Source organism: Cervus canadensis, chromosome 4, assembly GCF_019320065.1.
Source record: "Cervus canadensis isolate Bull #8, Minnesota chromosome 4, ASM1932006v1, whole genome shotgun sequence".
In the NCBI taxonomy this organism is placed as follows: Eukaryota; Metazoa; Chordata; class Mammalia; order Artiodactyla; family Cervidae; genus Cervus; species Cervus canadensis.
In genome coordinates this window covers 62,817,504-62,940,321 of record NC_057389.1, presented here as the reverse complement: position 1 = coordinate 62,940,321, position 122,818 = coordinate 62,817,504, and the positions used below count along the sequence as shown (strand labels likewise).

The 122,818-nt window shown below is 48.8% G+C and overlaps 2 protein-coding genes and 2 long non-coding RNA genes across 9 annotated transcripts; 2 read left to right on the top strand and 2 right to left on the bottom strand.

The window, feature by feature from the left end:
- Window positions 1–3,301: 3,301 nt before the first annotated feature.
- On the top strand, window positions 3,302–7,975 carry LOC122439216. The gene is made up of 3 exons (XR_006268828.1): window positions 3,302–3,669; window positions 3,769–4,003; window positions 6,262–7,975. It is a non-coding gene; the product is annotated as an uncharacterized LOC122439216 (long non-coding RNA).
- A 9,711-nt stretch (window positions 7,976–17,686) lies between these two features.
- On the bottom strand, window positions 17,687–65,871 carry LOC122439922. Its single transcript, XR_006269020.1, has 6 exons — window positions 65,599–65,871; window positions 61,801–61,901; window positions 34,745–34,844; window positions 28,174–28,268; window positions 26,809–27,097; window positions 17,687–17,966 (listed from the first exon to the last, which is right to left on the bottom strand). It is a non-coding gene; the product is annotated as an uncharacterized LOC122439922 (long non-coding RNA).
- TCF7 (transcription factor 7) lies at window positions 64,019–95,862 on the top strand. 6 transcript variants are annotated; one of them, XM_043465502.1, is made up of 12 exons: window positions 64,019–64,473; window positions 64,666–64,732; window positions 65,263–65,387; window positions 86,254–86,365; window positions 87,144–87,234; window positions 88,663–88,755; window positions 89,858–89,977; window positions 90,400–90,562; window positions 90,677–90,784; window positions 91,323–91,371; window positions 92,861–92,933; window positions 94,223–95,862. In XM_043465502.1, the coding sequence occupies exons 1-12, from the start codon at window positions 64,222–64,224 to the stop codon at window positions 94,653–94,655; spliced, it is 1,686 nt and encodes a 561-aa protein (XP_043321437.1). In that variant the 5' UTR covers window positions 64,019–64,221; the 3' UTR covers window positions 94,656–95,862. The 6 variants fall into 6 exon arrangements, with proteins under 6 accessions (XP_043321437.1, XP_043321438.1, XP_043321441.1 ...); XM_043465503.1 differs by lacking the exon at window positions 88,663–88,755; XM_043465506.1 differs by lacking the exon at window positions 92,861–92,933.
- A 4,274-nt stretch (window positions 95,863–100,136) lies between these two features.
- On the bottom strand, window positions 100,137–112,421 carry SKP1 (S-phase kinase associated protein 1). The gene is made up of 6 exons (XM_043465501.1): window positions 112,169–112,421; window positions 109,324–109,420; window positions 105,419–105,492; window positions 102,318–102,461; window positions 101,256–101,396; window positions 100,137–100,557 (listed from the first exon to the last, which is right to left on the bottom strand). Exons 2-6 carry the CDS (start codon window positions 109,418–109,420, stop codon window positions 100,522–100,524), a joined length of 492 nt encoding a protein of 163 aa, XP_043321436.1. The 5' UTR covers window positions 112,169–112,421; the 3' UTR covers window positions 100,137–100,521.
- Window positions 112,422–122,818: the final 10,397 nt, after the last annotated feature.

Here is a 122,818-nt window from a genome sequence, read left to right as displayed (position 1 = left end):
CCTCAAAAACCTTCTGGTCTTATACTTGCCTTTTATAGATGGGAAAATGAAGACTTGGAATAAATGTGTAAGGATCAAATCCACTTAGTTCAAGGAAGCATGTATTACCTGTAGTAGACTGAATAGCGCTACATGCTAGCTTTGAAGATTGGAGAAAGAGGCCGTGAACCAAAGGATGCAGGTCTAGAGGCTGGAAAAAGCAAGGAGACAGACTCTCTCCTAGAAACTTGGAGGGAACATGACCTTGACAATACATTGATTTGGGCTCAGCGAAATCATTTCCAATATTTGGCCTCTAGAACTTTACTGCAGTCCATGGGATAGCAGAGTTAGACACGACTGAGCAACTGAACTGAACTGGACACTGTAAGACAGTAAATTCATGCTGCTTTAAGCCACGACATGGGCTTCTCAGATAGCTAAGCTGGTAAAGAATCTGCCTGTAACTCAGGAGACCCCAATTCAATTACTGGGTCAGAAAGATCCCCTGGAGAATGGATAGGCTACCCATTCCAGTATTCTTGGGCTTGCCTGGTGGTTCAGATGGTATAGAATCCTCCCGCAATGTGGCAGACCTGGGTTCTATCCCTGGGTTGGGAAGATCACCTGGAGAAGGGAAAGGCTACCCAATCCAGTATTCTGGCCTGGAGAATTCCAGGGACTGTATAATCCATGGGGTTGCAAAGAGTTGGACACAACTGAGAGAATTTCACAAGCCACAAAATGATGGCAACTTGTTACAGCAACATTAGGAAACTAATATATTGCCTAACAAAACTACATGTGTACCTTCCTTCTGACCCAGCAACCCATTTCTAGGAATTTACTCTGAAGCTACACCTCCAATGTGAAATATGCACGTACACGATTATATGATGCAGAATTGTTTGTAACTGCAAAATACTGGAAACCACTAAGTGTTCATGCATAGGAACATGGTTGAATAAACTCTGATGTGACCACTTGATAGAATAGTATGCAGCTATAAACAAAAATGAGGAAATTAGTACAAATTGATTCCCAAAAGATACTAAGCAACAAAAAAAAAGGCAAAAGTGTTATCTATGGTATGATACTTTTTCATGGAAGACAAAAAGGAGTATAAAAAAATATATGTATATCTGCTCATTCTGGAAAAAAAAAATGAGGAAGCAGAAACTAATTATCAATCAAGTTGCTTACCTACAAGGGAAGATGGGAAAGGATAGTAAGGAGGAGGGAACGGGAATGGATAGAAGTCATGATGAGGGACTGCTCTCTCTCTGAGTTTATCTTTTTGTACAGTTCTGCATCTTAAAACCATGACAATATTTCTTATACCAAAAAAATTAACAAAAATCAACAGTTAACAGCCCTCCAGGTAATGCAAGACATGTCTATGTTGACTTGTGAATATTATCACTGAGACAAAGCATAAAATGAACAAATGCCCATAGAAAATCTGTGGCCCTCAGCAAAATGTCAACAGACACTGATGTAAAGGCTCAGTCACAGACACATTCTTTATTTGCCACATTTTCCATGGTTCTGGTCATGACTCGCTGATCTGCCTGCCTCTGAATTTTCAGAGCACTGGAGCGAGTCCACACAAGGGAAGTGAAGCATGTTCTTCAGAAAGTGTCTGGAATTTCTCCCCACACCCTTCCCAGCTGATGGGCTGAGGACCAGGGAAACAAGCTATTGGTGCTACAGTGATATCCAACCGCAGCTTCACATTGGTATCACCTAGAGAGCCCTACAAAACCCCAATGCCAGCCCCAACCCCTAGAGATGACGATTTAATTGGTCTGGGTGACCAGTACTTTGAAAAGCTCTCTCTCTCTGGTGATCTACCACGCAGCCAGGGCTGAGAACCTTATACAGCCTGGTGGAGAGCCGGTTGCTATTAGAGAATTGGCCACCAGATGGCGATAGAATCAGGCCAAAAGGGGCTGCTGAGTCGCCGGGAGGAGACTCAGGGATTAAGTCCTAGGGATTAAGGTACTAGCCTCCAGTCACTGCTGCTGCTGCTAAATCGCTTCAGTCGTGCCGGACTCTGTGCGACCCCACAGACGGCAGCCCACCAGGCTCCCCCGTCCCTGGGATTCTCTAGGCAAGAACACTGGAATGGGTCGCCATTTCCTTCTCCAATGCATTAAAGTGAAAAGTGAAAGTGAAGTCGTTCAGTTGTGTCCAACTCCTAGCAACCCCATGGACTGCAGCCCACCAGGCTCCTCCATCCATGGGATTTTCCAGGCAAGAGTACTGGAGTGGGCCGCCATTGCCTTCTCCAAGCCTCCAGCCACTAGAGATGTTTTTGTTTTTTTTTTTTTTCTTCACCCTAAGAGTGTGGGGTGTCTGCCCAGAGACATCTCCCCAAATTTTTCAGATTGCTTCTGGTTGGACCCCACGTGGACCTTAGTGGGCTGCAGGGGATCCCAAAAAGAGCGCCCCTGTCACACACATACAAAGCCAATTCCCCCAGACCTGTGATCTGGTCAACTAAGAAAACAAGGCGTGCCAGCGCACCTCCTGCAGGTGGGGAGCTCCAGGAACACTGAAATAGGTCCCTCCTGGGACCAGGTGTGGGGCCTTAGTTCCTGGGGTCCACGAGAAAGTTACCTCCCCTTTGATGACCAAGAGAGAACCCTCTGAGCAGACAGTGCTCATGCCTTAAGAGAAGTCACTACCTCTCTACCTCCAAATGCCCTTTAGAGAAAAACCCAGTTACCCAATAGTGCCTACTCCAAAAATAATAAAGAGGGGACTCCAGGGAGGCATTTCTCTCTGAATTACCTTTATTTCCTCCGAGTGCAACGTGGAGCCCAATTCCAGTTTCACCAGGGAGGACATGAAAGCTCACAGAGGGGCAGGCCTTGCCTGACACCACACAGCAAGGGGCCTCAGAGGCACACCTCAGACCCAGGCCTCCTGCCGTCAACGCGGGACCCTTCCTGGCCCCACGAGGAGTCCCCAGCTCCAAGCATCCCCGTTGGTGATTGGAAACCCCATGGAAGCAGGGCCCACACGGGGTGGGCTGGCCAGCCCGCCCTGGGAGGGAGTGAGGCGCCACCCGGGGCCCCCACCCTGCCCTCCCCAGACACTCTCACGCTTCCCTGACCAGCCTGGCCACCCTCGACGCTCCTGAGGTGACCCATTTCCCTCAGCTTCAAAACAAACCAAAATGCAGACCAACATCCTTTGTTTGTTTTGGGGGATCAGAGAAAGGGGAAAGCAGTTCTGTGGGTTTGCACTTAAAAACAAAACTGCTCTGAGCTGCCCGAGCAGAAACCAAACCAAAGGTGAATTCAGAGGCCAAAAACCCTCGTGGAAGTGCTGCCTCCGAATGAGTCAAGGGAGGGCGTGGCGGGCTCAGAGACAAGGCTACCCACCGACCCGGCACCAGTGACCCAGGTCGGACAGCCATCACCACGGCGTAAGGCGGCAGCCACCCCTCCCGATCACCCTGGGCAGTGTGGACTTGGCAGGGGACCAGGCCCTGGGGGGTTGGGTCTCCTCGCTTAGCAAGGACTGATGAGAAGACGGGGCGCAGCAATGGACGCCGAGTCAGTGACTCTGAATCTAACAACCCACTCCCGTCTCAGCAGCCCACGGTCCCACAGGCCACGCTGAGGAACCAGGAAGGTGAACATGCCCGGGGTCCAGCCATGGGAGCACCGGGGTCAGCAGGTGAGACCTCCTCAGCACTGGTGCCAGCAGGGAGGGTCTGGCCAGGCCCTGATTCATCTGCCTGTACGACTTGTATTTCCCCCATATTTCGACCTCCAGGAGGGAGCTCACAGAGGGCAGAATCCAGGATGTTCCGAGAGACTGGGGACTCGCCATCTTGACACCCAGGACATGTGGGCTCCAGGAGCCATGCTGGCTAGGGACCCTGTCTGGGCCGTGTTCTGAGTTTAGATGAGGAAACAGGAGCAACTGAAGCCAGGCCTGCAGAGGCCCAGCTGGTGCTACTGGATCTCGTCAACAGCCTCAGTGAACACCCATGAGCCTGCTGTGAGAGGTAGGAGGAGGACTGTGGTCAGCAACTAAGGGTCAGTTTGCCTGGCAGACTGGTATCATCAATAATGCAAGTCCGGGACTTCCCGGGCAATCCAGTGGTTAAAGATTTTGCCTTCCAAGATAGGGGGTTTGTGTTCGATCCCTGGTCAGTCGGGGAGCTAAGATTCCACATGTTTCATGACCAAAAAATCAAAACATAAAACAGAAACAATATTGTAACAAATTCAATAGACTTTTTTAGTATATATGCTGCCGAAGCGAGCACACAATAGACTTTTTTAAAATAACTTTTAAAAAAATAATGACTATCCTAGGATGGCCAGAGATGCTCCCAATTAAGTGAGAATTCCTCACTTATCCTAAAATTTCAAATACATGGTCTCATTTGAGCCTCGTGAGCTCAAATGGGACAGCTGGGATTCAGAGAGGCAAAGCAATTTACTAAAGGTCACACAGCAAGTCAGCACTGGTCAGCGTGGGTTATCCCCCTCCCAGGATTTAACCTGCCTGGAGCAGGATTCTAGGCTGTGGGGGTTCCTCTTCTTCTCCCCAGTTATTTGGGTCTAGGATGGCTTGAGTAGACTTTGTATTGACTGCCTCGATTTTCTTAAGCTATGACCATTTTTTGGTTCTTTGGCAACAACTTAAGCACCTGACTCTTAATCCTCCCTCCACCCTTGACAAGTCGGTGCCTTCATCAGCCTATTTCACAGAGGAGGAAGCTAACACTCATCAACTGGCCCAAGGTCACCCAGCTGGTCAATGACAGCCTGGACTCAAAGCCAGCCTTTTCCCCATCCCAAGCAGGCTCTTTTCTGTTCAGTACCCTGCCTTCCTGCCCTGTCTCTTAAAATATCAGATCAACATTGAGAAGGCCCTAATGTTGGGCTTTCTCCAGGATCCCAGGTGGGTTATGACTCAAGGCCTAACCTGTCGGGGCTCATCCCCCCTTGGAGGGAGGTGGACTCAGACATCTGTGGGGGTCCCAGTCCCTCCCCATGCCCAGCTCTAGCTCCCGTGGTGTGCAGGTGTGTGTACCCACCAACGGCAGCCAGCATCTGGCTACCCACCAACTATCAATGGGAAATCTTCCCCCTCCTTCCTGCCTAGTCTTCCTCAGCTGCTGGGCCCAACAAGTTGATTCATGAAAACTTCCAAGGCCCCACTAAGCTAGCTGGCATCTCAACTGTCTCCACAAAACAGAGGTTCCTCTTCCTTAAGTAGAGGAGTTCAACAACACGTGTGAATTTCAACAACATGTGTGTGTGCACATGGGTAGTAAGGACAGACCACCCAATGGCCTCACTATCCAAAGAAATTACAGATAACACCTTGGTTTATTTTTCTCTCATCTTTTTTTTTTCTCCTGGGCACCTTTTATTTTTTAACATGTCTGTGTTCATGTTGCATGCCTACCTTCTTATTTCTCTTTATTTAGCATTAATTTATTTACTGCTATAGCTCCAGTATGTAGTGCAGTATTTGGCCCAAATAGGACCTTAATAAATATTTGCTGAATTAAGGTGCATGTGTACACATTCCTATATATGTATGTGTGTGTGCACATTCCTCCCTGGGTGTGTGTTGGTGTGCTCACTTGCACGTAGGTACCTAAGTGTGTGTCCTGGTACAGAGATGACGGTGTGGTTTGCTGAACTGTGTGTCTGTGTCACTGTATCACTCATTCAACAAACAACTCTTGACCACCTGCTCCGTGAGAGTCACTGTGCCCGTGCTGGGAACACAGCAGAGAACCAGGCCAAATAGAGAGCAGAGCGCTCTTTACAGGTGCGCTCAACCCAGGCCCTTCTGGGGAGCGAGGCCAGAGCAAGGGATCTAATTATACATGGGAGCCAGAGGGCAGTATTGACCTTTGAGGGGCTGGTCTCAAGGCAAGGGCCCAGCAACCCCCAACAAGGCCCGCCCTGCAAAGCCTCCCTCACTCTTTTCCTCCCTGCCCTCATCACAGGGCACCCCCTAGTGGGAACAAGAGGCAAAGCAACAGATCCTTCCATGAGGAAATGCAGCCAGGGATCAAGAAGCCCAAAGAAAACCCACAAAATCAGTCCAAATAACTCCAGGCCCCACTGGCTGAGACTCGGCCGCCTGTGGAGAAAGAGCAGTGTGTTGGCCCCCCGGCCACTCTGAGGCTTGTTTACAGAGGCATGGCTGAGACCCTGTGTATGTTTCCTGTTGCCACTGTAACAAATTACCACAACCTTAATAACTCAAAACAGCACAAATATTATTATCTTACAGCTCTGGAGGTCAGAAGTCCTCACATCAGAGTGTCCTTATGCCTGCATTCCTTCAGGAGGATCTAGGAAAGAATCATTTTCTTGCCTTCTTCAGCTTCTAGAAGCAGCCAGCTTTCCTTGGCTCTTGAACTCATCCAACACCTGGGGCGTAGCAGCTCTTAACCTCCCTCATCTCTGCTCTGGTGTGTCCCCTCTTCCCACGGACTCTCCTGTCTTCTGCTTGAAGAAGCCTTCTGACTACTTTGGTCCCACTGGGATATCCAGGCCCATCTCAAGATCTTTAACTCAGCACATCTGCCAAGTCCCGTTTGCCATGTGAGGAAATGTAGTCACAGGTTCTGGGCACTAGGACCCATACATTTTAGGCAGGCGGTAAACACTGTTTTGCCTACCATGCTCAGAAATGAAAGAACTTACCCAAGGTCTGAAGAGTTTGGTGAAGGTCAGAACTCAGGCTGCGGGGCCCCAGTTCTATGTCCAAACCTAAGCCAGTCTCCTTAAAGATTCTGTGCTGACTGGTCCATTACACCTGGTTTGCTTTTCATGCCAGTTCCACCACCTAGTAAAGGGGTGACCTTGGACATGTAGCTTAATGTCTCAGCACCTCAGTCTTCCTATCTGTGAAATGGGATGATGAGGAGAGCCACCACGAAGGCTCACTGATTTTGCAATAAGCCTGTGTCCTGACTGCACTGTCCCAGTCCTGGCAGTGATCCCAGCTGCCCCACCCTCTACTCATCCTATTTAGAAATGCATGGAGTGAGGGCCAGAAGAGGGAAGGAGGAATGCATGCACCCAGCAGGACTGGTAACCAAAGAAGTGCCCTTGACCCCTGGAGCCCTTCTCCTGCCCCTCCCCAGAGCAGTGGGGTGGCCACTTTCTTGGCATCTCCCCAGGGAAGGAAGCCTTTGATACCTAACTGGGTCTCAGAAAGGGAACAAAGGGATGCTTTTTGCATGAAAAGCCACCTGCTGGCGCAGGGAAGAAACCCTGATTCATAGAGCTGGATGTTTCATGACTGCAGACTCAGGAAAGAAGCCCACCGGTCCGCCAGGAAAGAAGCCCACCGGTCCGCCAGCCTGGGTGGGTTGCCCACACAGAGGCACCAGAGATTCGCTAAGTGTCCCACAGCTGGGAGGGAGGGTGACTTCAGAGGAGCTGCCAAGTTCTCTCCAAACAGAAGTTTAGGATGGGGTAAGGAGAGGTTCCCAGGAGACTGAGAAGGCTTCCAGTGCAGGCGGTGGAGCCAGGCCTCCAAGGACCATTCCTGTTGGAGAAAGAAAAGACGCTGTCCTGCCCATCTCCAGGCCACAGCCCCACAGCAGGGAACTCCATGACTGAAAAGATATCAGGGCCTCCCAGGCCACTGTCCTGAGGCTGCCTCCTCACTGTCTTGTGACCAAAAGTACTGAGTATTTCCTTAGTTCATGGTGCGATGCTGGCCCTTAAAAGGCTAATCAGGACCTTTAATTATGCAAGCATGGTCAGAAAAAGTCATGTGACTGCTTTCATTTTCATTGAGGGGCAGGGAAGAATATATCTGAATAATTTTTACTTATTGTTTGAAAAATGTATTCATTTTGTATAGGTAATACATCACATGATTTAAAATAAAAATGATATGAATAGTGTACGGCCACTATGAAGAACAACATGGATTTCCTTAAAAAACTAAAAATAGAGTTACCATATGATCTGGCAATCCCAGTCCTGAGCATATATCCAGAAAAGACCAAAACGCTAATTCAGAAAGATACTTGCACACCAGTGTTCATAGCAGCACTATGGAAAATAGCCAAGACGTGGAAGCAAGCTAAATGTTCATCGACAGATGAATGGATAAAGAAGATGTGGTACGTATATACAGTGGAATATTACCCAGCTGTAAAAAGAATGAAATAATGCCATTTGCAGCCATATGGTTGGACCTAAAGATTATCCTAGTAAGTGAGGTAAAGCCAGGCAGAGAAAGACCAATATCAAATGATATCTCTTATATGTGAAGTCTAAAAAGAATGATACAAATGAACTTATTGCCAAAACAGGAACAGACTCACAGACATAGAAAACAAACTTTAGGTTACCAAAGGGGAAAAGGGGTGAGAGAGATAAACTAGGAGCTTGGGATCGACAGATATGCAGCACCATATGTAAAGTAGATTAACAGTGAGGTCCTACTAGGTATAGGACTGGGAACTATATTCAGTATCTTGTAATAACCTATAATGGAAAAGCACCTGAAAAAAATATATGTATAAATGTATAACTGAATCACTTTGCTGAATACCAGAGACTAACACAACATTGTAAATCAACTATATGTCAATAAATAAAATGATATGAATAGTGTAAAAAAAAAAAAAAAAGGCTAATCAGTGCGCTCCATCATTTTTCTCTGACTTTTTAAAAACATAGGAACTTTGTCACTACTCATAAGAGAAATTCATACTCATTAAAGAAAAATGGGTAGCAAGGACAGACCACCAAATGGCCTCACTATCCAAAGAAATTACAGCTAACACCTTGATTTATTTTTCTTTCATCTGTTTTTTCCTCCCGGGCATCTTTTATTTTTTAACATGTCTGTGTTCATGCTGCATGCCTTCCTTCTGACTTCTCTTCATTTAGCATTAATTTATTTAATAGCTGGAGCTATGGCTCCAGTATGTAGCACAGTATTTGGCACAAATGGGACCTCAATAAATATTTTCTGAATTAAGGTGAATGAACAGAGATAATTTTTCTATGTTATACAAAAGTAATAATAATCATAATATGTGACAGCTGAGGGCTTACTTTGAGCTGAGTACTTTATCAAAATTATTTCATGTGACACAATAACCCCTTAAGGTAGGTGCTATTATTATCTCCCATTTTACAGATGTATAAACTAAGGCTTAGGGAGAGAGATTAAGTCCCAAGGTTACACAGGTAGCACCTGACTTCTCACCCAGGTCCAGTCGACCCCAAGCCTGTGTTGCTAATGCATTGTATCACTGCCTCTCAGGGAACATTTTTACAAAGAGCATTTAAAATGACTTCACAATATTCTTTTCAATGGGCTGCGCTATTCCTCAATCACAGCATGTTCAGGTTATTTTCTGTTTTTTTCCCCCTGCTTTCATAAATAATTCTACAATAAACAACTTTATACATAACCAAATTCCATGTGTAATGTCTATTCATTAGCAAAGACTCCCCAGAAATTGAATTACTGGTTCAAATGGTGCATTTTTAAAGCTTTCAGGCATGTTTTCCCTTCAATTATGTTTTGTTTTGGTTTTGGTTTACATATGGAAATTCAGACCTCGTCAATCCACCACCTACTGGTCTACATTTTCATCCACTGTTTCCATCTTTGAAACATCTTCCCTTTCCAGAAAGTTAATAATTCTATTTTCTACTGGCTGTACAGTCTGCTTTTAAATTATTCAGCCCTTTAGTTCTTCAGTGACTCCTTCGGGGAATGTGCTAGAGAAAAGGGCCCCATTTACACTTCCAAGTCCCTCCAGGAATCCCCCCTCCTCTGGGCAGGGGGGAGAGATGAAAGGGAATGGAAAATAAGGAGAGTGAGAAATTCTTGGTGTTCTAATTACCAGGGAAGGAGTGCCCCTTCTTCTACACATGAATGACTTCCTCCCAAGGTCTTCCATTTCCTTCTTTTTTTTCTCCTTATCTTTTAATTATTCTTTATTTAGTGGTCCTACCAACATGACCCTTCACCCAGGCCCACTGTTTCTTTGTGCACTGACTTTACAGACATTTCTGCCATATGTCTGTGACCCAAGTTGAGACTGATATTTCCTTCCTGTTCCTTTTCCAGGCTGTGCCTCATTTTCTCAGAATATGAAGGAATTTTTGTTTGTTTGCATCTGTGTAAAGGTTCCTTGGCAGGAGAGCATGCATATTATCTTAAAATAAGGACAATATTGACACGTAAAGCACAGGAAAAAAATAACGTACTCAAACACCATTGCAAATAAATATCTCACTCAGATGAAATTTTTGTAAAGGTTACACTATTTCTGATGAATCAGCACCGTATGAGAAGGTGAAAATGGGGGTCCCTACAACTAGGAACAAGAAACACTTATTCCAAGAAACAGAATTATTTTATTCTTGCTACTTTTGTTATTGTAATTTATTCTGTGTTTTGAAGGAGGGGGGACATTTTTTCTTCTTCCTCCCTGAGTACCAATGTGACCATTCACACAACCTCCCTCAGCAAATCAAGACAGGACAGAGAAGGTCTCATTCATTTCTTCCTAGAAGCTTCTCAAGTTCACCGGTTGACCTGAGTTAAGGCAGAACTGTCGTAAATAAGAAATGGCTTAAGAAACTCCTTGAAAAACTACAGAATGCAAAAAATTGTTCAGATGGAATATTAAAAATATGTCAAATTGGGGATGAGGGTGTTGCCGGACTCATAGTGAATGGGCTTTGGGTGAATGGGCGGTAGGGGTCAGAGTAGGACAAGGGGCAATGACCCAGGTGGATAAAGACCTCGCTGCCTCCCCCGCAAAAGAACCACTGAGAAAGCAACTATACTCCAATAAAAATAACCAAACTTCAAGGATATATTGTACAATATGGAGAAATATAGCCAATACTTTATAAAAGGAGTACTGTTAGGGGAAGCACACTGATTGAAACCGTCCACCCTGGCCAGGCACCATAGTAACCATTTGCATAAGATGTTTTATGACAGTAGGTCCCGGTAAGGAACACGGAACTAATAAGCCTCCACCAACGGGAAGAGTTCGGGAAAGGTCAAAAGGAGACCACCTCCTAGAATCCTTCTCTCTGGCATCCATCTCTGTCGAACAAGGCCTGCACCACCGGGAAGGTGGTTGAGTCAGAATGACTGGCTAAAGACAACCCAGAAACTAATCCCATCACCATAAAACCTGAGACTGTGAGCCACGTGGCAGAACTATCCTCCTGGGTTCCCTTACCCTCCTGCTCTCCACCCGGGAGCCCTTTCCCAATAAAATTTCTTGCTTTGTCAGCACATGTGTCTCTTCGGACAATTCATTTCCGAGTGTTAGACAAGAGCCCAGTTTCGAGCCCTGGAAGGGGTCCCCCTTCCTGCAACAATACTACCTTTAAAAATTTGGACTCTGTGGGAGAAGGTGAGGGTGGGATGTTTTGAGAGAACATTATCGAAACATGTATATTATCAAGGGTGAAACAGATCACCAGCCCAGGTTGGATGCATGAGACAAGTGCTCGGGGCTGGTGCACTGGGAAGACCCAGAGGGATGGGGTGAGGAGGGAGGCGGGAGGTGGGGTCGGGATGGGGAACACATGTAAATCAATGGCTGATTCATGTCAATGTATGGCAAAAACCACTACAATATTGTAATTAGCCTCCAACTAATAAAAATAAATGGAAAAAAATAATAATAATAAAATTATTTTTTCTGTGAAAAAAAAAATTGTGAACCACTGTGGGGATTTCTCTGGTGGTTCAGTGGTTAGGAATATGCCTGCCAACACAGGGGACACAGGTTCAATCCCTGGTCGGGGAACTAAGATACCCCATGCCGTGAAGCAACTAGGCCTGAGCGCCACAAGAAGAGAATCCGTGGGCCGCAACAAAAGATCCTGCAAGATGCAACAAAGATCCTGGGTGCTGCAACTAAGACCCGACACAACCAAATAAATAAATAAATCTTTTTTTAAATTGTGAATCATTGTATATACCTGTAACTTACATAATATTATACAGCAATGATACTTCAATAAAAAATAAAAATTAAGAAAAATAAAATAAAGCTATTTAAAAAATAAAATTTTAAAGAATAAAGAACCATTAAGGACAGGGTGGGGGTGTCCAGAGGACCAGGGACCTCAGCCGTGGCTCTCCGAATGGGAACCTGAAATGCCTTCCCTGCGCCTAGTACCCCCATCCGTCTGATGAGGTTGTTGGCCAGCTGATTCCAATGGTTCCCATGGAGCACTGCACTCAGCCTATTCTCAGAGTCTGCAGGCAGCCCTTGCACTACCCACTGTGAGCTCCATCTGCTGGTGTGAGAGAAAAGACACCCTGGGGTGCTTGAACAGGTCTGGGTGACCAATAACAAACCCTCCTCAGCTGCATCTTGAGGGCCTGATTGTTGTCAGAGCCTTGGTGAGTAAGTCAGCTGGGAACCCCTGCTCGCCATCTGGATGTGACACCAGCACACCATCTCCCTTTCCTCTTCCTGCAAACCCAGCTAAAGGGGTGTGTGTGTGTGTGTGTGTTAGCCCCTCAGTCATGTCTGACTCTTTGTGACCCCATGGACTGTAGCCCACCAGCCTCCCCCATCCACGGGATTCTCCAGGCAAGAAGACTGGAGTGGGTTGCCATTTCCTTCTCTGGGGGATCTTCCCGACCCAGGGATCAAACCCGAGTCTTGCACGTTGTGGGCGGATTCTTTACCTTCTGAACCACCAAGGAAGCCAGAAGGGGTAGGAACAATCAAAACCAATCAATGTATTGAGCCCTGCCTGGTACCCTCAAATATGCTCATGCTGACTCACCTGCATGACCTGGGGAAACATACCCCATTTTGCAAGGTTAAATAACAGAGGCTCCAAATACCGAAAAACACAACTAAGCAAGATTTAAATTCAGATCACACAGTCTCCAAACCAGGCTCTCGTGGTGCTTCCACCTCTTTTGTAGGTGAAGAAACAGAAGTGAGGAATGGTCATACCATTTACCAGCCCCGCAGCAAGCCAGCAAAAAGGTGTCTGTTTATCCTGAGAGGGCCCCCACCCTGTTCACAAGCTTCCTCAGTCCCCTTGCCTCCCAAAGCCTGGGAGAGTCTGCATTTTGTCAACTTCCCCTGGGTCAATGGACCCACTGCCCAACCTTCCACCATTTGCCAGGTTCTTCCCCTGAGCCACACCAGGGCCAGGTGCCTGAGGGAAGGCCTGGTCCCCATCCTTCTCCCCCAGGGAGAAGTGCTGGTCCCAGGAGAACTAGACTGGAAGGAAGCCCTCAAGTGAGGGTGGGGGGCGCAGAGGACGTTGCTCACTTCATCCTGCCTGCCTCAGGCCGCATCTGGGGCAGGAGCCAAGCCTGGCCATCACACACTGATGGGCAAGGCCTCCTTTCCAACCTCCAGCTTACTGGGCAACTTGGACAACTCACTCAGCATCTCTGTGCTCCCTCCAGACCGCAGCCCACACACATGGCAGATATTCAACCAACCCCTGCCATGCTTTTTTTCCCTAAACCAGAAGTCAACCAGTCAGAAACAGTCTTCTTCCCATTAATAATCTTTATGGTGGATTCCTCCCGGAGCTGGCATGTACTCACAGGCAATTAAGAATGTGCAGATCGGAGTCCACCAGAGAAGTAACGACTTCCTGAGGTTCACAGAGCCAAGAGGAGGGAACAATTGACTCCTTTGTTGCCAGGGTTGCTGTTCGTCACTGGCAACGGCATTCTTAAGGAATTAGGATATTAAAGTTTTAATAACCATTTGATATACGCAGTAAAAACTTTTCGATTATGGCATTTCTGGAAAGTGGTGTCTTCATCTGTTACAGGAATTTACCAAGTGTCTTTTAATTAAGTCGGTTCTAAATGAGACACCTCCTTGGTGCGGTAATTTTCTGAATGAAGCTACCCTGAAGTACTAATTAGTTCGTTTTTAATGCTTAATCTACTCTCCCAACGTGGTGGTTAGGGTGGGGTTGACCTGCTGAAACTGGATGAGGCGTCACCTGCAGCAGCTATGGTCTCTCCTGGCTGGAGACCCGGAGGGATTTCATCTCACGCCGGATCAACTTCTAAACTGCTGGCTGAACTGACCATGGGCTTTAAATCTACCTGGAAATGCTCAGCCACAGCCCCTGCTCCTGATTAACCCAAAGAAACCACTCACTCAATACAGGAAGAAGGGGTGAGCTGCCTTGGGTGGGTGTGGCCACCCCATCACCAGAGGTGTCAAGCCAAGGGCATCTGGGTGTTTGGGTAGAAAAGTGGGCTGGCTGATCTCAGAGGTCTCTTTCCATCCCTCTTCCCACTCACGGTTCTTTATTATTCATTCTTAGGTCACTGACCGAACTTTTATTAAGCCCCTCTTTGCATGCATATAAATGAAGAGCAGAGAGGGGCAGGACCCTGTGGTGGAGGGACCCGCAGAGCGACTACAGGTGGTGGTGGAGGAGGGGGTTGGAAAACCAGTGTGAAGAGGCCACAAAGGAGATGGGCAGGGGGCTCTGGGGTGGGGAGTCACATGGAGGCTGGGAGGGTAGACATGGGAAGTCGTTTAGGAATGGGAGTTACACCCAGCTGTGGCACCGACTGGGCAATTTGACCGGAGGGAAGACGGAGCCTGCCTGGGAAGAGCTGTCAGTCCTGGGAGAGACAGGAGAAATCTCTCCCCCATCTCACATGCATGCACATGTATATACACACATGCTCATTCAAGTCCTCATGACACATAAGGACAATTGCTTTTTTTTTTAATTGTTTTTTTCTTTTTACTTGAAAGTAAAGACACACGTGTAAAAAAAAAAAATCACACAATATAGCAATATATAGATTAAAAAGTGAAAGTCTCCTATTACCTCAATTATCAGTCCCCTCCCAGAGAAAACCACCACTGATCTTCCAGACCTTTCCCTCTGTACCTATGTATGTGCATGTGTGTGCGTGTGCGCGTGTGCACACACACACACACACAGCTGTTTGTTGAATGAGATCATATTAAAAGCATGGTTCTGTAACTTGTTTTCACTTTGTAACATATCACAAACATCCTTTCATAGCAGTTGGTACATACAGATCTACCTCATTTTTTTAACAGCTATGAAGATTCAATAGTACAGAGTCTAGTTTATTTCACCCTATTGATAGACATTAAGGCTTTTGCTATTTTTTTTTTTAACAATTGCAAACTAAGCTGCAGGGACGTGAACATAACTTTCTGTGTTATCTACCCTTGTAGATATACTTGGAACTGCAAGATGATTTGGTATCATTGTGTAAGTTTTTTTTATGAAATGTCCTTAGAAGTGTGCTGCTGGTTAAAGACTAACAGTTCCTGCCAGCTGGCTCATCAGGAGCAGGCTGGGCCCCTTGCTCCCTGCCATATTCATAGTATAGTACCTGTTTCCCTGTTTTCCCTTCAACACTGGGCATTATTAGTCCTTCAATTTTTTGCCTATCTAATGAGCAGGAAAAAAAAGACAAAAGGTGCTTCTCACTGTTATCACTTCAGTCCTTGTTTTCTAAGTAAGTAGTGCAGGAAGGCTGAGTGAGCTACTGGAGGACCCAGGACAGCAGCCTGGCCCTCCCTGGCTGACCAGAAAGTATTAGTCACTCAGTCGTGTCTGTGCCTGACTCTTTGTGACCCCATGGACTGTAGCCCACCAGACTCCTCTGTCCACAGAATTCTCCAGGCAAGGATACTGGAGTGGGTAGCCATTCCCTTCTCCAGGGGATCAAACCCAGGTTTCCTGCACTGCAGACAGATTCTTTACCATCTGAGCCACCAGGGAAGCCCAAAACTCTGACTCTTAAGACTTCCCGAGAGACCTTGGGCAGACTGCCCACTGCACCAGCCTCAATTATACGAGGTGTGTCCCAGTCAGAGCTGATGGGGAGCAGAGTCCCAGGGACTGCGGGGACCTGATCATGTAGGGCTTCCTGAGGCAGAGGCCCCGACAAAGCAACACCAACCTGGGCTCCAAAGGCCTCTCCAAAAGCCTCTCTCCAGGGAGCAGTGACCCCAGTGGATCAGCTCTAATACCCCTGAGCTGAAGCCAGTCCACCCAGCAGTCAAGGGTAGGCTCCACCACTCCCCCCAGTGCCTGCAAGGCTGGCCCTCCCAGCATTTCTCAGAACAGACAAGCCCAAGTGACTCAGCACGGCCCGTGGTCCCTGGTCTGAGACAGGCCATGACTCACAAATTGTGAGTCTTCGTCCAAGCAGGCTTTGCCAGCCTGTGAGGCTGCAGCGCTGGCAGGGAGCTACAGAGTTCTGGGCTTGGGGCGATGGGGAAAGAAAGAAAGGTCCTGACAGGAGCAGCAGGCCGGGCACTCCTACAGCTTCCCTCCCCACCAGCCAACCAGAGGGAGGCTCGCAGGCTCCCAGGCCACAGAGCCAAGGCCCAGTTTCAGGGCTGTAAGTCCAGGTAGAAGGCTTGGACTTTGGACGTGCTTGGACCCAGGTCTTCCCCGGCTCCAGACAAGAAGGAAACTGGCTGGCGTCAGACTCTAGTGGAGTTTCAAAGCCTCCATCTTCCAACCAAAACTCCAGCAGAGTCCAGTGCCAGGCTGTCTGCCATGTGCAGTGGGTGTTGGGCCCTGGGAGGGGTTCCCCAATCCTCCAAGACATGCCCCACACCCGGCGTCTAAGCCACCATGCTCACAGTCGCCAGACAGGACTCCTGAGCATCTGCACATTCCCCAAGCATTTTAGCACGCAAGGGCTTCCAGAGTTTTCGGAGACCTGGGTGATTCTTCTGTTCTAGAATAGTGAAGGCAGACACTCTGCACCCCCACCCGCAACCCTGCCCCACACACTGTGCCTTTTAGTTCAAAGACAGATTCTCAGCAACAGCAAACAGTAAATGCTACCCAGGCTACCCAAGTTGGATGTCTTGTTTATTTTCTTTTGTTATACATGTTTGATTGTGTGGCTGAAGGTGACGCAGAAAGGCACGGGCAGCAAGGAAGAAGGGCCAAAGCCAGGCCTGGGCAGAGGCCCAGGGAGACTGCGCGTCTCCTGTAGGAGCAATCACACCCCCACCAGGGCTCCGTCCTTCACTCTCTGGCTCAGGAAATCTACAGGCCTCCCTGCAACCTCCATGCCCTCCAGCGCCCAAGTTATACCACCAAGAGCCCTACTGGCGATGACTTGTTTACACGCCGGGCTGCTGGCCTCCAGAACTGCGTCAGACAGGCTGAACATTGACTGTAACGAGCAGGCACTGGGCCCAATGAAGCCAAGGCTAGGATTAATGAGGGACAGATGCTTTTTTTTTTTTTGCCTTGGCAGCTAAAAACTTGGCAGCTGTGCCATTTCTTAAGACCCGATAATAGTAATGGTCCCCATACATTGAGTGGCAACCGTGCTCCAGTCCCCATGCTAGTGCAACTCACACACGTGATCCCAGCCTCAGCCACCCACCCAACAACTCGAAGAGCCCAAGTCCCCAATTCCTGGCACTAGGGACACACTTGCTCAGGAAATATCGTTGCATGAATAGCGAAGTGGACACACATAAAGAAACCAGAGTTCTCCACCAAGGTACTCTTTCCAAATTTTCTTTCTTAGAATCATTTTTCTTTTCAAGATTGTAAACAGACACATTTAGCTTTATTCACTTTAATTTTGAAGCATTTCGAACACATGGAAAAGTATAGAAAAAATATGATACATCAAACTCTTTTTTTTTTTTTTGGCTGTGGTGAGTCTTTGCTGCTGCACTCGGGCTTTCTCTAACTGTGGTCAGTACGGGCTACTCTTCGTTGTGATGCTAGGGCTTCTCATTGCAGTGGCTTCTCTTGTTGCAGAGCTCTAGGCACTTGAGCTCAATAGCTGCAGCTTGTGGGGTCTAGAGCGCAGGCTCAGTAGTCATGGCACAGGGGCTTAGCTGTTCCTAGGCATGTGGAATCTTCCTGGACCAGGGATAGAACGCATGTCCGCAGCATTGGCAGGTGGATTCCTATCCACTTTGCCACGAGGGAAGTTCTCAAACTCTATTTTTAAAACAGCAAAGAATTTATAGATACAACATTCAGGATAGGGCTTAAGACAAGGAATGGGCAAGGGGAACACAGGTAGCAAAATGGTGTTGGAATCGTCAGCAGGCTCATTTTTCATTTTTAAATTATAATTCCTAAGACACATATCTGTTGCATAAATCACTCTATGTGATTTATGTATTTTACACAGAAACTTTTAAAAAAGAAAACCAAAAAAATAAAATAAGGCAAAAAAATAATTAAAAATAAAAAAGAAAACCATATATTATAAATAAGATTAAAAAATAATAAAAAAAATAAATAAGATTTAACATCCAGATTTAACAAGTAAGATTTTATTTGCTTCAGACCTTCTTTCTCTTTCTGCCCTTTAAGAAATAAACTTTACACATGTGAGTAAAGCCTATCCTCCATCCTGTCTCTCATCTTTCCTCCTGGAGACAACTAGAGACAACAGTTTGTACACTGTACCTGTCATGTACATTTGTACATGAATTTTTGTACATTGACCTTACATCCAGCCATCTTACTGAACTCTTTCTTCAGTTTACCCGTAGATTTCCTTGAATTTTTTTTGTAGACAATCATGTCATCTGCACATAAAATTGCAATTTTTTTCTTCCATTGTAAATTTTATTATTATTATTATTATTTTTTTGTCTCACTCTGCTGGCTAAAACATGTAGCACAAAGTTGAATGATGTTGGCAATAGCAGGTAGATTTCTCCCATGCATGATTTTAAAGGAAATGCCTCAAATATTTTGCCACCAAGGATATTGTTTGCTGTTGGTATTTGCTAGACAGCCTTTATCAGGTTCAGGAAGTTTCCATCAATTCTGAATTGGTCAAGAGTTTTTATAATAAGTGAAGTTAAATTTTTATCAAGTGCTTTTTCTGTTCACATCCATTGAGATTATTATGTGTTTTCTTCTTTGTCGTTGTTGCTGTGCAGGGTCCCAGTCACGTCTGACTCTCTGTGACCCCATGGACTGCAGCAGGCCAGGTTTCCCTGCCCTTCACCATCTCCCGGATCCTGCTCAAACTCATGTCCATTGAGTTGGTGATGTCATCCAACCGTATTGTCCTCTGTCATCCCCTTCTCCTGCCTTCAATCTTTCCCAGCATCAGGGTCTTTTCCAATGAGTCGGCTCTTCACATCAGGTGGCCGAAGTATTGGACTTTCAGCTTTAGCATCAGTCTTTCCAGGGAATATTCAGGGTTGACTTCCTTTAGGAATGACTGGTTTGATCTCCTTGCAGCACTTAATTTGGTAAGTCACTTTGGGTTTTCTCATTTTAAACTGTTCTTTTATAACTGCTAAGTCAATTATATATATATTCAGCTTGCTAATATTTGATTTATGATTTTTGCCTTTCTCTTCATAACTGAGGTTGGCCTATAATTTTATTTTCTCATATTGTCATTAACCAGCTTGCATATTAAGATTATACTAACCTCATAAAGTTGATTACAAGATGTCTCTTCTTTTTCCATTTTTTGAAACAGTCTAAATAAAAAAGGAATATCTGTTTCTTGAATAATTTGGCAAAAATCACCCATAAAACTATCTGGGTTGTGCTTCAATGTGTTGGAGGGTTGTTTCGTTTTTTAAAAAATAAATTTTAATTTTGCAACAATAAGTCTTCTTTTATTTGTTTTTGGTCACACTATGCATGGCATGTAGAATCTTAGTTCCCCAACCAGGGATCAAACCTGTGCCCCTTGCATTGGAAGCATGGAGTCTGAACTACTGGACTGCCAGGGAATAAGTTTTGATTTACAGAAAAGTTTTGCAAAGGTAGCAAAGAGGTTTCTCCTATATATCTCGCCTAGATTTCCCTAATGTTAATGTAAGGGTTCAGAACCATAGTACATTTGTCAAAATAAGAAACTAACATTGATACATCATTATTAACTAAACTCCAGACTTTACTAAGATTTCACCAGTTTTTCCACCATGTCCTTCTTCTGTTCCAGCATCCAATGTGGACTACCACATAATATTTATGGATGGTTGATTTTTATGTTTCCTTTGCAGTTATGGTTGATTGCTATAGAAACAAGCCCTCAATGAATGCCTATCCCTGTATTCTTACCAATATACAATCCCTCCCACAGAGACTTGCTTTGGCCATGATTTGTTATCTGGCCAATGAGACATGGAAAAGTGTGACACAGGCAGAGGCTTGAAGATACTTGTGCTCTGGGTCTTGCCTATTCTACTGCCTGCTAAGACTCCTTCAGCTAACAGGAGAAACCCAGAACAACCTGATGGAGGCAAGTGACGGCCAATACCAACTGCACTCTAGTTGTGGCATGCAGGCTCCAGAGCGCTTGGGCCTAGTTGCCACTCAGCATGTGGGATCTAAGTTCCCTGACCAGGGATCCACTCCACATTCCCTGCATTGCAAGGGAGATTCTTAACTGCTGGACCACCATGGAACTCTCGATCAAATTTTCTTATCTTTAATTTCCTTATCACATTAGAAACTACACAGTTTCTTATACTTTCAGTAGCTATATTTACAACTTTTTACATACATACTGCTTTAATACAACCTAAATATAAAACATTAACCTGACCCCAGAGGTAGATCCTCTCACCCAGGTGGTGTAGTGGTAAAGAATCTGCCTGCCAATGCAGGAGATGCAAGAGACTCAGGTTCGATCCCCAGATCAGGAAGATCCCCTGGAAGAGGAAATTGCAACCCCCTCGAGTATTCTTGCCTGGAAAAGCTCTTGGACAGTGGAGCCTGGCAGGCTACATACCACGTGGTCGCAAAAGAGTCGGACAGGACTAAGTGAGCACACACACATGCACACAGAAGCAGATCAAGGTTTTATGGGATCTGAAGTTTATTCAATTTAGGAGTCTTATTTAAGAAAAAAAAAAGTGAGATAATTAGTCCAGCAGTTTATGCTTCCTTAGCTTTATGATAAATTCCCTTTCTACTCTTCTCTTTTCCAAAATAACAGAAGAATCCTAGAATGCTTTACTCCGATCATCCCCTTCCATCTTACTAATTATTGTTGTATAGCACCTTTTTCCTTATTTTTAACCCCTCTGCAATCAGTTGCCAGTGTTACTGTTGTTGCTTTTTACATACAAGGCTTATTCAGGTTTACCCAAACATATACTTTTTTTCCCTCGGTGTTGCTTATTTCATTCAGCCCTTACGTCGGGTATTAATTTCCTTCTTTCTGAGAGCACCCTTTAGGACTGCTTTCAATGGAGACATCTAAGTGAAAAACCTTCTTCAGTCCTTTTTTGTTTGAAAAGTCCTTACTTTGCCCTCATTGTGAAGGACAGATAGTTCAGCAGAGAATCTGAAGATGACTGTTTTCTTCTTTCAGCACTCTGAAGAAAATATTCTCACCTCCTTTATTGCTGTTTAATTATCATTTCTTTGTAGGGAATTTTTCTTTTTACTGTGGTTTCTCTTAAGATTTTCTCATTATCTCTGGTGTCATGAATTTTCACTACAATGTAGCAAAGTATAAGCAATTTATATTTTCTCTACCCAGGAATTACTGTGCCTCTCAATTGGAGGATTTTTGTATCCATCAGTTCTGGAAAATTAGTAGTTGTCAGCTCTTTGCATATTGCTTCTTTCCCATTCCCTCAACTATCATCTTCTGAAATTCATGTTAGAGGTATCTGACCTGCTTTTCTATCCTTTTCAATTTCTTGGTTTCTTTTTCTCATTTATTTTCAATCTTTTAAAAATCTCTATGCTGAATTGGTACCTATGTCTAAAGTGAATTTAGAACAGAAAAAAGTTCTCTGGGAGGTAATTTTTGTGTGTTTTAGTGAAACCAAATTTTACTTAACAGCAGTACCCCCGGGGCCCCAGCAAAACTCAGCCCACACAGCCACCCCTCAGGTTTTACTGTGCTTTCAGAAGAAAACAAGGATGAATGTTAAAGAAGTCAGAAGCGTAGAATGACTTAGAGTAATAAACTGCCAAGTTAGAAACAAGAACATCAAAGATCACTGAAGCTAACCAGAGAAAAGGGAAATTTTTTTTTTTTTTAGTGTTCTCTAAACCTTATGGGGAAGACTGAGGGGCCCATTTCAATCACAGTAGCCATTTCAATTGGGCTCCAGCCCTCTGAATACGCCCCAAGCCAACAGACCTCTCCTTGACACTTCTCCCCCATCAACCATGCTTGTTCTTTACCATGTGAGGAGCCCGCCAGGAAGGGACTTATGGAGGTGGAGGGAAGACCGCACAGAGGTGGAGGACCTTTCCTACAGCTAGCTAATGACCACATTTTAGGAGGAAAGCTGAACCCTGGACACTTCCAAGTCCTGCAGAAGCCCCTTCCCATTACCGCAGGGTTCCTGAGTGGCATCAGAGAAAAGGATAAAAAAAACCAGAGCCAGGACCTCTGGGAAACTATGGACTAGGGGTCATGCTCCTGCTCTCTGACACTTTCCACACTTCTCATTTCTCCACCATTAAGGGTTTAGGTTGCCATTGAGGGTAGGGTTGCTGCATGTTGGTGGTAGCAAGGAAACCCAGAATGCCTGGGTCCTGGCCACACCCGCAAGGGATATCTGGCCTGCAGCAGGGGGAGCCCAGGGGAGCCTGCTCAGGAGGCTCCACTCTGCACACCACCCTCTCCCCATTTTCCACCCCATGACTCCATGCATGGTCTGCAAACAGATAGTCACTATGGAAGGCCCAGTGTCTGGCTCTGCTCTGCCTTCTGCCTACAAACCATCCCTCCCTGAGGCACCAGCCCTCTCCTCTGTGAAATGAGGATAACGGTAATTGCCCACTCACCCCTCAGAGCTGGAGGCCTGTTTTGAAAATCAAAGAGAAACACATATTAAAGTGCTGTGAGGCATGCTGTTCACATTCAGAAATTATGGAGAAGCGTGACAAAATTGTGGGGGTTTTTTTTAATTTTTTTTTTTTTTTTTTGGCTCTGCCAGGTTGGGGCATGTGGGATCTAGTTCCCTGACCAGGGATCAAACCCACATCCCCTGCATTGGGAACATGGTATCTTACCCACTGGACCACGTGGAAGTCCCCCAAGATTGTGTTTTAAATTTTTAGAACTGAAGTTTTAAAGTTTATCTTAAATACATGATTATATGATCAATTTGTTATACAAATTTGTTATACAAATTTCAGAAAAGCCTAAGACAATAATAGTCATCCTTTACTCAGCATCCAAAGAAAACCACTACTAATAATTTATTATCTTCCACCTTCCAGTTTTTGCCATACACATATATACTGTTGCCTTAATTCAATATCAAGAGGATTTGGGGGGTAGTAAATATTCTGTATCATCACTGATAATGATTTGAAGTTAGAAATTTCCTCCAATGATATCTGATCCAGGGATTCATTACTGTAAGTACAGTAATTCATTACTGAATATAAGCAAGCTCCAGAGCTGGACAGGACTTCTCTGGTGGCTCAGATAGTAAAGAATTTGCTTGCAACACAGGAGACGCAGATTCAATCCCTAGGTCAGGAAGGTCCCCTGGAGAAGGGAACAGCTACCCATTCCAGTATTCTTGCCTGGAGAATTCCATGGACAGAGGAGCCTAGCAGGCTACAGTCCATGGGGGTCACAAACAGCTGGAAATGACTGTGTGACTAACACTTTCACACTGTCACAGCTGGGTGTGTTCAGTCTCCCAGTGCTAAACAACACTCCAGTGTGTTGTATGTACAGTCATCTTTGCAGAGATCTGTGATTATTTCAGAAAACTAAGACATGGCATCTGGTCCCATCACTTCATGGCAAATAGATGGGGAAACAGTGGAAACAGTGACAGACTTTATTTTGGGGGGCTCCAAAATGACTGCAGATGGTGACTGCAGCCATGAAATTAAAAGACGCTTGCTCCTTGGAAGAAAAGTTATGACCAACCTAGACAGCATATTAAAAAGCAGAGGCATTACTTTGCCAACAATGCTCCGTCTAGTCAAAGCTATGGTTTTTCTAGTAGTCATGTATGGATGTGAGAGTTGGACTATAAGGAAAGCTGAGCACTGAAGAATTGATGCTTTTGAAATGTGGTGTTAGAAAAGACTCTTGAGAGTCCCTTGGACTGCCAGGAGATCCAACCAGTCCATCCTAAAGGAAATTAGTCCTGAATATTCATTGGAAGGACTGATGCTGAAGCTGAAACACCAATACTTTGGCCACCTGATGCGAAGAACTGACTCACTGGAAAAGACCCTGATGCTGGGAAGGATTGAAGGCAGGAGGAGAAGGGGAGGACAGAGGATGAGATGATTGGATGGCATCACCGATTCAATGTACATGAGTTTGAGTAAACTCCGGGAGTTGGTGACCAACAGGGAGGCCTGGTGTGTTGCAGTCCATGGGGTCACAAAGAGTCGGACATGACTGAGTGACTGAACTGAACAGAAGTGAATGATTATTTTCTTAGCAGCAATGGAGTTGCTGGATCAAAGGGTCTGCACAGTTCTTAAGCACTGATACAAACATGTTGCAAATAGCCAGTTGGATTTTCGCTGAAAACTCGGTGGATGCCCTGCCCCAGCGGACTCCTCAGTCCTGCCCAGCTGATTCCACTTTCCTCAGAGGAACCTGTGGGGGCTCAGACTGTGCAACCCTAAGTCGGAAGGAGGTACCTAACGCTGGAAGAGCTTTGGGGGTGGGGAGGGAAGCTAAGCCTACAGGCTCCAGCCCTGGGACCCGGAGTCGAGTCCCCCAGAGGCCCCTGGTAGGACCTCTCTGGGGACGAATTTACAAAGGGCGCCCAGCGGGTACTCAGGGGCGCATTCCCATGTAAAACACTAGCCCACGGGCAAGGTGGGGCACAGCGGGGAGTGGCGCCGCGCTGGGGAGCTGGGTTGAGAACTCGGCCACTTCAAAGCGCTCTGTTAGGGGGGCAGAGGAAGGGGCCTGGCTTGGAGACCCACAAAGGGAAGCCTCCAGAGGATGCGCTCCTTCCCACGGAGCCGGAGCCGGGGAACTCACTTGTAGCCCAGTCCCGCCACTGCTATGCCGGGGGCCGGACAGCCTCCTCGCCCAGCCCCTGGGGCGGGCGGGGTGGGGGTCCTCCGTGCCCCTACCCCACAGCCCAGCTCAGGGACCCGACCCACAGACCCTCGGTGCCCTCAGTCGGGGGCACTTTTGCTGCAAGGAGCAACTTGTGAACGCGGAAGACTGGCCCCACCCAGACCAAAAGTAACACCCTGTCCTTTTCCACCAAGCAGAATTCCCCCAGCCTCGCTTTCGCTTTTTGGGTTAGGAGCGGGTATCTTGAGAGAAATGAGAAGTTAAGTTTTGAGTCTGAAAGGATGAAAAAACTCTCCCTCCCTACCCCGCCAGTTCCAGTATTACTGCAGAGTTTGCAAGAGAAGGCGGGTGGAGGGGGGATGGGACCCTGGACAGAGCCTGCCTCTGCCCTGAGTGCACGCCACCAGACCTCCGCTGCGCCCTGAGAGCACCCATCCCGGGAAGCCGGAAGCCAGTCCACCTCTCCACACTCTTCTGTGCTGTCAGCCCCTTCCAGAGCACGCCCGGCTTAGAAGGCAGAGCTGCCCCAGGGCCCCTTTCATATCTAAGACTGTGTAGAGGTCGTTTCTGTGATGGGACCCGGCACCTCACAGCTACTGCGCTGAATAGCTGAATAGCTGCCCTTAGGATCTAACCTCACATCCAAGGGATGTGAAGCCTGAGCCCATCCTGCAAATACCGTCTAAAATATTTGTTCATTTATTCAAGAAGGATATGTTAGACTCTTACCATATGCTAGATGCCAGGGTTCCAAATCAGATAGAATATTCAAAACCTTAAATATAACCCAAGATAGTGCGGCATACAGGCTCAACTGACATTCCTGCCTGGGATGAGAACTGGGTCTAAACTTTGCCCCCATAAAAAAGGGGGGCCTGGAGCAGCTCTCCCATTCCTCCCAGTGGATTTGGGGCATAGTGGCTGAGGCATCTTCCCTTCTCCCTTCTATTACCTTCGAACACTGAACTCAGAGGAAGCTTCCTTCTGGTGAGCCAGACTGCTGATGCTAATGGACAAAAAACTTGGGGTCAAAGAGCAAGGAACTTGGTGAGCTGCAGGGTATCAAAATCTAGCTCTGGGAGGAGGTATGGGCCAAATGCCCATGGGGGTCTGACTCTCAACTTGCAACTTGACCACCTTTAAGCACAGAAGTGTCCTCTTCAAAAAGTTACCGGGAAGGTCGGACAAGGGTGATGCTTTTTAGTTCCTAGGGTCCAGGTGCCGGGTCTCCCCTCTCCCACCCCAGAGAGGCTCTCCCCCAACCACAGTGTGACCTCCTGCAGTCCAGCTGGGAACAAAGAGCGCCTTGGGGTCCTGAAACCTCAAGACCTTTAGAAGACCCTCTCTGGGGATGTGGTCTCCACTTGTTTCTTTTATGCAAACCCCAGAGCACTTCCCAATCAGGCTGTGTAAACAGCTCACCGCCAGTCTCAGCTCTTCATTAGACTCCGCAGGGAAGAATGGGGTGAGGTCTAGAGTGTGTGTGTGGGGGGGGGTTGGTACCCAGAAAAGTCTGGTGCTACAGGCTGTGTCTCGTCAAGAGGCCCTGGGGCTCACAGCCCCAGCTGGAACATCTGCCCAACAGCCTTGCTTGCCAGACCTCTGGACCCGTTACCAGAGCCCTGAAGGGCCCTGCCTCCCAGAGGGATGCTAGGTAGAAAACCTGCTTCCTAGTAGAGGGAGGGGCCCAGAGTGAATTCTTCCTGAACATTGTTTCCAAGGGAGAGATGACTCTTCAAGTAAGTGAGTGGAGTCTGAGAAACCAGCCATCCTGAGGCAATGATTCTCAAATTAAGGTTCCTAAACCAGCAGCCTCACCTGGGAACTTGTTAGAAATGCAGATTCTCAGGTCCATCCAAGACCGCCTGAATCAGAAACTCTGGGGGTCTGGCCCAGCAATCTCAGCAATCTGTATCTTGAAAGCTCTTCAGATGATTCTCATGCACAGGAAAGTTTAAGCATCACTGTTCTTGGCTGAAGAAGACACTATTTCACCTTTTACTTGAATGTCTTCTCTGACGGAAATCTCACCACCAATTAAGACAGATAGCCTTGCTTTGAGCTAGACTGAGAGTCCCCTACAAGGATTTGCTTGTGATAGTGAAATCTGTAAACAATGTAAATGAATGTTCATCAGTGAAATAATGAGTAAAAAACCCATAGGAATATATACTTTGGAATATTAGGCAGTCATTAAAAAGGAACATTGTAAGATTGCATATATTGATGTGCCAAGATTTCCAAGATGTACCACTAAGTAAAAAAGGAAGTTGGTAAATAAAACAAAGAACTCAGACTTATGTTTTTAAAAAAAGGACATGCGGTCACTAGAGAAAACAGTGTGGAGGTTCCTCAAAAACTAAAAATAGACCTGCTGGAGGATCCAGCAATCCTACTCCTAGGTCTATCCAGAGAAACTATGATAAGAGATGAATGGACAAAGAAGATGAGAATACATATACAACAGAATATCACTCAGACATAAAAAAGAATGAAATAATGCCATTTGTGCAACATGGATGGACATAGAAATTATCTTACTAGTTAAGTCAGACAGAAAGACAAAGACATAAGTATGATATCACTTATATGGGGAGTCTAAAATAGGATACAAATCAGCTTATTTACAAAACAGAAAGAGATTCACAGATGTAGAAAATAAACTTATGGTTATCAATCGGAAAGAGGGTGTGGGAAGGATAAACTAGAAGCTTGAGAGTAACAGATAAACATTACTATACAGAAAATAAACAATAAGGACCTACTGTATAGCACAGGGAACTATATGCAATATCCTGTAATAAATAATAATGGAAAAGAATATGAAAAATAATATACATGTATAACTAAATCACTTGCTATACACCAAAAACTGACACAACATAGTGAATCAACTATACTTCAATTAAAAAAACAAAACTTAAAAACAATCCAACATACACCAAACAAAATTATCTGTCTGTGTATTTATATACATATAAATGAAGATGCATTGAAAAAGACTGATACCCTCCAGGGAGGGGCCTGGAATGGGAGAACTCTAGTTCTAACCATACTGTTTACTTTCTTTCCCAATATCTGTTAATTAGGAAGAATGAAGCATTAAGTCAATTAAAAGAATGAATAAAAACTTTGAAGTTAATCTGATTTGATAAAGGAAATTAACTCCAGAGGCAAGCATACTGAGGTGGGGGTGTCCTGTAAGCTGGTGTCAGCACAGAGCCTGGGTAGACATCAGATGCCAGAGGTCCCACGCTGGCTCACAGTCACCAGGGCACCTGGAGGAGAAGGAGGAAGTGCTGGATCATGCAAGTGGAAGGCACGGGGTTTGCTGCCCAAGGGACTGCTGGTTAGGCCTGGTCAACCTAACCTGTAAGGTGTCTGTAGCAACCTTAACCCCAACCACTCAGCAGTGGGAGAACTATCGGCTCCTCTTTCTCAAGAAACCTGGAAAAGAACAATGTTTTCCCCGCCCTGCAAAGAATTGTGGGCCATGGAGGGAATGCCAAGCAAATGAATGAAGATTTGGTATGAGATAGTCTTCACACATGCTGTCCACCGCCCAAGGCTCATTTCCCATGGAAACCTAGACAGAGCTAAGGGCGCCCTCATGGGCGGGTCCCTGCCTCTCCTCTAGATCCCCTGTAACCTTGCTCAATCAAGCAGCCCCTTTTCCCTCCGTCTTTCAACAGGCCCCAGGACCTTCTCACACACTGTTTGCTAGGCCTGCTGCGCTCTCTCCCCAAACCCCCACTCACCCAGATAACTCCAACACTCACTTAAGATCTCTGCTGAACACCCACTTCTCAGGGAGGCCTTCCTGAGTCCCTCAGACCAGGTCATTTCCTACTGAGGTCAGCCTCATTTTCATCTCGGACATTTCCTTTGCACTCAGTACATGTTACCGTGATGTTTATGTATGTCTCATGCTTGTGCAATGCCTGTCTCCCCATCTCCACTCCTGGCCCCTGAGCCCTGGTGTGAACAGGATGGAGTCGGTTTGGCTCACTGCTCTCTCCCCAGCACCCAGCACAACCTGGCACACAGTGGTATTCAGGTCCAAAGAGGAGCTGTGTTGTGGGGGAGAGATTCCTGACCCAGGCCGAGAGTTCTTGCAGCATGGCAGTCTTCAAAGGGTTTAAGACACAGCCTTTCCTCCAGGGTGGCCATGTACGTTCATTCCTGAGGCAGAGGGCTGGACCAGATGGCCTCTACAGGAAACCATCCCATCCAAAGCCCCAGGCCATTAGGTGCAGGAGGTGGAAAGGGCAAGAGAGTTCTTGTTTAAAAAAAAGAAAAATGCAGTTTCCTTGCTCTTAGCCCAATTTGGGTCTGTGTGGGTACCTAACAATTCTAGGGGGAGGTTAGACTTAATGACCAGAAAATAATTACTACTAATTAGCACTACCCTCATGAATAAACACATAAAGTATTTCTCCTTTTAAGAGATTAAACATTCATCCTTAAACCTCCTTACTCCCAATTGTCCCACAAAGTCTTCCTTCCCTGACACAGGAAGAAAAAACTTTACCACCACCTGGTCTAAAAAAAACACACACAAAACCTGTAACTCCTCTCAACGAACTGAGCATCTAGCACGTGTCAGATGCAACCTCAACCTTCTCAGAGCCTAGCCCTCATGAGAGAGGGGTGTGTGGCCAGCCCCAGTGCTTGGGGCCTGTCCCCTGTATACTTGGGTCAGTCCGCTTCCCACCACAGTGGGATGCCCACAGACCCCCATCATCATCACGACCTATGGCACTAACCGTGTGTCCATGTCTGTTTAAGAACTTCATGGATATTCACTCATTTGATTTCCACAATGACCAGGGAGAAGAGCTAGGCCTCCCTTTTGTCTTCCTAGCTCTCATCCAACCCAGGAAGGCCCTTTTCTCTGGGAATCCAGGAATATTATCTTCAGAACTTGGCAAAAAATACAATACGGTCATCTGAGTGTTCCAGCCTTGACCACAGGTCAGATCTCCAGCTAAAGCCAGAGAAGGACACAAAAGATATTCAATGTCCATAGAAATTCCCTCCAGAGAGAGACCCTTTCCCCCTGGCCCTAATTATCAGGGCCGTGGGACGTGTTCCTTATAAAGCAAGCTGTATCAGGGAGCCTGGGGCAGGGGGCAAGGGAGAAGTGGGGAGTCACTACGACGTGCCAGCTGTTTCTAGAATCAGATCTCCTGAGATTACGAAGCACACAGAGGGATGGCTATTCAGCACATACCTGCCGAGAGCCTGCTCCATGTTGGACTTGCCTTGATCCAACAAGGCTGGGTTGGCTTGCACACACAGAGCCAAATGGGACCCCTGGCCTCAGAGGCTGAAAATACACATGGGTGATGCATGCAAAACCAAAGCTGCACACACACACATGTGCACAGGAGGGCAATCAGCTCGCTGTTCCACAGGAAAGACGAAGGGGAATGGGTCGTAGGGAGGTGGATGGAAACTCAGCTAGAGGGTGGAAGTAGTTGCACTGGAAGGGAGAGAGCAGGGGCAGGCAGGGGCCTGCTCAGAACATTGTGCAAATCTCAGGAGGCCAGGAGGACTACAGCTTGCTTAGGGAACCCCAAGTGGCTGAGTATTCTCAGCACAGAGAACGTCCTGGGAGCAGGATGCTTTCTGACAGATGGGCCTTGTAGACCACAGGAGGGGCTTAGATGTGCCACACAGCGTGTGCAAGGATAGTGAGCAGAGAGGGTCCATTTGTGGTGTGGTCCCTCAAGTATCTAGAAAGGATGGCTTTGGCCACTGTGTGGTCTGTGGGTAGAATGGGGCCAGAGGAGACAGAGGAGAAAGTGATAGCATCATGCGACAGGGGCCGGAAAGGAACCACCACAGACAGTGTGGGGAGGAGGGGGTGGATTTGGGAACATTGAGGAAGAAGGACCAATGCCCTCGGTGTCCACTCAGGGTGAGGACTGAGGGAGTAGAGAAGCCAGAGTGGTGTCTCCAGCATGTCTGGGCCAAGGGAGCAGGTGGAGGCTATTTGTTGAGCCAGGAACCTAGGAGGAACTGCATTTGTTCGGTGACACGCAGTACTACATTTCAATCTAGATCAGTTGAACAAAAATAAATGGAAGGCTTACTATGTGCCTGGCTAGGTGCTCCCTGGGTTTACAAAGCCGTAGATGAGCTGGGTCATTTTCACAGCCTACTGGCACAAAACCCTCTTCCAGGCCTTCCCAGGTAAGGAGGTGCTGGCTGAGGCATCTGCTGGTAGGGCCCACTGCTGCCTCAGACCTTCACCCCCAAAAAACCCTCTCCGCAAGACAACGCAGAGGCCAGAATAGAAGAGAGAAAGAAAGGCTGTTGTTGACACGAGAGGAAAAACCAGGCTTCCTGTTTGAACTCAGGCAGGTACTGGAAGCTGTGAGTAATGTTGAATCTTGGCCTGCCCCGAAGGCGAAGGCGGCCTGCGGTGGGGGCTTCTCACACTTTCTGTGAAGAGTGGCTTTGAATCACTCGCTGGCAGGGGACCTGGGGCCCGGCCTGCGCAGGCTGCGTAGAAGGACCACTGCGTTGACAGGGGCAGGCGGCAGGGTGGGTGACACCCACCCTGCACGGTGCAGTCAGTCACCCTCGAGAAGGACTCAGCATCAGATTGCCAAGGGCTTCTCAAGTCACAGTCACCAGTGGCCCTGGCTCCTGCCAGCCAGACCATTCTCAGGCCCTTGGAGACTGGGACTGTTTCCTTTCTCTCTGTTTGAGGTTGGACCAGTGCATGACACATGAGGCCGGGGACACACTCTGACCGGGAATGCTGGCCTGCACTGTACCAACTCCCCATCAGACCTTGGGCAGGGTCCTCAGCCTGTCCCAGCCCCAGGCCTCTATCTCTAAAGGGACCTCATGGTGAAATAAAAGCCGTAAGACACCTGCAGAGGTAAAGCCCCACAACCTGGGCTAATGTCTTATCTCACTGAAGCCTCATAACAAGCTTCCCGGGTCATAGACAAGGAAAGCATGCTTTCCTAAATGCACATATTGTTCAGCTTTATTAAGGTATAAAGTGTACACGTTTAAAGTGTACGATGGGGCTTCCCTGGTGGCTCAGGGGTAAAGAATCCGCCTGTGAATGCAGGAGACACAGGTTCGATCCCTGATGTGAGAAGACACCACATGCCAAGGAGCAGCTAAGCCCATGCACCACAACTGCTGAGCCTGTGCTCTAGATCCCGGGGTCCACAACTCCTGAAGCCTGAGTGCCCTAAAGCCTGTGCTCCACAGCAAGAGAAGCCACTGCAGTGAGAAGGCCTCACACCACGACCAGAGAGTAGCCCCTGCTCACCACAACTAGACAAAAGCCCACATAGCAATGAAGACCCAGCACAGCCAAAAATAAATCAATAAATAGTCATAAAAATAAAGTGTACGATGAGTTAGTTCTGACCTGTTTATACCCACACAAGCAACTTAACAAGTATTCCCATCCCCCCTCAAAGAGTCCTCATACCTCTTCATAATCCATCCCTCCCTCCTTCCACTGCAGCCCTAGGCACCCGCAGACATAGTTGCTGTTAATATAGATTCCTTTACATTTTCTGGAGTTTTATAGAAGTCAAAACATACAACATGTTTTCTCTTTTATCAGAATTTCCTCATTCAGCATAATCATTGTGGGATTTATCCATGTTGCTACAGATAGCAATAGTTAACTACTTTTAATTGCTGAGTACTAGTCCATTGAATGGATGTACCACAATTTGTTGATCCATTCACTTTCTGGTAGATATTTGGGATGTTTCCAGTTTGGGGCTACTATAAAATAAGTTTGTTATAAACATTCATGCAAAAGTCACTGTATGCATAAGTTCTCATTTCTCTGGGTAAATATCTAGATGTCAAGTGTCTGGATCATATAACAGGTATATGTTTAACTTCTCAAGAAACTGACAAGCTATTCTCCAAAGTGGTTCTACAGTCCCCAGAAGCAATACACTTGTTTCATTTTTTGCCAACACCTAATATAGTCAGTTTGGGATTTTTTTAAAACCATTTTGATGGATATGGTAGTGGTATCTCACTGTGGTTTTAAGTTGCACTTCCCTGACAACTAACAATGTTGAACATCTTTTCACATGCTTATCGGCCATTTGAATTTTTTTGTGTGAAGTGTCTAGACAAGTCTTAATATCTCTGAAATTGAGATATATCTTAAAGTTGATGGCTTAACATAGCTTAACTGGCAGGGAGGGGTTTTTTCCTTTCTTATTGGGGCATAAAATAGGGTGCACCTTATGACGGATAGAATCAGATTCACAAAATATATGAAGTCACTTGCCTCAAGTCACACAGTGGATAGGGGACAGAGTGTCCAAACTTGACCCTGTCTCTTAAATAGCACATTATTCTATATGGTTAAAAGAATCAGGAGCAAGTTTGTGGGCAATGTGAAAAAAACAAACTGGGCTAACCTACTGCAATGCCATCCTGTAAGTGCTAGGCCAGAGAGCACTGGAGCTTTCAGTAGCCTGGCCCTGTGGGACCAGATGGACAGAAAGGCAGTCTCCAGGCTTACAGGCCCCCTCCACACACCAGGTGCCTTCACTCTGAGCCTTCAACTAGCAAGGGCTTCCCAAGGCCAACTATGTGCCCGGCAGGTGTGTGGAGTGGATGGTGCTGAAAAAAAGGATACAACCTCTGACTTGCCAGGCTCAGAGTCCAGAGGAGGAGACAAGTGAGATCCATGGAACACACACTCAGCGAGGATGGAATGCTCAGAGGACAGAGGGGTGCTCCCCAAATGCTTTGTGAAAGGTATAAAGAAGTCAGTGCCGCGTGATGCCTACAACTGTGAGCATTTTACGTCATAAGGTTCAAATCCAGGCTCCAGCCCCCTTTCAGCTGGGTGACCCCAGGCATGCGGTTTAACCCTCTGAGCCCCAGTTTCCCCATCTGCAAACTGGGGGATAAATGATGTTGGTTGTGGGTATTTCTATTCCCATTTTATAGGTGAGACAACAGAGAGGATTAAATAAGAAAGTGTATGCAGAGCACTTGGCTCAAAGGAGGGCTTTTTGGTCTGGGCTTTGAGGATAGCTAATGATTTGACTTGCATGAGGAATGAGGTGATTCCAGTAGGGGAAACCTGTGTGATCCGAGGCACATAGGAAAGGGGCTGTGGTAGGAAGAGTCTGCCAGAGCGGTGATTCCCCTGCCTCTGCCCCGGAAAGGCCTTCGTAGCTGCCTCCCAGAGCATCTCCTAAAATGCTGCCAGCTGTTCTGTGTGGGTCTCAGTTTGTCTGATCCAGCCACTGGAGCTGCACATGATAAGGAGGCCCAGAGGGCCCGGCACTCTGAGCCAGACCTTGAAGCTCTGGCACTTCTTCGTCCCACCAGGATATCGCGGGATCCCTGACTGAAGGGGCTGTCCATGAGACCTTCCAGAAATCTCCACATGTCTGCTCAGGTCCTGGCCAGCACCACCTTGCCAGAGTACGTACGGCTAGCCACTTAACCTTTACGCACCTCGATTTCTCCATCTCTCAAATGGGGATGTGAAAATATGGCACGCCTGCCTGCCTACCCCACAGAGCTGTGGCCGAGATCAAATGAACTGCTAAAAGGTATGTGAAAGTGCTTCGAAACCTATAAGATGTTATGCTTATGCAAATTCAGGGTAATTCATAGAATCACAAAATCACAGACTGTCATGCCTACTAAGGACCCTGAAGCGCTTTCACCATGACACCTATATTTTCGAGATGGAGCAACAGAGGTCCAGAGAGGTAAAGTAACTCACCAAAAGTCACACAGCTGGTTAACCAGATTCAAGCCTCAGTTTGTCTGATCCAAGCCATTTCTAATCCCTCTGCTTCGCAGGCTGGGGATCTCTGGGGTTCCTGGGAACAAGGCAAAGTGAAAAATGAAGTCAAGAGCCAGAAACGAAGTCAAGATGGTCTCTCCCAAGAGACTTGGGAAGCCACTGATTTTAGCCCAAAGCTTAGAAGCCTTTGAAAATGCCTGGATTTTGCAAACACGATTATAAGACCTCCACTGAGAAGCCCTTCTCAACCTTGTCACTTTAGTCACTCTGACCTTATCTGGGGTTTGTGCTGGCCACCATATTGATGTCAGTCTTCTCCATGGGTTGGGAGATGAGATATGGACATGAAAAATGCTTTGAAAAAACCAAGCATTGTGACTTTCCCTGGTGATCCAGTGGCTGAAAATCTACACTTCCAATGCAGGGACTTGGGTTCGATCACTGGTCAGGGAACTAGATCCCACATGCCACAACTAAAGGTCCCACATGCCACAACGAAGACCCAGTGCTGCTAAATAAATCAATATTTTAAAAAAATACAACAACCATTGTTTACACAACGCAAGGGCCTGTTCCAATTTTGAGGTAATGACTCCAGTGTGGGCAACCCTTAGTGAAAGTGCTGAAAGTGTTAGTTGCTCAGTCATGTCCGACTCTTTGCGGCCCCACGGAATTCTCCAGGCATGAATACTGGGTTGCCATTCCCTTCTCCAGGGGATCTTCCCAACCCAGGGCTTGAACCCAGGTCTCCTGCATTGCAGGCAGATTCTTTCCCATCTGAGCTACCAGGGAAAACCATGCATGGGAAGCCCTTGGCAGATTTCAAATACCAATGAGCAAACAAAAGAGCTTACACTCAACCATGGGAGACGCAGTGCCTCATGCGACTAGAACCTCAAGACTCCCCCAGGAAACCTCCGATATTCCCAAGCTCTCCAGGCCAATTAACATCAGCCTCATAGAGTCTTTTCCTTTAAGGAAAACTGATGGACCTGGGTGCAGAGTCTTGGCAACTGTTGCCAAGGAGAACCAGCTCTTTCTAGGACATGGCCCAGCATTTTCTCCTCTTCTGATCGGTGCCTGCTTCTTTTCCTTCTTTGCAAAATCTTCAATACAGGCAGCAGAGAGGAGAATTTCACAGACTCAGCACATTCCTATCCCACTTCTCATAAGTTCGGGCGCCTGATTTTCTCTTGTGACGCGCATCCTATTGGTGAGCACGAGGTACAGTGAGTGGTTTTGAAGGCAGTTCCTTATCATGGAGCGTTATCTGGGCCATCAAAGTACACATTAAGAAAAAAGCAGTTTCAACATCAGACTTGAAGGGGTGACTGTTAAAAGGAAGAGCCGGGACAAAGAGACCACAGCTTTTATCGCACATTATGAGGGCGGCATGCGGTGGGAATACTATATTTTGGGCCTGCTGCTGAGAATGCCTTCATGGCCTTTGAACAGAAAACAATTCGTGCTGTGGAAATTGCCGGTAATTGTCTTTACCTACAGTTTCAGAGGGCGCACACCGGGCCTTGCGGTTGTGGGTGCCGTTTCATGCCGGGGTTCGCGTCCCCGGCTCTGCTTGGCACAAAGCGAGTGGAACAGATCAGGGCCTCAGATCTGCGCACACCTGTGGTTGCAGCGAGGCAAGGATTGCCACGAGATAAGGCAACAATGGAAAGTTTTCTCACCTGAAAGGTCTGCGGAAGAGCCCCCTGCCCTCCCCCCCAGGCCTGGGTGCCCTGGGGGGAGACTCATCTGCTCCCAGAAATTACAAGTGAGGAGGAAGTCAGTCCCCAGAGACCGCCTCTCCCACCTAGGAACCCCAACCCCACATTTTTCGTTTTCTCCTATGCCTCCCTTTAAAAGAGCAAACAGAACTTTGAAGATCAGAGATTTTTTTTTTCTTCAAAAATGATGCATGTTCTAAAGAATGCTCTTGGTTCACAGTGAACCCAGGATCCCCCCAAGGCATCCCTCAGAGAAAACTGAAGTTGCCAGGGCAGACCTGCTACTGGAGAAAACTGAAGTTGCCCGGTCAGACCCGCTACCAGAGGTCATCCTCAGAGGTCCTCTGACCCATCCACTCAAGAACTGAGGCAGGAAATCCAGGCAGCTCTGGACACCCTTAACCTGGTGAGGGGCCAGGTAGGACCACTCAGAGCCAGGAAAGTTGTGCCTGTCCATCCAGGGCCCAGGGCTGGGCTAGGCCCAGAGTAGACAGGGGCTACTAAGAAGGGGCCCTGCAGCCCCCTGGGCTTCAGAGCCCTCTGGGAATCAGGAATTCCCCCTCACCTATGATGCCATCAGCATGAGGGAAGGCCTGGGCCTGAGCCAGGCTAGGGTGGGACAAGTGGGAAGGGGTTGACCGCTCGCTCATGGGGTGGGGTTAGGTGGGAAGAGAAGAGGGAGAGGTGTTTCAGGGCCCTGAGGACACAGTGAGATGGAGAGGAGAAGGCAGTGAGTGCTGGTTCAGTCGTCAAACGCCCTGGGTTTGTTTTCTTAGCTGTTTTGTTTTTCATTTGGCGACATCACATGGCACACAAGATCTCAGTTCCCCAACTGGGAATTGAACCCATGCCCCTGCAGTGGAGTCACAGAGTTCAACCCACGCCCCTGCAGTGGAATCACAGAGTTCTACCCACTTTGTGGGTAGACTGCCAGGGAATTCCCTCTTAGGCTTTTTTAAAATTTATTTATTTGACTGCACTGGGTCTTAGTTGTGGCATATGGGATCTAGTTCCCTGACCAGGGATCAAACCCAGGCCCCCTGCATTGGGAGCACAGAGTCTTAGCCACTGGACTACCAGGGAAGTCCCCATCTTAGACTTTTTTATTGTGAAAAATAGCCCACTCAGAAAGTCCATAAAGCATAATCCTGTACAGCTTAATGAATGATTGGAGAGAATACTCCTGTACCCAGCAAGAATATGGACTGCTGCCTGGAATCCCCTTGCCTCACCCAACCACCAAACTCCTCACTAAAGGTTACCATTAGCCCAACCTCCAGGGTGACCCCTTCCAACTTTAGTTTTATCTCCAACACCACAGAGTAGTTTTACCTGGTTTGGAACCATGTATGAATGGAGTCCATCGTTTGTATTCTTTCGCCCAATACCACGTGTTTAAGATCTATCCGTGTTGTTGTGAGGAGCTTCAGTTCATTCATCTTCACTGCAGCCAGCTTCCTGGCCTGTTTGCTGCCCTACCTCTCGGTTTGCAAGAAGCAGGGGCTGGGGGAGGCCCAGAGACCCTGCTCCCCTGAACCAGCCTGGGGCGCCAGGCCTCCCACAGGCCGTGGGGCTTTGCCCAGACTCGGTTGTCTCCAGCTGGCTTTGCTCCGTGGGGACATGCGAGTACAAAGAGAGCATGCTCCCACACAGCTTCCCCTGCAGAGCTCCACGTGGGGGCATGCCAGAGGCTCCGAGAGCTCAGAGTGGAGGCTCACCCCAGCCTCAGCACGGACGCCTGGCAAGGGCAGTGATCCATGGCTGCCCTGCAGTCTCTCAAATCCAGCTGGGCTTTGGAAGCAAACAATAAACCCAGGCACATCCCAAATGAGAAGCAGGTGGCTTCCTGGGACCAGATTTCTTAACATTGGTTTACCCCTTCTTCAATGTGGTTCCCATTTGAAGGAGTCTGAGCCTTTGGAGCCTATAACCCATATGAAAAATGATATAAATTATAGTTCACCATCCCATCCTGGCTGTTTGGGATGTTGGCATAAACATTAAGGAAGGGCCACCCTGATTATAAGGTAGGGGCCCTGGAGAGAGGTGGGGTAGGCTGGGCAGCCCCCCAACAGTCTCTCTGCTCTCCTCTGGGTGTAGGGAGTAGCCAGTTCACCTCTCCCCATCACCATTGAAAATGAGGCTCAACAGAACCTCGTGAGGTAGGCTCCAAGCAACGGGAGTGCAAAGAGGCCCCCTCCTGTCTTGTCAAGCCCCTGCCCCCACCGCGTGTCTCCCATCATTCCCCATGTTCAGGCCCAGGGAGTTTCCACCTCCCAGCTTTTGCCCACGGCTGTGAGGTTATCCTCTCACCTACCCACAGTTTACCTTCCCAGACCCCGGGAGCTATTCCAATTCTCCATGGGCTGTTCGTGGGCAGTTGGTTCAACAGCCCACTGATGTCCTGCCCCCAAATGCCTGCCATTGCTCCCCGCTCCTCTGAACCACACCAATTAGCACTGATTACACAATGCATGCATTGTTCTTTAACGGTTTCATGTGTGCACGTCCCAGATCCCCAGACAGTGAAGCGTGGAGGGAGTGGGGAGGTGGAAATTAGCCAATTCTCTACTCCTTTTCTCGGCTTTAGTGCTCCCATCTTTGAAAGGAGATGGAGCCAGAGGCCTCACAGGCACCCCCCTTGCCTGCCTACTCCCCAAGTATCAGGTCTGGGGGCTCTTCAGGAAAGAGAAGTGATGATGGAGTGTCCCCTCAGCCTCCACCCTCAGGCCCTCTGCTGCCAGGAAACCCACTCCCACCAACCCTCATTCTGAGGTCCCATCCCTCGGCCTCCACCCCCAGCCCCACCTCCTGCCACTGAAAGGCAGCATTGGGGCAAACATCCTAAACCACCAAGCGCTTCTAAAAATATGGTGTTTTTGTCAGAGAGCAACCTTCTACTTCCTTCAGACTTTGATCTCCATGCAACCCACGGAGAGAAGACACACAATAACAATTTAAAGCTTTCGTCTTTCCTTGGGGGCTACCTCTCAAGGGCTTTGAATCCCCAACTGGGTGATGGTACCCCCCTTGATCCTACTGAGCATGCTCAGATCCATCTGCCATTGGCTGGGGGTAGGGGACAGACACATCTGCCCCTTGGGTAAGTCTATGGGCAAGGAGAAAAGTCAGAAAAGACCCAGAGGCTGCCAGGGTACCAACTCAAACCCTACGCAGTTTTATAAGACCCTTGGCTTTCTAAAATCTAGAGAGAAAAATCATGCTACAGGATAAGGTGGAATATTTAAGAGTTCAAGTACAGAAATGGACTGGGGGAAAAGAATGGAGAAGTTAGTGTCAGCTTTGTGTTGGATACTCATTAAATATGTGTTGAACTTTCAGTGAAGGCTGCAGACTGGAGAGATCAGGAAAGTTCTTCCCATTCTTCGTGCAGCCTTGTGGGCTAGGCCCTTGGAAGGATGCTAAGAGACAGGGATGGAGAAGTAAGGGACTTCTTAGCAATGGAACAGCATTGGCAAAGGCTTAGCCACAAACCTAACAAGAGAAGCTTCTAATTCACACCATATTTGGCAGAAACAGAGCTATGGAAACTCTCCCACTACCTCTGCATGAGCTGTTGCTGCCCTGCCGGAAACACAGGTAGCAAGAATAGGGACAGTGATGAAATGATCATCCATGGGCCCCACTGTATGCCAGGCAGCAATTCTAAGCGCTGAACATGCAGGTCCTTGCAACAGACCTGCGCTGTCATGATCTGCACTCACTCTTCCTTCAGGGAAACAGCCTCGGAGAGGGCAAGTCCTTCGGCCCCAGTTCAGTTGGAGTTGCATTTAGGATTGAGGCAGCCCTGCTCGTGATCCATAAGGTCTCAGCACAGGCCTATTCTGTGCTTGCTGAGCAAGACCCCAGCCTTCCAGCTCAGACAGGGAATGACTCCACTACCCATTTCTTCAGGGGCCACGCCTTCTCTGCTCACAACCTCATTTAGTCCCACAGCAACTCCAGCAAAATCATGGTGTTCGTTACCAAAACCAGTGAGGAAACTGAGGCTCAGAGCAGTTAGCTCACAATTACTAAGCAGCAGAGTGCGATTTTGAATTCAGATCCATCCAACCCCAGATCCTGAGCCCCTAACTTCTGTGCAGCCTCTCTGGGTCTCACCCTCTGCCTGGGAATTCCAGACTGTGAGTAATTCAAACATGTCTGAAAAAGTCAAGATCACTATAATTTCCTAAAGACTTTAATAGAGGCAGAACCTCTCGCTTCAAAACAAAAAATTTATCAGCAAAACTGCCAAGTGGGTTGTGAGTCACCGTCTTGGCTCTCTGTTCTGGAGAGAGAGCTGTGTGTGGGAGGGCTCCAGGCCGGGGGCCAGGCATGGAAGGCCAAGGCTGGGGTCCTGGATTTGCCCTCACGTGCTGTTAAAACCTAGGGTAACATCTTGATCATTCTGGATCTGTTGCCTCATCTAGAAGATGTGCAGGTTTCTCTGGTTCTAGATATTCCCACTCCTGCCAGTGCCCCCCCACCAACCTCCACTGGCCCCCCAAGAGGACAGAAGAAAGATACTATATTTGCAGCATTGCTACCTAGTTCAGTAAATTTACTTCTAGGGCGTAGGTTACCACAGATCTGCATCCAAGTCTTTCTTGCTTTTGGCCCTTAGCACTTCTCAGTAAAGAAAGCAGAATGCAAAAGAATTGATGCCTTTGAACTGTGGTGCCAGAGAAGACTCTGAAAGTCCCTTGGACAGCAAGGAGATCAAACCAGTCAATCTTAAGGGAGATCAACTCTGAATATTCACTGGAAGGACTGATGCTGAAGCTGAAGCTCCAGTATTTTGGTCATCTGATGCAAACAGGCAACTCATTGGAAAAGACCCTGACGCTGGGAAAGATCAAGGGCAGGAGAAGAGGGCGTCAAAGGATGAGATGGCTGGACGGCATCACTGATGCAATGAATATGAACTTGGGGAAACTCTGGGAGATGGTGAGGGACAGGAAGGCCTGATGTGCTGCAGTTCATGGGGTCTCAAAGAGTCGGACGCGACTGGGTGACTGAACAATAACAACAACTTCTCAGGAACCAGCAGAATGGCTGGAGTTTCCTTATGTGGCTAAAAGTTTTGACCAGGGTTTGCCAAAGACACCTGCAGCAAAGGTCTCTTTCAATCTAATGCTCAGTCATCCTTCTAGGGAATAAAGGTGACTTATGGATTCGTAAATCTACCAGCGATCTGCTGTAGTTGGGAACAGCAGCTGCCCTGGCCTTTGGCAACCTGAATGCTCGTGAGTCATCGGAGCACAGGTGCTCCTCACCTGATAGAACTGGATGTGGCCCTGCAAATTTAGATGTCAATGGAACCCACTCCAAATGCCCCAAAGGACGCCATTTGTTTCCAAGGGTGGGCAAGATTGCTGCCTGTTACTTTTAATTAAGTTGGATTGTCACGTAATGGGGGTACTGAACAGTGATGAGCAAGATGCACATGGGGACAAGAGACACACATGCATGTGTGTATGTCCCCAGCACAGACACGGGGGTCCCATGTGAGTGGTGCTCCCAGAGTGTTTCCATGGTAATCTGCTTGTGCGTCCAGTGCCCTCACAGGGAGACAGGTCCAGCCACAGAACACCAGGTTGAGGCAGAGCTGAGCATCCCACCTCAGCCCAAGTCCGACAGACCTATAATTGCCCAGGTAGCTGGTGATGTCTTTTCACAAGGCCCGACCAGATCTTCCAGACAGAAGTGTCTTCAGACCTCCCAGAGCAGACAGCAGGGAGCATTCCAGATCTCCCATCAGGGTTCCTCATATCAAGCTCAAAGCTTGGATCTGGACAGGAGAAAACAGGCCTACATGCAGGGCAGGGGCCAGTACCCACATAGTTCTGGGGGGAGTAGGGATGAGGGCCCTCTTCCCTGCTGCCCAGAGATGACTGAGCCTTTCCTCAAGGGGAGGGGACCCTGGGCACTCCCCTCCAGGGCAGCTTGCTACGTTGGGGAGCTAATAGACTCTGAAGGAAGCCAAGCCTGTGATAACACAGACACCACACGTGGCTGTCCTGTCCTACCTGCATGCAGGTCTACGCACACCTGGCTAAGGACTGGCCCTGCCCAGTCCTGTGTGCTTAGGAAGTCACACGGCCTTCCCAACAACCGGAAAGTAGGGGACCAGTTTAGCCGCCCACCCTTGGTTCTACTTGGACCAATAGGGCCACCACGTCTCAGAATGGGTCACCATTCATGTGACAGTCCACATAAACAATGCCTTCTAGCGTTGGGCGGGCTAAGCTTGGTGGCCACATGCAACAACCCTAGATGGAGCCAGGCTGATGGGAGGGCACGTCCTGAGGGGAGCCCTCACTGTCCGCAATGCAGGGCAGGGAGTTCATTTCCTCCTTTCCTGGAGACTGCTTCAGCCCAGAGTCTGGCCCCAGCCAGTTCCTCCAGGAGCCCAACCCAAGCCATTAGCATGAGACGTGGGGCAGGGAGGGGCCAAGAACCCACAGGCTCTTTCTCTAAAAAGCCGCCGTGTGAATCACAGGCACACTCCTGTAGTTCAAGAAGCACTCTAGGGACTTCCGTGATGATCCAGTGGTTAAAACTCTGCACTTCCACTGCGCCGGTTTGATCATCCCTGGTTGGGATGCCATGTGGCCAAAAAATAATAATAATAACAAGATCTTCTAACAACGCTAGTTAAATCATGTCACTCCCTGGATTAAAATCTTGGTGGACTGTCATTAGAATAAAACCTTAATTCTTAAATGTGAAAAAAAGCACTCCAATAAACTCGTTGTAAGAAGGCTAACAACCCAAAGGAAAAACAGGCAAAGGACACAGAGAAGTAACAAAAACTTAAAAAACAGCTCTTAAACATATGAGAAGATAATAAGAGAAACACAGCTACAACAGGATGCCATCTTTCTCCCATCAGAACAAAAAAGACTGACACATTTTATAACGCTGAGTGTTGGTGAGGCAGTGGAGGGCCTGCACTCTTCTGAGTGGGAACTACCCCAAGGGAACAGCACTTGGTTATTGCCATCACAGCCACTAATGCACATCCTCTTTCACCCAGCACTTCCACAGCTGCGAAGCAGCCCACAAATAACTTGCCCATGTGTGAAATGGTGAATGTGCCAGATCATTCACGGCAGCATTGTTTATGACCGCAAATATCCAAAATAACCCAAGTGATGGTCACAAGGAGACCGATCCATTTGAATATGATTCATTTACATAGTGGAATACTATTCTGCTATTAAAGTAGACAGAGAGCCATCTCTATACTAACACAAAGCAATCTCCAAGATCTATTGTTAGGTGAAAAAAAACCAGAATGCAGGACCATATATTTAATATGCTTTTATGGCAGAAAAAAAAATTGCCTACAAATACACTTGTAGGAGCGTTGATTATTTCTGAAAAGATATAAAGGAAAGTGGTGGCAATAGCTATCTCTGGGAAGGGATGGGGGAGGGGAGGAGGTAGAAAGGAGACAACTTTCACTGTGTATCTGCACTTTGTGAAGTTTGTCCTACTAACTATGTAATCTTTTCAAAAGATAAATAAAATAAAATAAAGCTCCCTTGGGGTGCACATTTTCCATTTCTCAGCCCCCAGGCTGGTCCAAGTGCCACCCTCTCACAGATTTCCCCCAAATTGCTAGCTTCTCTCTGGTCCCATTAGACTCCTGCAGATAACATGGTGAGACCACCCCTAGGAGCTCAGATGGAGAAACGGGTGGGGAGCTGCCCACCTTCAGGGGAAAGAGGCAAGGCCAGAGCTGGAAGCATTATTCTCCTTTTCTTTTCTTCCAGCATTCAGATTTCCACAACTGACTTCTTTCCCCTGCATTTTCTTATTGTGGTAAAAATCGCATAACATAAATTTTACCATATTAAGCATTTCCAAGTGTACAGTTCAGTAGTGTTAAGTGTATTCACATTGTTCTGCAATGGAGTTCTAGACTTTTTCATCTTTCCACACTCAAACTCCATGCCCACGAAAGGCTGATTCCCCTCCCTTCATTCCAGCCCTCTCACCCACTCTTCTGCCTCCTGCTTCTAAGCATAAAACGTGATCCTTACTGGGAAGATATGCATGCATGCTCAGTTGACCCCATGGACCTTAGCCCACCAGGCTCCTCTGTCCATGGAATTCTCCAGGCAAGAATACTGGAGTGGGTTGCCATTTCCTTCTCCAGATCCAGAGGATCTTCCTGACCCAGGGATCAAACCCAGGTCTCCTGCACTGCAGGCAGATTCTTTTTCTTTTTTTTTTTCTCAGTCGTGTCCGACTGTGCAACCCCATGGACTGTAGCCCGCCAGGCTCCTCTGTCCATGGGATTCTCCAGGCAAGAATACTGGAGTGGGTTGCCATTCCCTTCTCCTAGGCAGATTCTTTACCACTGACCCACCTAGGGAAGCCCCAAGCTGGGAAGATAGCCCAGGGCCAAAACTCCCAGTGGGTCAGGGTACACTCACCTTTCACAGCTCCAGCAACACCATCTTGCCCTCCATACATGCAACACATCATCAAGGTTGACAGCATGGACATTCCGGCTTTCCACTCCCAAGGTTTCATGTCCTTGGACAATTCTCAGCCTGTTTCCAGCTCAGGAAAATGTCAACTTACTTATAATCACGGTACCTTCCTTTCCATGGGACTGGAAGTCAAGCACACCAGGTGAGTAGCCTGGCTGATGATATAGGCTCAGCAAATGCTAGCTTTAATCAGCGTCTTAGTCCCAGTTCTCCAGATCCATGAATGCCTGCATCTATCCATCCACCCATGCATCCATCCATCTGTTACCTGGAACGACACTGCTGTTCTATGTAGGAGACCCTGCCCTGTGTAATGGGGAGGGCTGAGGTCACAGCCTGCCCTGGGCCTGGACATATATTCCTAGAAGAGAGGAATATATGTCCATCTAGGTGATCACAAGTCCTCAGGAAAACCACTGCCCTCAGAAGTTCCTAGTCTGTGGGCTCTGGACTTAGATGCAGAACCAGGCAGATGTGGGTATTTTTCCTGAGAAAGGCTTCTACTTTCATCAGATGCTCAAAGGGGCCACAATCCATCACAAATTCAGAACCCTCCTCCACCTGCTGCCTGGTACCTGACAGCTTTTGATTGCCTTGGTCCACCCTACATCCCGCTCCTTGTAAGGCGGGCTTTCCACCAGGCCTACCCATCAAAACAGAAGCCCAACAGAGCACAACCAGGCTCTGGGCCAGGTAGGAACAGGTCTGGGGTGACTTGTTGGTAGATGGTGCCTAGGTGTGCATGGGGTCAGTCCCCACATCACCTCTTGGTGAATGAGCATATCAATCCCCCAGACCCTGAAAGCTTAAAGTGTGATCCTGATGGGCTTCATACCACTCTTCCAGGCCCTCCAGTTCACCTTTGCTGAAGACGGATGCTGCCAACGGAGCTTGGAAAGAGGTGCAGTAGAGTAGATCTGGAGATGAAGGGGAATATCCACTGTGCAGCTCATGGCTTGGCAAGTGACAAAACAGTGAACCATATGGCCTTGGGTTCAAAAAAAAAACCAAAATTCATACATCCATGAAAAAGAAAGTCTGAAGGAAGAATGTCACAACCTTAAAACGGGGACTTCCCTGGTGGTGCATTGGTTAAGACACCGAGCTTTCACTGCAAGGGACAGGGCCCCATTCCTAGTCAGGGAACCAAGATCCTTCATGCCACATGGCTCGGCCAAAAGCAAATGAACAAACAAACAAAAAAACCTTAAAAGGGGTTAACTCTGGGTACTGGAATTATAGATCATTTTTCTCTCATTTTCTACCATGAACGTGTGTTATATTTTAATTCCATAGTTCTCAACTGGGGATAATTCTGTCCCCAAGGGGACACTCGGCAACATCTGCAGACACTTTCGGTGTCTGGACAGTGGGGGAGGGGTGGGTGGGTATGTGCTCCTGGCATCTAGAGGGTAGAGGTCAGTGATGTTGCTGAACATCCCACAACACACAGGACAATCCCCAACAAAAAAGAACTATCTGGCTGACATGTCAATAGTGCCAAGCCTGAGAAACTCTGAGGAAAACATCAGAAATCTCTCTAACAGAGAGACTGGGGTAGGGCACCATGAGACACTGCAAGATGATTTCACCTGTCGTATGGCTTGAGTGGCAAGCCCTTCTTATCCACTTCTCCGAGTTTGTGTAGACACCTATGGGCTCCCCAGCAGGCAAGCTGAGGCCTGGCCAAGGAGCCGACACTCCCCTTCAAGGGAGCTGTAAATTTCCTGGGCCCAAAACATAGCTGGAGGTTCATGGCTCCCAGCTCGTATTCCTATCAGCATCTCCAGTTTCACCTCTTCACAAAGCCCTTCCCTGTCTAACGAAAAGACATGGACACATATCAGCACTGTTAGGACCCTTAACATCACTGCAATCAGCAAAACCCCCAAATTCTCAATTATTCCATTCCCAACATTTAAACAATGACATCCGGTTTTCTTCTAGAAGGAAACCCAGTTTGTATTGATTAACAAATACAATCATTATTTAACCTCAGAACTTGGTTTTGAAATTAATTTATGATAAAAGAAAAAGTCCATGCTAAGTAATCTTTAATTATATGTTAAGGGCTCAGAATGGAAAACATTCCGGATCACAAAGGCACAGCCAAGCTCATTAGCTCTGGTTTTGCCTCTAAAGTATCTCTAGGGCAACTTGCTGAGGGTCCAGGCAGAGAAAAAGGCTTTTAAGATCAGAGCTTCACCCAGAACAGCCACAACACAAAACCTTCAATAAATCTCCAGATGATGACATGGTGAGGGAGTGTTTCCAGTGGCAGCTGGGCACGGGCATAGGGAAGCCGCCTCTTTCAGGAACCCACAGCCCCCTTGTGTCACCGGGGAGAGGTCATGCCAATGACTCAAGGGCCCTTGTTTTCTGCCACTCTACACACCCCCATCTATGCTGCTGGTGAGTGGGTGCCCCTCTGGGTGGTAGGGGGACAGGAGCAGCCGTGTGTGTTTGAAGGTCACAACCATCAAGGAGGTAATTGTCTAATTTCTGTGCAACTGGGGCTCAGGTTCCTGGGGAATTTCCCACTGGTACCCTCTTACTGGTACCCTCATGGGACAAGTTGGACAGGTCTTGCCAACACAAGGATTTCTTTTATTGGACAATCCTCTGTCAGCTTCTGACACTGCTCCCCTCTGACCCTCCAATCCTCTGTGCCTGGACAGGTGATGATCCCCTGTGTGGCCCTGACCACCAGCCCCATCTCCATCACATGAAATTCCTTGGCCCCAGGCATCGAGGCTTCTCGCATTTGCTCAGCCCAACCTCATCCTTGAAACTATCTGCAGCTGCATAAGTAGAGGGTTCAAGCCTTGGTGACCATGCCTGGAGGCTCACCCAGACAGACTGAGGCACTGGCAAGGGAGCCAAGTCCAAACGGGCCAAGTCTGGGTCCATAATGATAACAATCCAGGCAGGTTGCACGGGATTCCAAGTTGTGTTTGAGGGCCTGTGAGTCTGGGGTCTATGTATATTCAGGAGCAGGAAGTAAGCCAGGCTGGATTCCAGACTCAGATCCTACACTATGATGAGCAGGAAGGTGAGACCCTCCAGGGCTGCCCCAGTGGAGATAAAATTCTGAGGCCGAGGAATAATGGAACCTCATGGAGAAAAGGCATGAGAGGGAAAGGAAAGGAGGAGGAGGAGAGAAAGTAAACAGACAGGCAGAAAAGAGACAATTCATTGAAATTTATCAGACCAGAGCCTGGAGTGCTTCAGGCTGAGGCCAGACTCTTAGAAGTAGGGCTTTTGGGGAGACTGTAATTTGGACAAGTCAGCATCTGGCTGGGTTTGGTTTAGGGGACTGTTCTGGCTTGCCCTCTGATCACCATAGAACTGCCCCTCGATGGGGTCGGCCCTTTAAGTTCCCAGAAGTTAAAGCCCTCCTATCTCTCAGGGCCCTGAAGGCCCACAGGGGTCCCTCTCTCTCCCTTCCTCTCCACTTACCCCACTGGCTTGTCTTCTCATCTGAACTACCTGTCGCAGCCTGCAGAGAGCAGGGTATCATGTCTAGGAAGTTTCCAGGCTTCTGCCCCGCTGTTAAACAGCCCTCATACCCCCTCCCTGGAGTCAGCCTTTCCCAACCGCCTCCCTCGCCTCACGAGAAGCCACTGTCCAGGCCCAGGGGGAAGGGGGTTGCCCTATGTCTCCCAGGCCTTGCTGGTACAGCCCAGCTCCTGTGGCCCTGGGCCAATCCAGCAGGCCTTGTGTCCAGCCCTGTGCGTGGACCACAGGTGGAGCAAATGGCAGCAGCAGGATGCCTGTTGTTTATTCATGTAGATTTTATGCCCTACCTACTTCTCACAAGGATTTGAGGCCCCTTAGGAAGTACTAAGTGCCCAGGGGTACAGACTCTAGCAGTGCCCCTGGCACATTTCTAGGAGAAGGTGGTGTCAGCAAATTTGCCCAAAGCCAAAGCTCTCCCTGGGGGCAAGCTGGGGCAAGCGAGCATCTTCTGGAGGGCACAAGCCAACCAGAGCCAAGTCCCCTCCCTTCACATCTTACCCAGCTGCGTGGTGAGGGCATCCACTCATTTGCATAACATTAGCATCCATTTTGCCTGTGATGCAAAGGATGGAAAATCCCTCCCCAAGAGCGGGCCCCACGATGACAGTCCCTAATGCTGTGCTCCCATATCTGGAGCACCCGGTGGCAGACGGGGGATCCTGCCCAAGAACTGGGCCTCCTACCTAGAGGTGGCAGCTGCTCTGAAGGAGGTAGCAGCAGCAGACACAGGCCTCAAAAAACAAGAGACTTTCACATGTGACTCACACACCAAGCACTAAAAGCAAAATTACAGTGTGAAAACCAGAGCCGGCAGAGTCTTCTCTGGGGAATCCCCTCCAGCTCCCTCGTTTCACTCCTTTAAAAGCCCTGGCACCGCCCAGCGCTCTGGAACCCTCCAGGAAAGTGCCGTGCTTTCCCAGCCATGATGGGCAGCGGCTGTGCCTCCAGGCTGGGATCCTTGACTGCTCTCTCCTGGGTCTCTGGGTGGAAGCACAGAAATAGGCAGAAGTGGATTTATCCCAGGGTGTGTATTGGCAGCTGGCAGTGGTGGCGGCTGGGGGGATAGCAGTTGAGACCTCTGAGTAGTTGCTGCCTTCCAGGCCCTAGGGTGACTGACTTCACATTCATCTTTTTCCAGCCTGGCTGCCTGGCTGTCTCCTTCCAGTCCATTCTGTGAGCCTCCCATACCCTTACAATCCTTACAACTTCTATTGTGCCCCAAATTCCCAAAGCTGATTTCTGTTGCTTGCAAGTAGTAATCCCAGGTGACACATTCCCTGTGATAGCAGAATGACCTGGAGCCCTCAGTAAAGGTCATCTTCACTGACACACCCCAGGGATGTCTGCCATCCCCGAGAGACCAGCCTGGCTCCAAATCCTGCTCCTGTCAGCTACCAGCATCCTGACCTTGGAAAGGCCCTTCCTGCCTCTGCGCCTCTAGTTCCCTCACTTGTAGAATGAAGCTGCTAATCAGGAAACATAGGATTGGGTTAAAGATTACATGAGATAAGCATAAGCTGAGAGATGAGTGAAGAAGAAGCAAACCTTAATTTCCTTTAACTGTCATATTTTTTGGCTGTCATATCAACATCATATTAATTCTTCTGATTGTTTTATTTCATTAATATTTTCATTGTTATTGTTAGAAGTAAGAATAACATGGTACACACATACATTATCCTGTGAAGTAGTCCTCACTTTACAGAGAGGGAAATTGGGGAATCAGAAAGAATGGTTTAGTGGGTGGGCTCCCAAGTCAGACTCTGTGGGTTCAGATCCCATCCCCACCACTAACAAGCTGTGTAACATGTGGTCAAGTTACTGGTCCTCTCAGAATCTCTGCTTCCTCATCTTTAAAATGGGGACAATGAGAGTACCTGCTTCACAGCTAGGTATTAGATAACATCAAGGAATTATTACTCACTTTTTTAAATGTGATAATGGCTTTGCAGTTATTAAGAAAATGTCCAGGGACTTCCCTGGTGATCCAGTGGCTGAGACTCCATGCTCCCAATGCAGGGGGCCCAGGTTCGATCCCTGGCCAGGGAACTAGATCCTACATGCCGCAACTAAGACCTGGTGCAGCCAAATTAATTAACTAAATATTTCAAAAGTCCATGTTTTTAGAAATACATACTAATGCATGCTAGAGTGAGATGACATGATATATGGGGTTTGCTTTAAATATTTAAAAGACAGAAAGAAAGAAAAGGAAGGAAAGGAGGAATGAAGGGAGGAAAGAAAAGGGAAACACTGGTGGTAAACCTTGACAACTGTGAAACTGGGGTGATGGGACACATGTGAATTCACCTCTACCTTTAAGGTAAAAGAAAAACCCCGCCTGCCTCATGGAGCTGTTGTGAGGCTTTGGCTGCGCTGGCCCCCAGGAGGCACTCGGTGAAGGCCAAGGGACATTGCTACTGCTTTATTGTTGTTATCGTCCTGCCAGCCTGAGCAGCTGAGCAGGGGCGGAGCCGGGCCTCCTGGCCCAGGTCACTCTCAGGACAGCCCTCACCGCGGGCGGTCACCAGCTGTGTACCACAGGTCTGTCAGCAACACTGAAGCTGAGGCTCAGACGGAGGCTTCCAGGCTCTGCCGCAGCCGGCCAGGCCTGCTGGGCTCCGTGGGAGCAGTTGTGTTCCAGAAGACTCTCTGGCTCAGCTGAATCTGCACATCTGGCTGTCAGGCCTGCTCCAGAGCCTAGGTGAGAACGCTGTCACAGCTCCTGGATAGCGGAGGGAGGGGAATTCTGCCAGTGAGATGGAGCACCTGTCTCCTAGTACTCAGCATGAGCAGCCGGGGAGGGAGGCACGGACCAGCTTCCTTAATTCGCACCCCTGTCCAATACTTTGGCCACCTGGTGTGAAGAGCGGACTCATTTGAAAAGACCCTCATGCTGGGAAAGATGGAGGGTGGGAGGAAAAGGGGACGACAGAGGATGAGATGGCTGGATGGCATCACCAATTCAATGGACATGAGTTTGGGTAGACTCCGGAGTTAGTGATGGACAGGGAGGCCTGGCGTGCTGCAGTCCATGGGGTCGCAAAGAGTCAGAGGGGACTGAGCGACTGAACTGAACTGAACTGTCCTTCACACACAACCTCTTCCAGAGACAGCCACCAGGGGGCGCTGTACACAGACCTGGCTGCTCCCCAGCAAGTTCAGGCCTCCCCAAGATGGGTAGGGAGGAGGCTGTGGAAGGAGCCAGCCTTCCAGGCTGGTCACCCTGGGCCAGAGCAGTGAGGGTGTGAACTGAGTATAATGCTGCAAGCTCCCAAGCCCCACCTGACCCTCAAAGTGTTTATTTCCACCTGCACTTTTGAAAAAGTAACCTTCAGTGGTTTATTTTTTATTACAAAAGCAGTTCATGCTCAGTGTCCTAAAGGGGTGCTTTGAATTTTGCTGACTTTGCTGCATGTTTCACAATGTCCTGAACTTGGGGTAAGGGGCTCCTGAATTCTCTGGGCAATGGAATCAACAAAGGAGTTCCAATGGACTGTGAGACCTCCTCTCTGGGCCTCACTTTCCCCTGTCTGCACAACTGGGGGGTCCTGGCCATCTCCTGGGTGTCTCCGAGCTTTAACCAGCTGGCTTTCCTTGGTGCTTAGGGCTGGCCTTCCTGCCTCCCATCTCACACGCCCTCCAGTGCAGCCCTGGCCCCTCCACCGGGGACCCTCCCTTACCACTCTGGTCCTCACTGCTCTCCTCCCTCTGAGGCCAACACAGCTAGACCCTGCCATTTGGGGGCCTGGAGCTACACCAGGCTCTTGTCCATGTAGCAGAACCCTCTAACTTCCCACGGCGAGCCCCCATTCTCTGGGGTCTCTGGCACCAGCAGTCGGCAAGACAGGCCTTGTCCTCCCAATGCAAGCATCATGGCTCAGCTCCCCGACCAGCCTGTGAGCTGGTGCCCCAGGCACCTTCGGGAATTTCTGTGGGTGTAAAGGAAAGGCCAGCCCAGCATTTCCCACTCTGGTGTGCTGCGGGTCTGTCCCAGGTACAGGACTCAGCCACCAAAGGGGTAAGAAGTACTTTCCCCCTGTAGATCTGAATCTCATCTTTGAACATAAAACGAAAAGTTAGAGCTCAGTCACAAAAGCAAGTAGTTTGAGAATCAGCCAGGTCTCGACTGTACTATTTTGGAGGAGGAAGAGCTGAGGCAAAAAGCCTTCAGCTCTGTCCCTTCAGTTGGGGGTTGGGTACAGGGCTGAGCAGGAAGCCAGGAGCGTTTCTCTGGCTCCAAGGTGGAGGAGGAAGGAATTCAAGTTAATCTCTGAGAGCTCTGCAGTCCTGCCCTCCCAAATACCAACTGCCAAGCAGTAGCCCCACAGTCAGGACGGAAGGGCCATCGCAGCCCCTGCCTAAGGCCCTGAGTCCACTGCAATGAGACAGTGGCCATGGCCCAAGCTGCAGCTGCAGAAACCCCCGCCCCAGGGAGAGGGCTGCGAATTTCAGAAGGGGAGATTTTGGCCTAGATCTAGTCCCGCAATGAATCAGGATGCACAGAGGGGCCCCACAAAAGCTTTGTCCCAACCCTCATCTCATCAGAATCTGCCATGGGCTATTTTCCCAGGCACTACAGACGCTAAGAAGTAAGTTGGCTTGTTTATGGTCAATGCTCTTATCTGTGCTAGAAGCTTCCCCTAGCAGTGGGAGCAGCCTTGAGTGGGGGGAGAATATTGAAAAGAAGGAGAAGGGGTGGGGTCATGACACCAAGGGGGCTTGTATGGGCAGGGCTCGAAGAACCAAAGCCCCACTTAGAATAAGAAAAAGAATTCCTAGTTCAAAGGGGTGCCTTCTACCCTGAGTGCTGCTCTAAGAGTGGGTCCACCAGGGAGGCTCCTCAGGCCTGCTGGGGGCCGGGACACGGAGAGGAAGGATGCCTGGGGATGATGCTTTTAAACTGCCTCCCACCCACCTCCTGCTTCTGCATCTTCCAAAACCGGGCTGAGAGGAGAAAGAAAAGAGGAGAGTAGCTCCCAAATTATAAAAACAAAAGACAAAGCTTGACCAGGAGGGGAAACCCTTTAAAATATCAGTACTAATAGAGCAGTGAACAAAAAGTAAAAACAGCAGAGCTGACAAAGAAAACCGCAGTTGTCAGCAGAGGCCCACCAGTGACCCAGAGGTGAAGTGATGTACTTTCACCGCTGCAGAATGGAGGCTGGCCTCTGGGCCGGTGGCTAGGACAAAACTCCTTCAGCTTCTGAGGGCCTGAACCTGTCCGTCTGACATCCAGGAGAGGCTGGGAAAGAACTTGGCATGCTAGAGCCCCCACTCCCCAGTCTGAAGCCCCAGAGGGGCTCCATGCCCCAGTAGGCAAACAAGAACAGCTTCTCTGACCATTTCTGAGGAGTACTTCTGGGCCGAAGGAAGCCATGGGGGCCTCCATCCATGAGGGGTTCCCTCTGTCCTCCCACTGTTCTCACACAAGGACAGGGGAAACATCTCTGTGGGCTACAGAGCTACAGTTAATTTAAGAGCCTCAGAGACGGGGTTTGAGCTGTGTGACCTTGGGCGAGTCACTTCCTCTCTCTGAGCCGCAGTTTCCTCATCTGTAAAATGGGGTTAAAAGATCTACCTCTCAGGGTTGTTGTAAGGATCAGATGAGATAATAGAGGGGAGGGAGTTTCGTGAACAGTGAAGTACCATGTCTGGAGATATTCTGGAATCCAACACGTATTTATTGGACTTCAGCTCTCTGCCAGGCCCTGGCTCAGCCCGGGGCACACAGTCATAAGCAAGAGAGAGGAGTCCAGCTGGGACAGAAGAGAAAGTGGGAGTGAGAGGACACCCTGGGCCCATAGCCCTACACCACCCAGAGAGGCTGTGTTCTTGTCCAGCTTCTGTCCCTTGCCCCTGGAGCTTGTCTGGGGTGGCACGGCTTCCTTGGCAATGTCACCCCCAAGGCAAACACTGCCAGCCCAGAACTCCGGCGACTTCCAAGACCATCCCCTCCACCCACCATGGAGATTACTCAGCTGAAGGAAGCAAGGTTGTAATTTGTCATCAAAGTCACCCAGCAATGTTTCCACAAATTAGATAAATCTCTCCCAGGCAACAGCCACGAGAGGGGGCTTCCTGCCTGAGCAAGGTGGATGGGGGTGGCGGGACACCTCTGACCCCTTCCTGCCAACTCATCTGTTGTTGCCCTGCTCTCGCTGGCCCTCTCCCTCCCTAGAGAGGCTGCAGACCTGTGGGGGACTGAGAGTCAGACCCTCCTAAATTTAAACCTTCACTGTGCCTCCCACCAGCAGTGGGACCTTGGGCAAGGAACTTGACTTTCTCAGATTCACTTTCCCTAATAATAGTAGTTTCAACCTCATTAGGTTGTTGTGGAGACTAAACAAAGTGAATGATATAAATACCCTTGGGGACTTCCCTGGCGGTCCAGTGGTTAAGACACCACAAGTGCAGGGGGCATAGGTTCAATCCCTGGTTGGGTAACTAAGATCCTGCATGCTGCAGGGTGTGGTCAAGTAAATAAAATAAGAAGTCACTGATATCTTTAAAAAAAAAAAAAAACTTGCACGGTACTAGGCTAGGCGTAGATGAGTTTATCAATTAATTTTTATCTATTTAACAAATATTTGCATGGCACTTATTACGGACCACAAATAAACACTCACTTAATCATCACAAGAACCCAATGAAGTCAGTGTTATTGTCTTTTTGTCTTACAGAGCAAACTGGAGCACAGAGACGTTAAGTGACTTGTCCAAAGTCACACAGCTACCAAGTGGCAGAACTGATATTGAAACCCAGGCTGTCTCCTCTCCTGCTCTTTCACATCTTTCTCCTCAGCCCCTAGTTTTAGAAGCTGGGGGAGGCTGATTCAAGAATAAGCCCCCTCCCACCACCAATCTCTGTCCCCCCCTGACCCCAGCAGGCCTAAGATGGGTTCCTAGGCATCGAACAGGCTCCATTATGTCAGCGGCTACACCGAGTTGCTACCTCAGGAAGGTGACACAGTGGTTATTAACCCCCTTGAGATCTGCCTCTTAGAGCAATACCCTCTCCTCTCCAGCCTCCAGGCCCAGGTTAGAGCCAGAGGTATCCACGCTTTTGCCCTCACTCTTAGACACCTGCTGTGGACTCAGCTGAGCCAGCAAGGGGCAGACCCACTCAGGAAGTACAAGGGACTGTCCACAGCTTTGGAGGGGCCTCAGGGGTAGAAACCTGCTCAGCGGCTTCCCTCCCTTGGAAGCCCCCAGCCTCTGCTCACACACCTCTGGTGACAGAGAGCTCGCCGCCTCTTGCTGGTGGCCTGGGCAGGCCACGGTTGGCCAGCTCTGCCTGTAGACGTGCTTCCTCAAGCCGAGATGAAATCTCTCCGTGTAATTTCCTCCCATTAGTCCTGTCTCTGCCCTTGGGCCCCACAGGCCAGCTGGCTCCCTCCAGCCTGCAGACATCTGGAAATGGCCATCTCTTGGCATGAGGAGTTCCCACTCAGGCTGAACACTCAGTTGCCTCGGCCTGGCCTCGGAAGATAGGGTTCCTGGTGCCTTTCCCACTCTGGTCCCCACCGCCCACCTGTGACTAGCAGGACTGCAGGCTGGCCAGGATAGCCTCTGTGAAGCACTTCAAAGAGCTGGGCCTGAGCGCAGCCCTGCTGGCTGGGAGCAACAATAATAATTGAAACTGGTCGCCACTTAGCAAGAACCTACTCCACACTTGACACTGTGCCAAGGACTTTACAAGCAGGAACTCATCTTCCCAGCTCTTGAGATAATATTATTATTTTAAATATTTTAAAATTTTTATGTATTTATTTAGCTTCACGGGGTCTTAGTTGCAGCTTGCAAACTCTTACTTGCAACAGGTAGGATCCAGTTCCCTACCCAACCAGGGATCAAAACCCCGGCCCCCTGTACTAGAAGCACAGAGTCTTAGCCACTGGACCACCAGGGAAGTCCCAGACTCTACTATTAAAGCTCCCTCTTAACAGATAAGGAACCAAAGGCTCCTAGGAGGAGGTGACTCCCCCAAGGTCCCTCCCGCAGCGCGTAGGTGGAGAAGCCCTAAGTTCACACACAGGCTGTGAGCTCTAAGCCCCGCTCTTGATCACCAGACAACGCAGGCTGTAGTCAAAGGTCAGGAGGACTCATTCACAGGAAACAGAGGCTGAACAGCTCAGGAGCAGTTGAGGGGCTCAAATTCTGAAAGCAATGAGAATCTTGCTTTTGGAGGGGAGAGAGATCCCTGTGGAGCCAAGTAGCCGAGAAGGCTTCCTGGATGAGGGAGAGACCAGAGATGAGCTTTGAAAAAAACACAGCCTTTCAGATGCTAACAAACCAAAGGAAATAGCCACTGGGAGTGTGAGTAACTGAGCTGGGTTGGACTTTTACACAACAGCCCCATCCTATGGTCAGCAGGCGTTTATTATATGCCACGGTATGCTTGGTCCATGTTAGTGCTCAGCAAGGACACAGATGAAAGTCTGTGATCCCAAGAAGCCAAGAACCTAGTAGGGCTCGAGTGAAGACTGGTTAAAGCTGTCAAGACCAGTTTGGGGTGCAAGTGTTGCTAACTGCCTCCATATCAGGGACAAAATTGGAATGTGTTTTGGATAAGGAGTGCCCATCCCTGCCTCCTGAAACCAGAGATAAGAGCTTTCCCCAAAAGACTTTCAGGGGAGCCATGTTCTTTGGAAAATCATACATACGTGGAAAAATAGTTTTATGGTCAAATAAATTTGGAAGGCACTTAACCAAAGGGGGCTAGACAGGAGTTCTCTGGTGCAGGACTTCTCAGAATCTTTACTGGCAGTGACTCCAGAATCTGGTAAAGATCCGCTTTAATCCTCCCTGCCTTCCATGTCCTGTTTCTCCACCCCTACTTCTAGCTGCTAGAAAAGAGGGGGTATTCTACACGGGGCACTGAGCCAGGAAAGCCTGGAAACCCACTACAAGATGGTGGATTGTGCACCCAGGAGGTAGTCTGTCCTAGGACGGGGGTGAACAGGGAGAGCCAGTGTCTGGAGAGGGGGTTCTTGGGAGAAATTGTCCCAGTTGGTGGAGGGGAGGGATGAGGGGGCTCTAGAGAGGACTGTAGGAACTGGGCCATGAAGATGTACCATGCTGGGCAAGGCTCAACAGATAACCAAACTCTCCCCCAAGATCCTGGCTTACCTAGGCCCCAGAGACCCTATGGGGTCAAACTTCATCACAACCCAGAGTGTGGGCTACTGTCCCGCCTCCTAAATTTGACTTGCCTCCTGGACTGACCTTCTTCCTCCAGGAAGCCCTCCCTGTCTACCACGCCATGCATGTGTTTTGGATAAGGAGTGCCCATCCCTGCCTCCTGAAACCAGAGATAAGAGCTTTCCCCAAAAGACTTTCAGGGGAGCCATGATCTTTGGAAAATCATACATATGTGGAAAAACAGTTTTATGGTCAAATAAATTTGGAAGGCACTTAACCAAAGGGGGCTAGACAGGAGTTCTCTGGTGCATGGAATAACCTAGAGTTACTTCTTTTTTTTTTTTTTTTTAAATATTTATTTATTTGGCTGTGCTGGGTCTTAGCTGCAGCATGTGGGATCTAGTTCCCTGACCAGGGATCAAACCCAGGACCCCTGCACTGGGAATCATGTTTCCAAACGCCTGACTCCTGGGAACTCTATTGCCCTGATGTCCCCCACAAGATGACAGGTTCCTTGAAAGCAGGTACTGGGCTTGCTACTTTCTCCCTGAATTCTAAGTGATCACCACTGTGAATGATTCACCCATCCATCTATCCATCTGCTCATACATCCATCCAGCAAGTAAGTCATCCATCTACAAATTTCTGAGCATTGCAGTTAGCCAGCTCTGTGTCAGACCCTAGCGACAAGCAGCAAAGCCTTGACACCCCTGTCTCAAAGAGAGACATTAAATGGTACTTCCCTAGTAACACATTCATATGTCAGTGTGTCCAGGGTTGTTCCCACACCCCAGACAGAAGCGAATACGGACACAGTCCCCTGTGAAGCTGAAGGTGCGTCTTCCATGGACCCTGGGCCCACTTCCTGTGGCATTTCTGGTGCCTCTTGTCTCTCACCTCTGGACTCATCGCCAGAGGCTCCTCACTGCATCCCTGAAACTAGGTGAGGAGTCCTAGGCCTGGAGAAGGCAGTTCACCCAGCAGCCCAGTGGTGGAGCAGGGTTTGGGACCCAGCCACCTGCCACTGAGCTCTTCAGAGACCAGTGCATCCTGGTGGCACACAGCAGCCCCTCCCAGCTTGCCTTTGCTGCTGACACCTTTGTGCCTGTGACTGCAGACCCCTTCAAGTGGAAACCCGGGGCTATTTATTCCTGCAGGTGGGTGGGTGAACGAATTCCAGCTGCATTCACTGGGAACAATAGCTGGCCCATATGTGGTAAATTAGTCCTGGGAAATTGTCCTAGGAGCCCTCGGAACTTGTGGGGCAGCTCTCTTTATACTCGCACCACCACAGCCCCTCAAGCCAGTTTGGTCAAACTTTCTTGGATTATCATCAGGGAAAGTTAACATGGAGCTTCGTTATTAAATTTCTACTTTAAAAGTAATTCTTAGACTTCCCTGGTGGTCCAGTGGCTGAGGCTCTGAGTTCCCAGTGCAGGGGTCCTGGGTTTGATCCCTGGTCAGGGAACTAGATCCCACATGCTGCAACTAAGACCCAGCACAGCCAAATAAATAAATATTAAAAAAAAAAAAGAAGTAACTCTTGGTTATTCCATTCATGGGGGGAGCAGTCTAGGGGAGAACACACAGAAGATTATAAAGCAAACCCTCTTGCTTCATTTTATTATTATTTTCTAAACATTTACTTATTTTAATTTTTTTATTTCACTGTACCAGGTCTTAGTTGCAGCACACAGCATCTTTTAGTTGTGTCAGGCCAGATCTAGTTCCTTGAACAGGAAATTGAACCCAGAGCCCCTGCATTTGGAAAGAGGAGTCTTAGCCACTGGATCGCCAGGGAAGTCCCCTCTTGCTCTATTTTAAAGGCAGCTGCCAGAGCTGTTGCCTCCAGCAATGGTGTGTCTTTACCATTCTGCAGGCCACAACCTCCCACATGTACACACGCAGACATACATGCACAGACATGCAGTGAAACTACACAGAGTTTTCAGAGAGCAAACTGTGTTTCTAGTAACAAACCACAGTCTGCCTCTAGGACGTGTGACCAGGCTTTGCCCTGAGAAAGAAAGCCTCACGGGAAGAGTTCCTGCCTGGAGCCAGCAGCCCAGCCTTCAGGCAGTGTTCAGCAAGCCCTAACAGGATGCCAGGCGGCTGGCGGGCAGGAAGAGACCCACTCTGAACCTCTCCTCGTTGTAATTTACCAAATCCATCTGGGGCTCCTTTGAGCTTTTTTCTGGAAACGCCACATCTCAAGGGTCTCCCTGTTAGAAAAGGTCAGAGAGTTCATGTGATCCTTTCATGTTAAAGGAACTTGAAAGAAAAGGAAAGGAAATGTATATTTTCAGCCTTATAGTTGTGATTAAGTGGGCTCAGGCCATGAGAACATTTAGATGATTTACATGACGTTACATGAAGAGCCAATTAGCCTAACAACTTCCGAAAAATATCTAGCTCAAGAGCACCCATTTATTAGAGCGCTTGGAATGTGCTGGTGTCGTGCTAAGCTCTTTCCTAGGAAACATGAGTCATCTCAACCTCACAGAGCAAGGCAGGCTTAGGGTGATACCCATTTTACCCATGAGGAAGCTGAGGCTCAGAGAGGGTCAGTGATTTGTCTGACAAATCACTAACACCAGCTAACAAATGACAGGGCAGGGATAGAAACCAGGTTTGTATAAATCCAAACCCAGAGCTCTTTTGTTCCATCCCTCAACTCTTAAGAGCTCTGACTTTGTCCTGCATTCAGATTCTGATGACGGCACAGTCCACCAGGTTCATTAGCATGTAGATGAAGCCTCATTAAAATCCTGGGCTGCATGAACCCAGAAGATTCTGGGGCCTCCCTGCAGCTGGCCTTGGTCCCCAAACTCCCTGGTCACCTTCAGGGGAGCAGCCACAGATTCTATTCACCACTCTGTAAAAACACCCCAGAGTCTACCATCTCTGTTTGGGATCTGAGTCAGTGCCCAGAGCAGGTGTCTAGAGTGGGATGAGAGATGGTACGTCCATGGGAGAGATGGTACAGGCCAAGGTCCATCTGACTCAAGGGAGATGAGATTGGTTGTAGCAATCCCAGCAAATGGCTTGAGCTACTCTATACAGACCAGTCAGGAAGTTTCCCCAATCCTCTGGGTGGCCCCTGTATGCAACATAAGCCACCCAGAAACCTGAGATTCTATTAATAACAGTTCTTTTTTTTTTTTTTAATTTATTTGGCTGTGCCAAGTCAGTTGTAGCACAAAATCTTCAATATTTAGCTGAGACATGCAAACCCTTACTTGTAGCATGTGGGATCTAGTTCCCTAATCAGGGATCGAACCCAGGCCCCCACATTGGGAGCGTGGAGTCTTAGCCCCTGGGGAAGTCCCCAGTGACAGCTCATTCATCCCCATTTGTCTTCAAAGATCACAAAGCAGATAAGGACACACTCTGGAATTTTAGAAGTCATAATGAAACACTAGAATGTGGTAGGGGCGCTCAGAAGTTAGACTGCCAGGGTTCAGAATACTAATATTCTTACTTCTAAGCTGTGAGACCTGGGATAACTTACTTAACCTCTCTGAGGCTTAGTTCCCTCATCCATAAATGCAGATAACTGTCCCTATGTTATAGAATTGGTATGGTGATTAAATGAGATAATGTGTGTGAAGCTCTTGGCCTGATGCCTGGCACATAGTAATCAGTCAGTACTATGACATCTCTGTGTGGATGATGATGCTGGAATCAGTGCTGACCAGACAAGGGGCTGCTGCACAGGTGGATCTGTCTTATGGGGACAAGCCCGAATATCTTTTCCTCTCTCTTTCCCTAAGCCTTACAGAGCTTTCCAGGCCCAGATGAAGTGTGTCCATCTCCTTCAGGAAGCCAGCCTGACCAGTCCAGCCACACTGATCTCCCCGTATCTGAGCTCCTTCTGCCCATTATCTGTATAGATTAGTGAAGTAACAAACTCAGCTCTAGTAATTTCTCAGCTTCTCTAGCAGTCAATGCCTCCTGGAGGGCAGGTCCCCTCCTTGGCCCCTCCCTCCTCCACGGCCTGAGTCCAGGGTTAGGTACAGGATAGAAGCTCCCTCAGTACACCTTCAGGCTGATTCCAGTGTGGCTGTGGAAGTCTGAGAATCAGTCTCTCTCTCTCCCTACCCTACCCCATCTCACACCTTGTTCTCCCTACTCACCTACCCCGTTCCTTGTTCCATCCAGCAGAGCAAGAGTTGGGGCCATCACCCCATAGGACGGCAGTTCCCAGACGGTGGGAGTTCACAGCCCCGTAAAATGTCTGAAGAAATTTGGGGTGGGAGAGGGAATAGAGTGGTCAAATTTTTTTCTGGTAAATAAAAATATTTTAAAAATCAATTCTTACCATCATTTTAGTAAAGAAAGTTTGTTTTCACACCAATAGAACAGAAAGCTCATAAGCTCTGACTAAAGGCTAATACTGAAAAAAATTTTAGCCTTATTGGGAGAAACAAACCAGCCACTTCACCGTTGCCCTGACTTCTCTCCTTTCTCCATGGAGAAATCTTCAACCCCCGCCCCCCCCCCCCCCGCCCCCACCTATGTCCACTGGGTTTGCGGACCTTTGTGCCAGAGTAGGCTCCTGCTAAGCTGGGGCCGCCGGAAAACAGAGGAAGACCTCCAAAGCTTTTGGGTTAGGCGGATTTATACTCCCATTCAGCCTCCCAGAGGAGGCTCAGTCAAAGGCCAGACCCAGCAACCTCAGGGGCAGAGGAGGTGGGGGAAGCTTCGATCCCCTCCTCCAGTACCTTGTCCCCTCCCAACTGGGCTGAGTTAGGCTGAAACAACCCCCGCCCCCCCCTCCCCCCCCAACACACACTCTAGAGGGGATGAGTGAGCTCACTCTCTCTCTCTCTCTTTTTCTCTCTCTCTCTCTCTCAAACTAATGGGCAGGGTCTTCCCACATCTCCATCACAAACGGAGTACTAGTGCCCAAAGCCCCCCCACCCCACCCGCAGCACCAGGAAGGGAGAAAAAATGGGCACTCCAGCCCCGAAGTGGGGGGCCGAGGCGACCCGCTGGGCGGGTGCAGATAGGATCTGAACGGAGAGAAGGGCGGCTCTTTGATCCGCAGCCAGCCCGGCTGGGCCTGGACCCGCAGGGGCGGCTCGGCCCTCTTCCGGCCAGGCTTTGCGCCGCTGCAGGAGTCCTGTGGGACTCTGAACCGGACAAGCGTCCAAGACGCTCTCTCCTCCCAAATACCCTCTGCACCAGTTGCTTTCGGGAGACGTGGGAAGGTCAACACTGAATCCAGCACGGAAACCTGCCTGGTCTGTGGTTTACTGCACCGCGATTCTAAAGGGCCTGTTTCTTGCCTAGATAGTATCTGAGCTGAAGTCAAGAGTGCTGAGGAGGCCCGCATGGACATGACCCACGGGGCCTGATAGTTCGGAAGGAAGTTGGCTCACGTTCCACGTTCCGGCGCTCCTCCGCGTGTAGACCCTGAAGCCTAGATCTTGCGAGGGCCGGCCTGCGCCAGGCTTGGAGTCAATGGACTCTGCGCGAATGGGACTTCCTGGTTAAGTTGCTTGGGACCACCAACCCCTCAACACAATCCGGCAGCCCACGGAGCTGCCCAAAGCCTCGCCTCCCGGGCCGGGCCACAGGTTCCGGGCATGAAACTCAGTTGGACCAGTTGTTGTGGGGGGTGAGTCGGGTCTGGAGGATTGGCATGGGCCCTGGAGGGATACTTCTTTCTTGCCCTCTTGGCTGCGTTCGCACCTCCGAGCCTCCACGTGGCTGAGAGGCCCGTCACAGTTATGCGGTGTATGAGTCCTTCATACAAGAGGCACTCAATAAATGTGTGAGAGGGTATAATGCCTGTGCTTGCGCTGGGTGAGGGCGACCTGGAAGGAGGTCCCAGATTGGCAGAGGGCTGGAAGATGCACCCAGAGAATGGAGTTTTGAGGAGTCCTAACTCTGCCAGCCCGGTGTTCGATCATAGCCTCGAGCAGCCCCTAAGCTCAAGGAAGACCCCAGTTCCAAGCCCAGGACATACTATACTGAGCCTAGGCACAGACACTGTTCACACCTTGGCTACCTATCCAAGGCACTCCCAAACCCCAAAGGCCTAGGGGACCTGAGCACTACACCGCTGAGGGAGAAACCTGGGCGCAGGAAAGGAATCCCTTGTTTTAGGTGAGGAATCGGGGTTAAGAACCCCCTTTAGATTCCCCGCATTTCAGGAGAAGGGTGATGCTTCTCAGGCTCCTCCGACGCACCATCCAAAGGCTGGGAGAGCGAGCCCTTTAAGACTTTGCCCACTGGGCGCGTCCCGGCCTCTCCCAGGAGTGGAGGGGCGGGGCGCTTTGGCTCCGCCCCCCGGCCGGGCCCGCCCCCGGCGTCCCCGCCCCGCCCCCGGCACTCCGCCGGCGGCGCCTTTGATGTTCTGACCCGCCAGCTCCCGGAGCCTCTCAACCCGGCGCCCGCGCCCCGCGCCCGCAGCCCGCCCAGGCGGAGTCACCCCGCGCTCCGCCCGCCGCGATCCGGGCTCGGAGGTCCGGACTCCGGGCTCGCCGCCTCCCGGGCCGGCTCCGCGCCCCGCACCCCCGAGCCCCGCGACCCCGCAGGCTGAGCGCACCATGCCGCAGCTGGACTCGGGCGGGGGTGGCGCGGGCGGCGGCGACGACCTCGGCGCGCCCGACGAGCTGCTGGCCTTCCAGGACGAGGGCGAGGAGCAGGACGACAAGAGCCGCGACAGCGCCGCGGGCCCCGAGCGCGACCTGGCCGAGCTCAAGTCGTCGCTCGTCAATGAGTCCGAGGGCGCGGCCGGCGACGCGGGGGTCCCGGGGGCGGGCGCCGGTGCCCGCGGCGAGGCCGAGGTCGGGGCGGAGGTGAGCGCTGGCCCGCGCCCCGTTGCTCCCCCGAAGCCGCCTCGCTCCGTCGCCCCTGGCGCTCGGCTCGCGCTGCCCCGCCCCTCCCTCCCTCGGCTCTCAGGGGTCCCCATCCCTCAGACCCCTCCCGTCCCGGGCCCCGAGCCCCCAGCTTTCCCAGCCCTTTCAAGGCCCCTTTGGATCTCCCCGCAGGCTCTCGGGCGGGAACACACTTCGCAGAGACTTTTCCCCGACAAACTTCCAGAGTCTCTGGAAGACGGTGAGTTTCTGCCCAGCCCAGCTCCCCTCCTCCCGCTAAGGCCCGGCCTCGGTGGGAGAGCCGGGCCGCCGAGTACGGGAGGGAGCCGAGGGGGTGTCTCCCCCCGCCCCCCACGGCAGCTCGAGGAGGCGGTAAAACCGAGGGGGTGGGGGAGTGGGGGGCGGGTTTCCCGGGCGCCGCCAGGCTCGAGTCACTTCCGGTGCCCTGACCTTTATAGGAGTAAACAGACCCCCGCCATCTCCGCCTCCCCTCCTGTCCAGGTGACTTGACTAATCCCCCGTCTTGAGGAGGAAGCGCGCTGGCCAAGGTTCCTTGGCCGGAGGGCAGAGTTGGGGTCGAGGAAGGGAGGCCCGAACTCTGGGTCCGTCGTCAAACCTTGGCACTGCGGGGACCTCCCCCCCGCCCCAGCCCTTCAAGTCAGGAACTTGAAGGGGACCCCTTGGCAGTTCTGATCTTCTCTCGATCGAGCAGACAGCCTTCAGCCCCAGCCACCCTGGGCTGGCGCTTCTGACCAGCTGTGGTTTTTCCAGGCCTGAAGGCCCCGGAGTGCACCAGCGGCATGTACAAAGACACCGTCTACTCCGCCTTCAATCTGCTCATGCACTACCCGCCCCCCTCGGGAGCAGGGCAGCACCCCCAGCCGCAGCCCCCGCTGGTAAGTGGCCCCAGCAGCCCAGCCGGCCTTGTGCCTGCTACCTCCTTCATCAGGTATGTGAGGCATGGGCAAGAAGTGACTTTTACCTAGAACAAAATAGATACAGGAGAACGCTGTTCTTGTCCCTTTCCCCATACACACCCAGTGGGGTCTTAACCAGAAAGAGATCGTTCCTGAAGGAAAGAGGACAGCCCCAAGCACCCCCACTTACCTCCAGCGGTTGGCTTTTGTCTTCCTAGCTTGGTCACTAGCAGGTGCTGGCTCTGTCCTGGAGCTCGGTGATGCTAGGGTAGCATCTTCTTGAAGAACTTTTCATCTGAGACCACCCATCCCTCCTTAGGGTGGTGTAGGTAGCATGGAGTTTTGAGCTTTGCTGTTAGCCTTCCACTAAGTCCCAAGCTGGGGGGAATGGGTAGAAAAGCTGGGCTGCTTTAGGTCTTCTGGTTGTACAAGAGAAACATCTCCTACTCGTTCTGTCCTTGTTGGCATGAATGTGGGCTTCCCAGAGAAAGAACCTGACCACAATGTGGGGAAAGTAGGTTTTTAAGAAGCTGGCTTGGTCTCAAATGTACCAGGAACGGCTTGCAAAGGTGTTTCAAATCAGTAGTGTCAGTTAGGGGCCTGTTTAATCAATTTGCAAATTGAACTGGTTTAAGTACCCAGTGCTTTGAGAAGACTGCATGATCATTACAAATCGTGCTTTTCTGCCCGTTGGTGCAGGTGACCTAAAGTGTGAAGAGCCTTTTCTGAGTGCTTCAGGGCAGCAGTAAAGCTGTGCTTAACGAAAAACTCAGATTAGTGTTCCAGACTCTGCTCAGCTGGCCCAAGTCAGGGGTGAGATTAGAGCTTCGAGGGTACATGAAAGGGCTTGGGGTCTGTGGTGGGTGGGTGTTGGGTGCAAACATAGACCCCCGTGTAGGTCAGGCCAGCAGGGGGAGGCTCATATGTTAGGGTGGGGGGTCACCCGTCACCCAGAGGGTGGAGAGTGACTGCCAGGTTCTTTTGGATCAAGAGTGAGGAGCGTAGGTTCTGAAAGCAGTTTCATGCTGAAGCTGGTGGGACGTGAGAAAGTAGACTGGGGCTTCTCTCCAGAAACCCAAGATGGAAAACCTGGTAGACAGCTGACTGGAAATAAGCTCCTTGCCCTTTGGACCCCCGTTCCTTCATCTGTAAAGGAACACGTTGGTTGGTTGAGTGGTCTGTCGCTTTCTGGCTCCGTCTGTGAGGTATTTGCTTCCTTCCAAGTCTGTGGGGGAAGGGGCTTGCTTGCCTTCTGACCTTGCCACCTGACACAGTAGCTCTCCCCAGAGACCTCCACCTTCCATGAGCCTGCTGTTAACAAAAATGCTTTGGGGGCTCCCTACAAGGTGTAAACTCAGACTTGGGGCCAGGTGGTGGGACATAATCCGCCACTGCCTAAACACCGGCAGCGGAGTTGCTGACAGGGGGCTGGGGTTGCTGATCACCAAGACTGAACAAAAGGCTCAAAACAGACCTTGCAGGCAGGTTCCCTCCAGCATCTTGTGATCCCACAGAGGTGCAGGGAAAAGGCGGTGTTTCTGAGTTCCTTTTACAGTCTGGGCAAGTGGTAGGAGAGCGCCCAGGGTGGGAGTTCCTTGTTCTCCACAAGGGTGTGGTGATGGAACCATTTGGTGTCCTTTAGCTTATACTGGTCAGAGTGTCGCAGATGGCCGGCCGCCTCCAGCAGTCAGGACTCAAGGGGAGCGGGGGCTGGAGCAGGCACACCACCACTCCCCTGGCCTGGATCAGTTATCTTTTAAACTTTGAGATCGTTCTCAAGCTGCAGCAGATGCATTTCTGCATGTCACACTCTCTCTTATAGGGGCAAATCCCTTTGTCTTCCTCCCCACCCTGCTGTCGCCTCCCACGGCCTGGCTTCTGGGCTCACAGGAAGAGGGCAGGCTCTGGAGCTGACTTTCTGTGCCCTGGCATTGGCTGCTCCGTGGGGCTGGAGACAAGGACAGAGGCACGGGAGGGCCTGCACTGGGGAGACACTGGGTGAGGAAGATGTACGTGAATTTGGGGGGGCTCCTTTAAGCAAACCTGTTACAAAGGAACAGCTAGAAGAGTAGTAGGTGTTTGTGTTACTCGAAGAGTTATGTGGACATTTAAAATATGGTGAGCTTTTAAAAGGCAAAATTAATTGACCCTGTGTTTTGGGAACCCATTTATCATGTGATTCAAGGTTCCTGTGTCTGGAATGAAGAAAGATACTCTTACAGTGGGTTAGGAGTCCCTTGTGAGGTCCTCAGGAAGAATTGTCTTTGGAGGTTTTTTCCCCAAAGCTGTGTTTTCCTGAGGCCATCTTCAGGGAACAGAGGATACGCTGCCCAGACCCTGCCCGTGGGCTTTGGAACTAGGCCCCTCTTGTTCCTTGCCCTCTCTGAGAGAATCAACTGGTCAACAATTGTGCTGGGGACCTTAAGGCCGATCGCTTGACCTTCCCTGACAGTGGGGAAAACCCATGCCAGGGACTTTCTCTGCCCTTGTCTGGATGGAACACCCATGTAGCTACTACGCTGGACACCTCATAGTAGGCAAACTGGAATCCTGTCAGGAGCGATTGCCAGGGGGGTGCAGAGGGAGATTTTGCTTCTTTTTGGTACTTGGCTCCTTGCAAACTCTGTTTTTGGAAGTGGAAATTAGGTCAAGGTTAATTTCACAGCTAATGTCTTTCAGGAGTCTCATGTAGGTTTGCAGACAAACCTAGACCCGTACCAATGCTTGTTTTGTTTGTTCCACTCTGGGATTGTAGTCGGGAGGGCAATGACCTGGTCCTGGGCCAGACTTTGAGGGATTTCTGGGATGAGTGAGGCATCACTCCTTAGGGAAACTCAGACTCTAGGATGTGCAGAACTGACAATTTGGTACAAATTCTCATCTCAGAAAGGATATGAGGCCTCATCACTCTTCTGGCCCCTTCCAGGGGCTCCACTTGGTGTCTGTGGCCCAGAAGGCTGGTGAGCCTTTCACCATTTAGATGAAATGCCCAGAATAGGCAAATCCAGAGACAGAAAGTAGGGGAATGTTTGCTGGGGCTCAGGGAAGAAGAGAATGGGGAGTGACTGCTAATAGGTATGGGATTTCTTTTTGGGGTGATGAATGTGTTCCTGAATTAGATCGTGGGGATGGTTGCACAACCTTGTGAGCATATTAAAAGCCACTGAATTGTGTACTTTAAAATGGTCAATTTCAAGGTATGTAAATTACTTCTCAATTCCAAAAAAAAAAAAACTTGAGCTGAGCCTTTTGGCTCTTACAGGGACTTGGGGCTGTTTCCCTGTGCCACCCCGGTGTCTGGGCATGCCCCGAGACCTCTGAGGTGGAGGTGCCCACTTGAAGCAGTGGACTCATGCTTGGGTTCCTGGCCATCGGGCTCACATTCTTTGACTCCAAGGTCTGAGGTCCAAGTGAGGATCGTGCGAGCAAGCCTAGGGGAGCAGGAGGTGAGGGTAAGAGCAAGACTTCAGCAGAGGAAGGAAGTGCTGCTGACGCATGGCCAGCCTGTCCTGGGGAGCTCTGCAGAGATGCACCCACCCAGCCCTCCACACCCTTCAGAAGACAAGCAGTGAGGCCTTGCGGGGGAGGGTTAGTGATGGTTGGTCACCAGCCCTGGTTGGGGTGACGGAGTTTGGCACCAGGGTGGGTACCAGATGGACCAGAAGCAGCCTCTCTGAGGGTGCCCAGCTTAGCGGAGGAGACATGAATAGACTTGGACCCCTGGCCAGAGCAGTCCTGTCACAAAAGGGCCTGCTGGCAGTGTCCTGGGCACACCTGGCCCCTCCTGGGCTGTGGGAGAGGGTCTGCTGAGCAGCTCCTTGAAGGAGTAGTCTGCCAAATAAAGACACCGGGGACTGGCAGGCATCTAGGCTCCCCTCCAGACATTCCAGATCTTCTACTTCTCTACTGAATTTGCCACCCCCAAATCCAAGCCATCACCATCCCTCCCCTAGGAGGGCAGCCTCCTCTATAGTCCCTCTGACAGACCTGGGTCCCCACCCTAACCCTCACCCTCAATCCAGGATCCCCAAGGAGCTGAACAGAAGTCAGATCCCATCTCTCGCCGGATTAAACCCTGTAGAGGCTCCCATTGCTCTCGGAGTAAAATCTGAGCCACTCAGCACAGCCTGAGTGCCTAGGTGACCAGCCCCTGCTGACCACCCCTCCTCATCTGCACCACACTCTTCCTCTCTCCCTAAAAAGCAGCCCCCCAGTGCCCTGACAGGACACTGAGTTCTTTGCACCTCAAGACCTTCACACTCATTCCTTCAGCTTGGCATTCTCTTCAGCTCTTCACCTCGCTGCCACTTTCTCATTCCTCACCCAGGGCTTATTCAGATGTCATCTCTTCAGAGAGACTCGGCTCTGACCATCCAAGAGGGGCCCTCCATCACACCCTGCCCCAGGCCTCAGCTGCCCTGCCCACCCTAGCAGCGTTTCAGGCCAAGGAGGTTGGCGTTGGTTAATGATGCAGTTGCCATGCTCAGGCCAGAGGCAGCCCATATGTCAGAAATCTTTGAGCCTTAGTTTCCTCCTCTGCACAACGGGAGTGGCAAGCCCTCCTCCCAGAGCTGAAGTGAGGACCAGAGGCAGGGGTACCGGGGATGTGCCCAGGAAGGTGCCAGTGTGGCCTGGGCTTGGGGGTCAGGATTTGGCCACAACTGATCCCTTCTCCTTCGCTGTCCTGGCCCCTCTGGGACCAGTGGTGGCTCAGTGGTAGTAACTCTACTTTGGGCCACAGAGTTTGGGGTCTGAACACTGGAGTGGGGATTTGGGTATATGGGCCTCTCCTCAATGCCTGCCTCACCCAGGGATTCTTGGGAGGAAAAGTGTGAATCCTGGGACCAGGCTGGGAGCCACAGCCACTCATTCTGTCCTGAGAATCCTCTCCTACCACCCTAGAGATTTGTCTCAAAGAGGCCCCCCCTCCCCTAGCCATACAGAAGGCCTTTACATGTGATGTCAGGGGCTGAAGCTATTTTGTAAGGGAACAAAGGGGAAAGACCTTGGTGGCCATTAGCCTCTGAACCATTCCCAGAGCTTTTCTCACACGGTCCCCCTGTGCGCAACCTCCTGGGTCTTATTCCAATGCTTCCTCAGTGTGGGGGGTGCACCCCAGGCAGTGCCCATGTATGGCTTCACTTGTTTTCCGTCATGTTTATTATTCACTTCTCCCTCATGTGGCTTCTAGTTTTCTCACAGGTTGCCTTCTTTACCAGTGGGAATGATGCTCACTGATTGTTTTCCTGACACACAGTGCGAGAATTGTGGGCTCAAGAGGTAGGAAGGAATCACGGCTTTGCTTCCCTGTGGCCCCAGTTCACTGAGGGTTCCTGGCAGAGCCCAAGCCCAGCCCACATGGCGTTTCCCCTCTTTTGTTGTTCATTTTATAGGTTCGAGCTGGGCAGTGAAACTTAAAAGTAATTTTGACTTGGATTCCTTCCTGACTTGGAGGGCTGTGTGGTATTTAGAAAATCTGCAGCCCCTCCACCCGGATACCCCCAGGGTGGAAATTGTTTCAGGGGGGCCTGCGTGATGCCTTTCAGGCCCAGGAAGGCACCCTGAAGGAGGCCCGACCGTCCTGCAGACCTACCCCACCTGCCACCCGCGGCTGCAGTTTAGGACTGCCCATCCGCTCCTCCAGCTCAGGCGCAGAGGGAGGGAGGGGCTGATGGAGAGCCCTGTGTTGGTCGCTAGCACCCAGGTGTTCCTCCCCCAGCCCTAACAGGGTTTCCGAGCCAGCTGTCACAGGCAGCAAACAGGGCTGTCGGTACCAGCTCTGCCCACCTCCCCACGCGCCCCGAGACTTAGATGTGAGTGGGGTTGAAGTCGGGGGGGGGCTCTTTGTGGTCCCCTCTAACGGGCAGTTGGCAGCCCATGCCCTCCTGTGTCCTCTTGAGATCACTCCCCACCCGCTGTCCCCGCATGAAGGGAGGTTTAGCTGAGCCGTGAGAATGAGCTCCAGGGGCAGTGGTTTCAAGTCGCATAACAGCTGAGGTCAGGGTGGAGCAGGGTGGGCACAGAGCCGCGTGGAGGGGCAGGGGGCGTCGCACCCCCCCGAGCCTCCTCCGGCAGCTGCGGTCCCGAGGCCGTACAGTCACACTCCCTCATACCTTGTGACTGGCTGCTTCCTGCCGCTGTGTACAAACAAGACTCCGTTGGAGGAAACAGGTGTTTTATCAGGTCACAGGGCTCCCCCTCCCCCAGTGGTACACTGCCTGGGTCCTGGGGTGACAACCCTCCTCTGCAGGTGGGGACGGTAGGTCATGTCAGGGAAGGGACTTATCCATGGCCCCTTAGAGGAGTGGAGGTGGAAGGCCTGAGTTGGGAAGCTCCACCCTCAGACGCCTTACCTTCCACTCCTTGGCTGAGTGGCTCTGGGTAAGTTAACGCTTCTGGGCTTTATTGTCCCAGCCAAAAAGGAGGACAGTGAAGGTTCCTAGCTCCTTGGGTTGCTATGGAATGGAACGAGATCGTGTATGCTTGCCACACAGTCGGTGCCAGCCTGGGCGGGGTTGTTAACACTGTGGGGAATGGCCTTTGTAAAGGACGCCATGCCAGGAGGTGCAGTAAGTACCCCTGAAGGGGCTGGACGGAAGCCCCTGATGCTGTCTGTCCTCAGCCCCTCAGCCGGCTCCCCTGGAGCACAGCAAAGAGGACAGCTGTCCGCCCGGCCAGCCCTCGGGCCCTCAGCTGGTCAACAACGTGGTGCCCGCTGTATCTGGAATCCTGGTCCAGACCCCTAACTGGTATTCACTGAGCCCCCCCCGGCACTTGGCCTTGGCTCAGCACAGAGGGGACGGCTGCCTCTGCCCCACCCCGGAGCTCAGTCCTGGCAAGGCAGAGAGACTCTCCTGGGGGCTCAGTGCCGGCCGTGTTGGATAAAGCACAGGAGGGAGAGGGGCCAGTGGGGCAGCTAGGAAGACTTCCTGGCAAGGGGCTGTTCTGGCAGGCCCAGAACCTGTGAGGTGGGAGTAGGAGAACGCTCTAGGTTGGGGGTACAGCTGGAGCAGAGGAGGAGAGGCAGAAATGAGTATGTTCTTGGTCACTGGAAGGACCCGCCAAAGCCCAGGGTCTGTGAGGCAGGAGAAGGGCCATCAATGGAGGCCCAGCATGTGCCCAGGCGGTGCTGGTGCCACAGCCCAGGAGTTGGCAGCGTGAAGGGCAGCATGGTGCCCACGGGAGATGATTTGACTTGGACAGAGAGGGTGAGGTGGGCAGGCGGATGCTGGGAGGCACAGGGTGACTGGGGGAGGCGGGCAGGGCCAGGGAGGGGGTGGGCTTTGAGCAGGGGAGATCCGAGCAAGCTGGCACATGCCAGGCAGGAGTGCCTCAGAGGTGGAAGTTTCGTGTTACTTCATTTGACTCTCAGTCTGTCTCCAGGGTCATGAGGCCAGGGCCTTGCCTCCTGTCCCTGAGGGGACTGAACCCCAGAGGGCAGGGGCTGGGGCCACTGGTGCTTTGGCCAGGGTTTGGAGAGCCCTCATCGTCAGCTCTGTCTCTAGCAGGACTCCACAGCCCCAGGAGTCTGTGGAAGGTCTCTGAGAACCCAGGACATTACTATCTCCTTCCTTCAGGTAGTCTGCTACCTCAGCTGACAGACCTGTGATGCTTGGGGTTTGGACGTGGGTGCCGCCTCCCTCCCCTTAAAGAGGTGTGGCCCTCATCAGCCTTGGCACACATAGTCTCTGAGCTGCAGCCTGGAGGGTTAGTCCTGGTCAGAGGGTCCTGCAGGACATGGGGCTCCCATTCCCTGGGGGGAAAAGGGACTGTCCCTTACTGGATAGGGCCCCTGGCCAAGGTGGGCCTGAGTGTGGCCCTCTCTTGTGGGGAGGCTGCCTTGTACCCTGTCCCCCCCATGGAGCCTGCCTGCCTGGGCTGTACCAGCAGATATGGCTTTAGAGCGCAGAGGGAGATGGTGACACATGGCCTTCATGTCACAGCCAGGTCCACAGCCAGAGCTCCTTGGAGATCAGAGAAAGCAGATGCTTTGCCAACCCCGTTACCCCTCCCACTGAAACAACCATCTCTTCTTTCCAAGGACAGGAGGTTGTCTGGGCCCCACACCGTCTGCTTGCAAATAACGACGAATGTGCGGCTAGGGCTGCAGGCATGGATGGGCAGGATGTGGCCCCAGGGAACTGTGGGTTCTGGGGGTTCACGTGGTTAGAGCTGCCCCAGCCCACCACGTCTGGGCAGCCTGGCCAGGGAGGGCAGATCACCCCCTCCCATGGAGCCCAATTTGCCCATGATGGGAGGAGGCTCTGATGAAAGGAAGCCAGGAGCCAAGGCCACCTCCTCCCTGGCTGTGTGACCTCAAGTCAATCTGTCAACCTCTCTAGGTCTCAGTTTCCCTCTGTAAATGGGGGGTGGGGAGCCCTGGCCATGAGGATTCCCGAGGGTCAGATAAGCATTAGTGGGAGAGGCCTGCTGCTCTGGTGGGCCTCAGCTGGGGCTTTGCTGGGCACTGCAAGAACTGCTCCCGACCCAGCCTCCCCATCAGACAAGAAGGAGTCGGAGGGCAGGAGGGACAGGTGACAGGAGTCCAGCTGAGGGTATTCTGACTAACTCTGACCTGGCTCTGTGGCAGCAGGCCCAGCCTCCCGGTCTGCTGGGCCGCCATCTGAAACACATTACCGATGCTTTGTAAACTGCACATCACTCGGCCACATGAAAGCTTGGGATCTAAAAATAGCCACTCCCAGAAGACGCCCCGCACTGGCGGGGCTCAGCTGACCTCCGCACGCACACCCACCACTAGCCTGTCCCCCTTGCCAGGGAGCCCCGACTGGCAGGGCCACACCCACCCACCCTCCCAGTGTGGGCAGCCACTGCCTGAGGCCACTTTATCTGAGCAGAGATCTCATCTAGCTGGTCAAAGCTTCAGGCCTCAAGGCCTTACCTAGGGCACAATGTCTGGAGGAGCCAGGAGGAGGCTGCCCAGGGTGTGTCAGTAGCCGCAGGCCCCCTTCCCCAGACCTGTATGTGGCTGGCGTGTCTGTGGGAAGCCAGTGGAACTGTCTCACAGGAGGGACACTGGGGCCCTGTGCAGGTGAAGCACGGGATGGGGGACCTGGCCACTGGTGGATGTGCTGGTATGAGAAGGGCAGGGTCCTGCCCTGGACCCCATGTCAGCCCTGGTGTCAGTGGGGAATCTGTCCCAGCACGAAGGCAGGGCAGCTGTGGGTCTCCAGGCTGCCAAGGTTGACTCTTTGCCCTACTTTCTGTGGGCTCCTTTCCCTCTGGTCTCTATGACCAACTGCAAAACCACTCTTTTCCCTAAAAATAAACATGCTTATGGGATTGGGGGAAGCTTTGTAGCTATCAAAGGAAATAATAGGGTGTTTAAGAAAATTACATTGCGTTTTAAATAACCAGCATGAAAGTCATTAAGTTTTAAGTTTCATTCAAATCAGATGGCTCTGTGGCTGGCCCGGTGGCCAGGCAGGCAGAGGGTGGGTGGGCCCTTAGGGACGCTGAGCAGCAGCCTCTGGAGAGTTTTGCAGTGAGGTCTCTGCTGGCTGTAGCTGGGGTCCAGGCAGGGCAGCCCTGAGTGCTGCAGCAGCCAGCCCAGAGCTTGTTGGCAGGCTCTGAAGCAGTATGCAGCCCAGGAACCTCCCAGCTGTGGTGGGCAACCCCCTGGGTGGGGCTGGGGGATGAACATAGACCAAAGGGTGTGGGACAGATGCAGCTGGGACTACAAAGGCCACAGGGGTTGATGACCATGTTGGGATAGGGGTTTAGGGATGGTGGTTTGGATCAAAAGGGCGAGAGAGGATCTACAGGGCCAGGACCACATCTGTCCTCTTCACTGCTAGACTCTCAATGGCCAGCAGAGAGCATGACACATAAGTAGGTGCTTGTAAACAGCTGTTGAAAGAGTAACAACAGCCACGGTAATAGTACATGTGTCAAGAGCCTCCCAAGTGCCAGACCTGTGCCAGGGACCTTTAATCCTGATATCAAGATCCTTACAAGAAACCAAGAAAGTAGTCACTATTTGACTCTCATTTTACAGGTGGGGAAACTCAGGCTCAGAGAGGTTAAGAATGTGCTTGTAAAAAAAAAAAAAAAAAGAATGTGCTTGTACCTGGCAGAGTCAGGATGTGAACTCTTTTACCCAAAGCCCAGACTCTGCTCTGTCCCTCTGCTCTCAAATATGTGCCATTAGTTGGGGTCACTGTAGGCTGCAAAGCTGAACGTTACCCCTACTCCTGTTGAGTTTGAGCTGGATTCCTCTGGCCTCAAGGAAAGATTTGGTCCTTTCCTGCCCCCCTTGGGCATGACCTCAAAGTTCTGGACTTGGGTCAGGCAGGGCTGGACCAATGCCTGACAAGGTCAGGGCTCCCAGGGCCAAGAGCTGTGTTTCTTGGTTGAAAGCAGGACCTCAGGGCTTCCAGAATAAATATTACCTGGAAAAGTGTTTATAAATGACATTCAAGATTACATCAGGTTTGGGAATTCCCTGGCGGTCCAGTGGCTAGGATTTTGCACTTTCACTACCAATGGCACGAGTTCAATCCCTAGTCAGAGAACTAAGATTCTTCAAGCCACTAAGCGGGGCCAGATAAAACACAAGATTGCATCAGGTTCTGATGCATGATGCAAGGACAGTTTAGGACTATGTATAAGTGGATTCCCTCTTTCTACCTTTGGTCCTGGCTCAGCTGGAAGCTCACTGCTAGACTTCACTGGCCCAGGGGCCCTCCTCGGTGTGGTCCAGGGATGGACTAGAGGGTATCCTCGGTTCTGAGACAGTGGGACTGGCTGGACTGAGAAATCTGAGGGCATCCCTGGGCATGGGTATCCCCTTCCCAAACCCCTTGGGAAAGTTGCTTGGAAACCAGATCCACCTGCTTACCTTGCTAGGATATTTTGAGAGTTTCTGCTTCTACCGTTGCCCTCCTCTGCACCTCCCACCCTGGTTCCACCCCGGCTCTTGTCACTGAAGGCTAGTCAGGAGCTCAGCAGTCTGGCCCAACAGCAATCTGGCGGCAGTCCAAAGGAGATCAAGGGCCAGCAGCCCCAGCCTGATTACAAAGGCCAGCTTTCCTGAAAAGCCCTGGTCTAGGAACATGCTCTCCTTTGTCTTCTGTTTTCTTCTTCATTAATTAAAAACAAAAATTAACAGACACAAATATTACTTCATTTCATCCCCATGAGATATGGACATGGTACAGATGGGGAACCCAAAGCATGGCGACGTGTACCTCGCCCATGTTGGAGGAGAAACATGAACTCCAACATCTACCTCTCTGTTCCCTGCCCTTATCACACGCCACTCTGCCTCTTAGGCAACATATCTATCTACTCATTTTTTGAAAAACTGGGTTTTTTAGCTACAGTTGGGTCCCGATGGCTCCCCTCCCCCCAAGAATGTAGTATTTCACCCTCTCGTCTGTGTTTTTATACTGTTAGACGCAGGTGTGTGTCTGTAAAAGCTGTTTGGTGTGGCTTTTTTCAGAACCCCCTGACTCAACCTCATCAGAGTGCTCCACCTCACGAGGGCCCCTGTGGCAGTTGGAGCAGCCCTGCCCTCCTCTGTCAGCTTACACTGGGCGTGAGGGGTTTGGGGAGGGGAGCATCCTGAGGCCCAAAGCCTCCAGCAACTCCTTTTCACTCCTTGTTCACAGGGGATAAACCGCTGGACCGAGTCCAGGCAGAGCCCCAAGGGCCTTAGCTGCCAGGGTCAAACCCAAGTGAGCTTCCTGACCGTGGCCCCATGGCAGAATTGTCCTGCCGGAGCTGGTACAGACAGCTGAACAGACTGGGGAACTCACAGACCCCTCTCTTTGGTCCTCAGAAGCTGGCTGGAATTAACTGGGGCAGGAGTGCAGTGCCAGTGCTGGAGATGAGATCTCCAAGTCTCCGCCTCCCAGCCTCGAGCCATTGCTAACCACCAGCCCCCGCCTCTCCAGGGCCTGCCTGGGTCCTGCTCCTCAGCATAACACTCACTCTTAACTGCCAGTGGCCATCCCACCCCCACCAAATGCTGCACGCGGACTGGGAAAACAGAGGCCAGACCCTGTGGGAAGACTGACTTCTCACGGTTCCTTTAGTCATTTATGACTGAGGACCAAAATCACCACCTAGAGGGCAGGGTGAAAACACCCTTCGCACAGAGCGAGATGGGGTCAGAGTCACACGGCTGGTCAGTTTTTTCCAAGAGAGATTACTGGCAGGGTGTTGCTGGCGAAGTCGGTGATCCCTGGGGTCCTGGGTGGGTGGAGGGAGAATCTGGCAACCACTCGGCTCCTGGGCCTCACATGTGTGGTCTGTCTCCTCGCTGGCTACCACCAGCTGGCCTGTGAGTGGTACCACTCAGTGGCCTTTACTGTCACTGAGTGGTAAAGATCTCTGGCCGGGAACCCCAAGAGGCTGGATTCAAATCCAGACCTATCACTACTTGTTCTGAGACAGACCTTGGGCAAGTCATTTTACCTCTCCCGTCTTCCTGTTCCTCGTCTGCACAATCTGTTCACACAGATCACACAGTGGCTGGGAAGACTCTGCAGGGTGGGACTCTGCGGGGTGCCAGGCATACAGGAGGCTGCCACTAGTAGGGGCTGTAAACCTGCACGTTCACATTCTTCAGGGCTTTTCCACAAAGCCTCTTGGTTTCGCTCCCAGGGTAACAAAACCTCTGACCTCCTCAAATGCTGTCCTCCCAGAGCCCTGCTTTCCCTACTGCCTCAGACAGCCTGAGCTGATGCTGTGCCCCTGGCCTGCCTCAGCCCACGCGGGGTCCCAGATGGCTGGGCACGGAGATCGAGGAGCAGGGAGACAGACTCCCTGGACTGGGGGTTGCCCAGCCGCAGGGCTGCTGCTGGTGTATCAACTAGCAGCTCGGCTGCAGCAGCTCCCGGAAGCTTATATTTTCCTCTAAAAACATCCTGTCCTGAGGGGCGTTTACCTCAAAGAGGAAGAAGGAAAACAAAAGTAAACGAATGCATAGAAACCGCTGGAGGCTGTGGGCCTGGCCACTCAGCTCAGTGAGGTTCCGCTAGCTCTGAGGGCGCCTCGGGGCTGGGCTAGGTCTAGAGCAGGCCTGTGGTTTGCCAAGGCTGCCTGTGGGGACTCCGGTCCTCACCTCTGCTGTGGCAGGGCCCCATTATCTGATGTCAAGAGCAGGCAGCTGGTGGACTGGCCACAGGGACCTGGTAGGGCTCTGTGCATCCCTGGCAACGGTCCCGTGCTGGTGGGAGGACTGAAGCCTCCTGTCTACAAGGGGGTGGCCCAGCCATCCCCCAGTCCTCCAGCTCAGCGGGCCACAGAGCCACGGCTCCATGCTCTGCGGTGGGGTGGGCGTCTAGCACAAGGCGTCCGGCACGTGGTGGGCGGGGAGCTGGAGGGCCATCCCCTGGAGAGCGCCATGTCCTGGGCAGGAGGGCCCAGAGTAGGGGTGGGGATAAAAGGGCATGAGCCCAGCTAGGGTGTATCGGCAGAGGTGGGATCAGTGGGAGCCCACACCTCAAGGCTTGGCTGATACGCAGGTGAGTTCCCCTTTGGAAAGGGGACCTGCTTCCTTCTGGGAAGTTCATTCTCATTGTCCCAGGCCTTGGGTTGGGGTGGCGGGGGGGGCTTCCCACTCAGCAACTGGCCAGACTCCTTGGCACTTAAGCACCATCGGTGATGGACAGACAGGTCTGGGGGAGCTGTGGTAGGCGCTAGGGGACACTGGAGCTGGGAGGCGTCCAGAGGAACTGATCAAGGCCAGAGTAGATGCTCAGGGGCACTCTGAGAGTTGACACGCGTAGTTTCTGGCAATGCAGGGAAGAGATGTGAGAACTGGAGAGGGCCTTATGAGCAGGGCCACTCTGTGGGATTATGCAGGGGATCTGGGCCAAGGAGTTGAGATCCAGCCTGCACTATGCTCCCCAAGCCGTGTGCCCTGGTGTGGGCCCAGGTATCTCTCCAGAGGGGGTGCTTCTTCCAATTAGCACAAAGGTACCATCTGAACTTGGCAGCCCTGGCTTTGACTGTCTGGAGGAAGGAAGAGATGAGATGGAAGGCAGCACAGGGTCCCAGGTGCCAGGCAGGATGTCCCTGAGTCCCAGCAGTCGCTCAGCTCCTCCCAGCCTCCTGTGTGCTGCTGTGTCCAGCCAGGGTGCTTTGTCCAGAGCTGCCGCATTCTGCCTAAACACTGGCTTGGATTGGGCCCTGCCCACATGCACTGCGAGAGGACCCAGAGAGTTGTGGACGGTGGCTCTCCAGGCAGAGGGAACAGCCTGGCCTGTGAGCCAGCAGCCCTCAGTGGCTGGAGCAGAGGGAGAGGAGGGAAGAGGTGCGACTGTGACTGACATCGCTGAAGACCCGGAGAGTCCTAAGAGGTCCCAGCACTGACTCGAGGGAGTATGTTTGAGCAACTTTCTCGGTGTCCCTGAGCCTCACTTCCCTCATGTGTAAAACGGGAAGGATAATGCTGGCCTCAAATGAGCTGTCAGTGTGGCATTTACAGTACTCAACTTCATGTCCGTGCCCTTGGCACAGAGAGCAATCACTCTCAATAGGCCACCTTGGCCTATTCAAGGTGTGGATCTGTGACTCCTTCTGTGGACTTGTCCCCAAAGGCCTTTCCCCAGCTTCAAAGCAGGCATCAGGAATACCCTCCCCTGCCTTCTAGGAGCCAAGAAACTGGAGTCAGGTCCATGGTGGATAAGTGGGTGGGCATGCAGGGGTTCTGGGGTACCAGAACTTCTAGAGGCCTTTGTTTAAAAGTCTTAGTGAACAAGCCAAGTACAGACCCTGGAGAGGCAGAGAGGACCAACAAGCCCCTTCTGCCCTCCGGGACCCCCAGCCACTCCTGCAGCAAGCAGTCACCTCCACCTGCTGGGCTGGTGGAGCCCCTCCCAGGTCACAGCCCTTTCTAAGGAAGTGGCCCTTAGACTGAGGTAAGGATGAGAAGGAATCTGGCAAAGAGTAGGAGGAAGTAGGGAAAGCTAGGAGGAGAGCGCAGTGCGCAGGGGGTGGGCAAAGGTGTTGAGGTGAAGTTGAGCTGGGTGCCTGGGTAAGAGAAAAGCAGGCCGATGAGGCTGGACAAGGCTGGGATGAGGAGTGATGTGAGCTGGGCGCCTGGGGGTCACGTCTAAATACTGCCGTCAGGGAAGCTCCCAGCGCCGCGTCTCAGAACTTACGGGAGCATTTTTTAGGGTCAGGGAAGCACTGACTCAGGTGACTCTGACCAGCTAGGCTGAAGCAGGGAGACTGATTTGAGGACTGGGGCTCCTTCCCTGCTCCCCCTTGTCTGTCCACAACCAGAGGGCCTCTGCAACACGGTGGGTGGGTGGAAGCTCAGCTTTGCGACTTACACAGCTGGCCAAGAATGTTCTTTTGCCTGATACATAGTAGGAGCTTAGTAAATACATCCTGACTGAATGTGTCTGCTGATAGTGATCAACTGTGAATTCTGGTGCAGTGTGTTTATGTGTGTGCTTGGGCGGGGGCGGGGAGGGTGGGGGTGCTTCTCCTGGCACAGTCCCCTGCCAAGGGGAGGCCTTTTTGGGAGGACCTTGTCAGGCTTCACACGCTCCCCACCCGCCCAGGCTTGAGACCAGAGGAAGCAGCAACTTTCTTCGCTGGGAAAGTGTTGTGGGGCTCAAGCGTTTGGGGGTTTTCAGAGTCAACCGTCAGAGGCGAGGGAGTTTCTCTGCTGGCGGTGGCAAGGGCGCTCAGGGTGCACACAGCCTGTAAGCGGACCTCTGCGGTCTGCAGGGAAAATGCCGACTGTGTTTATTTTTCACCTGAGCCTGCAGGAAGTGGGGGTGGGGAGAGGGAGGCGGGAGCAGCCAGGCCCAAGCTCGACTTCAGAGCAGGGGAGACCGACCTCAGGAGTCCCTCATTTCCACCTCCTCCTGCCTGGCCCTGCCTTAGGGCCCCTTCCTGGCTCCAGCTTGCTCAACAAGAGGAGGGCATGTGAGGGCACCAGAGTGAGGAATCTCCAGCCATGGGCTAACCCCAGAAGGATGAGGACCCCCTTTGGGATGATGGGTTTTGAAGTGGCATGGGGAGGAACAGTAAGAGCAATGCCAAGGCAGGAAGGTCCGCCTGTGCTAAGGCCACAGCAGACATGGCCTCCCAGCCCAGGGGTCTCAGAGTCCTAGACTCGTCCTGAGAACTGCAGTCTAGAGGGAAACGGGAAAGCGCTGTATGCAAAGGTCAAAACAAGGGTGTGGGAGTGTGCTGGTCAAGGAGTACAGTCTGCTGTTGAGTCTGTCGTTGGCTTATACATCCCACCATGAGTGCCCAGCTCTCTGCCTGCAGAGGTTAAAGAGGCTGTGCCGTCCAGATACTCGGGGAAGAGGGGTGGCAGACAATCCATCAAGGCCTGCCTCCTTCCCTAGGAACGGGGCAGTCACCATCAGGGGAGGAGAGAAGCTCCAGTCACTAAGTTCCCCAGACGCAGGCCAGGCCCCAGGCAACTCCACCTTGCTGTCTGGGCAGCCTAGCCCTGAGACAGCCTTGTGCTGAGGCCATGGAGCGGGACGTTCCGTTGGCCAAGGGGGGCGTGGGTGCACCAGGTCCCCCGCCAGACAGTTCCCCCCCACTGGCTACCACCACCAGGCGTGGAGGGGGCTGGGGAGTGGCCTCAGAGGCAGCGTGCACGAACGTGGGAAGGACTGGCCAGGCCCTCAGTGCTCTGCCCTGGAGCCCTGGCACCTCGGGCCCTCCAGCTGCCAGCAGGTTCTCCGCGCCCCCTCTGCCCACCTGGCACCTCTCCTGTGGTTTGGCAGCAGACTCCTGTTTAATGAGGCTTTTCCCCAGTTCCCAGGAAAGGCTGGTGGACAGGATGAGGCCTCAGTGCACCTGCCCCTGTTGCTCACGTACATACCAGGCTTGAGGCTGAGCTAGATTCTGAGGGTTCCTTGTCTCAGAGTGAGCTGTGCTACATACAACATGGAGCTTCACTAGCCTGGCCGAGGGTCAGCTCTAGCCATCTCTGTCAGGTGAGAGAGCTCTCTAGGACTTCTGGCCCATGCTAGCCATCTGCAGGGAAGGTGGTTTGCTGAGAAATCTGCTGTGGAGCCATGCTGTCCTTGCCTTGGAGCAGATACCCCCTCTCACCCTCCCACCGCGGGAAGGGCTGGACTCTGGGATTGTCCTAGAGCTGGCACCTTGGACCCCAGGCTCTGCTCCTAAGATTTCCAAAGCTCAGAGCTGCCCACTCCACCAGCCAGGCTTTTACCCCCAAGGGCTAAAAAGCCAGCGCCAAGGCAGGATGGCAGGGCCTTCTCTGCAGCGGTTTAAACTTGAAAGCCCCATGGCCTGGAGGGACCTGTGGAGGGTGTTCATTCCACCGCCTGCGCTGGGCTCCAGGCATTTGTGCCCTTAAGACAGCAAATGGTGGGATGCCCCCACTAGGGTCCCAGCTTCTTGAGGGAGGCCCTGAGGCTAGTCTTCCTGTGTGCCCCGAGGCCTCAGATCTGGCTAATCCCTGTCCCAGGAATTTAACAGGTTAAGGAGGCCCCTGAGGTTTCCAGAAAGCTTTCTAGCTTCATAGGCCCTGGGCTCCTGCCCCCCAAATTCTAGGATAAAGAAGGATTTTTGCATCTGTGACCAATTAGGTAGCAGGGTTGATAGGCTCATGCTTATTTTATAAGAGGCAAACTGGCCCAGGATCCTACAGAGGAAAGGTCACTGAAAAGGTCAGCAAGCCTACAACTGTGCTTCCCAACCCACCTCATATCCTAGCACACTTAAAAAATGACCACTGGAGTAACTGGAGGAGGTAGCTGGAGGCTGAAGCAACCAGGCAAAGTCCTGGACATAATGAGCAGGGAGAGAGGAAGGTAATGGGGTTAGAGAAGTGATTAGGGTCTGATCCTAGGGTTGTATAGGCCTGGGGAAGTTTGGTGCTGGCTCCAGGCTGACGAGTGACATGATCTGATTTATATGGCTGCTGGATGGAAGAGCAGGAGACTGTTGCATTTGCCAGGTGGGAAGTGACTGTGGCTTGGACTGGGAGAAAGGAAGAAATGGTTGGGTTCTGATATATTTTGAAAGTAGAGCCATTAGGATTTGCTGACACACTAGAGGTGCAGTGTGAGAAAATGGAGCATCAGAGATGACTCCAAGCTGTTTGGTTTCAGCAACTGGAAGGAGGGAGTTGATATTAACTGAGGAAGATGGAGAGGAATGTTTGGGGCAAAAAGTCAAAGGTTCTACTTTGGATGTCTTGTATTTGGGGAGCATTTGGAGAGTAGCGTTTGGGGAGAAGTAGAGGCTGCGGAGATACAGATGTAGCGTCATCAGATGAAGACGTTTAAAGCCGTGAGCTTGGATGAGAGCACCCATGGGAGGTGAGGATTGATACAGAAGAACTGAGGGCCAGGCTTGGGTCAGGTCAAGAAAACAATGAAGAGCCAGAAACAAAGTCAAGAAGGAGTGGCCTCAGAGGTTAGAAGAAAATCAGGAAGTGTGGCATTCTGGAATCAAAGTGAAGAACCTATTTTGCGAGGAGGAGGGAGAAGTTAGTTGTGTTCAATGTGTTGAGAAGTCAGGTACAATGAAGACTGAGAACTGACTGTTGAGTTCGGCAACGTGCAAGTCACTGGGGACCTTGACAAGTCATCTGGTGAAGTGATGGGGGCAAGAAGCTGGCTTGGATGAAGGGATGACAAGAGCTGAGGACTGGAGGTAGAGGACAAGGACTGCTCTGCTGAGATGTGCAATAAAGGGAAGCACGAAATGAGGTGACACCCGGAGCGTTTACAGCTTGGAGAAATGGCAGTCTGCTGGTCCCCTGAGTGGGAATAAAGAGTGGTCTAGCACAGGGCCTGGCATGTGGCAAAAACTCAGTACATGAAGAAATCACATTCCCCACATATCCCGTTATCTGTCCCAGTCTTACTCTCTCTCCTGCCAGATACCTGCAGGCCTAAGAATCCTACATTCCACCTTCCGTTCCCCCACACAATCTCAACCTGTTACTGTTGTCTGGGTCTGTGCTGGGAATAAAAGCGGACCTGAGAGTGGCAGGACCTTCCTCTCCCCAGCTTGCTCAGAAAGCCTGGCCTTCAAATAGCAACAGGAAGGTCACAGCAACCAAAACCTGGAAATGACATGGCCCTGTCATCAGTCTCCCCAAGTGATGCTGCCAGGCATGTCTGCCATCTCCAGGCAGACCTCCTTTGGCATAATAAGACCAAAGGGTCTGGCCCATGTGGGACCTGGCACCACAGGGAAAGGGAGGCACTGTGAGTAGCGTTTCATCCCCACTCTTCAGGGTGAATGAGGGGCTTCTTACATGTCACGACAGCCATTTGCGACAAGGTAACGGGTGCCTGGGTATGGTAGTAAAGTTAGCTCCAGGAATTGAACCTGGTTGGCAGACTCTTTCTCAGGCTTCTAGTGGAGAGCCCTCAGGAAGCTCTCCTGCACGCCCCAAGAGGTCAGGAACAGGCTCTGGTCGGAGGTGAGGCATTGGCCTCAGGAAGTAGGTGTAGTGTCAAATACATGCCGGTCACAAAGGAGCCAGCACTACTAGAACATTAACTCCACTGATTAGCCTGGGATCTAAGACTCCTCCTGGTGGAAGGTAGAGGGATGAGCGGGAGGCTGACAGGTGGTAATGTCTAAGGGGAAGGGTGCAGCTTGTAGCCCAGCCTGAAGCTCCCTGGAGGCAGGAATGTGGGGGAGGTGGTGGCCAGGACTGCTACAGACACGTGTGGGATCCTGTGCCCACCTGGGAGCCTCCTGCCATGGCTACAGTGTGATTCATACCTGCCCGTCCCTTCAGCCTCACCTGGACTGCCAAGAGCCAGTGCCAAAGGACCTGAGCCAGGTCTTCCCACCAAGAGCTACCCTAACCTTCCCCAAAGCTGGTGATGAGCCCCATCCATTATACTGGCTACATTCACCCAGTGAGAAATTTCACCTACAGGCTGGAAAGAAGCCCAGACCACAGTCTCTATAATCATTAGTGTCTTGCCCCAGATACGTCCCAGAGATATTTCTTCTGTTGCCATGGGTTAGTGGCCGCTCATCTGTGGGCCCAGCCAGCAGCATCCCCATAGGTGGGCTTTTACAAGTGGTGCTAACCTTGAGCTTTAGATGATGTCTCCAGGGCTCTGGCCAGCAAAGGTGTGCGACTGAGGATATGCATAGCTGGGCCCTGGCCCTGAGAGCACGCTCCCTGTGGCGAGGTCTGATGGGGAGCCCCCGTCCCAGCCTGAACATGAGTCATCTCATGACAAATCCATGTGACCAGTGTGAAAAGTAAGAGTCTTGCGGTGCCGAGGAAACAGGAAGTGTGGAGGCTGGGTGGGTTGGCTCTGGAGGGAGCCTAGCCACACCTGGAGCCACCTTGCTCCACCTCCCTTGAGGAAAGAAAGGGCCCCCTCCACTATGTCATCAAATCCTCTCAAGCCTTAGGTGGCTCCAGAGGGTCAGACACAAGCCCCTCAGTCTGGGGACCAGAGGAGGAGGAAAGCAAGCTCCAGGCTGTCCTAAGGCTGAAGGCTTGTGAGCAACTCACAAGGCTTGTCTGCAAGCCTCTGGGCCTCAGAGAAACTAGGGGATCTCTGAAACCAAGAGACAGGAAGAATTTCCTGTAAGGGGGAAATGCCTCCTAGAGCTGAGGGCAAAGAAAGACTGAGAGACTCTCTGGGAGATTGGACTCCATGGGCAAAGTCTGGGGCGAGGGTGGTGGAGAGGGGCAGCAGAGCCACTGGACACAGGGTGGGGTCCCGCCCAGGGAAGCCTGTGGTTTTGACCACCTCCACTTTCCTCTGATGGTCGGGCTACCCCCACACAGCAAATTGGGACTTTTCTTATTTGTGCACCCCAGTCCTGTGCCTTCCTCCCTCAGGTCCCCCACATTCACCCACCCACCCTCCTCGTTTTTCAGCACAACAAGGCCAGTCAGCCTTCCCATGGCGTCCCCCAACTTTCTCCTCTCTATGACCATTTCAGCAGCCCACACCCCACACCTGCACCAGCCGACATCAGCCAGAAGCAAGGTATGGATCCTGGATGGGAAGGGCCCAACAAGACCCAGAGCCGGGGACTGGCGGGGAAAGGGGATCAAGTTCCTGTCTTCTGAAAGCAAAAGGCTAGACCCTTTTTGAAGGCACCAAAGGGTTGGGAAAGGTGGTACCAGGTCAAAATTTGAAGGTTTGAGGTTTAGGTAGGAGACTGAATCCTGAGTGGCTACCCAGTGCCAGTATGGGAGTAGGCCTGTGTGTGAAGATGATAAATAGAGAACTTGTAGTCTTTCCCTCCCCACAGTGAGAAAATGGAAAGTGGTGGTTGTGATGGCTGATTCACCTCAGCCTCGGGCAAAGTCATTCTGAAATCAGCCATTGTCGGCTGTGGGAAACCTGCTGACTCAACCCTGGGGAGGAGGGGGCAAGAGGAACGGGTGGAGCCCTGGGCCCCTGGGCCAGGGGGTCTGCCTGCTGCCCAGAAAGCCAGGCTAGAGCCCCCAGCAGAAAGGCCCCAGTTGTAGACCAGCAACGAGCCAGGTATAGTCTTCCACTCCTCATGACTCTACCTCTGCCACTACCAAGCCACTGTCCCCAAGCAAGTCACACCAATGATCAGCGCTTGATGCCCAGAGCCTGCAAATGTGGCACTCTGATCACACCAGGCTAGTCCTGAACAGACCAGTATGTCTGGTCCTCTAGCACAGGGAGATGGGATCTTGGAGGGCCCCACAGGAGGCTCTAGGATGCAGGAACCAGCTGGAGCAGCTTCTAGGTCAGGCTAGCTCACTTACTCTGCCCCTCTCCCCTGCAGGAGTTCACAGGCCTCTGCAGACCCCTGACCTCTCTGGCTTCTACTCTCTGACCTCAGGCAGCATGGGACAGCTCCCACACACTGTGAGCTGGTAAGTGAGGGCTCAGTGGGAAAGGGGTCCCTTGTGCTGGCTGGACCCACACCCACCTTTCCACTTTCCTCCTCCACTCTTCTGTGCTGAGCACCTTGCTGCCAGCTCTATACAGGTAACGGGCTGGCCAGCAGCTCTAGCCATGCCTCAGCCAGCCACACAGACTCCCTTTGGAAAGGCAGGAGATCCAGCCCTGTCATGCTCTGCCTTAATGTTGAAGAGACTTGAATGGAGGAACCCTGGGCTGTTTAGGGTCCCATGAATATGTGAGATAGAAAGGTAGGCCTGAGCAGGGAGGTCGCAGCTTGCAGGGCCACAGGAGAGGCCGTTGTTTCTCAGTGGCCTGGCGGACGGGGGGTGCTACCCACTCGTCTCTGTGTCTACTGCCGGTTGGTCCCCTCCTTGGCGGAGCTGCTTGAAGGTCAGGGTCCTTCTTGCACCTATGGTGCCTGCTTCAGTCCAAACTCCTGGCAGCCTGCTTGGGGAGTCCACTAATACTGGGCCAGGAAAAGCCAGCCTGGATCCTATGCAGCAAATCCAACCATGAGCCAAAGGGCCTATCTTCAGCTGGAGCAGGGTCTTGGCAGGGTATGTGACCTTTTGCTCATCAACCGCAGTTTGACCGAGGCAGGTCTCTGGCCTCTCAAGGTTGGGACAGTCACCCAAAAGTAGGAAAGCTTGGCTTCCCTGGGCCCGCCTGCCTCTTTCTACTTGTCCTTTATCCACGTTCAGCTCACTCTTCCATGTCCAGATTCTCTCTGGATAAAGCTCCACCTTGAATACAAATCAGGACCACCCCCAGGACTGACGTGTGGCAGGCAAGTTCTGGGCACCAGAGAAGCACTGCTGAAGTGGGTTGATCCTCAGGTCCCTGTATACAGTCCACCTAGTATACAACTCAGACAAGAGGCCAGTTATAGAGCGTGGGTAGCAGTGCTTTGAGGACTGTAGAAGCCTGGGGGTCACCCCATCCAGCTTGGGATTTCCAGGGCTCTTTCAGAAGAAAGGCTGTTTTGGCCAAGTAAGACCTTGACACATGACCAGGAGTTTGAAGCAAAGTGGGACAGAACAATCCTAACAGTGGGCATAAAGGCCCTATGGCAGGTATGCAAATATCAAGCCCAAATTTCACAAGATGAGACTGGAGGGGACCCAGGGACCTACTAAGCTCAGTGCCAGGAGAGTGCTGCCATTTCTGGCCTTATACACCAGTAGAAAGGTAAGCCTGCAAAAAAGAGAAAGGCTGCCCTCTAGTGGCAGATGTTTAAAACATACACTAGAACGGTCTAGGCAGAAGCCAGTTTGCCTTATTACTCTAGGGGTCAGGCCTGAGCACAGTGGGGGAAGTCCTTCCCCACATCTGGCCAGTAGTCAGACTAAGAGTTGGCCAGTAGCCAGACTGCTAACAGCTATCTCTCCCAACCACAGGCCCAGCCCTCCTCTCTACCCCCTGTCCCCTTCCTGCGGATATAGACAGCACTTCCCTGCCCCCACTGCAGCCCCTGGCGCCCCCTACCCCAGGTGAGTCCCCCACCCTGCAGCTAGGCTCCTGCTTCCTGTTGCCCAGGCTTCAGTGCCCACAAGAGGCTATGCCCAGGCCAGTGCTTGCCCTCTGTGAGTCGTCTGTCCGTCCGTCCGTCTGTCATTCTCCAGCCCTGTGCTGCCCTGTGCTGAGAATGAAGCCAGTGGGAGTGTGGGAGGCTTAAGCCCGCGCCATCCTGTGCAAAGCACCAGAGAGCAGCCAGAGATGGTGCAGACACACGCGTGCAGACGTGTGTGCACTCACCTCTGTTGTGCATCCCGAAGAATGGGCAAGTCAGGACACCTCTCTTGGACATTCCTAGAGCTCTGTCCAAACTGAGGCAGCACCTTTTACATGTGTCTTAGGGGCCACCTGCTCAGTGACTCCATACTGTACAAGTGGGAACTATGTGTCCACGTGTGTCCTTTCACTTGGCTCACTTCCTCAGGGACAGACCTGTTCAGGTGTGGAACAGGTTTGTCAGCAGACACTTCTAGACCTACTGGAGCTGCCAGCCCAGGGTGGGAGGGAGAGATACAGCAGCTATCTGGGTGAAGGGAAGCCCCGAGGAGACCTGGCCACGTCTGATGGGTCAGACAAGCTTCATGAGGATAGCTCTTGAGCGAGGGGGACAAAGATAACAGCAACAAGCTGGAGATGGCTGAGGGGCAGGAAGTGATGGGAAATGGGGTGGGGAACCAGTGTGCAATCCCAAGGAAGAAGCCTGGGTTATTCTGTGGGCAGTGGGGGAAACAGCGCTCAAGTGCTGTTACGTGGAGACAGACCTGGAGGGGTCAATGAGGAAAGTAAGGAAGCCCACAGGGCAGCTACAGGCTGAGGCTGAGCTGGTGAGAGCAGGAGATGAGAAGGGGACAGATTCAAAAGCTACTCAGGACTGCACCTGACTTGATGCACATGGAGGTTTCTGCAATGTGTCTGCGCAGTGTGTCGGGAGCAGGTGTTTGTATCTCTGTGTACTTGTACGCAGGCCAGTGGGGTTGGGTAACCGTTCACCTGTCCTCGTGCACTGCGCAGGGGCCTCTGTGTGTCCAGAGATCTGGGCTGCATACGCCTGGCTCAGTGTTAACCCTTCTGCTGCAGGTTCACCCATCCACCCCTGATGCTAGGTTCTGGTGTCCCTGGGCACCCCGCAGCCATCCCCCACCCAGCCATCGTGCCCTCTTCAGGGAAGCAGGAGCTGCAGCCCTATGACCGCAGCCTGTGAGTGGAACAAACATGGGGGGGGGGGTGGCGCAGGGAAAATAAGCCGAGCCCAGGACACACATTCCTCCCACCAGGGTCAAGTCCTCCCTCCAGGGACTGCCAGGAGATCCCCAGTCAAGTCATCTTGTGGCACTCTACCACTGACAACTGTTTTTTTGACCCTCAGAAGCAGGAGTGTGGTGGACTGAATGGGGAATGAGGATTTAGTTTGAGCCCAGAGAGGAGGGGCTTTCCTTACTCAGCTACAGAGTTCCTATAAGGAACAATAGTGAGCTTTGCTCACCTACTTTGGGGCAGCTAAAATAAGATACCATTTACAAAACCCTAGTATATCTACCCAGTCACACACACACACACACAGGAGAAGGGTGCATTAGGTGCCCACCGTGAGGGCTCCTAAGTGTTCATATGTCCTTCAGGAAAGCACAAGCAGACTCCAAGGCAGAGAAGGAAGCCAAGAAGCCAACCATCAAGAAGCCACTCAACGCCTTCATGCTATACATGAAGGAGATGAGAGCCAAGGTCATTGCAGAATGCACACTCAAGGAGAGTGCTGCCATCAACCAGATCCTGGGCCGTCGGGTGAGGCCACGGGGGCAAGTGGGCTGGCAGGGGTGACTACCCCGACTACCTTCACCCTGAGCAGCCTGCCAATTCTCTGATGCATCCTCCATCTGCCCCCCTTCCCCACTGCAGTGGCATGCACTGTCCCGGGAAGAGCAAGCCAAGTATTATGAGCTGGCCCGCAAGGAGAGGCAGCTGCACATGCAGCTATACCCAGGCTGGTCGGCGCGGGACAACTACGTGAGTGGCCGAACACACGCAATAGGGGAAACTTCAACATGCCATACCCCAGGCCAATCTCACCAGAGGAAGTCAGGACTGCTGTCCTGAAGGCACACAAGGAGGGGACAGGGTGGAACAGAGGTTCAAGACCTTTGATGGCTAGCTCAGGAGAGGACCAGATATGGGGAGCTGGCCCTGAAGGCAGGCTCGTATCCTGTCCCCTCCCCAGGATGTGCTCCCACACAGGGCCGCTGTGCAGTATTTGATTAGGTCAGCACAAAGAGGAAAATGAGCCTGAAGTCACCTCCTCCTCCAAAATGGAGGCCAGTGTGGGGAAGGGAGGAGCCCCTAATTGTCCTGTGGTCACCTAGCAAAAACTGAAGTCAAAACACCAGGGCCCCCAGGTCAGGTCAGAGGGGACTGTGGGCCGGGAACCCCAGGGGCGGCCCGACTAGGCAGCAGGCTGCAGGTGTCCCAACCACTTGAACACTAGGCTTACAAGGTACAGTGTCCCACATCCCAGAGTCCTGAGCATCTTCCACTTTGTTCCCTGCAGGGGAAGAAGAAGAGACGGTCGAGGGAAAAGCACCAAGAATCCAACTCAGGTGAGGCCTTCCCTCAGAGCTAGACCTGCATCTCCCAAATCAAAGCCCCACCAGAGAAAGAGCTGCACTAAGTCCCAGGGAGTTCAGATGGTCAAGAGTCTGCCTTCCATGCAGGAGACCCAGGTTTGATCCCTGGGTTGGGACGATCCCCTGGAGAAGGGAACAGCAACCCACTCCAGTATTCTTGCCTGGAGAACCCCGTGGACGGAGGAGACTGGCAGGCTACAGTCCATGAGTGACTAATACTCTTTACTAATTTAAGTCCCAGGGAAGACCAGCAGAAATTTATTTTTGGCTGGGCTGGGTCTTCATTTCCGTGTAAGGGCTTACTCTGGTTGTGGGGCACAGGCTCTAGGGTATGCAGGGTTCAGTAGTTGCAGCTCCCTGGCTCGCGAGCACAGGCTCAGTTGCCCTGCAGCACATGGGATCTTCCCAGAACAGGGATTGAACCTGCGTCTCCTGCATTGGCAGGTGAATTATTTATCACTGAGCCACCAGGGAAGGCCGAAGCCAATTCTTATAGTTTTATGGTTTGTGACCCGCCACACACACACTCCTTTGTAAGCCCTCCTAACAGCCACCCTCTGCCAGAGGACCTAGTGAGGAACTGAGTGTTTGAATCAAGACTAAATTCAAACACTACATCCAGATTAGTCCTGCGGAGGATCACACTGTCTGGGGGGAGTGCGGCCATGCCCCAGCCTGAGCCCTAGAGTCACACAGCCTATTGGCTGGTGCCTAGTAATTTCTCTGTCGCCCCACCCCCTCTTTCTCAGGGAGGTGCCAAGTGCTCGGTATAGAGGACCCAGGAAAGCCACACCCTGCTCCCCGTAATCAACCTGTGGGTGAATTCCTGTCCCAACTCTGATAATTCACTCTACATCCATGAATGACTTTCTCAGTTGTGCTGCCCCCACACAGGGGGCTAGTACTGGGGCTCAGCAGAGTCCTCAATCTTTTCTCTAAGATAGGATAATGTTCAATCGTGTGTAGCATAGGCTTTAAGCTACAACACAAGGGGAAATGAGTCAGGCAAGACTGGGCACTGGCAAAGATAAAGAAAAACTGATGGCTGAAATAGATGGATAAAATGGGCAGGGCCTTGGGGGAGGGGATGGGAAGCCCTAAGGCAGAAGAAGCTTGATCCCCATGGGCCCCTCAGGCCCTTCTCTCAGCCCCTTTGCTGCAAAGGGTCCCACAAGGCACAGAGGAGCCAGCCTGATAGGGTCTCCTCCCTCCCACCCCCACCATTCTTCCCCTGCCTCTATACTGCCAGCTGGGTGCCAGCCTTTCCTGATACCTTGGCTTTGGGCCCTTGGCCTCCCACTAAGACTGGACAGGCCATGGAGAGGCCCGTGCCTGTGGGACTGTGGGGTACCTGTGACTGGCTAACACTGATATTGCCTCTTCTTTCTGGGCCCTGCTCTGCCCTGCTGCCTGCCTGCTCGCCCTCTGCCCTGCTCTGCCCCTCTGGCACGGCTGTGAGCAGACCCTGGCTCGCCTAAGAAATGCCGTGCTCGCTTTGGCCTCAACCAGCAGACGGATTGGTGTGGTCCGTGCAGGTGGGTTTGTCCCCACCACCACCCTCCCTTTGCTTCAAGCTGCTTCCCTGACTCTGCACATATTCTGCTGGGCCTGCTGTCCTCCTTTGGCCTCTAGCCCCCCAACATACCTGCAGATTGGGAAGCCCATGCCTCCTAAGAATGAGAATGAACACAGCTTGTGAGGAAGATCACTTGGGTCTAAGTGGAAGGAATAGGAGAGAATGTCCTAGATGGAAGGAAAGGCAGTCTTAGAAGGCATCTCTGGTGCCTGGCGCCCAGGCTTCCCTGATAATGGTTGTCATGGTGCTAATCAGGCCAAGCAGGCCCACATCTGTAAAATCTCACACACAGCATTTAAGTGGCTCAAGCCCCTGTCCCCAGGCCTGAGTCATTGTGGTCCACCAGCTCCCTCACTTCAAATTGGGATCCCTGTTGTACCGTACTGAGCCTCAAATCTAAGAACAACAAAGTGACTGTAGTCAAGAATAACCTGAACAAGGTAAATGCCCAACAGTCACGTGACCTACCGACACCAGAGGTAGGGAGAGGTGAACACAGGTACCCCTGGCACCCATGCTCAGATCCTATGGCATTAAAGCTGTGTTTCACTACAATATTTGTATATGGGAAAAGAAAATATACCTACCAAATGGCTCCAGCCTGGCCTGTATTAGGCTCAGGCCAGGCCTGCCAGAGCCAAGGCTGACGCTACTCCAGGCAGTAAGTTCACTGACTCTAGGGAATACTTTTTCAGCCCCAAAGGGTACTCCTACATTCCCTGTCCAAGAACAAAGAGGAATTTGGGGGAATATGTGTGTGCACATATGTACACATGATGAGAGGCAGCCCTGTCCTCAAACTGAAAATAAGATAGTAGGAATGGATGAGACAATTCCCTTTCTTCCCCTTCTCTGCCCATAGCCTAGCTCTGAGTATTTGGAATGCTCGGGGCTAGAAGCCACAAGCACAGGTTAAACAGATCTGAGCTTCACAGATCTGCTTCTGTTGAAGCAGAGCTGCAACAGCCTAGACTAGGAGACAGCTGTCCTGGAAGATACCAGGCAGCCCACGCGCGGAGCTACAAAAGGTCCCTGTGCCATCTAGTGGCTCTGTTGGGAACTGCACCTGTCTGCAGTCTGGGCCAGGCCCAGTAGTTGCCATGCTAAGCCCATGCTAAGCCCTAAGGCATAGGCATATATATGTAAGTCATGGGGAGATAGGCCTATGCAAGGACAGCATTTTTTGGTTGTGGTGTATGACTATGAATTCACCCTCTGTTTACAGATAACTCTCTTCACTATTCCTAGGAGGAAAAAGAAATGCATTCGGTACTTACCCGGAGAAGGCCGCTGCCCCAGCCCCGTTCCTTCCGATGACAGTGCTCTAGGCTGCCCCAGGTCCCCAACTCCCCAGGATTCGCCCTCGTACCTCCTGCTGCCCCACCTCCCCACAGAACTGCTTGCTAGCCCTGCAGAACCGGCGCCTACATCACCAGGCCTCTCAGCCACTCTCAGCCTCTCAGCCCCCTCAGAGCTACCAGCAGAGTACACAGGTTCAGCCACAGCAATCTCAGAGACAGGCAGCCTAGCGTGCACAGGACACATGGCTTCCTTCAAGGGCTCACCCTCTGAGAGGAGACGACAGAGTCCCAAAGCGGGTGGAAACCGGCCAGGGGGCCTGTTGGCTCCCTCTCACAGCTCAGGCCCTGGAGATTTCAGAGTCTGCACAACTTCTGCCTGAACCTGGGGCCATCAATTCAAACTGCTCCAAGTGATGGGAATCAGATCCGCGTTGTGTCATTTCGTCAGGGGCATCCCCCATGCCTATGGCAGGCTCCCTCCCTCTGTCTTGACAGCCAGATGCCCCTGCCCCCCTTGCTTTTCCTCTATAGGTCATAGGTGGACTGGACTGAGCCCAGCTGCTCTCCCCTCCACCACTGCCCCACCTTCCCTGTACCAGATACTTCACGGACCAAGAACCAGCTGGTTTACCAAACAACATGTAAGCATAGTCACAACCACAAAGCTCAAGATGACAGTGCTTCTCTCTTAAGGGCCTGGAGAAGCCCTGTTTACAGAAAACCATCTGTAATCTGTAAGCTGAACCAAGGGAAGCTTCTTCCCACATTCTTTTTAGCAGCTTTCAATAAGTGAATGGAATAGGTTAGATTTAGGCCTATCAGCCTGGCAACAGGAATAACCTGACACTACCTTACAGGCAAGTGTGGATGGTGAGCGTTTGTGGCTATAGTTCAAATTACTTGGAAATGTTTCCTGAGAAATTCAACCACCTAAGAAGCCCTGATACCTAATGCCCTAGTCACTGGTTCAAGTCAGTTGTGGCTCAAAACCAGTGTGCATCCTTCCCCACTTCTGAGCACCTTGTCCAGATCCAATTCCAGCTTATCCACATCAGTCTAGCCAGCTCTTTAGACAGTTGTAAGAAAGGGCAAACCAAACCTCAGGACAGCCAGTACCTATTTTCCAGCAGGTAAGCAGGCCAGCTTCAGTTTCCCTATGGGGCTGCAGGAAGGAAGACCATACAACTAAAGCAGGAGCCCAGAAAACCTCTAGTGGTGAACATTGGGTTTTCACCACAGCCTACTTTAACCCATTTCTGAGCCAAGCTTCAACCCTGAGCCTTAAAAAACAAACATTTTTTAATTTAATTTAGTTTTTTTTGTTGTTCTTTTTGCCTCCTTTTCACTGTATGTAGCCTGAATCCAAAGAGAAAGGGCTATCCTTGTACCCACACACACCCCTCAACAAAAGCCTAGTTCCTACTTTAGCCACTGGCTTCTCAGAATCCAAAGATCATATGTTCTAGTGTAGTGCTGCAAGAAGTCTTGAGAGAAAAAAGGACCATTGTAATATTCAAGATATTTTTGTATTGTTAATGCATATCACAGAAAAACTTTGATATGAGAATAAAGATACTTTTTACTGGGTTTCTTTTTCAAATCCTGCCTCTGAACAATAAGCTGTTTCACTGACAGTATGCCACTTGTTTCTTTTCCACAGTCACAAAACTGCAGGTTTCTTCTCTTTTACTCTGGTCACCTTTTCTTAAGGGACCTGGGGCCTGCTCCAACCTAGAGAGCTCATGCTAGGTGTACAGCCCCCATTCCAAGCTGCGATCTTAACCCCGCTAGTCCTCTGACCTCACATTGATGCAGGCACAGGCCAACCTGCCCCCATTGCTTATATGGAGATGGATTGGAAACTGCCCCCCACAGCCCCTAAGTCAACCCAACCAGAAACAGGCGCACATCACTGGGCTCAATTTCCCTCTGAAGGCAAAGAGAAGACTAGTGCATATCCTATTCCAAGGAAAACATGAACACAAAGCAATCTTTTATAACTTGGTATCATCATAAAATCCAAAAGATGGGTATTTTAAGCACCCTTTCCTCCCAAAGACTGGCAAGATGTGTGATGTATTTCCTGAAGTATTCATTTTATACAAAACCTCTGAAGTTTACAGAGCCAGCTCAAAAGGTCAGTCAACCATTAGATACAAATGTTGACCAAGAAGTGTATCACAACAACCAGCTACTGGGCCACCATCATGTTTTACAATTTTCACTTAATGCAGTTAATTTTTTGGACTTTAAAAATATAAAGTCATCTTCCAGGGTAGTATCTATTGAAGTAGGCCACTGGAAGTTGTAATCCTAGACTTGCTTTTTTCTGGGTGCTAGAGGAGACCGGCCATTCTCTTGACATCTGTCCCATTTAAAGAAATCCACTCTGGCTACTGGCCTAGTTGTTTCAAAAAACTGCATTTTAACCAAGGCTTATGCAAGACCGGGTTGCCGCATCTGATCTGGTGTCTTATTTAAGAGCACACGGGATACATAACAATGCACTCTTTGTGTATGTGAGGGTAAAGAGGAGAGCTCTGGCAACATTCTTAAAATTGAACCAGCCTTAAAAATAAAAATTAAAAAAAAAAACAACTGACTTCAAAGAGGACACTCAAATCTTCAGAGATCATACCGCATATTCCTGTGAGGCCACAGGGTGACTTGAGAGTGTAGCCTCAAATTCACTTTCAAATACCACAGCAGTCCCACCTCACTTCCAGTCAAAAACTAGTCATTTTCTGAGATGTTTCTGAGATACCCGAACTTCCCTTACAGACTCCTAGACAACTGGAAGATTTGCTTGAAATACAGATCTTGTTCCACCCCTGCTAAAACTGCTCCCCTGCCCTCCCAGGCTCAGAACACATGGTGAGGGCTTTGCCTAACAAGCTAGTAGGATCTTCCCAGGTCTCCAAAATTGACGATATTCCCCCCTTTATAGGAAGTCCTGTGGCTTAACTTCAGAATTTTAACTACATTTTGAATAGCCCAGAAGCTATGCTGCCCAACCTTATTCAGTGTTCAGTAAGCCTGGCTAAAGAAGGCCAGAATGGTTCTCTACACTGTTTTAAAGAAAGGCTATTAGTTCCTGCATGCAATTCTAGGGGGAAAAAACTGCACACAGAGTGGGCAAGGGTAACAGACTTGCCAGGCCTGTGAAAGATGTGAAACCAAAAACAAATTCATTATATTAAAAAAGCTGAACTGCCTTTTCTGTCAGGTTAGAAAAGCTGTTTTACTGTAACTGTTAAGTCTCTAGAGAGCTTTAAAAATTCACCATAGGGGCTTCCCAGGTGGCGCTAGTGGTAAAGACCCACCTGCCTATGCAGGAGACCTGGGTTTGATGCCTATCTCGGGAAGATCCCCTGAGGGCACAGCAAATGCCTAGAGAAGTCTTAGGACAGAGGAGCCTGGCGGGCTACAGTCTATGGGGTCACAAAGACTCAGACACAACTGAGCACACTCACACACACATGGATTCTTGAAACAGAGCCAGTCACCAAAGCAGAACCAGTTCCTAGGTTGCGTCACCCCCCAATCCCAACTATTCTAATCACCTATTTCAGACCTCAAATTACCATGGCCCTCAGGCTCTCTATACTGATCTGCTTGTCCACAATGGGCAGTGGGGTCTCAGAGGAGCCATGACTGAATATACTCAGGGAGTACAGCTGGGAGACGTACAACAGAGATGGGAACAGTCCCACTAATGACAGCCCAGCCTAGGTCCAAAGAGATGCTGAAGAACAGTAGGAGACGGGAGAGAACAGTGTTAACTGGAAAGGCAAATTCTGTCCAAGGGTAAGAATGAGTCTATGCCTAGTGGCATAGAGGGAAAAAAGGAGGGGAGCACTAAAGGACAGAAAATTAAAAATTTGGGAGCTATCTCAAACTACCAAGAAAACTTCATAGGCCCTAAGTCACATGCCCAGTGACTCACTGCCACCATCCTTCTCCAGCTAGTTCGATTAAGAATTAGCATGACATCATGCTGTCCAACAAGTTACAATATAGATTTTGCTTAATTAATTCCAGCAGCAGGTTATGTATGAATAATTGTAGAATAAACAAATCACAGTACAATGCCACTCTAGGACCTCTAACTTTTATAAGGGATACCTCTGTGAATCTTTGGAAAAATATCAAAACTAAGTAGTATCTTGTATATCAAAGGTAGATTTATGAAGGCAAGCTAATAATAGCACTTCAAAAGAGGTTAAGAATTCTGAGAGGGCATATATCCTTAACCATCAACTCACCAACAGCATTACACTGCAGGGAGCTACTGTTTAACTTATTTAAGACCACGTAGGTCCTAAGAGGCAGAGGCAGGACTACCGCCTCACAGCTTGACTTCATACTACAGTATTAGCTCAGAATAACTCAGAAATGAGAAGGCAGACAGGTTGACAGCTTTGCTGTTATCCTATGGGAAAGGGCCCCTCACTTTCTTTGGATAAAAGTGAGAGGCTGGAAAACTGGTAGACACATTCAAGAAATAATGAGTATATAGCAAAAAGAGGGAAAAAGGTTAGGAAAGTGCTGCAGCCAGTCTGAAGGGCCTCTTATGAGTGTCCATAAATTGCCTGTTTTCTTAGATGAGCTGTCAGATCTCTATTAAACAAGACTATGGCCAAGGTCTACAGAAAGTCAGGAAGGGAACAATTATATTGCCTGTCCACTCAATCTTACATATTAAGAAAGACCTTTCCCTTCTGGGAAACAGAAATGAGACACTCGCCAGGACTGAATGCTGCTACCTTCCCCACTAAAACCAGCACAAATGGAAAAATAGCTTACTTCCAGAGTAAAGGGAATCAGGGCTCCAGAAGTAGTCAAAGGGTTGGCAATTATTTTTCTGTGAAGGGCCACAGAGTAAATATTTTAGGCTTTTAGGTCAGGTATAGTCTTTGGTGTGTCAATTATTCCTCTGGAGAAGGAAATGGCATCCCACTGCAGTATTTTTGCCTGGAGAATAACATGGACAGAGGAGCCTGGCAGGCTACAGTCTATAGAGTCACAAAGACTCTGTAGAGTCAGATATGACTGAGCACACACCACTATTACAGAGGTAGATATGAGACAAGTAAGAGATGAAGATTAAAAATTTGTGAGCTATCTCAAACTACCAAGAAAAACTTAATTCAACTCTAGATCAAACGCTGAAAATCAGAGCAGAGCAGTTTGGAGTACGCCAGTAAAAAACTGAGCCAGTGGTTCCCCTGAATGGTATCAATGACAATTAGAAGAGGCAAAAGTCTATCAGAACCTTAGTTATGTAAGCAGCCTCCAGAGAACTAGGACAAGAACTGCCTCCAAGTCTTTTCCAACTAAACAACCACACACAAATTTAACTCTTTCAATATTAAGTAAAGAGAAACATTTAAGTACACAAAAAGCAAACCATTTACTACCTACTAGGTAACTTTATTGAAAGTATCTTGCATTCATGACGGATGCTTTCTGGGTTATGCCACACATTTTAACATTAAAGGTTAAATTATTTTCTACATGCAAGTAGTGTGAATAGTTTTTCCCAATTGGGATCACTGATTATAAAAAGATGACACACCATATAGGCTATCTTTATTAACTGAAAAGCTAGCAAACTATTATATCTCCTCCCAAACCACAAACTGAGTAGTAACTGAGCCTTCAAAGCTGAGAGGATTAAGAACCCAATAATAAGCCCTCAGAGCCAATTAAGGAAGCCCTGCTACAAACAGGCTAATGAATACCAGGAGTACTTACTCCTCCAGGGAAGACTGAAGACACTCTGACAACCCCACTCAAAGCATTTATCTCAAGTCGCCTTTTTCCAGTTTCCAGTTGAATAAAGATAATACATTGTTAAATTCTATTTCAGAAGGTTTTTTGCAAGTTGCTTTATTTACAATGCCAACTTTAAAAGTCACTGAACTAAAATTAAGTGGACAATAAACTAGGCAGAAATTGCTTTACAAAAAGGGAAAGCCCAAAATGCCACTTTCTATAGGGAACCCACAGTTCAATTTTATTCAGAGCAAAGAAAAGAAACTTTCAATCATACTAGAAGAAACTGGGCCGTAAGTTTGGGAACTGTACTGAAACTACACATGCAATGAGGACAACATTCTGCTAATACAATTGACTTGCTGCTGCATTTGTTGACTGTTTTTCTAATATTAACAATTATAAACAAAGCAGTGCAACTAGTATTTGGAATAATCCTTACAGTGTTACAGCGTTAGACACGAAATTTCACTTCTCCTCACACCACTGGTTCTCTTTGCGTACCTAGAAGAGACAGATATAAGGAAGTACCTTAAGTAGTCTTTACTAAAACCACTACCTAATGATTCATCAATAACCTGTGAGGTAGGTTAGAAAAACAGACTGAAAACTGGGAGGAAAAAAAAAAACAGGTTAAGAGTATACTTTCAGGTTGCCATTCTTTCCTTCCTGGGTTTCTAATTGTGCCCTGCCGAAATTATCAAAAAAAAGCAAAGACAATTGGCAATTACAGCTTTAGTCATGACCTGTGTCAACAAAATCATTCTGATCTATTCATTCATTTCTTCTCAGTACACTAAGTATCCTGGCATACAATCCATAGGGCCTGATCTTCTGAAGTAAAATACTGATGGTTTACATGTAAGGTCCCAGGTCCAAAACTAGCAACTGCTAAGGAACAAACATCAAACTGCACTATAAGAACTAACTGTTCTTATGCTTAAAAAAAATAAATTAAAAAAAAAAAAGAACTAATTGTTCTTATGCTTATAAAAGATCAGTATCATCTAAGTGCTTAGACTGAGACCAGTATATTTTTAGCATACCAAAGGGACCTATTTTCCCTCAAATAAGGTAAACGAAAAAAAAAGAAAAAAATAAGGTAAACGACTCCTTGATATAAACACCTCTATTCCTAGCATGATATGAGTTTTTAGTTTCTTTAAAAGCATTTGATCAAGAACAAGCTGTTAGCTACCTACCTGGGCTTCCTCTTCTTCAGTAAAATCATTTTTGATATTGAATGTCTTTCGAATCTCCTCAGGAGTTTTCCCCTTGATCATATTAGCAACAGTCTTGCAGGTAACATCAAGCAAACCTTTAATGTCTAAGTAGTTTGCTGCCTGTAAAGTAATTGTTGTTTTCATTATACACTTGATGCTTTAAATCAAACCCAAAGTCAGTGACTTAACAATGAACATCTAATTTAGCTTAAAATGCTAGTCAATTTTAAGAAATTAAAGACACTGTTAAATCTTAAAGCCCAAAACAGGTCTATCTTGGAAGTATATACTTGGAAGTATATTCTGCTGTCATTAATCTTCTACATCCTCATGGATTCTGTCTACTTGTCTCACCAGACAGACAGATGTTGAGATCTCAACTGAGATTACAATTATGATTGTGGATTTACATACTTTTTGTTTCACTTTCTGGAAATTCTGCTTTTAGGTAGAAAAACATTTAGGATTCCTATATCCTCTTAAGAATGAATAGATCCTTTATCATTATATAGTGAACCTCTTTAATCCTTTCATTCTTTGCCCTGAAACCTAGTATAGTCACTCCAGTTTTCTTTTGTTACTGTTAGCATATTTTTTCCACCCTTTATAAACTTAATTGTGTCTTTATATTCAAAGTGAGTTTTTCTGGTAAAAATAGCTAAGTCTTATTTTTCTATCCAATTACTTGTGGTGACCATTTACATCTTTTTATTCTGGTAAAAAGTCACATAATATAAAACATACTACTTTACCATATTTAACTGTACAGTTCAATTGCACTAACTACATTCACCCTGCTGTGCAACTCTTACGTCTTCTATTTCCTGAATTTTTCACTTTCCTAAACTGAAACTCATTAAACATTTAATTCTCCATTCTCCCTCCCCATAGACCATTTACATTTAATGTGGTTATTGATACGTAGATTTAAATATAGCACTGCACAAGTTTAAAGTTAAAATTCAGTATCAATGAATGTAACAAATGAAAAGTGCTAAAGGTTATGCCAAAAATATCCTATACTGTGCATTAAAAACATACCAATATAAGCTCAAAGAGTGTCCCTTGGTCAACTTTCAAGAATTCTTGATCCCAAACAGGTATATCATCTGTTCGTTTTTCTTTGTTCTCATCATCCTCAGGAGGAGGAGGATCATCCTTGTGGTGGGTGCACCACTGAATGACCTACAACATAAAAAGTTTATTCCTATGTGGCATTTTATAACAAGGTACTTCCACTGCTGGGGCAAGTTCATTCCTACACAGGGACTAGCTGTTAAGTCAGCTTGAATAAAGCTAGTAACCAAGCTTGACAATCACAAACCCTAGAGGATGGAAGATCTTATATGACAGCGAACCAGTAAGGACCTAATAGAAGCAGAAGAGATTAAGAAGAGGTGGCAAGAACAAACAGAAGAACTGTACAAAAAAGGTCTTAATTACCACGGTGGTGTGGTTAGAGTTAGACATCCCGGAGTCTGAAGTCAAGTGGGCCTTAGGAACCATTACTATGAACAAAGCTAGTGGGGGTGATGGAATTCCAGCTGAGCTATTTCAAATTCTAAAAGATGATGTTGTTAAAGTGCTTTACTCAACCAGCAAACCTATAAAACTCAGCCATGGCCATAGGACCAGAAAAGGTCAATTTTCATCCCAAACCCAAAGAAAGGCAATGCCAAAGAAAACGGTCAAACTACCATACAATTACATTCATTTCACAGGCTAGTTAAGCTATGCTCAAAATCCTTCAGGCTAGGCTTTGGCAATATGTGAACTGAGAACTTCCAGAAGTACAAGTTGAATTTAGAAAAGGCAGAACCAGACCAAACTGCCAACGTTCACTGGCTCATGGAGAAAGCAAGAGAATTTCAGAAAAACATCTAGTTCTGCTTCAATGACTAAAGACTTTGAGCATGTGGATTGTAACAAACTTGGAAAATTCTTAGAGCAATGGGAGTACCAGACCCCTTTACCTGTCTCCTGAGAAACCTGTATGCGGGTCAAGAAGCAACAGTTAGAACCAGATATGGAACAATGAACTGGTTCAAAAATGGAAAAGGAGTAGAACAAGGCTGTATATTTGTCACCTTGCTTATTTAACTTATATGCAAAGTACATCATGCGAAATGCCAGGCTGGATGAATCACAATCTGGATAAAAGATTGCTGGGAGAAATATCAACAACCTCTGATATGCAAATTATACCACTCTAATGACAGACAGTCTCCTGATGAGGGTGAAAGAGGAGAGAATGAAGAAGCTGGCTTGAAACTCAATATTCAAAAAACTAAGCATGGCATCTGGTCCCATCACTTCATGGCAAATAGAAGGGGAAAACGTGGAAGCAGTGACAGATTTTATTTTCTTAGGCTCCAAAATCATTGTGGCCATGAAATTAAAAGATGCTTGCTCCTTGGAAGAAAAGCTATGACAAACCCAGACAGCATATTAAAAAACAGAGACATCACTTTGCCAACAAAACTGCTGCTTTTGAATTGTGGTGCTGAAGAAGATCAAACCAGTCAATCCTAAAGGAAATAACCCTGAATATTCATCAGCTAAAGAAAATCAATCCTGAATATTCATTAGGACTGCTGAAACTGAAGCTCCAATACTGTGGCCACCTGATGCGGAAGAGCTGACTCACTGGAAAAGACCCTGATGCTGGTAAAGATTAAAAAGGCAAAAGGAGAATGGAGAGGCAGAGGATGAGATGGTTAGATAGTATCACTGACTCATGAATTTGCGCAAACTCCAGGAGATAGGGGGCTTCCCTGATGGCTCAGTAAAGAATCTGCTTGCAGTCCAAGAGATCTGGGTTCAATTCCTGGGTCGGGAAGGTCTCTGGAGAAGGGAATGGCAACCCACTTCAGTATCCTTGCCTGGAAAATTCTACAGACACAAGAGCCTGGCAGGCTACAGTTCACAGTTGTAAAGAGTCGGACATGACTGAGCAACTAACACTTTCTCTATCTGAGAGACGGTGTAGGGTAGAGGAGCCTGGAGGCTCCAAGAGGTTGCAATGAGTAGACAGGACTTTGTGACTGAACAAAAAGCAACGTGGTAAAAAAAAACTCATAAAAGAACTCCTATAGGGACTTCCCTGGCAGCCCAGTGGTTAAGAATCTGCCTTCTAATGCCAGGGACACAGGTTCGAGCTCTAGTGGAGAACTAGAATCCCACATGCTGCGGGGCTGTTAAGCCTGCCGACCGCAACAAAAGATGCCACAATGAAGATGCCACAATGAAGATGCCACAATGAAGATGCCACAATGAAGATGCCACGTGCAAACTAAGACCAGACACAGCCAAAGATAAATGAAATATTAAAAAAAAAAAACTCCTATAAGACTATAAAATCCATTAACCTGGAAAACATTATGCTAAGTGAAATAAGCCAGACACAAAAAATATTCTATGATCCCATTTTTAAAAGATACCCAGTAGAGTCAAATTCATACACAGAACAGAATAGTGATTATAAAACACTTTTTACCTACACTAGGGATATTAAAAAGGCTGGTAACAGCCAATCACGGCGAGAATATGGCAAAGTATGCGGTACAGCTGCATCTCATGCCAAGCTCAAGAGAATACATAAAATCCAACTGTGTATGGTTAGTGACTCTGAAAACTCCTTAAGAAGGGACCAACTGGAACCAACCATTCCCATCTCTAAGACCAGCCAGTTTTCCCCCTAGTGTGGAAACTGGATGCCATTTCTTCAGAAGAGCATTCAATTACACAGCAGGCTCTATTAAGAAGCCACACTCCCTGAAACACTAATATGTAGGTGGCTGTTTACACAGGATAAGGTGATCAACTGAGGAAAAAAAAAACAAAAAAAAGCATGTATCATGTTCTCAAACTCCTTTTGAGGCACACCCACTCAGATAAGCAATCAAAAATATTTTCCTTTTTGCTAACTTTATACTACCATGTCATTAATTCAAATCTGCTAATGAAAAAGACAAGACATTTTAAATATTCACAGGATTTGGTTAACAAAACAAATACCTTAGTCATAATCTTACTATAGCTTTTTTTAAAAGAAGCTATATATATATCTCTATAAAAAGATCACCAAGATATTGCTAATTAAAAAAAGGACACATATTTATGTGTATAGTTTGCTCCCTTACCTTTTTTAATATTGCTGCATTAACATTTGGCAAGGGGACTGGATCATCATCTCCTTCATCATCCATTCCCAAATCTAAGAAAACAAGAGGGGAGTTGCCATTATTATTTAATTTCATTGTAACAATCAGGCTGTTTCAAAAACAAGTAATTTGCAAGACAAGTTCATCTGAAAGACTCAAAAAAGTATTTTACTTATTAAAACAAGTTCACCCAAAACTATATAAAAACGTGTGAGTAGACAAATACAAATACAGGAATATTATATAAACAGAGTTCTTAATTAGGAAAAGTCATTTAATAAGTGGGATAACTGGCAACCACTTGGGAAAAAATAAAAGCCACACTCCTACCCTTACTCTTGATACCAAACTCTCTAGATGGACATCATTTAGGAAAACAAAACAATGTGAATTATTGTTTTATTTCCCAGAATGGTCTGTTAAAATTTGAAGCCCAAATTTGTATATACACACACATACAAACACATTATGCACCCACCGACAAAAACAATGCAGGCAGCTCCACATTTAATGCTATGATTCAATATTAAAGTAATATACAGGTTTCTCTAACAAAAAAGTCTTTCATGAATGGCTTCTGTAAGGCAAAAATTTTAAAAAGATAGGGTTTTTCTGGAATGACTCAGGAAGTGAATGATGTGTTGTTCCTATTCCCAAGCTTTAAAGCATTCTTTTGTGGCATCTTATATCAGAATTATCTCAGTATGAAACTTTATTCCAGAGAATAGCAGTGTCTCAGTTTCAGCTGTTTGGCATTTCTTTGGATGAAAAGTTTCTCTGAACGTTATCAGCTAAACATCATATGGCACTTTGGGGACACAGGCTTCTAGATGTCATTATAACTTCCAGATTACCAAAGTGGTTGCTGAGCTCCAAAGAAGAAAGTTAAAATCTATGTTACTCAGATTCTAAGAATGTTTTTCAAACCAAATGGGTCTGTCTTCCAGAGTTGCCAAAGAAACGTGTAACAGTGCCAAGATTAGAAGTCAAAGTTACTGCAGCATTGCTATACTGGTTGTTTCACAGCATCAGTTATGCTGACATGGCTCAAACTTTTGAGTCCCTAATTTATAGCTATCCTAGGCAGTGAAGAATTAGCTATGACTATCCAAAGAAATCAGAACTGTATGTGGGAATTGATGCGTAAATCATTCTTAACACTATGAGACTAGCAGAGGTAACCAAGGAATGAGTATTGATGTAGTGAAGAGGTACAATGATTAAGCAAATCCTGGGGAACTGAAGGTTTTAAAAATGGGGAGATAGGATGTGAGTGAGGTAAAGTAATAAGTATGCTGAATGTCAAATCTAGAAGGGACTGATCAAATGTCAGAAGCTCTCATTAAGTCTAGATGAGAACTGAAATGATGCACTTAACAACATGGAGATCAATGAGCTTTCTCCAATCAAGTGGTAAAGATAAGAGTAGATTCAAAAAGTATCCTATTTTCCTGTATGCGTGCATTCACTCATCTCCCCTCTACTCTCCACCAATGCCTTTCCCTCATCCCAACTCTGAGAGTAAAACTAGAAAATGACAATATTTCAATTTGGATCAAACCACTTATGCTTTTCTTGAACTAGAATGAAATATTTTTAAATCAGAGGGGAAAGAAAGAAGTTCTACTATGTAATATACATGTGGTTTGGGAAGTGAACATATTAGAGGAAATGCAGAAGACCAGCTTGTTTGGAAGATACAAATATTATTTGGAAGCCTTAACTCACATTAAAAATAAGGGCCTTGTAGTTGTAAATGATCCACTCTAGCATTTAAACCAAGGATTTGCAATGTTTTTTTGCTAACTGAAGCTCAAGTACCAACAGTCATTCCTTTAAGCTATTTAGTTTCAAGAATGTCTGAAAAACACTTGTATCCTGATACCACACCCCGGACCTGAAGAAATCAGTCAATTCATGTGTACACATGCCACTTTCACTTCTGATTTTAGTGATTAGATTTCATTTCAATACACTCCAGTCCTCAAGAGGCTAGATTTCTATATAAACCACTGGTACTTTAGATAAAGCCATTCATCTCCGAAGTCCGAAGGCTATGGGAAGAAATGAACTGTTGTTATCTACTATTCACTTGCTTCAGTGATCAAAGTTTGACATGGAAAACCCAAGAAGTCTTATTGGCAAATGCTTCTTTGATATAGCAAAGAACCAACTAGGGTGCCAGGCACCAACTAAGATGAAGTAAAGAACACTTTCATTGCCAAAGCCAAGTATTTAGGCAGTAATTTTGGTACAGTTTCTACATCTTCTAGATAAAGCCCTACTCACCTGCCTTTAGGGATCCTTGGTTAGCTTTCACACTCCTATGTGACCATACCACAGTTCTTCATTCAACACAGTGACTGTGGGATGTACCAAGGGATTTACAATTTAACTGAAGTAACCCATGCAAGTTAACCAGTGTACAGGACTGTAAGTGCCACATAAATGTTGTCAATTACAAACTAAAAATCTGAAAAATCTGAAAGTGTGTTCAGATTTTATTTTCTTTTAAAAAAACAGAAGACAAACCTTTTGCCTCTTAGCGTCCATCTGTACCACACCTAGTATCTGACTTGTTAGAAGTCTAAATTATCCCTGAAATCCTAACTGATCAGTCTTCAATCTGATAATCCTCCCTTTTCCCTTGGCTTTCACAAATCCTCCTCCAGATTCTCCACTTCTGACTTTTCCAGTCCTAATACCCTACCCTGCCTCAATATGATCACTTGCCAATCTCATTTACTTACACACACACACACACACACACACACCATACAAAGTCAGTCTATCTCCAGCAATCTATAATTCAGGGACCAAGAGCCAACAGTCAATTGACCAGTAGGTTATTACAAAGACCTTTTGAGGGAATCTCTTACACAACAAGTTCAAGCTCAAAGTCATTTTCTTTCCATTCCCCTCAAACTTGTTCCTCAGCTCTATCAACTACAGCATCACAATCACAACCCCAACTAAAAACCTCAAATTTTAAACACATCCTATCTCAGTTTACCTCAGAATGCTCTCCCAAAACATCTTTACTAGTTTGAAGTATCACCTCACTAGGACTACACACTACACTCTCTCCACAAGCCTAAAGAATAACAGCAGCCAAGATGTTTTCATAGCACCGCTTGGACTAATGCATTAATGATACCATGTGACCGTTGAGTATCCATAAATTTTGGTATTCACAGAGGGTCCTGAAACCAATCCCTTGCAGATATGGAGACAATTGTACTAAAGAACATTCTTACCACTCTAAGTATTTTTCTCCACCAGTTCTAGAAACTGATTTGTGTATCTCCATATATTATTGATGTCTACCAACCCACTGATATTAGTAAGAAGAGATCCATGTTAATAGTAAGTTTTAAAATGCTTCAGGATTTGTTTTCTTGCCTTCTTAATGTAGTGTCCATGCTCTGCAGTTTCAAAGGAATGACAAAATAAAAGGGAAAACTTGGTTTAAAAAAACACCTACTTGGTTTACAATCTACTCAGCTTACTCCTGTTGAAACAAGGTGTTCTATTTAACTACCATATATGATGTATCTCTTTACAAAGGCTTTAGTTTTTGCCATTAGAAATGTGAATGCAAAAAGAGAAATGGGGTCATGGAAATCATTTCTGTATTATTAACAGCCTACAATATTATCTACTTAAAAAGAGAAAAAACTCAGAAAATGCTGAAAAAATGACCTCTATCAGATAGATTTAGTTAATACTTTAAAGAAAAAACTTTACCTCTTCATACCCACGAGCAATTTTTTTTCCCCTTAAGCAATTTTGACAGAATGTTACTTCCAGACTATGTTTACAGGTTATACCAATGTACATATTTCTTCCCCTTTCCCCTGACCCAGGTTTCCTAATAAACTTACCTTCCAACATAGTCTTGATGGTCACAGACTGTTTTGCAATTTCAACATCAACTTCGAATATCTCTCCATCAGAGCTCTGCAACTTAATTGAAGGCATCTAAAAAAAGGTATTATACTGAATTTGAAATTTAAGAGATAATACTTCTATATGGCATTTCATCTTGTAGCCTGTTAGAGCCCTTCCAACTCATTAACCATAAAATCCTAAGGACCTACAGTATATAACACTATAAACACTGATTATTCACAGGTTAGCACACAAAGGTAGAAACCTTTTTTCTAAGTATAACTCCTAGGTACAGAAGCTTTTAACACCTGCTCTCACTGGTTTAAGATTCAGAATAAATAATTTATAATTCTGATGCAAACTACATCTAAAATGAACTTACTGACTCTGCCTTTCTGCTCTGACTACCCCTATTTGAATAGTTAACTGCCACTATTAACCACCTGCAAACTGACCTGAGAAAGGTCAGTACAAAATAAACAAAGCTACCAAATAAAATAGTAATTTTCCCAGCAGTGAAACTTATCAGTGAAAAATGAGTTCAGATCCAAAGAGCAGATCAGGATATACTTATGTTTGGATCAATGCAAGACCATATACAAGTGAATATAATATAATAAGCAGATGTTGTCCTAATGACTTAAACATAGTAACTTAAATTTCCTTTTTATCTTTCATTACTGACTGTCCAGGTATCCCCAGTTTGAGATCTTCCAAAATCCTCATAGTAATAACCTATTACTTGTTGCAAAAAATATTTATTAACTCACGTTAATTATGAGTCATTAGGAAAAGGACACCTCTTACATAAAATTAAACAATTCAAAAGAGGTGAATTCTGATCAAAAATTTTTTTTAAAAAAACTCTTTAAGATTGAAACATTCTAAGCTTCTAGGCCAGCAATTTCTTACCATCTTCAGATTTTTGAGGGAGTGATTCAGGGGAGGGGGTAATGGCAGCAATACCTGACCCTAAAAATTCAAGACCTCTTTAAATTTCAAGTATAGATTTTTCAATCCAGTGATGTCATCACAATTTAAAAACACAGAATTTGACACTGAAAACACTGAACCTTTGTTAAGGTCCCAAGACTTAAGATCCATTAAAACAGTTAAAATATTCATTCTGCCTTCCCCAGATAAGTATCCCCATTTCCCAAACAGACAAATTAGCACAAGGAAGCAAAAAGGTAAAGCTGTTTTAAAACCAGCCATTGAAATACCCAGCTCTCCCTCATCCATGTTTGGAGCGAATCAGATTTCATTTTTCTTTTTTTTTTTTTCTTTTTTTTTTTCTATTTTTTTTTCATTTTTCATTTCACAAATATGTCTATTTTCTCCATGTTGCTCAGTACCTGCCAATAATGCAGTTGTCCAGCTTCATGGGTAAAGACCCAGAGCAGAGGACTTTCTCTGTAACAAGGCGATAACAAAAGGTATCCCCAAAAGAAGTATTTTACTGTGAGTTCAATTTCTAATTATGAAACATTCTTTGTTGTTGTTGCTTTTTTTTACTTTCCATGTACTGCAGTGAAAGTTATTAGGGAACCCCAAGTCTGGCAAAACAGCTGATAAAATTACGTTTAAGCATATTTCAAATAACTTTCGATAAACAGCAAGATCTGCTTACTCATAGTCAAATTCGTGTATTAGGTTACTTTTAAAGGAGTTGAGATCTTACTCAACAGCAAGGAAGCAATCGGTTAATCTGTAATTCGACGCCCTTTGTAACACTAAACTTGATACTCACAAAGAATTTTTTTTAGTGGTAAACATCTGGAATTCAGAGCAAAATTTAATAGTAATGGATGAAATTTTGTTTGAAATGCTTTCAAGACTATTCCTTCAATTCCTTATGCTCCGGTATTTGTAAATTAAATCATCCTCTATGAGGTGGGCCTTATCATCATAAAGGAAAAAGCCTGTTTTAAGTGACCCGAAATTCTAACACCTTTTACAGGGTAGAGTGAAACCTGCATTGCTCTCTGACACAGAAATCTTCTATAAGGCTCTGATGAAAAAAAATCATGACCCAAAATCTAAGCCTGAAGTCTCCATTAAAAAGTGAACCAAAGCAGGGAATGAATAGCCCTTCAAAAAAAAAAAAAAAAAAGCCAGACACCTCGAGTTAATACACCTAAAAAAACCACAACACTATGACGATGGCATTGCTATTACAACAACCGTTTCAGCAATCCCTGGCTATGGCAAAACAGAAATATTCTGAAGGAGTAGGCGGCTCTCTGCCAAGATTCGGTCCCAGCAGTTAGGTAGGACCGGTGACTAGTGACGCCAGATACACGGGTGAGAAAGGATGTGAACCAAGAATCCAGCGTTCCCGGACTACCACAGCCACGCTCGCTCCGGACACCAAAACAATAAACATGGACACACGCCCACACTCACGACAGCCCCGGGAACTCCATTAAAAGCCCCACCGCCATCCTCGCCCTGGGTCCTGGGGCCGGCAGGCTTACGGCCAAGGGAGGCCCCTGGCCCCAGGCTGGGCCTGCAGCCGAACACCGCGGCGGCTGATGGTCGCCCCGTGCAGAGGAGGCCCAATCCCGGGCTCGACTCGCACCTTCTCCCTCCCGCTCGCCGGGCACTCACGGGGGCGCCATGAAGACGCGCGACTAAAGGAGGCCTCCTCGAGTCGACCCAAGGGGTGGGAGAACGGGGCCCGCTGGCACCTCCCGGAGAATGGGATCGACAACTGTTCCACCAGGCCTGAGGTGAGGCCAGGCCCAGGTGCCTCCCGCCTTCAGCTGGGTCAAAGCCCCAGCGGTGTGACCAGCAGCTCTCAACCCGCCCCTTCCAGCCCTGTCGGCGTCCACTTACGGTATTAGGTCTCACAGAGAGAGAAGGCCGGAGGCTGAAGTGAGCAGGGAGGCGTCGTCAAACAGCAAAACCTAAACGCGGAGAACAAGGCCAATATAACGCAGAGGGGCGGCGCGGCGTCTGCCTTTATAGGAGCGGGCGCTGACGCCGAGGACCCTGGGGCCAGTGACGTCACAGAACCGGCGGGGCTGGCCGGCGAGATCGCCTGACGGCAGGCGGAGGCCAGCGGGGCTGGCAAGGTGAAGACGCGACGGGGCGAGGTGCGGCGGGCCTTGATTCTCACCCACTTCCTCGAAAGCTCGGCTCGCTCTCCTCAAAGCAGGAACGGCGGACTGGCTGCTGTTATTCACGGTCTGCAGGGGTCCTTCAGGCGGGGGTGTCCTAAACTGAATTAAAGACCCAGGTCTTGAAAAGCCTAAAAGCCACGGGTGTAGGGGAAGGAGGGGGAAGGGAGTGAACTGGGAGGAGGAGGGCGGGTAAGGGTGGGGATAGAGCTGGGGAAGGGGCGTTGAGGGAGGGAGAGGTGTTCTTGGGTGGGTGGTGTTTGGGAGGGGCTGTGGCTCCCTTTCAGAGTGGGGAAACTGGGACTGGGCTGGCGTTTCCAGTCAGCGCTGTGAGATTCTGCTTAGGGCCTCAGTATCCTCCCCTGAACCTAACATGAGTTACCTCGCTCTTGACAATAATCCGTATGGTGAAATATCGTTATTCCCTTTTTTATTTGTGAGGGAACAGGTTCAGAACGAGGCAGTGCAAGGAGTTTTTTATACTCTTAGCCCGTATTTCCTACCAAGGGCTTCTGAAGAGGCCTCTAGTCCAAAATAACCATTGTTGCGGGGAGAGCCCAAGTCTAGAGTGGAGGTCTCTCTCTACCGGTGAACAGCCGTTCTGCATAAGTGTATTGAGCCTGGGGCGGGGGTTGGGGGGTGGGGGTAAGGACTGGAATGGGGAAGAGCTCCGCAGCAAACTAGGCAGCCAGAGTCCAACCCGCTCTGAAAGCTTGTGTGGGATGCTCCCTGATAATTTTCCTCTGGATGAACCCAACCCTTAAGGGAAAGGGATTAGTCTGAAAATTCCCACCCCCACCCTCGCCAGTCAGGGACTTTGACCAGCTCTACCCTGCTCTGCCTAGGGAACAACAGCCACCCCACCCCAGGAGACAAGGCGCCAGCTCACCTAACCAACAGGCATGTGACTGGTATTCCTGACGCCAAAGAGACAAAAGACACTTCCACACAGGGCCCCCTAAAGAAAGCAGAGGCCTACAGCTCTTCTGGGATGGGACTGGGCAGGGAGGCCAGGCAGCTCCTTGGGTTACCAGGTCTTTGTCTGCAAGCTGTGGTATCCAGTGTCTGCCAGGTGCCACAGCTGATGACAGGAAGATGAAAGGACCTACAGGCCTCATACTTTTTTTGTCACAGCACATCCCTGCCCTCAGCAGCTTCAGTTTCTGGTCTCCTAATCAAGGCCCACTGGAGTCCCTTTGCTCCCCTGCTTATGGCATACCAGGTGGCACCATCTAGTCTTGTTGAGCATACTAATCAGTGCCAATCACAGATCTAGTCTGAAAATCTTGCACAGGGCCTGGCATAAAGTAAGAGTATGCTTTTTCCAAGTATGTCTGTGGTCCCTCAGCATTAGGATCACCAAGAGAATCTTTTTTTTTATTTTTTGTGATGTACACCATTGTTAAAGTCTTTATTGAATTTGTTACAGTATTGTTTCTATTTTGGTTTTTTGGCCAGAGACAGGTGGGATCTTAGCTCCCTGACCAGGGAAGCTCCTTCTCATTGGAAGGCGAAGTCTTAACCAGGGAACTCCCTGAAAGTCTTGTTTTTAAAATGCAGATCTTATTACTCTTACAGCTATCATATGCAAAGATTATCTCAGGAAAGATAAACAAGTAGTTGTTTGCCTCAGGGGAGGGGAACTAGGTGAAGAGAGAAGAGGGTTGGGGTCATTTTTCACTTTATACCCTTTCTACCTGTGGGTTTTGATCCATATAGATGTATTACATATTCAAAAATTTCTTTACTTCAAAAAAATTGGCATCAGGTCAAGAAAAATGAGGATTCCTGGGTCCAGTCTTGATCTAATGAATCAGACTCCCTGGGGGCAGGTTTTTCTGCCTTTGAACAAGTTCTCTCAAGTGATTCTTAAAGGGTAAGTTGAGAAACCACTATGGTAGGAACTCCGTGATGAAGCACTGGTAAGAAGGGGCCAGCAGTGTCTGTCAAAGGTGACTTATTTAGCTTCACATTTTCTGAATCAACCTTACCGTCCACTCAGGAGAAATAAGACAGTTGCAGGACTGTGAGCTGCAGGCTGGGGAACACAAATTTCCACTCATTTATACATAATCATTGGAGAAGGAAATGGCAGTCCACTCCAGTATTCTTGCCTGGAGAATCCCATGGACAGAGGAGCCTGATGAGCTGCAGGCCACAGGGCCGCACAGAATCAGACACAACTAAAGCGACTTAGCACATATACATAATCACGAGCCTGGATCAGAAAGGACTGGCCCCCACAGAGTCCCCTTGGAATATGGGGGTGTGAGGAGGAGTTCTAATGATTCCAGAGTGGCACCGAGAAGGCTGAGGTCTCATGCTTACTTCAATTACTCCACACACCATGTGATCAAAACTCTTTGTGCTATAGAAGAAGAAAATAAAACTAAAGAGAATGGACTTCTCCAGTGTCACAAAGCCACTGCAGAGCAGGGCTGAGGTTCCAGCACCAGCCATGCTTCTGTAACCACAACCCAGATATTGAATTTTAGCCCCATCCTCAAATGCCAGGAATATTTTCTGATTAACCATTACCAGCATATTACACCTCCAGGGAAGCTAAAGCCCTGGAATTCAAGCAGTCCAGGTGGGAAAATCTGGTTTTTATGGTGAATTCATTTCTAGAGATGCTCTCCCTTTGTAAATAGAATTTCACTGCTGAAAAGGGTTGACAGGAGCATTCCTATGAAGACCTGCCCTCTCAGTGGATCTAAAATCAGATTTTCCTGTCCAAAATTCAATCACATTCCCTTTCTCAGACAACTACCCATAACCCATAGGACAGCATGTAAGCTAAGAAGTAGCCCAGTCTTCATGGTCAGAGATCCACTGGCTGTATTCTCCTGCTGTGTCAACTTTCTCAGTCTTGCTCTCCAGAGAGAGTGGTGAGCACAGCCACTGTTGACTGTTACATAGCCTTGGGCAAGTTATTTTACCTCTCTGAGCCTCACATTCCTCTGCTCAGCCCCTCCTTCCCTGTTGTCAAACTCTTAAGTCTTCCATCTAAAATCATCTAAAATAAGACTTTCTTCAATGTATGACAAACCCACTGGAAAAAAAAAAAAAGACTTTCTTATTACTCCTGTGGAGAGTGCCAAATGCAAAGGAAAATAGAGTGAAATTCTTGGGTCTTGATTTGCAAAATGGACTCTTGAAACCCAAAGCTGTTTAGAGCAAGAAAACTTTTTTGGAGCAGTGAAAGCCCAAGAGGCTGAAGGACTCTTATTTTACATCAGCAACAGCAGGGTCAGGAAGAAGGTATGATAATACCAGAGTCAGTTTTCCAAAAGAATGGGGGTGGGGAAAAAAATTATATCAAAGAGAGCATTACAGTTAGCTACTGGGGTGGATCTCTGAGAAGAGACTCTCTCACTTCCTCCCCCAATCCCCTCTACCCAGAGATAAGGGGAGAATAGGACCTCCAGAAAGGTTTGGAAGCTCTGAGAGCGAAGAGAATCTGTGCTTGGTCTGTAAGTTGCTCAAAGAGGGCCTAGATAGGCAGACAGTGGGTTGTGGGATATGATAAACAGAACCAAATGAACCTAGAAGAACCTGGACAATCCAAGCCAGAGACCATGGACAAACAGAGACATCTATGGGCACAGTAGAAATCAAGGATGACAGTTCACAACTAGTAGGAGTCAAGTCTACCTGCCTCGATGAGCAGTTGAGGAAGATGGATGTTGACCAAGGACCAGACAATCTCCAGCCCCCTCAACTCCCACTCCATGCCATGATCACATAAGCTCAGGATATAGCTGTGACCCTGGATAGAAGAAAAGGAACAAAACCCTCAACTTGACTGAGCACACCCCTGAAATGACTGAGTGATCATACAACCGTTTGAAATGAACAGGTTATATTTTTGCTGTCAAATGGAAATAGGTACTGTAGAAAGTAATGAGAGCCATCAGGCTTCCCTGGTGGCTCAGTGGCAAAGAATTCTCCTGCCAATGCAGGACACATGGGTTCAATCCCTGGTACAGGAAGATCCCACATGCTGCAGAACAAAAAAGCCCGTGCACCACAACTATTAAGCCTGTGCTCTGGAGCCCAAGAGCTGCAACTACTGAGCTCATTAGCCACAACTACTGAAGCCAGAATGGCCTAGAGCCCATGCTCCGCAACAAAAGTCACTTCAATAAGGAACCCACGCACTAAAACTAGAGAGTAGCACCCGCTCGCCACAACTAGAGAAAATCCAGAGCAGCAACAAAGACCCAGCACAGCCAAAAATAAATGAATAAATAAAATTATATATAAAAAAGAGACCTATCATTTTGGCACACCCAAATTTTCTGACAAAATTTCACATAGCCATGGTGCACAGGAATCATATGGAGCCCCTGCTGCCCACTTGATCTTCACATCCTGTGTGATCTGGGTGGGCTATGTGGCTTCCCCTCTCTAGCCTCAGTCTCGATGTCTGTAGAATGGGGCTTTTGGCAATACCTACCTCACAGAATTTTTATGAAACTTATTTCAATCACTAGAATGGCTAAGCATGAGTGACAATACCAAATATTACCAAGGATGTGGAACAAATGGAACTCTCACACATTGCTGGTGGGAGTACCAATTGGTATATTTCAGAAAATTGACATCTACTAAAACTAAACATGCATATACCCAGTGGCTCAGTAATCCTAACTCTGGACTAATCTCCAACATGAGTAAGTCCTCATGTCCATCAAAAGATATGCTTAGGAATGTTCCCAGTAACTTTTAAGAGAAAAAAAATAGAAATAATAAATCCAGTAACTGTTAAATGAAAAAATAAATTGTTATATCTTTGTACAATGGAATACTAAACAGCAATGAAAAAGAAACCACTGATATAACCATGGATGTATCTCACAATGTTGACCAAAAGAAGGTAGACACAGGAGTACTTATTTTATGAGTCCATTGAAATTAAGACCAAAAACAGGCAAAAACTAATGGTGGTGAGAGAAGATAGAATAATAGTTCCCTTTGCCAGGAAAAGAAGGTACTGATGAGGGAAGCTCTGGGATGCTGGCAATTACCTATCTTGATTCAGGTGGTAGTTTCACAGGTATATGCACGTACAAAAATTCACTGAACTATAATCATATTTGTGTATTGTATACAAGTCGTAACAATTTAAAAGGTGGGGTGGTGTATGAAAATGGATGTTGCACGCTTAGCATGGGTCCAGAGTCAAGTTCAGATGGAACTGCAAGCCCCTGTAGCTTCCCCTTTGGGGCTTCCCAGAGGCTCAAGTGGTAAACAATCTGCATAAAGAATGCAGGAGACTCAGAAGATGTGGGTTCGACCTCTGGGTCAGAAAGATTGCCTGGAGGAGGAAGTGGCAACCCACTCCAGTATTCCTGCCTGGAAAATTCCATGGACAGAGGAGCTTAGTGGGCTACAGTCCATGGAGTCAGCAAGAGTTGAACATGACTGAGTGACTGAGCACTACACAGCCTGTCCTTCGCATGGCTACCCACCCTTCCACAACCCAGACTGCAGGAGTACTGAAAGACACTGGGAGGGAACGTGGGGGAGTTTTGCAAGGCCACTATGTCTCATCTGCCCAAGGTGAATGTATCTAACTGAGGCCTTCAGTTCAGTTCAGTTCAGTCACTCAGTCGTGTCTGACTCTTTGCAACCACATGAACCGCAGTACACCAGGCCTCCCTGTCCATCACCAACTTCCAGAGTCCACCCAAACCCATGTCCGTTGTGTCGGGGATGCCATCCAACCATCTCATCCTCTTTCGTCCCCTTCTCCTCCTGCCTCAATCCTTTCCCAGCTTCAGGTCTTTCAAAAGAGCTCTCCACAGCAGGTGGCCAAAGTATTGGAGTTTCAGCTTCAGCATCAGTCCTCCAGTGAACACCCAGGACGGATCTCTTTAGGATGGACTGGTTGGATCTCCTTGTAGTCCAAGGACTCTCAAGAGTCTTCTCCAATACCACTGTTCAAAAGCTCAATTCTTCTGCACTCAGCTTCTTTATAGTCCAAATCTCACATCCATACATGACTACTGGAAAAACCATAGCCTGACGAGACGGACCTTGTTGGCAAAGTAATGCTCTGCTTTTTTAAATGCTAATCTAGGTTGGGGGTCATAACCTACCTTCCAAGGAGCCAAGTGTCTTTTAATTTCGTGGCTGCAATCGCCATCTGCAGTGTTTTTGGAGCCCAGAAAATAAAGTCAGCCACTGTTTCCACTGTTTCCCCATCTATTTCCCATGAGGTGATGGGACCAGATGCCATGATCTTCGTTTTCTGAATGTTGAGCTTTAAGCCAACTTTTTCACTCTCCCCTTTCACTTTCATCAAGAGGCTTTTTAGTTCCTCTTCACTTTCTGCCATAAGGGTGGTGTCATCTGCATATCTGAGGTTATTGATATTTCTCCCGGCAATCCTGATTCCAGCTTATGCTTCATCCAGCCCAGCGTTTCTCATGATGTACTCTGCATTTAAGTTAAATAATCAGGGTGACAATATACAGCCTTGACGTACTCCTTTTCCTATTTGGAATCAGTCTGTTGTTCCATGTCCAGTTTTAACTGTTGCTTCCTGACCTGCATACAGGTTTATCAAGAGGCAGGTCAGGTGGTCTGGTATGCCCATCTCTTTCAGAATGTTCCACAGCTTATTGTGATCCACACAGTCAAAGGCTTTGGCATAGTCAATAAAGCAGAAATAGATGTTTTTCTGGAACTCTCTTGCTTTTTGATGAGCCAATGAATGTTGGCAATTTGATCTCTGGTTTCTCTGCCTTTTCTAAAACCAGCTTGAATATCGAAGTTCACGGTTCACATATTGCTGAAGCCTGACTTGGAGAATTTTGAGCATTACTTTACTAGCATGTGAGATGAGTGCAATTGTGCAGTAGTTTGAGCAATTTTGGCATTACCTTTCTTTGGGATTGGAATGAAAACTGACCTTTTCCAGTCCTGTGGCCACTGCTGAGTTTTCCAAACTTGCTGACATATTGAGTGCAACACTTTCACAGCATTATCTTTTAGAATTTGAAATAGCTCAACTGGAATTCCATCACCCCCACTAGCTTTGTTCGTAGTGATGCTTCCTAAGGCCCACCTGACTTCACATTCCAGGATGTCCGGCTCTAGGTGAGTGGGAGTGATCACACCTTCATGCTTATCTGGGTTATGAAGACCTTTTTTGTACAATTCTTCTGTGTATTCTTGCCACCTCTTCTTAATATCTGCTGCTTCTGTTAGGTCCATACCATTTCTGCCCTTTATTGAGCCCATCTTTACATGAAATGTTCCCTTGGTATCTCTAATTTTCTTGAAGAGATCTCTACTCTTTCCCATTCTATTGTTTTCCTCTATTTCTTTGCATTGATCGCTGAGGAAGGCTTTCTTATCTCTCCTTGCTATTCTTTGGAACTCTGTATTCAAATGGGTATATCTTTCCTTCTTCCTTTGCTTTTCGCTTCTCTTCTTTTCATAGCTATTTGTAAGACCTCCTCAGACAGTCATTTTGCTTTTTTGCATTTCTTTTTCTTGGGGATGGTCTTGATCACTGCCTCCTGTACAATGTCACGAACCTCCGTCCATAGTTCATCAGGCACTCTGTCTATCAGATCTAATCCCTTAAATCTATTTCTCACTTCCACTGAGACCTTAGAAAACACTATGGAAACGGCCACTAGTCAGCTTCCTTGATTCTGTTATGGCCAGCCGGTGCTTGGGGTCTCCCCTGGAGGGCTATGGACCCACCCACTGGAAATTGCCATGGAAGCTCTCAGTAGAAGGGCATCCAACTTAAACGGTACAGGAGAAAATGTCCTGATCCATATTTGTACCAAGCACCATCACAGAGCTGTGGGCACAGGCTCGACTGGAGCACTGTCAAGTCAGAGTGGGCCTGCCCATGAGACTGAGATGGGTTATGAAAATTGTCCCAGCCAGACAGCAGACAAGTGGGGAGGTGGGATTTGAACCTAGGTCTGGCTGACTCACTGCAGAAAAATCAAGGTTTCCCGGAAGAACATGGGTTCTTCTCTGTTCCACTCTCTCCCGGAAGGAAAGTTTATGGGAACATGTAGGTGCCCCTGTGGGTTCAGAGTGGGCAGACTATACCCCGTGAAGGCAGGGACAGGTATAGTGTTGCCCTACAGGCTGGTCTTGCATTTCATTCGAAGATTGGTACAATAAAGGACAGAAATGGTATGGACCTAACAGAAGCAGTAGATATTAAGAAGAGGTGGCAAGAATATACAGAAGAACTATACAAGAAAGATATTAATGACCCAGATAACCACGATGGTGTGATCACTCACCTCGAGCCAGACATCCTGGAATGAGAAGTCAAGTGGTCCTTAGGAAGCTTCACTATGAACAAAGCTAGTTGTGGTGATGGAATTCCAGCTGATCTATTTCAATTCCTAAAAGATGATGCTGTGAAAGTGCTGCACCCAGTATGCCAGCAAATTTGGAAAACTCAGCAGTGGCCACAGGATTGGAAAAGGTCATTCCAATCCCAAAGAAAAGCAATGCCAAAGAATGTTCAGACTACCGCACAACTGCACTCATCTCACACTCTAGCAAAGTAAGGCTCAAAATTCTCCAAGCTAGGCTTCAACAGTACATGAACAGAGAACTTCCAGATGTTCAAGCTGGATTCAGAAAAGGTCGAGGAACCAGAAATTAAATTGTCAACATCCATTGGATCATAGAAAAAGCAAGAGAATTCCAGAAAAGTAGAAGTAGGTTGCTTCTATTTCATTGACTATGCTATAGTCTTTGACTGTGTGGATCACAAACTGTGGAAAATTCTTAAAGAGATGGGAATACCAGACCACCCGAACTGCCTCCTGAGAAATATGTATGCAGATCAAGAAGCAAAAGTTAGAACCAGACATGGAACTACAGATTGGTTCCAAATTGGGAAAGGAGTAGGTCAAGGCTGTATATTGTCACCCTGCTTATTTCACTTATATGCAAAGTACATCATGTGAAATGCCGGGCTGGCTCAAGCACAAGCTGGAATCAAGATTGCTGGGAGAAATATCAATAACCTCAGATATGCAGATGACACCACCCTTATGGCAGAAAGTGAAGAAGAACTAAAGATCCTCTTGATGAAAGTGAAAGAGGAGAGTGAAAAAGCTGGCTTAAAGTTCAACATTCAGAAAACTAAGATCATGGCATCCGGTCCCATCACTTCATGGCAAATAGATGGGAAAACAAGGGAAACAGTGGCTGACTTTATTTTCTTGGGCTCCAAAATCACTGAGATGGTGACTACAGCCTTGAAATTAAAAGACGCTTGCTCCCTGGAGAAGGAAATGGCAACCCACTCCAGTATTCTTGCCTGGAGAATCCCATGGACGGAGGAGCCTGGTGGGCTACAGTCCATGGGGTAGCAAAGAGTCGGATATGACTGAGTGACTTCACTTTCACTTTCACCCCTCAGCTGAGAAGACTTTCAGCTCTTGTCTTTGCTATTGATTGTTTTCTTGAGTTCTCAAAGACCTGTGACCATATTTTTTTTTAAGTTGCCTGTTTTCTAATTGCATCACTTTACATACTGTTGTCTAATAATATGTGGTATTTAGAATGTCTTCTTAATTATTTGAGCAGCCATTGCCTGTATTTTCTTAGCACCTCCTTGGTTTTCTTACGTGAACTCATCTGACAGGGAAATGCAGCTTTTTGTTTGCCCTCTCTGCATACTGGACCGTCTGAGTCAGTGTTCTAACTAATCCCTGATGGTCTCTGAGCTACTGTTCTACCAGACTCAGTAGTTATGTGCTTCAGGAATTTTTCGGTAGAATTGGTCCTATTAGGAGGCTCTTGGTGTCACCTTTGTTATCTTAAAAGCTGGTCCCTTCGCTGAGGCTCTTAATTTTTTTAAAACTTGATTCTATTTCATCTGAAAATTGGCAAGGCTATTTAAAAAATTGAGGGAAGCCATTTAAGAAATTGAAAAGTAATCGCAAACAACATTGGGTAGTGTGACTTTCAGTTCTGTATCAGCTGAATTTTTGTGCTCTTTTCCTTATGTATGTGGTGGTTCTATTTTTCTCCAATAAAGCTTTTTTTTGTGTGTGTGTAATAAAGTTTTATTAAAGTATAAAGAAGATAGAGAAAGCTTCTGACATAGGCATCAGAAGGGGGCAAAAGAGTACCCCCTTCGCTAGTGTTAGCAATGGAGTTATATATTCTCCAGTGAATCCAAAGAATGTCTGGAGGTTTTAAAGACCTCACCAGACCTACTCCCATAATTTATATTTTAAGATAACAGAGCTGGCCAGAAGGTTTAATCCAAAGATTGTCCTCAGGCAGGATACATCCTTGTAAAGACCAGACCTACTCCCATAATTTATGTTTTAAGATAACAGAATTAGCCAGAGGGTTT

Bases quoted from the DNA above. Each gene is read 5' to 3' on its own strand.
- TCF7 (XM_043465502.1), top strand. From the start codon at position 64,222: ATGCCGCAGCTGGACTCGGGCGGGGGTGGCGCGGGCGGCGGCGACGAC. The intron at 86,366-87,143 runs GTATGGATCCTG...TCTCCCCTGCAG, and splicing joins CGACATCAGCCAGAAGCAAG to GAGTTCACAGGCCTCTGCAG. The intron at 89,978-90,399 runs GTGAGTGGAACA...TATGTCCTTCAG, and splicing joins CAGCCCTATGACCGCAGCCT to GAAAGCACAAGCAGACTCCA.
- SKP1 (XM_043465501.1), bottom strand. From the start codon at position 109,420: ATGCCTTCAATTAAGTTGCAGAGCTCTGATGGAGAGATATTCGAAGTT. The intron at 105,493-109,323 runs GTAAGTTTATTA...TTGTTTTCTTAG, and splicing joins CATCAAGACTATGTTGGAAG to ATTTGGGAATGGATGATGAA. The intron at 100,558-101,255 runs GTAGGTAGCTAA...TGTCTCTTCTAG, and splicing joins CTGAAGAAGAGGAAGCCCAG to GTACGCAAAGAGAACCAGTG.